Genomic DNA, 137,074 nt, shown 5'->3' on the forward strand with positions numbered 1-137,074 from the left:
TGAAGGAGCTTCTTAGATGAGAAGCGAAACGTCTTCAAAGAAAAACAAGGAAGTCTTGAAAAAGCACCTTTGGGACAACCATGATCTGGATGACTGAGAATCTCCATACACGTCTGCAGGAAACTCACCAAGCTGAGAGAACACCCAGAATTGGAATTCTTCAGCCATCCGTGGCTGCTTTCTTGAACCATTTTGATTAACCTCTTCAAAGTGTTTTGGAAGTTGTTCTTCTACGACCTGGATAATCCATTACAAGGCAATGCTTTGGATATTAACTGGCGCTTTCATCTCCCTAGCCAACTCTTTTTTATGAAGCCACTTCTACCCAATTTCATCAGCATCTGTCTCAGAGTGAAAACCAAACATGTCAGTTTTATTTCACTCATTTGACACGTTCAGTCAGCGTTTACCGTTAAGGGGACACATCCAGATCGTAGACTGCAACTTAAACTTTGCTACAACAATTTGCAGTCCTTGTTTCTTCATGGTACAAGAAGCAGCTATTGCTGTCAGAGTCCAAGTTGACGCTGTTGGCAAAAATCTTTCCTGCAGACGAAGAAGAGACCACATGGATTCGGATTTTTATGAATGCTTGTTTTTTTTTGTCAGCCTGCATTTTGTTGTTGCTGTTTATTCAAGACTGAAATGTATACAAAATGTATACAAACTTGGAATACTGGTGTGCATGTCTGCGTGTATATCCCTGAACACAATTTCTTCTGAGGTCTGCATGTTTCTAAATAAGCCTATCTGTGAGAGGCTGTTAGCGCTCGCTGAGCTTGGTTGTTTTCTTGCAGATGTTTCGCTGGTGATGTTTATTTTTATTTTTTTTATTTATTTTAATTCCATTTATATCCCGCCCTTCTCCGAAGACTCAGGGCGGCTTACAAGCTTAGCAATAGCCTTCATTCTATGTATATGCCTGCTTATTAGGGCTTCCACACACCCCCAAGCGGCATTATTACAAAGTCAGCTTAATTGCCCCCAACAATCTGGGTCCTCATTTTACCTACCTCGGAAGGATGGAAGGCTGAGTCAACCTTGAGCCTGGTGGGATGCGAACCTGCACTAATTGCAGGCAGCTGGTGTTACTTAAGGAGGCATCAGCCCACTGCTCCACCAAGGCTCTTACCTAGTTGGGTAATGAAACAACGGCAAGAAAACAGCCAAGCTCAACGAGCACCGAGGATCCCTCATGTCAACCCTGAGCTACCAATATTCTGCTGTTTTGGAAGCCCATCTATTGACTTTACCAACCTTCCGTGTGTTTTGGAGGGTTCTGAAAACCGCACTGCAAAGCTCCCAGTAGAATATCCCAAAGACTGGCCAGATGTTGGCTTCGGAGCCCAGGAACGTCAAGCCAAAGAGATGGTGATCAGCAAACAGAAGCTAGGGGCAGAAAGTATTCCTGAGGTTTAAGCCCAGGTTAACCAGTATATTGTTCATCGCAGGGCTTTTCAACCAGTGGTACGGGTACCACTTGTGGTACATTGGCACCTGGCAGGTGGTACGCGGCCATCCTAGAAAAGTGGTAGTGGGGGAGGGGAATGAGCTGAACGGGTGGCAGCACCGCACAAGTCTGAGCGAGAGATGGCTGGAGCTGCAGGGCTGTCGGCTCAGAAGCACCAGGATCAGTGCCAGGCTCCAGCTGGAGCTCAGCGCTGATCCTGGCGCTTCTGCTGAGCCCAAAAGAAGTGTCAATCAGCTGTAATGTTGCAGCATCTCCAGGGTCTTGTGATTTACATTCAGATGCTTAGCAACTGATTCATATTTATGACGGTCACAGTGTCCCAGGGCCATGTGAAGTGACTAAAAACCTGCTGCAACCACCCAGCAGAGGGGGGGGAATAAAAACCAAAAACACCCCCACCCCCACTGCCAATCCTCAACAGAAATGTTCACAACAATGAAAACCTCGGACAGGAGGAAGAGCGCCGCCGGGCGGGCAGGCAGGTGTCTTGCTCGGCTGTGGCTTGGGGAGGCACTTTTTCCAGTGCCATTGTAACTTGGAACAGTCACTAAGCGAACTGTTGTAAGTCGAGGACTACCTGTACTTCATCACTTTTTTCCTTTTTTGTTTTTGTTTGGGTCATCACATTTTTGGCCCCTTGCTAGGCGACTGGTGGTCCTCGGATGTTGCCATATCCTAAAAGTGGTACAACGGGTGAAAAGGTTGAAAAGCCCTGGGTTATCGGACTGCTCTGCCACCGGATGCAAGGTTTCCTCGGGCGCTGACTCCAGCCCTTACGTGGCTGGTTGTCCCAGCGCCTTCTGACTCACGGGGGTCAGTGGCTGCACATACCCAGCTGGCATGGAAGTTAGCAGAAAAGCCCAGGATGCTCCGAAGGGGTCATGTTTGGAGTAGCCTTGCCTCCTGCTTTATCCACACTCCACCTTTCCTTTCCTGCTGGCGTCGAGTCAGCCTTTGGGGGAAACGCGGTCACGTCCTCCTGATAACTGTTTTGATTTCTCCTTTCCTCTCTAGTTCCTGACATTGTGTGTGACAAGCCAGCCGCTCTGCTACCCGGACCACCAGCGCTTGGCCATCCTTGCACTATTGTGTCGGGTCAGCCTGGACCGGAATCTGCGGAAACAGCCCCTGATAGATTTGCAACAACTGCTGCTGGTTCTGCTTGAAGGCATCCAGAAATGGGAGGAAACGGTAAGGGCTACAGAACCGAGCTGCCATTTTCGTTTTCTCCTGAGCCTGCCCATTGCGGCACCTTCAAGGGGAGGGGAGGGGTTCCAGGTGGCACGGTTGGCATGAACACGCAAGCCTACCCGTGTCCCAAAGGAACATGATACTCCCGTGCCGCTTTGGTCATTCTAATGAAACGTGAAAGAGCCTGGCATTGGCCTTCTTCTTATGAACCACAGGCCAGCACCAAAATTTAGCCGCTGCCGCTTTCTCTACCTCCCACTTCTGTTCCTGGGAAGATTAATCTACTACCTTTAAGTCTGTCGGCAACTGAGGATACGAGAGCAGAAGAAGCAATATTATGTCCCCATGGATCTCAACAGACTTGAATACTGGGCCCTAGCTAACAAAATGAAATCCAATGTAGAGAAAAATAAGGTTTTACACTTAGGCAAAAAAAAAACCCACACCAAATGTAGAGGCACAGATTAGGTGAAATATGGCTCAATAGTAGTAACCGTGAGAGGGATCTTGGAATATTAGCGGACAATCACTTAAATATGAGCCAGCAGTGTGCAATACAATACAATCCTAGATTGCACTAACAGAAGGATAGAATCAATATCACGGGACGTAGTAGTACCATTTTATACAGCCTTAGCAAGACCATACTTGCAATACCGCATCCAGGTTTGGTCACCATATTATAAAAAAGATATAGAGACTCTGGAAAGAGTGCAGAGAAGAGCAACAAGGATGATTGCGGGACTGGAGGCTAAAACCTATAAAGAGTGGTTGCAGGAATTGGATATGGCTAGTCTAGAGAAAAGAACTAGGAGTGACATGATAGCAGTCTTCTAGTATTTCAGGAGCTGCCACAAAAAATAGTGAATCATCCTATTTTCCAAAGCACCTGAAGGGAAGACAAGAAACAATGGATGGAAACTAATCATGGAGAGAAGGAACCTAGGGATAAGGAGAAATTTCCTGAGAGTGAGAACAATTAACCAGCGTGGAACGGCTTGCCTCCAGATCTTGTGGGTGCTCCATCACTGAAGGCTTTCAAAAAGAGACTGGGCAACCATTTGTCTGAAATGGTGTAGGGTCTCCTACTGGAGCAGAGTGTTGGACTAGGTCAGGGGTAGGCAACCTCGGCTCTTTTATCACTTATGGACTTCAACTCCCAGAATTCCTGAGCCAGCTTGGCTGGCTCAGGAATTCTGGGAATTGAAGTCCATGAGTCATAAAAGAGCCGAGGTTGCCTACCCCTGGACTAGGTCTTCAAACATGTCCCTTTTACAACTTGTGAACTTCAACTCCCAGAATTCCTCAGCCAGGCACGCGTGCCTGGCTGAGGAATTCTGGGAGTTGAAGTCCACAAGTCGTAAAAGGGCCAAGTTTGAAGAGCCCTGAACTAGAAGAACTTCCAAGGTGTCTTCCAACTCTGTTATCGGGTTATTCTGGCCCCAGCAGGATGAGATGCTGAGGTCTGCCACAATACACACCGGATTATTCTAAAGAGAAGTTGCTTACACAAAGGGTTTGAGACAAGATGGAGCCTCCCTCCCTCCCTCCCTCCCTGCTAGCATCTCAGTAGGATGAAGATGACAATCCCCCCTAGACTATCTGAGCAGACAAAGTGCTTTCCATTTGGTCCTAAGTGTCAAAGAACAAATAGATTGCTGTTTCTCTTCCCGAGATCTCTGTTCTTTTGACAGAAAGAAAAATGATGGAGGGAAGCTTTCTGTATTTAATTTATTCCATCACAAGGCAGTTAGAAGAACAGGAGCCCAACGAGAATTTTAAAAATTGCCAGGGCATCATTTGGAAGTTTCCTACAGCAAACCCTTCGAAAAGATATTCATACTGACATGGCAGAGAGTCTGTTGTGGGTACTTATATACTGTAGGTCAGGGCTTTTCAACCTTTTCACCCATGGTACCACTCTTAGGATAGGGCAACATCCGAGGACCACCAGTCGCCTAGCAAGGTGTCAAATACTTGATGACCAAAAAAAAAGGAAAAAAGTGATGAAGTACAAGTAGTCCTCAACTTACAACAGTTCGCTTAGTGACTGTTCAAAGTTATAATGGCACTGAAAAAAGTGCCCGCCAAGCCACAACCGAGCAAGACACCTGCCTGCGGCACTCTTCCTCCTGTCCGAGATTTTCATTGTTGTGAGCATTTCTGTTGAGGATTGGCAGCGGGGGTGGGGTGGGGGGTGTTTGGTTTTTATTCCCCCCCCCCCGTCTGCTGGGTGGTTGCAGCAGGTTTTGGTCACTTCACATGACCCTGGGACACTGTGACCATCATAAATATGAATCAGTTGCCAAGCATCTGAATGTAAATCACAAGACCCTGGAGATGCTGCAACATTCCAGCTGATCGGTGCTTCTTCTGGGCTCAGCAGAAGCCTGGCGCTGATCCTGGTGCTTCCACTGAGCCCTGACAGCCCTGCAGCTCCAGCCATCTCTCGCTCAGGCTTGTGTGGTGCTGCCATTGGTTCAGCTCATTCCCCTCCTCCGCTACCACTTTTCTAGGATGGTTGCGTATCACCTGCCAGGTGCCAATGTACCACAGGTGGTACCTGTACCACTGGTTGAAAAGCCCTGCTGTAGGTCAAGGGTCTTTAAACTTGGCAACTTTAAGACTTGTGGACTTCAACTCCCAGAATTCCTCAGCCAGCCCTCAGGGGAGTTGAAGTCCACAAGTCTTAAAGTTGCCAAGCTTGAAGACCCCTGCTGTAGGTAGTCCTTGACTTAACAACCATTGGTTTAGTAACCATCTGAAACTGCAATAGCTCTGAAAAAGTGACTTATAACCGGTCCTCACATTTATGACCATCGCAGCATCCTCACAGTCAACGTGAACAAAGTTTGGACCCCTGGCAACCAGCGTGTATTTACAACTATTTGCAGCATCCCGGGGTCACGTGATCCATCATTTGCAACCTTTCCAGCTGGCTTCTGACAAGCTGAGTCAACAGGGGAAGCTGGATTTGCTTAACGACCGTCTCGTTCACTTAACAACTGCAGATTTGCTTCAGAATCATAGCAAAACAGGATGAAAATTCGAGTGTAACTCACATAAAAACTGCCTTGCTTAGCAATGGAAATTTTGGGCCCAATTGCGGCCATAACTTCAGGACTACCTGTATTCTCTAGAATATGCAAACTATAGGTAGTCCTCGACTTACAACAGTTCATTTAGTGAGCATTCAAAGTTACAACAGCACTGAAAAAAGGGACTTACTATTTTTCACACTTATGACCGATGCAGCCTCCCCATGGTAACTGACTCACATTTATGACGGTTGCCCTGTCCCGGAGTCATGTGGGGTCCTTTTGCGACCTTCTTACCAGCAAAGACAATGGGGAAGCCAATTATAAGTCGCTTAACCACCATTTTACTAACTTAACAACTGCAAAAAGCGATTGACTTAACAGCTGTGTCAAGAAAGGTCATAAAATGGGGCAAAGCTCACTTAATAATAATAAAGTTGGAAGGGATCTTGGAGGTCATCTAGTCCAACCCCCTGCTCAGGCAGGAAACCCTATACCATTTCAGACAAATGGCTGTCCAGTCTCTTCTTAAAAACTTCCAGTGTTGGAGCATCCACAGCTTCTGGAGGCAGGTTGTTCCACTGATTAATTGTTCAAATTGTCAGGAAGTTTCTCCTTAGTTCTAGGTTGCTTCTCTCCTTGACTAGTTTCCATCCGTTGCTTCTTGTCCTGCCTTCAGGGGCTTTGGAGATTAGCTTGACTCCCTCTTCTTTGGGGCAGCCCCTGAGATATTGGAACACTGCTATCCTGTCCCCCCTCGTCCTTCTCTTCATTAAACTAGACATTCCCAATTCTTGTAATGGTTCTTTATATGGTTTAGCCTCCAGTCCCCTAATCATCTTTGTTCTCTGCACTCTTTCTAGAGTCTCAACATCTTTTTTACATCTTGGTGACCAAAACTGGATGCAGGATTCCAAGTGTGGTCTTACCAAGGCATTGTAAAGCGGTATTAATAATTCACGCAAGACTTCATGTCTTGCTTAAGAACAGAGATTTTGGGCTCAATTATAAGTCGAGGACTACCTGCGCAGGCCTTTTGCAGAGATTGAAAAATTACCCCATGAATCCATCTGTGTTACGCAGGTGACCTTTTAAAATCTGAGCATAGAGAATCGAGAAATTTAACACCCCTGGATGCTCTTTTTTTCTGCAGTATTTCTGTCCTTCTTCCCAGCCGCGGCATCATCTTTCAGGCTTCCGTTCTGAAGATGGGGAAATTATGCAGAATTACCTTGAGTGATGAACTTCCATAATGGCCGTTACCATGCTGTGGTTATAAACTAATAAGAGCCCTACTATCAGTGTCTGAAACATGCAAGTTGTAGAATAATATTAAGTAGGAAGGGCCCTGTTTGCCAGCAACTTAAATTGTTTTTGCACTCCCTTGTTTGCTTTCTTGCACAATCTTTGGAATCCTTCTGCAGCCAATGGATGTGCTGCCGAAATTTATTCTTAGGGAAATTTCGGTCCATTGGCTTTATGTTGAAGATTTGATACTGCGTATTGGTGTCCTGCTTTTCTCTGCAGCTCAGCCAATATTGTCTTCCATTTAGCTCCTTAGTTAATTGTACGGCTTAATACACTCCTGGCATAAGCTTAAATCCTTCAGTTCCCTGCAGAGCTCTCGCTACGTCTGACCCTCCCCACTCGGCTAAGTTCTCCACGACCTGCTGAGTGGAAGCAGGCGTTGTGTTTAGGCGGCTTCGCAGACTTTCCTCCCTAATTTTGAACCCCATCCAAACCTGAAAAAGATCCCCAGCATCTGAATGCATCAGTGGGTTAGCGGCCCTTGCTGCTATTCACGAGGAGAAAAGACATTGTTTGCCTTGAGGGAGCGTTCTAAGATGTACGGTCTCTGTCCACACCATGGACTTCATGGGTGCCAGTTGGCTTGCAGACCCTCCCTTGGGCCCCCTCCAAGCTCCATGTCTTCCTGGATTTGTTTGTTTATGGTTTTAATTAAAAAATAAATAAACAGGAAGCTTTGCAAGGTGCAAAACAAAAGGTGAAGCTCGCCAGGCTCCAAATATAGCCTGGAGGCAAACTTAAAACATGAAAATAACAGGTGGCTACGCTCCAGTGTTTTATTTGGAAGTGTGCCTGGGTAGCTCATGTCACAGGAGGGGGGGAGAGAATGAGAGAAAGGCAGCCTTTTGATAATTAGGTCTTTTTACCGCTCATGCCCAGTGCAGCAGTAGCACTAGCAATAGCACATACTGTAGACTTATACACCACTCCATAGTGCTTTACAGCACTCTCTGAGTGGTGTACAATGTCACCATATTGCCCCCAACGAGCTGGGCCCTCATTTTACCCACCTCGGAAGGATGGAAGTCTAAGTGAACCTCAAGCCAGTCAGGATCGAACTCCAGGGTTTGGGCATAGTTTGCCTGCAATACTGCATTCTAACCAGTGTGCCACCACGACTCTATACTGCTTCACAGTGCTTTACAGCCCTCTCTGAGCGGTTTACGGAGTCAGCCTCTTGCCCCCAACAATCTGGGTCCTCATTTTACCGACCTCGGAAGGATAGAAGGACGAGTCAACCCCGAGCCCTCTCAGGATCAAACTCCAGACTGTGGGCAGAGTTCGTTGGCAATAGTGCATTCTAACCGCTGTGCCACCATGAGGCTCTATGCCAGGGGTGTCAAACTCAATTTCATTGAGGGCCGCATCAGCTTTGCGGTTGCCCTCAGTGGGCCGGGTGGGCGTGGCCTACTGGGTGGGCATGGCTGGAGTGCATATGGCCTACTGGGTGGGCGTGGCCAGCTCTACATCGTTCGCATCAAGGGTGCCTATGGGGGCCTGGGCAGGAGTGGGACAGATCTGGGGGTCTCTGGCAGAAGGAGGGTCTCTGGGCCAGGGCCAAGGCAGAGGGGGCCGTTCCCTCACTGTTTCCAGGATGGCTTCGCAGGCCACATGAAACCACTTCGCGGGCCGGATCCGGCCCCTGGGCCTTGTGTTTGACATGTCTGCTCTATGCTGCCTCATGGTGCTTCGCAGCCCTCTCGAGTGGTTTATGCAGTCAGCCTCTTGCCCCCAACCATCTGGCTCCTCATTGTACCGACCTTGGATGGATGGAAGGCTGAGTCAACCTCGAGCCCTGTCAGGATCCAAATTCCAAATACGTCTGATCTTGTCAAAAGCTTGCTACCCATTGAGTTATGGATCTTTTTTCTTCATCAACGATACCTGGTCCCCTCTTAAAGAATTTGGGACTGCAGGAAGTTCAGCATCAAATCAGAGAAGACAGAGGTCCCATGCTCTTGATGACTGCCTTACCCACACTTGAATGGGAGCAGTTCCTTTGAAAGCAGTGGACTTCCAAAGGCTGAAGGCTTCAAGCTTCTTCTTTTCTCAAAACTCTGCGGGGTCTCCATGGGAGCAGAGGGCTGCTTGACCGGATGTCTTCCCCAGCGTGAGAGGTAGAGCTTCCATATCCATTCCACATCCTAGCAAGAAAAAAGACAGCGGTGAAAATAATTGCAGTAATGCCAATATCTGACCATATCCATCGAGTCACCTGAGGATAAACCCTCCTCTGCCTTTCCCCCCCATGAAACACACACCAATCTCACACAAGGTAAAAGAAAGCCCAAACTTTAATTTTTGCAAGAATATAAAGATCCCTTATCTCATTTGGAAACCCCAGGACTCTCAATGTGAAATGTTGCAGGAGCTAAAGTGTTGGTCTATCCAATTAAAATCTGTAGCATTTTGCTAATTGGGTACAGTAAGAAATCCGGGAGACCAGGAGAAAGTGCTGATCCGTTATAGCATCCCCCCGGGCTCTTCTTCATCATACAGAGGAAATGTTCTGTCCTCGAGAGATTGGAAAGAAAGGAAATACAATATCCTCCTGAACAACCTGATATCTGCATAAAAAGGAGGTGCATTTTTCCTTTGATTTTTTTTTAAATGAAACTTCTTTATATCCAGGAGAGGAAGGAACCGGGCATCAGCTTTTGCTTTCTGTGACAAAAGCCATTCCTCCCTCGGGGTTGATGCTGTTTGAGTTGAATATGTCCTCCCAGCCTGGGGAACTGGCTAGTAAGACTATAAAACTAGGCTGTTAAGTTCCCTCCAGCCACTTTTGCATAACCCAGCTATCCATCTCTGAATCACTGATTGCCCTCACCAAGTGTATTTATACGGGTGGGGAAAAAAACCCCATACATTATTCATTTGCTTTCCATGGGAGTTTAATCCTTGCTCAGCAGTGGTGCCCTGTCTGTCCTTTTTTTGCTCAGCAAAAGCTTCCAAGTAGAAGCCTCTCAAGCGTTAGAAATCTATTTTACTTCTGCTGCGAGCTACACATTGAATCGGAAGTGACTCCACATTTTGGAGTATCTTCCATTGCCTGGCCGTGAATTTTTTTTTCCGCTCTGTGTCCACAGGGACAGCGGGATATTGCCAAGTTGGAAGAGTTTGCTCCTTCCCTTTCTTTTCCCACCCCTCCTTCTCCCCAATTTTAAGTCTAGAACTTTTTTGTTTAGTTCCTCCTTTGCAGAGATAGCTTTCAACTCCGGCATCAAGCTCCCTTCGTCCAGTGCGCTCCCACAGGGAGGGTCTTCTCAGGGTGCCACCGGTAAGAGATTGCCGGCGGACGACACCCAGGGGTAGGGCCTTCTCAGTGGGGGCGCCTGCCCTTTGGAACCAGCTGCCAGTGGAGCTGAGGACTGCCCCCCGACCTCCGTTCATTCCGCCGGGACCTGAAGACCTGGCTCTTCGAGCTCTCAGGCCCAGGCTGAGAATTAATCTTAATTTTAACTGGGGTTTTATTTATGCAGGGACAAATATAATTTTTTTAAAATTTGTTTTTAACTTTTGTATCTTGGTTTTTTAATCACCCTGTAAACCGCCCTGAGTCCTTCGGGAAAGGGCGGTATATAAATGTAATAAAATAAATAAAATAAAAATAAAACTCTTCAGTGGCGTGGGAGTAGTCCTCGCTTAGCAACCCTAACTGGAACTGGCAACTCCACTGCTAAGCCAAGTGGTTGCTCAGTGGAAAATCACATGACTGTGGTTGTGCTCTCCAGCTGAAAACAGGTTATTCCTTTTCACACTTTTGGCTTCTTAACCAGTCCCCCTGCCCACAGTCACATTGCTCAAAGGCCAAGCAATGTGATTGTGTCACATCCCAGGGCTGGAGCTGCGGGCACCTTATGCAAGCAGTTTACAGCACAGTACTCTCTTGCAATCCCTTCTTCTCCAATCTCTCCGCTGAGCAGGGGAGGGAGAGAAGAGGAAAAGCAAGTTATTTCTCTAAGCAATCTCTCCTTCTCCTGACTCTTTCCTGTTGCTGGCATGATCACATAGCTTTTGATGTGTGAAGAGCAAACAGCTTATTGTCTTGCAGTCCCTTTCTCCCCAGCCCATCTGCTCTGAAAGGGGTAGAGCATGGCTGGCTTAGGAATTTTGGGAATTGAAGTCCACCAGTCATAAAAGGGCCATAGTTCCCCACCCCTGGGGTAGAGGGTGGGAAAAAAGAATAGGTCAGGCACTGGACATCTCATACTGGGTACAATGGCAATCATGACTGAGGCATGCTCTGATGGTCACAAATGGGCATAAGGTTATTTTTTCAAGCACCATCATAGCTTCAAACATTTGCCGAACGAATGGCCAGTAAGCTAAGACTACCTGTAAGCACAGTTCATTTTTCCCAAATGATTATTTGAACTAAGCAATCATTTCATCATTCCGGTATCTTCCAGTTATTTTCGGAAAAATCCAGCAGGCTAATAGAGTGCAGTTAATTTATGAACCTGGGTAGAAACCAAGCACTTAGTTTCACTAATCTCCCACAGCGATCTCGGTTCTTCAGTTAACTTTTACAAGCTTTTATCAAAGAATCCAAATCAATCCACTTTGTAATCCCTTCTAATCGGTTTCCTTTGAAACTTCTGAGAGGACTTTTTGACAGTCTTTTGACTCAAAATCCTGTTTAAACAGAAAAGCACAGGCCCCGGGGGTGTTGTGGGGCCCCCCAAAAATCCACATTGCAAAAGCATATATACATAGAATGAAGGCTATTGCTAAGCACATTGGTTTGTGCTTAAATTGTAAGCCGCCCTGAGTCTTCAGAGAAGGGCGGGATATAAATGGGATTAAAATAAATAAAATAAATATAAAAGAGGTGGGGCTTTGATTGCCTAATTGTCACCGTTTTTACTTTTCCGAATCCCATATGGACATCCCTGCTGTATGCACAGCTTCCAAACTCAAGATGCACACCTATATGCAAAGACAAGAGACACAAACTTCTAAGAGTTTAATGTTCTGTGATGGCATATGTATTCCTTGTTTAGTCATAATTTGCAGTTATGATGCTGACGGAAAAGTACCTTCAAGACCAATCCTCTTACATTGGTGACCTTCGTAGGTCCATAAACAAAAGGAAGATAGCTCCTTTACTTAAGTGAACACTTCACTTAGCAAATGAATTGCTGGCCCCAGTTGATAGTCACTAAATGAGGATTATCTGTATTAAAGGTAAAGGTTCCCCCACACGTGCGTGCTAGTCGTTTCCGACTCTAGGGGCCGGTGCTCATCTCCGTTTCAAAGCCGAAGAGCCAGTGCTTGTCCGAGGACGTCTCCGTGGTCATGTGGCCGGCATGACTAGACACCAAAGGTGCACGGAACGCTGCTACCTTCCCACTGTAGTGGTCTCTATTTTTCTACTTGCATTTTTACGTGCTTTCGAACTGCTAGGTTGGCAGAAGCTGGGACGTGTAACAGGCGCTCACTCTGCTACGCGGCACTCGGGATTCGACCCGCCAAACTGCCGATCTTCTGATCGACAAGCTCAGCGTCCTAACCCACTGAGCCACCGCATCCCTTTATCTGTATTACCCAACCGGAAAAAGTATTACGTTGAACGAGAAGGAGGGGAGGGGATAGTTGACATTTTCTCTGATAGAAAATGTCAACTATCTTCTCCAGGGACGGCTCCTCCTATTGTATCATAGTTTTTCATTTTTCCGCCTTGGTTTTAAAACAAACCGGTACCATTGTGCAACATTTTCCCTCCGTGTCAAGATTTTCTTCAGTTCAGAATATTACGCAGAAGGTTTCTAAGCAGTCCAAAAAAAAAAAAAGCAATTGAATCCCACGTAAAAAATTCTGTGCATGCAACATTTGCCATTAAAGAACTTTGAACAAAATGTATAAAGAAAATAAAGTAATGTCGGGTGTTTGTCTCCCTAGAGCAATTTTTCCGTTTTATTAAACAAATGCAGTTTTATTAGAATGTCTGGGTTTGCATTATGTACCTAACTAAGCTACATGGGATTGGATAGTTTGTAGTTCAGTATTGTGTAGGTAAAACCAAGTTTAGCCTCTTGTTGTGAGCCAGGTTTTCAACTGAAGTTTTGATATATTTTATTTCTTGGGATATAGCATTTTATGTGAATGCCCCTTCGTTAACTAAGATTAGAGGTTTGCCGATAGTTCTCGGCTTACAGCCGTTCCACTCAGTGATCGTTTAAAATTATGATGGCACTGAAAAAAGTGACTTACCACTGATCCTCACACTTACAACCATTGCAGCGTCTCCGTGGGTCACATGATCACAACTCGGGCTTGTCAACCAGTATGTATTCGTGACAGTTGCAGCATCCTGGAGTCACATGATCTCCATTCACGGCCTCCCTTGCTGGCTTCCAACAAGCAAACTCAATGGGGAGAATCTGGTTTTGCTTAGCAGTTGTGTGTTTCACTTAATAACCGAGGTGATTCACTTAACAATCATGGCAATAAGGTTCCTAAAATTGGGTGCAACTCACTTTTAACAACCGCCTTCTTAGCAGTGGACGTTCCCACCCCAATTGTGGTCATAAGTAAAGGACTACCTGTAATGTGTTATGTGAAGCCAGTCATAAAGAAGAGAACACCCCCCCCAACGCTACAGGTATTCCTCAACTTACGACCACAATTGAGCCCAACATTTCTGTTGCTAAGTGAAACATTTGTTAAGTGAGTTTTGCCCCTTTTTATGACTTTTCTTGCCACCGTTGTTAAGTGAATCGCTGCAGTTGGTAAATTAGTAACTGACTTTGCCTGTCAGAAGGTCACAAAACGGGATCACACGTAACCTCGGGACTCTGAAGCCGTCATAAATATGAGTCAGTTGCTAAGTGCCTGAATTTTGATCACATGACCGCGGCGAGACTGCAACGGTCGTAAGTGTGAAAAATGTTCATTAGTCACTTTTTTCAGGGATGATGTAACTTTGAATGGACACTAAACGAACTGTTGTAAGTCAAGGACTATACTGTATTCACGAGTGAAAAGATTTCCACGATAGCATTTCAGCAGAAAAGGACTTGAAGCTCAAACATTGCTTTTAAAAACATGGCGCCATTGTATTCTTACCAAAGTCTGTTTATCTCCATGCTTCTTTTTAAAGAAAGCCATCTTTTCCCTTCCATTATGGAGCATCATTAATCAGACAATGTGCTTTTGAAACTGTATACAATAGGACTATATGCTCGAAATGCTGTAGAATGCATCTTTTTAGAACTGTCTGTGGGGAGAAAAGGGATAGGGTGGGGGAGTGTGTGTATGTGGAAGTTGTTGTTGTTTCACCCAAACCCACACCAACTGGCATGGACAGAAGGTAGCAGAACGTGCACGCGGGCAGGCAACTTAAATATAGAAATCAGCGCGCCCCGAGAATTGGAAAGCAAGCTGCAAAAATCGAATTGTGCTGGTAGTCACCATCTGGAACTGATTCCTCCAGAAGCCTTCCGTTGAGCATCTCCCCGCTCGCAACTTCACAACTGACTTCTCTTTGCCTTAACAGCTGCCAGAGTTATGCAGGTCTCTCGGCCACGTCTCGCAGCATCATCACAACATGGTAGCTGTCGTGCGTTGCTTCCCAGACACCACAACTAGAGGACGGTGAGTCCCTTTTGCGTGGTGACAGCTTTGGAGCGATTGGGGACAGGGCGGTGGTGTGGTGGGGCGGGGCAGGGGGGGGAGAAAACAGGATTTATTATTATTATTATTATTATTAGATTTATATACCGCCCTTTCCCGAAGGACTCAGGGCGGTTTACAGGGCATTTTAAAATCACATCAATATAAAATACAAAGTTAAAAGAGAATTAAAAGATTAAATTATCCCTGAAAATAAAACTCCAGTTAAAATTCTCAGCCTGGGTCAGAGAGCTCAAAGAGCCAGGTCTTCAGGTCCCGGCGGAATGAGCGTAGGTCAGGGGCAGTCCTGAGATCCACGGGCAGCTGGTTCCAGAGTGTAGGTGCACCCACAGAAAAGGCCCTCTCCCTGGGTGTTATCCGCCGGCAATCTTTTACTGGCGGCACCCTGAGAAGACCCTCCCTCTGCGAGCGCACTGGACGAAGGGAACTTGATGCACATGCAAAGCAGGGCAGGTGGGGCAGAAAAATCTTAGTGTGCACCCCTCCTGATTGCAACTGAGCCAGCTGCGATGGGTCAGGGAAGAGGCTTGGAGCGATAATGCAGAGCTTGATGGAAATATTGGCCTGCTTTGCGTCCATGGCAAGGCCAGTCCCACGTTGGGAAGCTGAGCAGTGGATCAGAAAATGAACACACCAACTTTGGCGGGCTCTTCTACTCAGTACGTTGAAAAAGGGAGCTGGGATCTTTCCAGAAACCAGTAAACAGAAATAGCAACCAGCTGAAGCCCTTCAAATAAAAAAGGTGACAGTACTGTAGTTTGGGCTTTTTTAAGCTTAGAGAAAAAAGCTGGAAGGAGAGGCCATCGGTTTAAGCCATTAGAAATCGCGCAGATAAATGGGAATATATGTACTTTTTTTACAGATAGCCCTCGACTTAACAACCACAATCGAGCCCAAAATTTCTGTTGCTAAGCGAGACGTTTGTTAAGTGAGTTTGGCCCCATTTTATGACCTTTCTTGCCGCGGTTGTTAAGTGAATCATTGCAGTTGTTAAGTTAGGAACACGGTTGTGAAGTGAACCTGGCTTCCCCATTGACTGTGCTTGTCAGAAGGTCGCAAAAGGGGATCACGTGACACACACACACACCCCGGGACACTGCAACTGTCATAGGTACATGCCAGTTGCCAAGCATCTGAATGTTGATCTCGGGGATGCCGCAACGGTTGTACAAGTGAAAACCGGTCATAAGTCACATTTTTCACTGCCATTGTAACTTTGAACAGTCACTAAATGAACCTTTGTAAGTTGAGGACTACCTGTATTTTTAAATTTATTTGCCGCCTCTTTTGCTGTGTGTCTACCCTAGGCCAGGGGTCCCCAACTCGCGGGCCATGGGCCGGTACCAGGCCGCGGCATGCCAACAACTGGTCCACACAAACAAGCAAAACCCCATCCGCGGGATGCAGGCAGCACACAAAACCACGCACCCTCCGGTCCGTGGAAAACCCTCTCTCCATGGAACCGATCCCTGGTGCCCAAAAGGTTGAGGACCTCTGCCCTAGGCGGTTTGCAATACTAAAAAAGAAGAAATGAAAAGAATGTAAAGAAGATAGATGTAAAATAGAAGAATAAGCAATGAAAAGTAAAACAACGAGAATACATCAATAGGATCGTGAAAAGATGGCTGGGTGGAGAACAGAGAGCAAAGGGGGCAGGTGGAGTCTGCCTTAAGTCCACCAACCCATCTCCAGTGTGGATTGCTGGTTATTTTTTTTACTTCCAAGTAGCACAACCAAATGCTGGCAGCTCAGCACGGTTCATAGTAACCCTTCTTTCATGAAAGCCCAGTGTTAACCTGCGGAACCTACTGCCACAAGGTGCAGCGAAAGGCATTCTCTCGGATGATCATAGGTGGGGATAAATTTCTTAATACCCGTTGCTGGGGAAGATGTGCAACACAAAAAGTCCTTGTGCCCTTCCTTCCACTGTTCTGGGGGCACGGGGACCCTTCCCCTTCAGGAAAAGCACATTTACAATTAGGAGCTAGAGCAAATCTAAGGGCAAAAGTCTCTGCTTTGTTTTCTGCTCCTTATCACCTCGTTGGAACAGTTGGTTGATCTCTTGCCCTGAATGACTTAATGGACCTCTTGTCCCCTAAGAAGCAGAGGGTCCAGCAGAGATTAGGAAGATTAGGAAGCTACTGAAGCAGCTGTTGAAAGCCCAGCGGCTAGGTGGGTGACTGAAAGTAGCAGAAGAGAATTGGAAGAGGGGGGAGTTTAGAACAAGGAATCTGAAGACCCAAATTGCAGCGTAAGAGAAAGCAAGAGACAGCCAGTGGTTCCTCGCTAGCTGTTTACGTCGCCTCAGAACTCCCTGGAAACCTCACAACCCTTCCCTCATCTTGCTCTGAGCTCCCCTTTCGCCCTTTTAAAGTCGATCCTTTCAAGTTCCAGAAAAATCTCATTTTTTCCTGTTTTACGAGAGATCCAACCTAGAAGAAAGGGCTAATTTCCTGACGACAGTGAGCACAATTAAACAGTGGAGTGGCTTGCCTCCTGGAGTTGTGGGCGCTCCATTGCTGGAGGTTTTCAGGGATAAACTGGATAACCATTTGATCAGAACGGTATTCGGTCTCCTGCCTTGAGCAGGGGGTTGGGTTAGAAGACCTCCCAGCCCTATGATTCTGTGTTCTGTGTTCTAAAAGCATTCATCACAAAGCTGGAGTCTATGCACTTGCTTCCTGCTCTCCCTGAAGACTGTTGTGGAGATGTGTTCATGGCCACTTCAGTGCTGATTTGTCCTTGGTCGATTCCTAGGAGTTGGCAGCAGGACCTGGATATCATTGGTACTTCATCAGCCTTTAGATTGTTGGTTAATTGATTTCCTTCCTTCCCTCCCTCCCTTCCTCCCGACATCTTCAAATATTTAAATACCACTGATAATTTCTGGAGTATTCCAAACTGCCACTCTTTCAGTTTCTCAGTGCCTATAAAGCATTTTGTAGCAAGGCCATAATAATAATCCTTTTTATGGTTTGGTCTGGTCTATATTGGCTACCAGAGATGAGCCCAAACCCAAGATGGTGGTCCCAACGGTATGATCAAAGCTCTGCCCATTTTTAGTTTTTTGAAATGTGCATTGACACGCATAGAACTGCCTTCTACAAAATCCTGTTTTGGAACCTAAGTTGAGACCTTTACAGTCTAACTTAGCATCTGAACTTAGTGGGCTAGCTGAGAAGTCACATACGACGACATTTGTAGCAGGTCAGATAATTGCAGGACGTTGTAAGAAAGACTCCCAACTGTCAAGAACCTCCAGCACATTTTCTTCCTGGGAAGAGGTGCTAGAAATCTGACAAGGGTTTCTTTTGCCCAGTGCTTTGTTTGAAGGAGGAAGGTCTTTAGGTCACCTCTTCCTGGAGCCAAGGCTTCATGTCCTCCTGAAAGCAAGTAGGAACCGTGCTTTCAAAGATGGGCTGAGCTGTCTCACAACTTCTGTCACACAGATAGAGCAGGGGGTCTCCAAACTTGGCAACTTTAAGACTTGTGGACTTCAACTCCCTGAATTCCCCAGCCAGCATGACTGGCTGAGAAATTGTGTTGAGATTTTTTATTTTTTTATTTTAATCCCATTTATATCCCGCCCTTCTCCGAAGACTCAGGGCGGCTTACAATTTAAGCACATACCAATGTGCTTAGCAATAGCCTTCATTCTATGTATATGCCTGCTTATTAGGGCTTTCACATCCCCCCCCAAGCGGCATTATTACAAAGTCAGCTTATTGCCCCCAACAATCTGGGTCCTCATTTTACCTACCTCGGAAGGATGGAAGGCTGAGTCAACCTTGAGCCTGGTGGGATGCGAACCTGAAGTCCACCGATCTTGAAGTTGCCAACTTTGGAGACCCTCTGATATAGAGGTTGCTTCTGTCTCATTCTGGCTCCCCTTCTCCAAAGTAGGTAAAGAAGGTTTTCAAGAGTGCTAGGGAGAAAAGGTTCAGAGCTGGAGACAACTTGATTGACTGGAGTTGACTTAAGAGAGGCCTTGGTATGTGGATGTTGCCTTCATGATTTGGAATCACGGTGAAGAAGAGCTTAAGGAATTCCTAGAAATTTCAAATAGTATCCACCCAAATATTCAACTTACGATGCAAGATGAGAGGATGGCAAATTTGCATTTTTGGATGTCCTGATCATTCAGAAAGAAACTCAGTGACATTGTCTACCCAAATATTTTAGCTATCATCCCTGCCTTAAAGAAAATCATCATAAAAACTCTTAGCAACTGTGCCAGCAACTGTGCTTTACCTCCTAACACAGGGGTAGGCAACCTCGGCTCTTTTATGACTCATAGCTGGCTCAGGAATTCTGGGAGTTGAAGTCCATGAGTCATAAAAGAGCCGAGGTTGCCTACCCCTGTCCTAACAGAAGCTCCATTGGGCAGATCAGGCAGGTGATACAATCAAACAATACAAATAATAATAAATATACATCCATGGTCCAAGCACCCCAGTGAGAAAGGTATTTCTCCCCTATATTGAGAAGATCACAGATCTATAAAACCATCTATAAACTAATGAAAAACAAATCCAGGTAATTATTCAATCACCCAAGGATGGCAGAAATCCATTTTCATCATCAGGACTTCATTGCAAGTGTTAGGTATGTTTGCTGCCTTGAGTTATTTATGGAAAAATGAAGGGCTCATTTTTTTAAAAAAAACCGATAAATAAAATATCTTGCATTCGTGGACAGATATACAGTATATTGGATCCAGAATTGTGGTATTAATAGCCGATTAAAGGAACATGATTAAAGGACAGTTTAAAAAACAACGCTAGCAAAACATACACCTGTACAGAATGGACATAAGATCCCATTTGAACACACCTAAGTGCTGGCAATTATGTCCAAGTATCACTTGGGATTGTGCAAGAAAAGAGAAAAGCTATTGAGATCCATAATCATTCTAACCACTTCAACAGCGATGAAGAGAGTCTGAAGGGCAACAAAGCCTGGATCCCTGCCTTATACTCTACCAAAATTAAACGGTCCTCCCACTAAGTAAAACAGCAACCTTAAAATGGGTATTGAAGGTACCTGTCAGGCTCCAGAAATCAAGAAAGACATGCTGAGGTTTTTTCCAACAGTTTCCTTTATTGTTCCTCACCTCCAGACAGAAATCATGCCAGATTAAAGCAAATTACTTGCATCGTTACACATATTATTTTTTATTTATTCAATTTTCATTCAGCCTTTTATTACTTGATAAGTCACTCAAGGCAGCAAACATATCTAACACTCCTTCTTCCTCTCCATAAACACCCAGTGAGGTGAGTTGGGCGAAGAAAGAGTGACTTGAGAACTCCTAGGGAGGGGCTGCCTTAACTCGCTCCCCCCTCCCAACTAGATTGTCTAAACTTTGCCATCTCTTGTTCCTCTGAAATGCAGCCCCTCCCTTCTGGGAATCCAGACTTCATTCCGCTACAGTAACAAAATGGTGGATAACTTCTGCCTCACAGGATCAGCCATCAAGCAGTTAAGAAATATAGGTAGACAGGGATGTCCAACCTTGAGAACTTTTAAGACTTCTGAACTTCAACTCCCAGAATTCCCCAGATTCTAGAATCTACAAATCCTGAAATAACACCAAGACAGGCAAATCAATCAAGCAAACCGGTTCTCTTAGGATTTCCTCAAATTCGACCAATCAGAAGTTTACACGGATGAAGAACCAATCGGGAACTAGCATTCTTAGACTCCCATGACATAGGTCAATCAGAGATGAGTTTCATTGGGAAGTTTATTTAAAATTCAGACTGTTCAGTTATAAATTCAATAGCTTATTTGGTGTTCGCTCAGTTGCTGGTGAGCTTCCAAGAAGTGTGTGCTGCAGTGATTACTTTACCTCCACAGATGCCAGCATGGTTGCTGGCGAAACATCAGGATACCTAATAATTAAACCATGGGCATTTAGCCCAGAAGCTCATCATGCTGGCCATGAAAACTTACGCTAGTATATCTTCCTTGTGGCTTTCCTGCCTTTCCTGAATTACGTCTTCCTCCAGGGTGGGACTTTCCTAGCGGCATTATTAGCACTTATCTCGAAAGAGTCGCTTGTCTGCAAATGTTAATTCATCTTAGTTCGATACTAGCTGATGAAGAACAAACAAAAGTTTTATTTATTTGTATCCTGCCTTTATTCTATTTCCCAATAACTCGGCAGCAAACATACCCAACACACCATCCTCCTCCTCCTATTTTCTCCACAACAACAATCCTGTGAGGTGGGTTCAGCTGAGAGAAAGGGACTGTCCTAAAGTCACCCAGTAGCTTTCCTGCCTAAGGCGGGTTTTGAACTCACAGTACTCCGCTTTCTAGCCTGGGGCCTTAACCATTAGTCGAATTCTTCTAATTTGTAGCTTTAGACTCGTAACAGGTTCTTAAAGAAAGGGTTGTTTTTAAATGTGCATTCACCCATCAAATTATCTTAGTATAACATTAAAGACTGAACCAGATGTAGCACTGCACAACACATTTCCTCGTTTTTCTGATATTGAATTGAGGATTCCAGACGCAGGGGTAGGCAACCTTGGCTCTTTGATGACTCATAGACTTCAACTCCCAGGAATTCTGGGAGTTGAAGTCCATGAGTCATAAAAGAGCCAAGGTTGCCTACCCCTGCACCAGAGTAATTGGACCTAAACACCCATTTATATCTTCAGAAGAGTCCCTGGCGAGCTGCAATGGTAAAAGCAGAGTTGCACAGCTCTGCTTCTTTTGTAGATGTGTTGTGATGTCACATGGACCTTTAAAAGAGTTTGTGTTACAGTTTGCGTGTCACTCTTTCCATTAATCTGATGAAAATGGCGGGTGCCGTTGTATAAATAGCAGTAGCACTTAAAGAGACTCACATACCCTCTTCATCGTGCTTTACAGCTCTCTATAAGGGGTTTACAGAGTCAGCCTATTGTCCCCAGCAATCTGAGTCCTCATTTTACTGACCTCAGAAGAATAGAAGGCTGAGTCAACCTTGAGCCCCATCAGGATCAAACTCCTGGCAGTGGGCAGAGTTAATCTGCAATTATGCATTCTAACCATTGTGCTACCAGGGCTCCTATGCAGTTAGCTCATGCTGGTTGGGGAATTCTGGGAGTTGAAATCTACCCATCGTAAAGTTGTCAAGCGTTTTTGAGTTGTCAGCGTATTTGAGCATCAAATTTGAGTATCAAGTACGCTGATTGCATGGTAAGTTTGCTATGATACGTTTCTAGTAGGCAAAACCAACCATTTGTAAAAGAAAGAAGGCAAACCTTATAAAATCTGAAAAATGGACTCTCCTTTAACTGACAATTAAGATTTTGACTGAAAAGGAATAGTTTTTTCCCAAATAAACCTCTGAAATAATATTTTAACTTACTGAAAATATTGGCTTAGAGAGGAAGATTGCGTATAATGTAAAGGATTCAGGGTAAAACATTTTTGTATTTAGAGTATTAATGTGATCCTTACATGCTCTATATCCCATCTACCCAAATTGTTGCGATTTCTAATGGCAATTTATATACATTCAATTTAACAATGTCTCCAGGACTCCTAACCCAAGATAAATTATTGCTTCTTGGTAGAGTTGAGACTGCCCAGCGAAAACTGACTTTGACAAATTAACGCCCTTCACTCCAGACCTCAGTTCAGATTCAAACCAATTAATATACTGAGGTAGAGTCCAAACACATCCATTAATTTTATTAATTTCAGTAAGGAAAGTTCAGACTGGTCAACAAGCAGCAACATATCCGTATTTCTTTCATCTAGAGCAGTGTTTCTCAACCTTGAGAAAGGTTGAAGATGTGTGGACTTCAACTCCCAGAAGTCTCAAGCCAACAGGGGAATTCTGGGGGTTGAAGCCCACACAGGCTAAGTAGCCAAGGTTGAGAAATACTGATGTACCAAAACCCAATCCCCACAGATAACTTAGATAAATTATATAAAATGTTCTGATTTTCTTCTAGACACTTCCTTACTTGTTTGATGCATACCTTTTGAACGTGTCTAAATACAGTAATATTTTCTAAAAAGAATTAATAAACCATATTGTTTAATTGGCCTACGAGGCCTGACTTTTGGTATTCCGTGTGCGTGCATGCAGTCACGTGCGCACATGTGTGTGAGTTCTCAAATACCGATAAAATGCAAACAATAGAGCAGAAAGACAATAAGGCCATTGTCCACATTCTTTCCAATGGAAAGGGTATAGAATAAAATCTTTCTCACTAGAATTCTCGGACAAGATTAAAGAACTGGAATGCATTTAAAAGGGATTCTGGGAAGAGTTGAAAGAATAAAAAATAAATATTGCTACGCATTTCATATAAATCCTTCCCTACACCAAGTGAAATAATTATAGATGGCTTCACTAAGCATTATTTAAAATTTCAAGGTTTCCTGATAATCTCAAATTGTCAACTCCTTGTCTATAATAAATAAATCCCTCACCTGATCCGAATGTACTTTCTGGAAGTGGTTTATAAAAATGCCAGATAATGCTTTAATGAAGGAGCTATTTGATTAGCTTATTACAATCTTTTATCTACTAAAGCAATATAAGCTTTGTTAGCAGAAATGGAACCAGTACTGTGTTCAAACGCATTCTGTGAAAGTTTAACATTTAGAAACCAGAAGATCTGCATATCTTTCCGTTTGCTCTCCTGGCATTGTATCCTTCCTTACATTATCAATTATATATTTGATTTCGTGCCTGGCTAAGTGTAGAAAGAGGCTCATTTTGTTGATTATCCAGACATAGAAAAGAGCTGAGAAGGCAGTGAATCTTCCCTGAAGTATGTCTTCAGATGTAATATATAACTGCCCTAAATCACTGGGATGAAGTTTCAAGCTTGTTACCACTTTGGTTGACATGCCAAAACTTTTTTCTGTTTTTTTTCTCTCCTGAAATTTGCAAAACTTGCTGGAGACATGTTAACATAAGGTGTATCTTAGCAAAAAAAAGCAATTTAATCAATCCAAATATAGCTCTTTGCAATTTCTTGTCTAGGTCTGGGGAGGGATAATCACAGATTGAGACAATGAAAAATTAACCCTCTTCTTGTTTATATTTATCATTTTAGAATGTCCTTTTTGTTTTTTTATATGTGCAGCTTAGACCTTATTTATGCCCTCATATAGGCTTGCATCTTTCTACTCAGTAAACACAAGAATATAATACCTTTAGTTTAATATTTTATTTTATTTGTTTTGAAGTTTGCTAGCTGTTCACTTTTTATTGCCATTTATCCAAAACCATGTAAGAACCAAATGTTCTTTATTTTAGAGGAATTTCCCACTTTCCCCAAATCCCCCCCCCCACACACACACAAATGAGACATGAACAGTTACTATAGTTATATAATCTGAAGCAAATGTGAAGAAACCAACCGAAAAGGACAGTTTTGGACTATCAAAGAATATGTAATTGCTGTTTATTATAAAGTTGGATATAAGAGACACTACGCACCAACTAAACTAGCATCACACATATATGGTGTTGAGATTTTGAAGAAAAAATGCAGAGGATGGCAAGAAAGATGATTAGGGGACTGAAGAACAGTTGCAGGAGCTGTGTACGTCTAATTAATGAAAAAGGCTAGGGGTGACATGATAGCAGTCTTCCAATATTTGGGGGGCTGCCACAGAGAATAGCAATAGCACTTAGGCGTACGTACCGCTTCACAGTGCTTTACAGCCCTCTCTAAGCACTTTACAGAATCACATATTGCCCCCAATAATCCTAAGTCCCTATTTTACTGATCTTGGAAGGATAGAAAGCTCAGCCGCTAAGATTCTTGAGCCGCTGAGAATCGAACTGCTGACAGTTGGCAGAATTAGCCTGCAGTGCGGCATTCTAACCACTGCGCCACCACAGCTCTTCTAAGAGGGGGTCAACCTATTTTCCGAAGCACCTGAGGGCAGGAAAAGAAGTAACGGATGGAAACTTAACTAGCAGAGATTCATTCTAGAACTAAGAAATTTCCTAACCGTGAGAACAATTAAACCAGTGGAAGGACTTGCCTTTGGAAGTTGTGGGTGCTCCATCACTGGAGGCTTTCAAGAAGAGTCTGGACAGTCATTTGTACAGAATGGCATAGGGTGTCCTCCTTGAGCAGGGGATTGGACTAGAAGACCTCCAAGGATCCTTCCAACTCTGTTATTCTGTTATATGAGCTTTCTGCACTAACTGAACCAAAGATTGCGGCTTAAGAGAATGCTTATCTAAAATTGGATCAAGAATTTCATTAAAATCTCCATCAATTACCTAATGGCTGTTGCTAATGAGGACAAGACGGCTCAGACTATCATGAAAGACACCAGGAGTCTCCGAATTAGAGCTGTAAATACAAAATTAAAGCAATTATTTCTTAAACTTGTAATTTTCACATCTTCTGCATCATTTGCAACCAAGAAGACAAATGAGGGGTTTATGTGGTAAACCCCTTTTCCGTTCTGCAAAATCAATATGAGAAACCGCTCCGGCCCAGTCTTTACAAAGCCTTCTCCTTCTCATCACCCCAGAGCTGGCTTTCCTGTAAAAGTGCACGATCAGCAGGAAGAATCAGTTTTTCTTCCCATCCCAGCCACTGTGTTTTGCTGGAGTCCAGCAGAATGAAAGCATACCCATAAAAAAATAAAGATCTTCAAAACCATTGATCTTTTGGCAAGGGGTAGATTTCCTATTCTCCCATTCGCCCTAGCTTCTGCTCAAAAGGGACATACATGCCCAGAAGAAAAATTGTTTGGTTTGATGTTCAGAACAAAAAGACCCCCTAGAAACAGGGGATTTCTTCTTTGGAGCGTATGCACCCTGCAGCACCTGGCGTAACTTCCTGATTCTCTCCGTAGTAAATCCTGAGAGCAGGGGTCTCCAAACTTGGCAACTTTAAGCCTTGTGGGCTTCAATTCCCAGAATTCTTTTTTCTGGCCAGCTGGCGAATTCTGGGAATTGAAGTCCTAGAATACAAATTAAATAAAACTTGAAACTTGAAACTTGAATGTAGGAATAAGGGCTGCTGGACAAGTATGCACACGGACACACACACACACACACACACACCCTCGAAAATTTAAGGCAGTTTTGGAAAGTTAAAGAAGACTAAATAATTCTATTTGGTTTTGTCGAATGTCAAATCCTGACAGTTTTGGGCAGGCCTTACTTAATGGCAGGGGTCCTCAACCTTGGCAACTTTTAAGACTTGTGGACAAATCTTAAAGTTGGCAAGGTTGAGGACCCCTGCTTTATGGTATCTCCTTGGGAGAGACACACAGGAGAGAAGCTACTGCTGTATTTTATATAATGAAAGATTAGTCTGAAAAATGGATGTGATGTCTTTGGGTTCCTAGCTAGAAGTTTGCACAGATTCTTCAGCAGGACTCTATTTATAGAGGACAGACTTGTACTCTCTGCTCATCTTGTGATACTTGCATTCACCCTGCTAAGGTTTGTTTTGTGAAGCATCAAGGAAAATAGCTTTCACCAACCACAAGCCACTTTTCGTCAGCATTCCTCCTCGTGCACTTTAGATTCACCGGGATCGTTTCTGGAGACTACATCGATCTTGACAACTCATTTGCTCAACCCAGACAGCCTTTCTCAACTTAGGGTCACCCCAGTGGACGTTGGGCTTTAACTCCTATAATACGTCTCTTAAGTTTGGCTGTTGACTGTTTTTGATCAGGCTCTGAACTCTTAAGACATCTGAAAGGCTCCAGGAGGTTATCTCAGATTTAGGAACCGAGTCTTCTCTTGGGGCGCCATGTAGCCCTTGGGAGATTGTGAATTTAATTGGAGCTGAGTGATGGCAAGGATGCTTTCGTATTTCACCTTAATCCTTTCCGATGTGATTGCTTTTACCTTCCCCATCAGCTTTCCCCAGCTGCTTTGTATTACAGTGAAACACCCACAAGCAGCTCCGTATCTTTCTCTTCAGCTGGCAAGAAAGAGGAGGGGGGGAAGACGGCTGTCAGGGCCAGCAATCTGCAGCTAAATTTCAGATATATATATAAAATGTTTATAAGAACAGACGATCGGGCAAACAAGATGAGACGGAGAAAACCCGCACAGCTAAACCAAAAAAGTAGCTGTGCGGTTTTTCTCCGTCTCATCTTGTTTGCCCAATCGTCTGTTCTTATAAACATTTTAAAAGCCTGGCGCACCGGGAGCTCATCCAAAGGCGCACGTCATCCATTTCTACTCCCACAGAAGGAAACCCACCAATCGCAAACGTTCCTCTTTGACCTCTGTTGATAACAACGTTCCAGCTGTACTGAGGTATAACAAAGTTTGCTTTTCAAACAGTTGCTCTTTTAAGTAAACTTTCTGCAGTTTAACCTTGAATAGCTCCCAGGCCAGACTCCCAAAACAGGCTGCAAACGTTCAATGTTCTCCTGATGGTCCTTTGACTCAGCTCTCTCCAGTCCAAAATGGCGCCCCTTAACCACCATTATGCGCAGGAGCTTTTCTTCTGCTGAAGCGAAAACACACGCCAGCTAAATAGCAAAACATTTGAGGGTTAACTACTGGCTGATTTTTGAAAAGAAAAAAAATATGTTCAGAAGGCATTGTGCCAGAAGCCATGAGAGCGTGCGTGTTATTTCCATTTGAAATCACAGTTGTGATTATCATCCCATTTCTGGCTTTGTAGGGACTGGGGTTTTTTTGTTTGTTTTTTAATTGAACCGGGCTCAGTATTCTTAACTCTCCTAAGGTTGCCAAATGTTCCATGCTGAATCCTAAATTGACAGGTCCTCCAAGCAGCAGTATTTATAGAAAGGTGGTGGGAAGGAGCTACGGAAGAGAAAACAGACTCTCAATTAGCATTTTTGAAAATGCCAAATGAAAACGATAGAAGGCCTGGTACAGTAATAGTAGCATAACGTCACTCTCTGAAGTATAGTTTCGCGCTATGAGGGAGATCAGTGGGTTCTAAATTAGACAGAGATAATAACAAAGTTGGAGGGGACCTTGGAGGTCATCTAGTCCAACCCCCTGCACAGGCAGGAAACCCTATACCCTTTCAGACAAATGGCTGTCCAGTCTCTTCTTAAAAACTTCCAGTGTTGGAGCACTCACAGCTTCTGGAGGCAAGTCGTTCCACTGGTTAATTGTTCTGACTGTCAGGAAATTTCTCCTTAGTTCCATGTTGCTTCTCTCCTTGATTAGTTTCCATTCATTGCTTCTTGTCCTGCATTCAGGTGCTTTGGAGAATAGATTGACCTCTCCCACCCTTCTTTGTGGCAGAACCTTAGATATTGGAACTCTGTCTGTCTGTCTGTCTGTCTGTCTGTCTGTCTGTCTGTCTGTCTGTCTGTCTGAGTTTGCTTCATCCCAGATCGGACTTGTAGTAGTTTGGAGGCAGGGATATCCAAAAGGCCTCCCATCTCCATCCCTCTAATATAAATATGAACCTGGGTCAGCAGGAAAGGCTAAGTAGCTAATTTTAGAAGCGATGATAAAGAGCAGCTTATGTTCTCTGAAATTCATGAAATCCACCCATCCATCCTTTGGGAATATGCCTCAAACTTGTCTTCCGCTCTTTCTCCTCCGGTGACACTGAGCCGGTAAAAAGAGGGGTTGGTTTCGCACATCCTATTAAAGAAAGCTAAAGAAAGATTGCATAGTTATGATTCAGCAAGTGGTGGGAAGTTAGCCATTATTTTGCTATGTCGCATGACCCAGCCACCCCCACCCCCACCCCCCCAAAGCTTCAGTAGGATTCTCAGCTTGGGTACAAAGTGTGCAATGAAGGCAACAATTAAATGTTATTAACTTGGGTTAGGCTTGGTGTGTTGTGCGCAGCGCCCTCCTTGGTTTGCAGCAGTCCCATAACTGCACCGCTCATCCCTCTTTCCCTTTCTCTGCGTTCCTCGGTTTTTTTCGTGGCTCCTTGCCTGCCAAAGAAGGCTGTGCCACCCAAGGGTAGATTTTGAAGTTTCTGCAGAGAGATTACTCGGTCTTGAGCTTCCTTTCTCCCCTCATTCACTGCTGGGATCCCCCAATGGCAAGGGGCCAGCCAGATCCATTGAAAGTAGTTGAGCAAAAGTGGCTGCATTGCTCAGGTCTCTGCCTTCCCAATTCCCCAGGCTGCTTCTGGCACCCAGGGCAGAAGGACATCTGTCCTCCTCCCACTCATGAGAGGAGCCCGGTCTTGGTGACACTTGCATAGGCCTTTTCTTGGTTCCACGCAAGCACAGCAGCATAGTAGAAGAGAGCACGTTGGGGTGGCTATGGGCAGAACGTCTCCAGTTGACCCATATTCAGACAAGGGACTTGTTCCTCCTCAAAGAAAAGGCCTAGCTCCTTGTCCAGCTTCTTATGATCCAGGATCGACTGGCTGAGTTGGGTAATGCTGACCAAATGCCAGCTGCGATCAGGAGGGCGTTGGCACAAATACATTTATTTATTTATTTATTTATTTTTATTTTTATTACATTTATATCCCGCCCTTCTCCGAAGACTCAGGGCGGCTTACAAGCTTAGCAGTAGCCTTCATTCTATGTATATGCCTGCTTATTAGGGCTTTCACACACACCCCAAGCGGCATTATTACAAAGTCAGCTTAATTGCCCCCAACAAACTGGGTCCTCATTTTACCTACCTCGGAAGAATGGAAGGCTGAGTCAACCTTGAGCCTGGTGGGATGCGAACCTGCACTAATTGCAGGCAGCTGGTGTTACTTAAGGAGGCATCAGCCCACTGCTCCACCAAGGCTCATCTGGTGCAACGGTTATTCCCATGTCCAAAATTTCTTGGAGGTCTTTCTCACGTTCACTCACACCTTGCTCTCTTCAGCTTTGGGCTATTGCAGTTTGCTGTTTCAAGAGCTGCCCTTGAATACCACGGAGGAACTACAGTTGGTCCAGACTGCAGCGGAATGAGTAGCTATGGGTGTGCCTTATGTTGCCCATGGCAACCTACTTCTCAAGCTACACTGGTTCCTGAGCATCAGACAGATGCAACTGAAGCTGTGAGCACTCACCTATAAACCCCATAGTGGCTTGTTGGACTGGATAGCTACAGATTTGCTAAGATCTGGCAGGGATGGCTTGCTCTGTGTCCCATCAGCAAAGCGAGGTCATTTTGGGAACTCATGAAGAGGCTCCCTCTCTGGACCCCTGCCCTTTGGAAGATGATTTCCTCTGAAATCCCCCCAGCCCTGTCCCTGTTGTTCCCCAGGAAAATTGACTTTTTAACAAATCCTGGGCCAGGGTGATTTGTGATCTTACTTGGCGAATGTTTTTCCTGTATTGTTTCTTCACCATCTGTCTCTAAAATATGTTTACTCTTGTTGGAGATTGTTTCTGATCGTTGTCTAACATATAAAATGGCTTTGGTGATTGAGGTGGCTGATAAATGGATTAAATAAGGTCAACAGCTCAGAGGATGTCCAGATTTGCCTGGATTGTTGGACTGGATAGCTACAGATTTGCTATCTGTATACGTCGCCATCCTGGTCTGTTCATCCTTTTGGATCACAAATTGTGCAAGGGCGGTCGGTCATTTTGCAACCCTGCAATTAATCCCGTCAGGAGGCAAACTAACTTAGAGGGATAATTTTTGCACAATTAGCTGTTGTGGAAGCAGTTTTTTTGTTTGTTTTTTTAAAAAGGGAAAGAGAAACGTCTGTGTGTGGAGGGTGTGGATTCCTAGCTGTACCATTCTCAAATGTGCACTTTGGCTCAGAAGCAGGAACAGGAAGGCAAAGAAATTTTAAAAGGAAAGCTTGGAAAAAAAACGGAGCTAAAATGGAATTTGAAAAGGAGCCAATCACGAACGTTAAGGGTGTGTTGCTTTTGTTTATAGCCATCAGAGAAAAAAATGCACAGAAATTAGTGGCATCTGCAAGGCGGGCCTTGGTTTATGCATTGCGCCCATTATCTTGCAGATTCTGACACCTGCAGACCCTCCCCCCCCCCGGCAGAAATATCCAGATTTTATTTTTTTTTGGGTGGGGGGAGAAGCATCCAGGTGGACAAAGGCTGCTGTGCTTAATGCAGCCCAGCCATTAAGCACAGACTCTGCCAGAGACGCCACTTACCGGTGTCGTACCTTACTGGGTTGGGTTATCCATCACCAGAAGAAGAGCAGATGCATTGCCAGAAAAGAGGCTGAAAGGAAGCACAGACGTGCATTCTGTCTGCGTGTGCTATTCCAGAAACATGGATGGGAGCTAGGAATCATGGCTGGAACTGGAATACCGGTGGAGGATGTTTCAGCACAGCAGGGGAGACTGTGACCAGACGCCTGCAAGCACAACTTGGGAAGGCATGTCGGTGTAATCGACAGGTAATCCTCGGCTTGAACCTAGAATTTTTGTTGGTAAGTCAGATGGTTGCTAAGCGAATTTTGCCCCATTTCACAACCTTCCTTGCCACGGTTGCTAAGTGAATCACTGCAGCGGTTAAGTTAGTAACAGGGTTGTTAAGTTGACTTCGCTCGTCATAAGGTCTCCAAAAAGGGGATCCCATGACCTGGGAGAGTGCGACCGTCATAAATATGAGTCAGTTGCCAAGCGTCTGAATGGTGATCATGTGACCCTGGGGAGGCTGCAACGGTCGTAAGTGTGAAAAACAATCATAGGTCACTTTTCCCAGTGCCATTGTAACTTTGAACGGTCACCTGTATTTGTTCTCCCTTTGGCTTGGAGAGCCATTCTGAATTGGGTTGAGGTCGCAGAGAGAGCCGCCTTTTTGGAGGCCAAAGGGAAAGCCTGCTCCATCAAGCCAGACGGATGATGGCCAGTTAAGAGGAAGGGAGGAGTAGATCCCACGTAACTTACCTTTTAGTGAGCTCTTCTTGAAGTGCTTCCATTAGAACAAGCGTAGCTGCCACCGCGCATGCTGTGGCGATGATGGATGAGATAAAGAAAGAGTTGAGGCAGGTTAGGCTGCGAATTTCAAGTCCCATCGGACCCATTAGATATTGGACTGCTCTCTTCAATTTACTTCCTGGGACTGGGCCAAACAGTAATGCAGAAACACAAACACAAAGGATTGTGATTGGCCCAACAGCCCATGGCGGGAGATGTCGGGACACTAGCATTTGAAGTGACGCCACTGGGGAGATCTCAGATTCGTCGTCTGAAGGCCTTTGCTGAAGGCTACCTTGGTGGCCTCGCTTCTCCTTGAGTCAGCAGAAAACCGGACCGGCATTAGCCCCGTGACTGGTGCCCTCCTGGCCTGACAGCCTCTGTTCCCAGTCAGGGAAACAGTTGGCAAAGCCTAGCAGTTTTTACATCCCGTGTGGCTGCTGTTGGATAGACTGGCTGGAAGGGGGAAAACGGGACTTTAATCCCAGCAGAATATCTGGGGATGAAGGGAAGGCAACTGGGCAAGCGTCAGTAAATAACTTGTCTAAATCAGTGTTTCTCAACCTCAGCAACCTTAAGAGGTGTGGCCTTCAACTCCCAGAATGCCCCAGGCAAGAGACACTTTGCTGCTGAGTCTAGGACAGGGGTAGGCAACCTCGGCTCTTTTATGACTCGTGGACTTCAACTCCCAGAATTCCTGAGTCAGCTATGCTGACTCAGGAATTCTGGGAGTTGAAGTCCACGAGTCATAAAAGAGCCGAGGTTGCCTACCCCTGGTCTAGGACAACCATGTGGTTGGGTGGGATCATTTATATAGCCTGGACTGACACTGCGGGATTCCTGGGATCATACTACTTGAAGAAGCAACCAGGAGACGGTGATAGTGGAAGCATCTTTTAAGAGTGTCGATCAGGCATGAACTTAATTTGTGGAAGGTTTAGCCTCTAGAGCACGGGTCCTCCATCTTATTTCAGACCGCTCGGTGACAGTAATTTGATGGGCTACAGCAGACATGTCAAACACAAGGGCCGGGGGCCGGATCCGGCCCGCGAAGTGGTTTCATGTGGCCCACGAAGCCATCCTGGAAACAATGAGGGAACGGCCCCCACTGCCTTGGCCCTGAGACCCTCCTTCTGCCAGAGACCCTCAGATCTGTCCCACTCCTGCCCAGGCCCCCATAGGCACCCTTGATGCGAACGATGTAGAGCTGGCCACGCCCACCCAGTAGGCCATATGCACTCTAGCCACGCCCACCCAGTAGCCACGCCTACCCTGGCCATACCCACCCGGCCCACTGAGGACAACTGCAATGCTGATGTGGCCCTCAATGAAATTGAGTTTGACACCCCTGGGCTACAGTAATTTGATGCAGCTCCGAGTATGCTCGATACAATTGTGCTCAAAATATAAACCTAGCACCGTCTGCATATTCCATACACAATGCAAAGCTAGCTGGCTGAGGAATTCTGGGAGTTGGAGTCCACAAGGCTGAGGACTCCTGCTCTAGACTGATGTAGGGCTAGGCTTCTTCTCAACTCAGTTGTGCCCAAACATCCCGTTGTGGTCAATTAACTGAAAACATGGTGCTACATTACTCTGGACTCAGGGAAATGTTCCTGTATTTCTCACTAGGGCTCAGTAGCCAGTTTAACAACCTTGCTTGACCTTGAAAAAGCTAAGCAGGCTCAGAGAGGGTCAGTGCTTGAATGGGAGATGACCGGAAAAATCCTATAAGTACCTTGCGTTAAGGCTGGTAGATGGCCAACCAACCCAATAATGTGAAATAAGGTTGTGTATGGAATATGCAGACGGTGCTAGGTTTATATTTTGAGCAGAATTGTATCGAACATACTAGGAGCTACATCAAATTACTGTAGCCCATCAAATTACTGTCACCGAGTGGCCTGAAATAAGATAACAAACGAAAAATCAGCATAGAAACCCGTTGGCAAGATCCAGATAAGGCTCACGGGACTGAGAACTAACCTGATTCCCACAAAGTCATTTGGCTGGCTAGACAAGCTGTAACACAACCTTGACACACGCTAAGAATAATGATCGTGTTTGTCTCTTTCTCTCCCCCCCCCAAGTCTAAAATAAGTCATTTGTCCTCTGGCTTGTTATTAGTCTAAAGAGGAGCGATGCATGAGGCCGTTTTATATCTTGATAAAACGAGCAATGCGCCACAAGTCACGCCCGCAACATCTGAGCCAGGAGGCCTGGCCTGCTTGTCTGAAGCCTCCCAGATTCATACAAAGCTAGATCTTGACAAGCGTGGGGGCCAGAAGCCACACATTGCAAGGAGATGTGGGACCAGCTTGAGCTTGCCAAATGATGTGTAAACTGCCAAAAGAAAAAAAGGGAAAGATGGTCTCTATTGCTTTCCTAGCTCTCCTCCCGCCTGCCCCCCCCCCCGCGCCCCCATCTCTTGCTCATCTGGCTGTTGTTTATGGCAGGGGAGCGGATTCATGCCATGATCTCCCAAAGTGGGATCCCTTTTCTCTCCCCCCCATCCCAACACACGTCCAGCAATGAGCCTGCGCCACGCATGTTCTTCTCTTGCGCCGCTTGAGCTTCAGGTTTCGTTCATGGACCATTGCTGTTTGTTTCCACACTGCCAGTCTTAGGAGGATCCATTCCCTCCGCCTGTTTCTATCAAGTCCAGATGCTGTTACCCCCCCACCCATAGGACCCCCTATCTCCAGCCTTGTCAACCCTAGGCAGAAAAGACAGCGACTGGGTCGTCCCGCTTTCCTCCTGAACAGAATTTCTGCATCCTTGCCCTCACCTGTTCCCTGACTCCCTGCCAGATCCCCACCTCCCCACCCCTTCCAAGAGGCCCTCCTCCGCCTGGGCCTCGCACCCGTCAGGAGTGGGGTCCTCGCGGTTGCGCCAAGCCACGTGCCTGGCCAACGTCTTTGGCATCGCTCCACCGCCTCCCTTTGGCTCCCACCCCAGCCTCTGAAAGCAGCTCCTTCCAAGGGCCACCCCCAAAACAAAGCAACGCTGAGCTGGATAGCCCCCCTCCCCCAATGCTGTAGGAGAAGTACGAGATATCCTGGATGCATGCCCAGGTATGTGCGCATGCGTATCAAAGCATCCACGGCACAAGCTGAGTTTCCCTCTTGTTCTGGGCTGCTATCTGAGATTCTGCCTTGCAGACACTTAAGGTCAGAATCCGGTCAGTTCTGGCTGTCTCAAGGCATTCTCCCCCCCCCCCGTGAAATGGAAGCATGTCTTTTATTACAGAGGTCCCCAACTTTTTGGGCACCAAGGACCGGTTCCGTGGAGAGAGGCTTTTCCACGAACCGGAGAGAGCGTGGTTTTGTGTGCTGCCTGCATCTCGCGGATGGGGCTTTGCTGGTTTGTGTGGACCGGTTGCTGGCATGCCACGGCCCGGCGCCTGGTCCACAGACTGCGGGGTTTGGGACCCCTGTTCTAGTGGTACATCAATGCCTGGACATTGAGACGCTGCAGTTGTTAATGACTAGCAGAAATCTGATTAGAAGCAGCCAGTTACACGGATCCTGCTTGGCGCATTCACACCATGGTTTCAGTCCCCAGTTCCCACCCACCCCTCGCCCTAATGCTGCCTTTGTTCCCCACAAAATTCTTGGATTAAACGCCTTGAGTGCTACACATGGTCTCATCCCCTGGCTAGAAGTAAAAGTAAGCTGGCCTGGGAATGTTTTGCTGGGGCTCCCTTAGATGTAGCCAGCAGCCTTCACCACTGGCCAGATGCTGTGAATCCGGTCAAGGGCTAAAATTCCCCCTTGGCTGGTTCTGAGAGGTCAGCTTATTGCTTCCTTCTTCCCTCTGTGCTCTTTTTATTTAATAATACTGCGGATTGCTAGGACTATTACGATGATGAGGAAAATGCCTGTAGAGTGTTTGAAAGCAGAGAGGGCTTTCTCTTTGCACTCTTGCTCTACCACACACAGCTGTAAGCCGTTCTTGTACCAAAAGCTGATATGAAGGTGCAGGGAACAGGGCTTTCTTCCCAAACGAAGGCTGTACAAGCTCAAGTCCTGGCAACCTTCGCTTTGGATTGGTGTTTTTCAACCCCAGCACGGTTTTGAGCCGAGGAATTCTGGGAGTTGAAGTCCACTCAACTCGAAAGTTGCTGGGATTAAGAAACGTTGCTTTAGACCAGGGGTCTGCAACCTTGACAGCGTTAAGGCTTGTGGACTTCAGCTCCCAGAATTCCTCAGCCAGCTATGCTAGCTGAGGAATTCTGGGAGCTGAAGTCCACAAGCCTTAAAGTTGTCGTGGTTGCAGGCCCCTGCTTTAGACTCTGAGTTCTAATTGTGCCTTCCAGTACAGACTATCCTTGAATTTCACCACAATTGAGCCCAAAATTTCTGTTGCTAAGTGAGACCATTGCGAAGTAAATTTTGACCCATTTTTAGGATGGTTTTTTTTTTGGCCACTATTGTTAAGTGAATCGCTGCAGTTGTTAAGTTAATAACACGGTTGTTAAGTGAATCTGGCTTCCCCCTTGACTTGGCATGTCAGAAGGTCGCAAAAGGCGATCACATGACCCCGAGACACCACAACTGTCATAAATACGAATCGATTGCCAAGCATCCAAATTTCAGTCACATGTCCATGGGGACGTTGTAACGGTCGTAAGTGTAAAAAATGGTCATAAATTTTTTTTTCAGGGCTGCAGTAACTTTGGTCACTAAATGAACTGTTGTAAGTTGAAGACTACCTATAATTGACCTCACCCAATGTGTCTTCACTATTTCAATGAACCCTGCACTATTTTTGCATTGTGCAAGGAGGGATCATGGCCAGGAGGGATCATGGTTTGGACTGGTGTTTAAACCCCACTTGTGTTGCCTCTAGTGGCATAATGGGGCTTCACAAGGCTTTGGTGTTGGCAAACAGTCCCAATTCCCTTTTAATTAGATTGTAGGCTCCAGATTCTATCCTTTTGTGCCTATTTAAAACATTGCAGAGGTATAGGATAGGATAGGATAGGATAGGATAGAATAGAATAGAATAGAATAGAATAGAATAGAATAGAATAGAATAGAATAGAATAGAATAGAATAGAATAGAATAGAATAAATGGAATGGAATAGAATAGAATAGAATAGAATAGAATAGAATAGAATAGAATAGAATAGAATAGAATAGAATAGAATAGAATAAATGGAATGGAATAGAATAGAATAGAATAGAATAGAATAGAATAGAATAGAATAGAATAGAATAGAATAGAATAGAATAGAATAGAATAGAATAGAATAGAATAGAATAGAATAGGCCCGCGGGTTGGGGACCCCTGCTTTAGGGTATAACCGCACAACAGTCCAAGAAGTGGTGTTTTCCAACCAATGCAAAGAACTGTTGGTTTGAAAAGCAAAGGTACAAAACCTAACTTAACGCCTGTTAGGAAAACTAGGATGTTTTTAGCGCAGCACAGAGGGATGGAAGCTTTGGCACCAGATCAGCCTTTCTAGGGAGAATATTGATGCTACTGCCAAAAATCTCCCTCTTTTAGTCGCCGTCTAGGAAATTCTTTTTTTCAAAACACAGAGCTCTTACAGGAAGGGACTTCGGAAGTTGAGAGGAACAGCACCATTTCCCTTCCCTGGTCGTTACTCTCCCTGAGTGTCCAACTGAGCCCCGTAGTTTAGATTTCTAAACAATGGGTGTCATAGGCACAAGAGGCTGGCCAGTCCATTCAGGGGAGCTATTTCCCCTGACCCCTTGAGTAAGAAGAGCACTGGTGGTGCAGTGGTTAGAATGCAGTACTGCAGGCAAACTCTGCCCACTCCCTGGAGTTCAATCCTGACTGGCTCAAGGTTGACTCAGCCTTCCATCCTTCCGAGGTTGGTAAAACGAGGACCCAAATTATTGAGGGCAGTATGCTGAGCTCTGTAAATCGTTTAGACTTGGAGAGGGCTGCAAAGCACTATGACGTGGTATTAAGTGTCTTAAGTGCTTGTGCTGTTACAGATCGTCCTTGACTTACAGCAGTTCATCTAGTGACTGTTCAAAGTTACCACAGCACTGAAAAAAGTGACTTATGACCATTTTTCACACGACCGTGGCAGCATCCACGTGGTCAAAATTCAGATGCTTGGCGACCGATTCATATTTCTGATGGTTGCAGTGTCCCAGGATGACCTGATCAGCTTTTGAGAATCTTTGCTAAGCAATGGGAAGCCAGATTCACTTAACAACCGTGTTACTAACTTAACAACTGCAGTGACTCCCTCAACAATTCTGACAAGGAAGGTTGGGGTGCCCGAAAGCCCTAATAAGCAGGCATATACATAGAATGAAGGCTATTGCTAAGCACATTTGATTTGTGCTTCTTAGATTGTAAGCCGCCCTGAGTCTTCGGAGAAGGGCAGGATATAAATGGGATTTAAAAAAAATGGGGTATTGTTCACTTAGGAACTGTCTTGCTTAGCAACAGAAGTTTTGGACTCAGAGCCTTGGTGGAGCAGTGGGCTAATGCCTCCTTAAGTAACACCAGCTGCCTGCAATTAGTGCAGGTTCGAGTCCCACCAGGCTCAAGGTTGACTCAGCCTTCCATCCTTCCGAGGTAGGTAAAATGAGGACCCAGATTGTTGGGGGCAATAAGCTGACTTTGTAATAATGCCGCTTGGGGCCCCCCGAAAGCCCTAATAAGCAGGCATATACATAGAATGAAGGCTACTGCTAAGCTTGTTAGCCGCCCTGAGTCTTCGGAGAAGGGCAGGATATAAATGGAATTAAAATAAAATAAATAAAATAAAAGTTGTGCTCGTAAGTGGAGGACTACCTGTGTACCATTTTGAGTCAAGCTCAGGGCCAGGTTACTGGATGGCAGTGTTTCCCCACCTTGGCAACTAGAGTGACTCTTTGATGCAAATGGCTTGAAACTTTTAGAAACGTAAAGCAAAAGACTTGAGACTCCAGTTTTTTTCTGCATTCTGCTGTACCCCCCCCAAAAAAGTCGGAGTCATTACTTTCCCCCCCTCTTTTCTTTCTGCACCTCTACCTTCTTTAATGTTCTTATTTACATTTCATCTTCTAATAAACTTTTTTTAAAAAAAAAAGTTTAAAAGAACTATTCTAATTCTATTTGTAATTCAGAACCGCAATTCCTGAGCAACAGTGTCACAGCTGCAGAGGGACTGCGCTATCACCCATTTTTCCAATTTAACAAATGAAGCAATAATTGCTTTGGCAATGATAGAAAACCAGGCGGTCGCCATTGCTGCATTAAGCATGGGCCGCACGTGACTCTCTCTGGGTTGGGCCCAGTTTAGGCTGCTTCTGGGCTTCATTTTCCTCCCTTTCTTGGAGCTGGGATCTGAGACACTCACAGCGGCACTTGTTTTCCTCATTTGTTCTTTCTTTCGTTTGTGTGTTTTTTTTGTCTTTTTGTTTTTAATGTCTTTCTTTGGAGGCTGCACATTCCCAAGGGCACTGTGGATTTCTCTGCTTAGCATGCCATGCAACCCACCCGCACGGCGCTGCCAGGGTTTGTGCCACCTGCTCTGAGCACAGTTCCTTCAAACAGGGAGACTGCCGCTCCGCCAAGCAGCGTGGTCAACGTTGGTGTGTGTGCGTGCGTGTTCCGTGACGAGAGAGGGCAAATTCTGCGTCGGGGAAGACAATGCAGGGTTTCCGTACGTTGTGCCAGTTGCGTGTATTTTATTTGATTGCCCGTTGTCCTAGTGTGCATCGTTCAGTGTGTATCACTGCGGTAGGCAGGGGTGAGTCAGGAAATGTGTTAGACATTTCAGCTCTAAAAAGGTAAAGGTAAAGGTTCCCCCGCACATGCGTGCTAGTCGTTTCTGACTCTAGGGGCCAGTGCTCATCTCCGTTTCAAAGCCGAAGAGCCAGCGCTTGTCCGAGGACGTCTCCGTGGTCATGTGGCTGCCGTGACTAGACGCCAAAGGCGCACGGAACGCTGTTACCTTCCCACCGTAGTGGTCCCTATTTTTCTACTTGCTTTCGAACTGCTAGGTTGGCAGAAGCTGGGACGAGTAACAGACGCTCACTCTGCTACACGGCACTCGGGATTCGACCCACCAAACCGCCGACCTTCTGATCAACAAGCTCAGCTCCTAACCCACTGAGCCACCACATCCCTTATTTTTTATTTTATTTTATTTTAGCTCTACCCAATTCTAAAAGTCGACATACAATCCGTGATTGTATAAACAGAGGCATAGAATGAAAATCACATGAAGTATTAGTACCCGCTTTATAAAACCAGTTTTGGTCACCATATCACATAAAAGATGTTGAGACTTTGGAAAAAGTCCGGAAAAGAGCAACTGAGATGATTAAAGTCCTGGAGACTAAAACATAAGAAGAATGGTTGCAGGAATTAGTCTAGAGAAAAGAAGGACCAGGGGTGAAGTGATAGCAGAATTCCAGTATTTGAGGGGCTGCCACAAAAAGGGAGGGGGTCCACTTATTTTCCAAAGGACCAGAAGGCAAGACAAGAAACCATGGATGGAAACTAATCAAGGAGAGAAGCAACCTTGAGGATTAAGGAGAAACTTCTTAACAGTGAGAACAATTAACCAGTGGAAGGACTTGCCTTCAGAAGTTGCGGGGGCTCCATCACTGGAGGTTTATAAGAAGAGACAAGTGGACGGCTACTTGTCTGAATTGGTATAGGCCAGAGGTAGGCAACCTTGGCTCTTTTATGACTCGTGGACTTCAACTCCCAGAATTCCTGAGCCAGCCATGCTGAGGGGAAAGGGAGAGGTTTCCATGCTGAGCCATGCTGGCTCAGGAATTCTGGGAGTTGAAGTCCACGAGTCATAAAAGAGCCAAGGTTGCTTACCCCTGTTGTAGGGTCTCCTGCTTGAGCAGGGAGTTGGACTAGAGGACCTCCAAGGTCCCTTCCAGCTTTATTCTGATGGATTGATCGACCAGCATTTTGGCAATGAGTAAAACTGCTTCGGAGTTATAGCAGCTCTTCCCGTGGCTAAGCCAAAGGGTAGAATTTTCCCACTGCTTAGAGCAGGGGTGGGCAACCTCGGCTCTTTTATGACTCATGGACTTCAACTCCCAGAATTCCTGAGTCAGCTGACTCAGGAATTCTGGGAGTTGAAGTCCATGAGTCATAAAAGAGCCGAGGTTGCCTACCTCTGGCTTAGAGCAAGGTTTCCCAGCAACTTTCATATGTATTCGATGCGTGGCTGGTTGGGGAATTCTGGGGATTTAAATCCACACATGTTAAAGCAGCCAAGCTTGAGAATCATTGTCTTAAAGAGCAGCAGATACCTCTTGCAAGCTTCCTTGGTTTTGTCCAATTATGTACACACATACGTCACAAAGTCACATGGCTGGTATCACATGTTACCCTTGGTTAACATAAATTTTGGCTTGTGCTGTCTTGCACGATCTGCAAAACCAACCGGGTTGGTTCATTTATATATCAACATATTCTTCCAGCCTATTGTAGTGTTTCGTACATCAACCAGTTGAATAGATTTCCTGAACCACAAACAGCATCTTGTTCACACGATCAGTTTGTGACCCTGCTGACTTGGATGACTTGGCGGAGGGGTGTAAAAATATTGGAATGGCAGTCTCGACAAGGGGAAGGTTCCTTAAACATGGTTCCGTGGTGAATTGGATGAGGCAGTGATTAGCGGATATGCAGCAAGAAAAGGCCCATCAGAGCCAACTCAGTTGTCAAAGTGGTTGACAACTGGAGTACTCGGAGGCATCGCACCAGTCAGGATAGTGGATGGATCTCACCTCATCGGTTCTTCTAGAACTCAACACTAGCTTGGCCAACTGGACTTTGAAATGGGGAGGCAGGAATGGGTGTGTGTTGTGGGTGTCACAGAATTAAAGCTTTTAGCTGAGAACGTAAACATTTAAGAGTTGCACCCCTGCATCTCTTTCTTGTATGTCCCAAGTCTCTGGATAAATAAGAACAAGGTGCGTTAGTTATAATTGTAAAAGAAAAACAGCCTCTTGGGGTGGCCAAGCTGTTCGTGGCTTGTCCAATTGAAACGAAAGCCCCCAGTGCTATTGGGCCAGAAGTGCTTAGAACCAGGGGTCCTCACACGCAGCCACTTTAAGACTTGCGGCTGGGGAATTCTGGGAGTTGAAGTCCGCAAGTCTTAAAGTGGCCGCGTGTGAGGACCCCTGGCTTAGAAGCTGAAGACTTGGAAACCTCAGTGAAAAGAGGGCAGAGCGAATTTTAAGCTCTTCCCCAAATGTTTTGGGGATATACAGGTAGTTCTACGACTTAACGACCGCGGTTGAGTCAAAAATTCCCATTGCTAAGTGAGGCTGTTGTTGGAAGACTTTTGTCCCACGGGACGATCTTTCCTGCCACGGTTGTTAAGGGAATCTGGCTTAAACCCCCCCCCCCCCAATTGACTCGGCTTGTCAGAAGGTTGCAAAAGGTGAACACCTGACCTCTGCCCCCCCCCCCCAGGACACTGCAACAGTTATAAATAAGAGTCAAGCGTCTGAATTTTTGATCGCGGGGCTGCGGCTCCAGTGATCCTAAGTGCGAAAGACGCTCGTCGAACAGTCACAAAATGAACGGTTGTAAATCGAGGATCACCTGTATGCCCTACAAACAAATAGGACAAGCGATAGCTCAAAAAAATTAAGTTTTCTGCCCTTTCCATAAATAAATAAACAAATAAAATAAATACATTTCCTTATTGCTTGATTGTATTAGAGTAAGATTCTGTTGCTGTCTTCAGCTTTGTAATGATTTTATCCTTCGTTTAGTAGGGTTTATTATTATTATTATTATTATTATTATTATTATTATTAATTATTATTATTATTATTATTATTATTATTATTATTATTATTATTATTATTATTATTATTATTTATGATCACTCCTTGCAGTTTTAATATGTCTTGATGCCTTTTAGTGAATTTCTCCTCTTATCGTTTTATACCTTGCAACGTCTTGCAAATTGCTCGAGGGTGTATTTTTATGAAGGGTGCAGTAGAAAACATAGTTTAAATAAAGGAAAAAAACAAGGACTGGGCGAGAGGTTGGCGATGGCCTTCTGGGCTTGTATAAATATACTCTGCGGACACCTCTGGTTTTGCGTCTTGCAAAATTGCTTTTTTTTTGTGAGAGAGGAAGAATGAGAGAGAGAGAGAGAGAGAAAATAGGTATGAAATCTCAGTGTGGATCTCAATACACATGTCTGCTACTGACAGCTTGCCTTGAGGAGGAATTGTTACCCAGATTTCAGGATTACACCCATACCAACCGTTCCGCATTTTGTACAATTCCTAAGCAGTGGCTTCCACGGAAGGAACATGGGAAGCTGTTTCTTCAGTAACAAAGAATCGTACAGGTAGTCCTCTTACTTACGACTGGTTGCTTAGCAACCGTTCGAAATTACAGCAACCCTTCAACAACGGTCCGATTTTGAAGTTACAACTCCCTCCTCCTCCTGCGGTCACCTGCTCACACTTTGGGCACTTAGCAGCCAGTGCTGTTTGCAGCATCCCGTGGTCAGATGACCCCAGTTTTTGACAGATTTTGCAAATTGCTGGCATTTACTTCCAGCTTCTGACAAAAATGCTCATTAGGTAAAGTTGATTCTCTTAACGACAGTGTTTGCGACCACTGCAAAATACATTTTAAAGTCAAGTCTGGTCACGTGGTACCTGCTTAACAACTGCAACTACTTACGTCCGTAATTCTGGGCTCAGTTATAGTAAGTGGAGGACTACTAGTACACAGGAACAACAGCATCGTATGGCTCTCTCAAATTACTTATCCCAGCACGAAAACCTGCAACTGTTCTCTGCTTCAAAGTTCTGCTAATATCTTAGTTCAGTTGTCTTCAAACTTGGCAACTTTAAGACTTGTGGACTTCAACTCCCAGAATTCCTCAGTCCACAAGTCTTAAAGTTGCCAAGTTTGAAGACCCCTGCCTTAGTTAAACACGGGGTCCAAACAGCAGACGTGAGAACCCTTCTAATAATTACTATAAAAGACAAAGGATAAGCATAATTTGCCAGACTATTGGGAGCAGATTCAAAATCCTGCTGTTTATTTCAAATGTAATTTTTTTTATCACTTTAAAGGACTTTCTAAGGTACCGCTTCCAAATTCCCGGGACAGAAGGGCCTGTGATTTAAAAATTACCTTCCTCTTAAGCCCCTCTTTGGATTTTTTTTTAAAAAAGGAATCCCTGCAGATTTTACTCCTCTAGTCATTGCCGACTATAGCGGATGGTACTCATCTCCATTTCATGGCCATTGGGCCAGCGCTGCCCAGAGACATTTCTGAGGTCAGGTGGCCAGCATGACACCACGGAGCACTGTTACCTTCCTGCTGAAGTGGTAACCTGTTTATCTACTTGCATTTGCCAGCTTTCAAACTGCTAGGTGGGCAGAAGCTGGGGTGAGGAAGGGAGCTCACTCGTTGTGTGGCACTTGGGTCTCAAACCTGGCTGCTGGCTTTCCAGCCAACAAGCCCAGCATCTTAACCGCTGAGCCACCATGCCGAGCCCCTCTTTGGATGGTGGGCTTGAAGTAGATGTTGGAGTTGCTCTTCCAAATCTAGTTGTTGCCTTTGTTAGATCAAGAATTGGTCTGCTTTGTGCAGTAGATTGCAAATGGCAGAAAGTAAAAGAAAGCCAGGCACACGACCCAACTAACTTGCAATTTGCAAGGGATCTTCTAGCGCAGAGGTCCCCAACCTTTTGGGCACCAGGGACCAGTAGCACGGAGAGAGGTTTTTCCACGGACTGGAGAGTGTGTTGTTTTGTGTGCTGCCTGCATCCCGTGGATGAGGCTTTGCTTGTTTGTGTGGACCAGTTGCTGGCATGCTGCGGCCCAGTACCAGGGGTGGGGACCCCTGTTCTAGCGCCTCTCCCCCTTCCATAAAGCCATCCTAAGGATTCATTCCCCTGCCTTGCAGAATTAACTTCCTTGCTCTCCCTGAAATTCCACACCCTCCAGGAGAGGAGTAAGCCTCGATTCCGATGCAGCTCACGGGGCTGACTTAGAAAAGTCCAGGAAGGATGGTGCAAAGGGGGAGGTAGAACGGAAGAAACAATAGGCCTGCATGACATGAGGACGATGGGAAGCTATCACAGGACCAGAGTGTGCTCAACCTCCATTTTGCATGCAGAAGGTCAAGAAGCACAATGGTGGGCTTCAAAAGTAGGGATGTCCCCTTATTTAAATGTGGAGTGGTGTGCCAGCTTCACCTTTCCTTGTTCTGCAGCCCGCTAAACATGCCGTTGACTGTGCTGGCTGGGAAATTCTGTGAGAGTCAGCCATTATATATGTATGTATGTATATGTATATGTATTTAAGGGACGCGGTGGCTCAGTGGGTTAGGACGCTGAGCTTGACGATCAGAAGGTCGGCAGTTTGGCGGGTCGAATCCCGAGTGCCGCGTAGCAGAGTGAGTGCCTGTTACTCGTCCCAGCTTCTGCCAACCTAGCAGTTCGAAAGCACGTAAAAATGCAAGTAGAAAAATAGGGACCACTCTGGTGGGAAGGTAACAGCGTTCCGTGAGCCTTTGGTGTCTAGTCATGCCGGCCACATGACCATGGAGACGTCCTCGGACAAGCGCTGGCTCTTCGGCTTTGAAACGGAGATGAGCACCGGCCCCTAGAGTCGGAAACGACTAGCACGCATGTGCGGGGGAACCTTTACCTTATGTGTATATGTATATGTATATGTATATGTATATGTATATGTATATGTATATATGAGAGGAACCTATCCAGGCTGAGGCCTCCAAATCAGAAGCAGAGTTTAATTTTGAGAAGTCTCCTATTGCAGAGCCTAATTACTGAATAAGCTTTTCTCTTCCTGGGGCTCACGAGCCGTTCTAGATACTGGTTTTCCCCCCTATCATTCAAATCCAGCTGTTCAGGACCAGTGAGATGAGTAGTTGATCTTTCCCATCCTTTAATTTCATTTTTAGAAGCAGCAGGGGATCAGGGTGATTGGAAATGCATCACCGAGCTATGACGGGGATTATCTTTTTTCCATCACGTTTTCCTGATGGAAATCACCAGACACTTCCCTCCCCCAATGGACATTTTCCTTGTTCTAGTTAAACTTTTCCACAGTGGGCAAAGCGCAGGTTTTATATTGGGAAAAGGAGGAGTAGGAACGAGGCCCTGGCCCCCTCCTTGTTCCCGGGGCCCTCTGATTCTCCAGTGGCCGTTTCTTTTTAGACCTACGGAGTTTTGTTTTAATGCTCTTCGGATGGGGGCTCCAGATTGACAAGTTCTGTTCTGTTGCTAGTAGCATCTCCATCAGCAAAAGCGGCATTTTGCAGTCTTTGTCCCCACAGCATCCATATGTGGTTTAATTAATGTTCAGTTACTCGGGGTAGGATAGGGCCAAAGCAACTTCAAGACATGCTTCCACAAGACTGACTGCTGGGAAAAAGAGTGGGAATCAGGCTTACAACAACAGGCTTGTAATGAGTGACCTGTTTGCTCACGAAATTTCAGACCTTGTGTTGTTACTGGAGGCGGTGTGGTTCTCTGGAGCACGGTCTGGAAACAGGATGCATCTGTGTCACTTGCAAAATAAAAGAGCTGCGTGTAAACCCGAGAGCTGATGAGAGAGATTCAGCGGTGGGCGTTTATTTAGCTCAAAAGGGCAGAAGGGGGGGGGGTGTCTACCATCAACCCCCCACCTGCTTTGTGAGCCCTGGTGACGACTGCTAAAATGGATTAGATGGGAAACTGCCGGTGACCTTTCCCCCTTCTGTTCACCTAGACATGTGATACATCTCACCATCCTTGTAGCCACCAAAAGCATCCGTGTGCAGGAAGGTGGCATTAGGATCGGCCCAAGACACTTGGGCACCTGAGACATAACATGGAACATAGAATCTTAGGGACAGAAGGGACCTTCAGAGGCCTTCTAGTCCAACCCCTTGCTCAAGCAGGAGATCTTGTACCATCCTGGTCAAATGGTTGTTCAGTCTCGTTTTGAAAACCTCCAGCTGTGGAGCACCCACAACTTCCGAAGGCAAACTTTCCCACTGATTAATCATTCTCACTGTCAAGAAATTCCTTCTTCTAGGTTAGATCTTCCTCTTTGGCTGTTTGTTCAATTATCTGTTTGCTTGTTTACAATTATTGGCTGCCTATCTTACCTTGCTAGCAAAGAGGAACATTGCCCCAAAACCAAAGAATGGGGGCAGGTGAGGTAGGGAAACCATGGCTGGCTGAGCATGAAGGGAGTACAAGGCAGCTAGAAGCACAGTGACAAACATCTCCTCGTGTCCTTCCTTCCCAGGCAACTGCGCAGAAACCTCAGCCTCTGCTTCATTATTAAGCTGCTTGGAAAGACGCAGATGTTCCCAAACTTCTGGCAAGAAGAAATCCAGGTTAGTGTGGGAAACCATGGGAAGGGAAGGATCAGGGATGCTGTTTCGCTGGCTTTCTTTCAACACAACGGGAGGTATCTTGGAATAACGTTTTGGGGGCCGTCCCCAAAAGAAAAGTCAAAGGGGTCTTGAGTTTTGTTTATAGACCTTTTCCAGTTCATTTGTGAAAACCACCAGTTGTGAAAGAGGCACTTCCCTGTTCAGGGAACATTGTAGACCAGTGTTTGTCAATCTTAGCAACTTTAAGATCTGTGGACTTCAACACCCAGAATTCCCCAGTCAGCCAGCCACTTAAGATGAAGAAACATGGCTGTAGAATTGGATTGCTGAATGGCCTGTTGTGAAAAGACTGGGGACGCCATCAAGAATGGGGTTTTTCAAACTTGGCCCTTTGATGACTTGTGGACTTCAACTCCCAGAATTCCTCAGCCAGGCATGTGTGCCTGGCTGAGGAATTCTGGGAGTTGAAGTCCACAAGTCATCAAAGGGCCAAGTTTGAGGACCCCTGATCAAGAAGTTCAGAATCATGGCCAAGTTAATTGGGCCTCCATAAATTAAAATACAGGGACGCGGTGGCTCAGTGGGTTAGGACGCTGAGCTTGTCAATCAGAAGGTTGGCAGTTTGGCGGGTCGAATCCCGACTGCCGCGTAACAGAGTGAACGCCTGTTACTCGTCCCAGCTTCTGCCAACCTAGCAGTTCGAAAGCACGTAAAAATGCAAGTAGAAAAATAGGGACCACTACGGTGGGAAGGTAACAGCGTTCCGTGCGCCTTTGGCGTCTAGTCATGCCGGCCACATGACCACGGAGACGTCCTCGGACAAGCGCTGGCTCTTCAGCTTTGAAACGGAGATGAGCACCGGCCCCTAGAGTCAGAAATGACTAGCACGCACGTGCGGGGGAACCTTTACCTTTTTTAAATTAAAATACATTAACCTTGTTAACCCTACTTGCTAACTGAGGCTGGAAATATCTTTGTACGTGTTGTGGCTGAGTGGATTCTACAAACCCAGTCATTTCGTCTGGTTGCTTTCCTGGAGGGCTTGTTGATCCTCACGTCAACGAACCAAGGAGCTGAACTGAACTGATTACACAAATCGAACAAATACCTCCATTTAGCTGATTGCCGAAAAGTCTCTTGCCACGTCTCTGCAGATGGCTCTCACGCTAGCCTCAGCAGCCCCCGGTCCCTGTCTTTTAAAACACATCTGCAGCGCTGTCGCGCCATGCGTGCTTCCACCCTGCAAAAAAAAAACGACAAGAGGGGAACCCAAGTCTTCCAAGCTGCTGAGCAGTTCTGTCCCAAGGAAGGAAGGGAAGGAGGGAGGCAGGAGAGCGGAAGATAAGAGGGGTTGTCCCAGGGTGGAACTTCATAGCCACATTGGTTCTCCAACTTGCTTCTGTCTACAGAGAAGGCCTTTGAAGACCCACGACAGGGACATCCTGCATCCTGCCCACTTTCTAAGAAAAGGCATTTAGGACATTTGGTAATTGTTCCGGTTCTTTTTCATCCTCATCTGGGTCCTATCATTTGCCAGGGGTTAAAAAAAAGAAAGAAATAAAAAGTGGGGGGAAGAGACCCACAGAATGACTTTTCAAGACGACCGCGCGCCACATGTGACCGACTAAAGTTGAGATACTTCCTGGCTTTGATTTCACCCCTTTGATCCTGACGCCGGAGTCTTTCTCTTGTTTTTTCTGCGGTTGGGGCTCACGAAGAGTGGTGAGATCTTTCCCCCGAGGAAAACCACATAAGAGAGACCCAGTTTCTTCAAGGGACTTTCTCGGAGATCTCTTTTAAAAGGTTCGTTCTTGCATCCTCCTCAGATTATCAGCATTTCTTACTCATTCGCGCATGCCGCCAGCCATCCGCGCAAAGGAACGGCATTTAATTTATAACCCGAGTTCAGACCCAGATGAATGCCTTCTTTGTAGGTGACTTTTTTTAAAAATAATAATAATAATAATAATCACAGAACTCCTTTGTTTCACAGTAATAATTGAGCATGAGCTAAATGGAAAAGGGTTTTGCATTTCTCAGCCAATTTTAATTCTTCACACTTGGCATTTATATATTGTTTTTAGGGCGTTGAAAGTTCTCGACAAGCCTCACCTCGGTTATCTTTGCTCGAGTCTGTGAAATTAATTAGGAAGTGAGCATCTTTCTCCCATTGCAGATGAAGGATAGGAGTTTTGTGCTGAGGGCCAAAGTTGTGGGTGCCGCATCATTGCCAGAAGTGGACAGAGATAAAATCGGAGGTGGGCAGAGTTGAGAGCAGAAATAGAATGAGTTTGCACGTATTATATTGGCCACCCTGCTTTTCTCCCTTCTGTCTTTTCTCCTCTCCACTCCATAACTGTCTTCAACTGTTCGGACCAGAATTTCCACTGTTAAGCAAGGCAGGTTTTTAAGTAAGTTAAGTGCCCGATCTTACAGCTTCCTTTGCCATGGTCGTTAAATGAATCACATGGTTGTAAAGCAAATCCAGCCGGCTGGGAAGGTCACAAATAGTGATCACATGACGCCAGGATGCTGCGCCCATCGTAAATACTTGCTGTTTGCCAAGCACCGGAATTGTGATCATGTGACTATTTCGGGGGGGGGGGTTGTTGCAATGGTTGTTAAGTGTGAACAAGATTCATAGGTCACTCTTTCCAATGACAACATAACTTTGAATGGTTGTTAAACGAATCGTCATAAGTTTAGGACTCTATGGTTGCCCTTGTTTTCTGGAAGGCTGTCCCCCCCCCACTCCTAAAGATACATTGCAAGCCCCCAACTCTTTCAGGAAGGTCTTTAAGACTCCGGTCCTTCTCCCAGCCATCAGGGGTCACTTGAATGAAAGTCCCCCTTTGGCTGCTTGATTGTGTGCTTGGGTGCCATTTTATAGTTTAAATTTATATATTGTGTTTGTTTGGTGGTGTTCTTTTTGTGGGGGGGGCATTTGGGACATATTCTTTATTCTGCACCTTGTAGGTCATCCAGAGGCACATTGATTGATTTGGGCAATCTTATAAACCTTAAAAATCTGTAATCAATCAATCAATCCTATCTAAAGATGTTACGAGTGCAGAGAAGAGCAACAAAGGAGATGAGGGGCTGGAGGCTGAAACATATGAAGAAGGGTAGCGGGGACTGGATATGTCTTGAGGACTAAATGTGACATGAAAGCCGGTATCTGAGGGGCTTCCACAAAGAAGAGGGGTATGTGTGTGTGTGTGTGTGTCAATCTGTTCTGCATCTGAACAAGAAGCAACGGATGGAAACTAATCAAGGAGAGAAGCAACCTAGAACTAAGGACTTTCCTGACAGTGAGAACAATTTAACCAGTGGAACGCCTTGCCTCCAGAAGTTGTGGACGCTCCAACATTGGAAGTTTTTAAGAAGAGCCCGGATAACCACTTGTTTGAAATGGTAGAGGGCAGGGGTAGGGTTAGCATAGCTGGCTCAGGAATTCTGGGAGTTGAAGTCCACGAGTCATAAAAGAGCCAAGGTTGCCTACCCCTGGTATAGGGTCTCCTGCTTGAGAAGGGGTTAGACTCTGTAATTCTTCTAAGTACGGAAAGGGGGGCGGAAAAACCCCATGTAAACCAGGAGTGGACAACTGTGTCCCCTTTAATGATCTGTGGACCTCAACTCCCAGAATTCCTGAGCTGAGTTGCAGTCCACAGGTCGTAAAGGGGGCCATAGTTGCCCACCCCTGATGTAATCTGATCTTCCTCTGCTGCAGTCCTAATTGCCCCATAGGAAGAAGGGATTCAGAGGGAGGTCGTCTTGCTCCACCCCCGCCTTGATCTGTTGTACCCAGAGAGAGTTGAGGAAGGGTCAAGTTCTCCATCTGCCCAGCTTCGCAGCAACCAAGGAACGAGTCCCAAAGCCCCAGTGCAGATCTCGCCCGATTCGAAACGAGGTTCTTCCCACCGCCAAGGAAAGGAAAACTTGTTGATCAGAGGCATATGCCTCCCTTTCCCCTCCGGCAACGGAGTACGATTTTTGGAAATGCCAACTTGCCTTCCTCTGCAGTCCATCACAGCATCCAATTCTCTGGCTTCGGCACTCTTAAGGCGTGCAGGTGGGCGGCTTATGTTTGTATATATACATATACGTTTAGTGATTCATCCTGGCACTAGCTATTGTTTAAATATTCACCACCACTTCTTTGGAGGAAAGAAGAATAAGCAATCAGCAGGCACAAGGGAGAACGGTGGGAAATGGATGGGAAGGAGCAGGAGATTTTGACAGATTGGTTTAACTCTCCCCACCCTCTTCCGCCCCCCCCGCCCCCCCCCCCCGTCCCACCCCAACTCTCTGGGGAGGTGAAATTTCTGCTGATTTGTTAACATTCAAACCCTCCACAGGGTTACGCAGAGTATGAAATGAGCTTTGGAGGCAGGAAAGAGGTGTCGAGGGCAGAAGGAAGAACAATATTTTAACGGGGCAAGTCCACACAGGGCTTCAGGACTGCCAGCTCAGTTTGAGCAAGACACACCATGTCAAGGCTGGCCAGGGCGGTGGCGACTAACCCAAGAAGGAAGCCATCTAGGTTTCCCCTGCAATCGTGACTTTGCTGGAACTAAAACGTCAGGGCTACAGCACAAAATAGAGCAAGTGACGAGCTCAGCATCCAAAAGCATCTTGACAGACTTGAACCATGGGCCCTATCCAACCGAATGAAATTTAATGTGGAGAAAAACAAGGTTTTACACTCGGGCAGGAGAAACCAAAGGTACGCGTATATATTAGGCGAAGCCTGCCTCAAAAACAGTAACGGTAAGAGGGACCTTGGAGTGCTAGTGGATGAGTTAGCAGTGTGCGGCAGCAGGCCCCAAAAGCTAACACAATCCTTGGTTGTATAAACAGAGGCATAGGATCAAAATCATGTGAAGTATTAGTACTGCTTTATAAAACCTTAGTAAGACCACACCTAAAACACCGCATCCAGTTTTGGTCAGCATATTACCAAAAAGACGTTGAGACATTAGAAACAGTGGAGAAAAGAGCAACTAAGATGATTAAAATCCTGGAGACTAAAACAAATGAAGAACATTTGGAGGATTTGGGTATATCTAAACTAGAGAAAAGAACCAGGGGTGACATGATGGCAGTATTCCAATATCTGACAGCCTGCTACAAAGAACCGGGGGTCAACTTATTTTCCAAAGGACCAGGAGGCAAGAGAAAAAAAATGGATGGAAACTAATCAAGGTGAGAAGCAACCTGGAATTAAGGAGAAACTTCTTAACAGTGAGAGCAATTAACCAGTGGAACAGAAGTTGCCTCCAGAAGTTGTGGGTGCTCCATCACTGGAGGTCTTTAAGAAGAGACTGGACAGCCACTCGTCTAGAATGGCGTAGGGTCTCCTGCTTGGGCGGGGGGTTGGACTAGAAGACCTCCAAGTTCCCTTTCAGCTCTATTCTGAATTGAAAGTTGAGAGTTTTCCTTTATTGGTCAGATAAGAGCAGAAGATAAGACAAGCCAGCCCCAAAAGATTTTTTTTCCCCCTGGAGAAAAGCTCTTTAGCTTAAATTCATACTGTCCTATGTCAGCTGTTAAATCTTAATTTGATGGGGTTTCCAGCCCATGGGGGAGACCCTCTGATGGAAGGCATCCCCAGAGCCTATCTCCGTGCGAAGTGCAGTTCTGCAAAAGCCTGCTCTCTGCCAGGGCTGAATTGAGGAGCATTCGAGCTCCTGTGGCCTGAGTCGGCAGCCGTCCCAAATGGGCTCCACGCAGCTCCGTCTGCTCCCTGGTGCTGCTCAAGGCCCTTTTTCCAAATTCTGCCTTTTGCCCTCCGGTCTGTTGCCAGTTATGGTGCATCTGTACACTTTGGCTCACACTTTGCCATCAGGTTTTGCATAGTCCCTCTCCAATTCTTGAGAGGTTCAGGGCAGCTTTGCATAATGAGAAAGAAAAGAGGAATACTATTCTACTGCACCACTTTACAGTAGGAGAAGTGCTGTACTTTGTGGCGAAGTATTTTCTGGTGAAGCTGCAGTAGCATCCAAAAGGCTCATTTGTGGGATGGATGGATGGATGGATGGATAGATGGATGGGAGAGAGGGAGGAAGGAAAAAGAAAAGAAGGAGCAGAAAGATAGAAGGAGAGAAAGGGAGAGAAAGAAGGAAGAAATGGATGGATGGATGGATGGATGGATGGATGGATGGATGGACGGACAGATAGAAGGAAGGAAGGGGAGGAAGGAGGGAGGGAAGGAAGGAAGAAAAAAGAAGAAAGGAAGGAGTGGAGGGACAGAAGGAGGAAGGAGGGAGAAAGAAGGAAGAATTGGATGGATGGAAGGAAGGAAGGAAGTTTTACAAATGGTAACTGTTCCTAGCAGTACGATAATTTAAACTATCATTGGAATGGTTGTCCCAACTTTGTAAAGTTGGGAGAAAGTTGTAAAATTCCAACTCATCAGAGGGAAGCAAAGTGAGGTCGAGTGCAGAGGAACTGCAATCAAATCCTTCAAGCAACAGGGTGTAGGAATATATTTTGTATCTTTTCTTTGGTTGTTTTTTCCCCCCAGAGAAATTCCTACTTTAAGATGTCCTGACTGCTTTGGTGGCACGAAAGTACGGGGCCAGGCCGAGGGGTTTCGGGGAGGGGTAGAGAAGCAGGCCTGTTGCCTACGATTTTTTCCTGTCCTCTTGTGAAAAAGGAGCTGCCTAATCACGGCAGGCTTCCAGCCCGAGCAGAACGAGGAGAAGCCGTCAAAGCCCACTTCACGCCTGAGAGCTCCTTAATCCCCGACTGTTTAAATTCTTCACACTTGTGCTATGTAAACCGCAGCGTTGGCTTTCTAATGACACTAACCTACACTTAGCTTGGGGGGGGGGGCGCTGGGAAGAGGGCTGTCTCACCAGTGGAGGCCAGGGAGAGTTAATGACGTTTCCTGGGCTCCTACGGGATGACAACGTCCAGGGGCGTTGTTTTTTTTTTTCCCCTAGAATCCGGACCCGGCACCCACGTCACTCCGCTCCGGCTCCCATGCCACTTCGGTGGGAGACAAAGAGGGCGGTCAGGAGAGTGTGCTGGGGGTCAGCGCCCTGTGAATCGAGACCTTTCAGCAGAAACCCACATCCTGTCCTCCAGAAGGTCAGGCACGCTGGAGGAACAGAGCCTCCCTTTCAAAAACGGCCTTTGCTGATCTTGTGGGGCGGGGTGGGGAGGGTTGAAACTGGCTCCGCTCCACTCGCCTGCTACACCGTTCCCTTTTTAGGCTCGAAAATCCAGGCGGGCAGAAACTGGAGTGTCCACAGCCGCCCCAAAGGGCTGGTTTGAGAAGGCCAAGCAGTTGCCTGATTGGCCACGCCAGGCCTTGAGGACTGGGAGTGCTGGCTTTGTGCCAGGCCCTTAGAGGGAGCAGGCGGCAGCCTCTCGATTGCCAGGCTGTTTAGCCATACACAAAACCGCCCCTGCTTTGAAAAAGCTGCTCCTCTTCGGTTTTGCTTGCGAGAGAAGCCGGTCTGAAAGCGGTCGGGGTCCTTATAGGAGAGCCACCTTAGTATGTGCACCAAACTAGCATTTTACAAAAGACAAAAGAGCTTTTGCGAGGTGTGCCAGGGCCGATGTGAACATTTGCACGAACATTAAGAGTCGCGTCAGCTGCCAGAATGTTGGAAAGGAAGCGGATTGCACCTTTTCAGACGTAACACACTGGATTGAGCTTGTGGCAGATTCCTTCGGACTTCCATACGGGTAGTTCTCAAATTACTAGGTTTTGTTGAGGGACAAAAGTCACAACCGCCCAGAAAAAAAGTGACTTATGAGCATTTTCCACATTTACAACTGTTGCGGCATCCCCATGGTCAAATTTCAGATGCTTGGCAACCGGCACGTGTTTATGAGGGTCGCAGTGACCCGCAGTCATGTGATCACCTTTTGCAACTTCTGATTAGGGAAATCAACAGGGAAGCCAAGTTCACTTACAACCGTGTTGCTAATTTAACAACGGTAGTGATATTCTTAACAACTCTGGCAAGAAAAGTCATAAAATGGAGCCAAACTCACTTAACAACTGTCTAGCTTAGCAGCAGAAATTTTGGACTCAGTTGTTATCATAAGTCAAGGACTACATCAACATACAACTGTAATGGAGCTGCCCATTAATGGTTGTGACAGTCGTAAAACAGGTCAGTCACATGACTGGCCCACTTTACCACGTTTCTTCTTCAATGTTCTTGAACATTGTTGTCATTAAGTGAACACCATGGTCATTAAAGAAACCAATAGTTCGCTATGGATGTGATTTTGCCAAAAAATGGAAGTGCTGGTTTTCGGCAAAACCATGGAAAAACAAGGTCGTGCAAACAGCAGTCAATGCATCTGTGTGACCAAGCACCCCAAGTTCTGTCATATGACTCTTAGGGGGGGACCCACTGTTGGGACTTTGACTCCAGGTTGTAAGTTCCCTATTTCAGGTCAGCGGGTAACTTTGAAGAGTCACTGAATTGAGAATTACCTCCTCGTTATGAGAGACTGCTGGAGAATTCTGGACGTTGAAGTTCACACATCTACAAGTGTCCACGGTCAAAAAACCTGACTTAGGATAACTGACTGGTTTCACATACGCGTGCTCCGATCCCAATTCCCTAGAGCAGGGGTCCTCAACCCCCGGTCCATGGACTGGTACTAGTCCGTAGCATGCCAGCAACCAGTCCGCGCAAACAAGCAAAGCCCCATCCACGGGATGCAGGCAGCACACAAAACCAGGCCCCCTCTGGTCCACAGAAAATCCTCTCTCCATGTAACCCAGACATGTCAAACTTGCGACGTCACATGATGTTGCATGACATATCAGAGCTTTTTCCCCATTGCCGGCAATGGGGTGGGCGCGGTTTCGTTGCGATGCATCCGGCCCGCGGGCCGGCAGTTTGACACCCCTGATGTAACCAGTCCCTGGTGCCTAAAAGGTTGGGGACCTCTGCCCTAGAGGGCTCCTCTTCCTGGGAAAGACGATGCAGTTCTCTCCCACTTCAGGTAGGGCCTGAAAAAGACAGTAGGGTACCAGGCGGATCATGACATCCCAGTTTCTTCCATGGAAGACTTGAGGAAGGGGAATCCCTTGCGACTGGCTCCAGGCTCCAGCTTGGCTGGCTCATCGCTCCAGCAACCCGGAGCTCTTTCTCTAGTAGCAAAGCCACAAACCACATGTTTTACTCTCGGGCAACATCTGTGTACCATATGAGCTTTGGGGGGGGTCTGTGGTTTAATGAGAGTGGCAAGTGGTGGTAGAGACAGCTTTCTTTTCTTCTTTAAAAGACAATCAGAGGTCTTCTAGGCAGCCAGTGGCATCATCGCTCCCGTCTTCAGCAACGGGCTTGGCCTGCCTCATTATGTGCTCCCTGCATTTGACTTCCCTACCAGTCAGTGGCTGTCAGCCCTCCATGCTAGACCAAACTTGGAAAACAAAGACACTCAAGCAAGTGCTACTGTCCTGGTTTCAATAGATGAGACCAGTAGAAATAAGAACTCTGAGGCAATTGATTTCCTCAAAGGACACTTTTAATGGCTACGTAATATCAGCACGAACAAAGGTGAAACCAAGACTGAAAGTTAAACCCCCCCACAAAGGTTACAAAGTAAAAGTTGAACTCCACACCCATTTGTGTGTCATAAATCATAATCCTCAATTAACACCTTTGGTGGGCTTCCTAATGGTAGCTACAGCCCGCCAAACACTTAAGCTGCTTGACCTTGGTTCCCATAAGAAATTCATTGTTTTGATTAAACTATAAGCATGCATCTTCCCGCCTCCCATTGCTATGGCAGCTGGAAAATGAAGAAACATGTCTGTATTCAGAGTGTTTGAAGGTCAGACAGCTACTTTTATTATAAGGTTACAATACATGACAGTAACAGAATCTTGCAATTCTGAATGTGTTCCCCCACCCCTTATGTTCGTGAGAACTAGGGAGGGTCCTGTCTGAAATGCTTTCTCAAATTACATTTCTATCCTGGACTCGGATTTCTTTTATCTGATTGTTGACTTGGATGCTCCTCCTCCTCCTCCTCCTCCTCCTCCTCCTCCTCCTCCTCCTCCTCCTCCATCATATTATTCCTTCCTTCTACTTACAGTGTCCCATTCCTGCCTGGTTCTTCTCTCTCACAGCTGCTTTTTTTCTATAAAGAAAAGGAACAGTAGGGGGAAAATAGAGTAACAGAATAATTTATTTATTTATTTATTATTTAAATTGATATACCGCCCTATTCCCGTAGGAATAACAGAGTTGGGAGGGACCTTAGAGTTCTTCTAGTCCTGCTCAAGCCCCATATACCATTTCAGACAAGTGGTTGTCCAATCTCTTCTTCAAAACCTCCAGTGTTGGCGCACCCACAGCTTCTGGAGGCAAGATGTTCCACTGTAAAGCCTCGCAAGAAATGGAAAGTTGTGAGGAACAGCGGGTGTGTTTGTGGACAGTGCTAGGAATGTTTGGCATCCTGGGTACAGACTATGGGTTGATTAGGCACCATCAGATTAATATAAATTTTTATTAATCACATAGACCAGGGATCTCCAAACTTGGCAACTTTAAGACTTGTGGACTTCAACTCCCAGAACTCCTTGCTGGCTGGCGAATTCTGGGAGTTGAAGTCCACAGGTCTTAAAATTGCCAAGTGTGGAGACCCACCCCCCCGACATGGACCAACTTCTCCAGGGTAGTCTGCCCCAAACCTTGTCTTCCAGGGACTTGGCTACAGAAGGGAGATGGAAAAAGCAGGACAAAGAAAGGAATTTCCACTCAGTTGCAGAGAAATCACTACAGAACTGTCTTTTGAAGACTTTTATCAGAAACAGGAGCTGAGCCGATGGCTAACTACAAAAGCAGACACAATGGGTCAGGAACCATTTTGCACAGAGGTAGAACAACTGTTTCTAGATGGATGCGGCTTCTCCCAGCTGCCTGCCCCCAAGCTACGTGCGCTCAAAATACACCTTTGTTACTCATAGCTGAGCTCGGAAGAGAGAAGAAATGCATCTGCGAGTCGAAAAGAGCAAAAGCCCCTTTCCTAATTTTCAAATCAACGTGCCCTTTCAAAGAACACTTTGTTTTTAAAATTAACAAAGCATCAAATGGGGAAATTCTTTTCACACAGTATATTCATAGATCTTTGGTACTGGAAGATCGTCAAATCAACCCAGCGCCCTCACTCGAGGCACAAATGACGACCCTCATATTATCCTGTTTTGGACTTATTATTGTACATAAAGAAGCAGCTCTCTGGAGAAGGCTCTGATGCCAGGCGGAAGGAAGAGGAGGACCAGCGGTGGTGGGTCCAACGATGGAAGACCTGAAGCACCAGATTGCATGCATGTGCAGATCCATTTGCATGAGCGACAGCCACACGCCCCACCACTAGTGCAAATGGAGTTGTGCGTGCTCACTTGCACACCTGCCACTCACATGGAATATTTCACACACACACACACACACACAGAGCCCAATACTGGTCCACCAAGCCTGAAAGGTTTTTGGACTGCTGCCATAACAATTTGCTTCTCGACACCACTAAGACCAAGGAGCTTATAGTAGATTATAGGAGGACTAGATCAGACATTCAGTCCCTGATCATCAGCGGAGACCGTGTGGAGCTTTAAGTTTCTGGGTGTTACCAGAATGGAGGACCTGACCTGGAGCGCTTATGTTACAGCATTGGTTAAGAAGGCCCAGCAGAGATGATATTTCTTGAGAAACAACAAGAAACAACAACTGAACGGAAAAACTGCTGGTGACCTTCTACCGTTGCTCCATAGAGAGCATTCCAACCTATTGCATTTGTGTGTGGTTTGCTAACTGCACAGTAGCAGATAGGAAAGCACTCCAGAGGGTCATTGTTTATTATTATTATTATTATTATTATTATTATTATTATTATTATTATTATTATTAAATTTTTATACCGTCCTTCTCCCGAAGGACTCAGGGCGGTGTACAGGGCAATAAATTACCATTACCATCGCCCAGAGGATTATTTCCTGCCCTCTTCTCTCCCCCCCCCCCAAGATGAACTGTACAGTTCCTGCTGTCCTAGGAAAGCTCAAAAAATTCTTAAAGACTCATCCTGGACATTCTTTTTTTTTAACTATTAACATCTGGCAGACGGTACAGGATAATAAAAACAAAGACAAATAGGCTGAAAAATAATTTTTATCCCAGAGCTGTAACCATGTTGAATACTACTGTATAGCCCAACATTGAAGTGCAATATTAGGGGCAGCGCAATGGTGAATAGAATGTGATGTGTGTATATAATGTATGTTCTTATTTGTGGTTTTTGCTTGTGTGTAGTGTGCACTGTGGACACCACTTAGTTTCGTTGCGAGCTACACAATGACCTAAAGATTGTTGTTGTTATTGTTAGCTGCGAAGTCGTGTCCAACCCATTGCGATCCTATGGACAACGTTCCTCCAGGCCTTCCTGTCCTCTACCATCTTCTGGAGTCCATTTAAGCTCACGCCTACTGCTTCAGTGACTCCATCCAGCCACCTCCTTCTCTGTCGTCCCCTTCTTCTATTGCCCTCGATCTTTCCCAGCATGAGCCTCTTCTCCAGTAAGTCCTTCCTTCTCATTTGCCTTTTGGTACTGTCCATAGGGTTTTCATGGCAAAGATACTGGAGTGGGTTGCCATTTCCTTCTCCAGTGGATCACGTTATGTTAGAACTCTCTGCTATGACCTGTCTGTCTTGGGTGGCCCTGCACGGCATAGCTCAGGGGTCAGCAACCTGAAACAGTGAAACAGCCACTCGGAACCGGTTCCCTCACAAAATGAAAACCTGGGAGCCGCAAAAAATATGTGCGCACGCGCATACAGGCACGCATGCGCAGAACAGGTTTTGACTGAAGAGTGGAGCCAAGGCGAGATATGCACCTACCCTGCATATTTGAATTGATTGGTTGAACTTTTTTAGTCCATTTTTTTTGGACTGCACATGGCAGAGGACTGGGAGCCGCAGGTTGCAGACCTGTGGCATAGCTCATAGCTTCATTGAATTACACAAGCCCCTTCGCCACAAAAAGGCAGTAATCCATGAAGGGGGACCTAAAGATATTCTATTCTATACTGAACAGATTGGAGAAATAATATATATGAAGTGCTTAGAACACCTGCAAGAGCTCACATCCTATTCCTTACAGCTCCTTTCCATTTTTTGGTTCCTTGATTATTCTATTGCCCGTCAAGAATGCAAGTTTTTATTCTTCTCACAGCCAGTCAGTCTGCAGCGGGAACAGGGCCCCCCTGCTCTGCTTACCCAGCTCACTGGCAGGCTAGCAAAGAGCGGTGTGCCGTTGTTTCAATCACAAATTGAGTTGCTGCCCCAGAAAAGGTGGCGTTGCATTTGTGGGTCTTGTAAGCTGCAGCCTCTTAACTTCTCCGGGAGTATGAAATCTCAGCATTTTCTGCCCAAAGATGCTGAACTCTGTTTGACAACGAGACAGGGGAGCCTCTCTGTCAGACGGGCAGCCTGAATCACAGGCTTGTATAAAAGCAAACAAATTGGTAGACACAACAAGGAAAGAGCCAAGAGGTGACTAGCCTGCAAGCCAAAACTTGAACAGACTTCTTGCTTCACACATTGTTTGGAAGCTCATTTTCCTGGTCTGTTTTTAACTGGAAGACTACGGTGTCCACGTGCGGTACTGCCACTACTCTTTCGTCTTCCATGCTCAGCCTGGGGTGCTCAAGACTGTTTTGAGATATTTGGGGAATGCAGAAAAATGTGATGTTCGTGGCTGGATTTTGCTGCAGGAATTTAAAGTCCCCTTACAGAATATTTGCTCAGACGATTGTACAATTTCACCTTCTCTTCTTTCCTTCCCTGTTGTCATTTCTAGTGTTGTTGAACCCATCCCCAGCCAAAAGAAGACCGGCACCATTCTAACTGCCTTTGTTCACAAGCCATCTCTCCTTTCCATTGACTTACCCATACCTCTGTCTGTTCTTCACTCTCGATTTGAAGTACCACCATGAATGCAAACTCGGCTTCTGAAATATGTAGCTACAGATTGGGACTTCACACGTGAAAATCAAGCTATCCTCTTACACAGAGACGGGCAACTAGGCCCCTTTTCCAACTGGTGGACTTCAATTCCCAGAGTTCCAATATTTGAGGGGCTGCCATAAAGAGTGTGTGTGTGTGTGGGGGTCAACCTATTCCTCGAAGCATCAGAAAACAAGAGAAGGAACATTGAATGGAAACTAATCAAGGAGAGAAGCAACCTAGAACTAAGGAGAAATTTTCCTGTCAGTGAGAACAATTAATCAGGCTTGCCTGAAATTGTGAGTGTTTCATCACTGGAGGTTTTTAAGAAGAGATTGGACAGCCATTTGTCAGGTGTAATATAAGGTCTCCTTCTCAAGCAGACGTTGGACCAGAAGACCTCCAAGGTCTTGCAACTCTATTATTCTGGCTCAGGAATTCTGGGAGTTGAAGTTCACAGGTCGTAAAGGGGCCGTAGCTGCCCACCCCTGCTCTTGCACACAGCAAACTAATATGTCAAGAAGAAGAGATTTGACCTAAACATCTCTTTGAGATCTCCTTTTCTGTTTATTGTGCAGTTATGGTGGCCAAAAATCAGAAAAGGTCTAGTAGGATCATTTCCAAGTAACAAGCTTTATTAAAGGGCATAAAAATTTCTTTGCAAGCTACATTCACTTTATCAGGGTATCATGAACTACATGAATATTTACAGTATTGTGAAATATAACAATATTAAGTTTTCCAGCTAACAGGTTTTATTAAAAGGCATCCAGGAATTGGGACAGCTAAATGAGAAGGACCAATGTGCCACACTGTAGAGTAGATCACAGTGGCTTAACACTAATTCAGTGTTAGACTTTGAATCTTTAGGCCAGGCATGTCAAACTGACGGCCCGCAGGCCAGATGCGTCACGCCAAAACCACGCCCACCCCATTGCCGGCATGATACCCTGATAAAGTAGCGATACGTTGCACAATGTCACATGACATCGCAAGTTTGACATGCCTGCTGCAGGCAATGCTACATATTAGGGTCCGTCCCCCATTATTTGGTTGGAAGTATATCATAAAGCAGATAGGTATCTCTCTATCTCTTTACTCTCCTACCATCGGGTAGGAGATACAGGAGTATAGCCAGCCGTACCAACAGGCTGAAGAACAGCTTTTATCCATGGGCTGTCAGGCTCTTGAACGGGAAATAATTTTATAAACTTTATGTATGATTGACTTGCCAGGCCGGTGTGTTGTGCAATTAGCTCACATGGTGTAATAAGATGGAGGGTTTGTGTCACTGTGAGTTGGGGGTGGGGGCACAAAGGGAGGCTCAGCCAATCTCAATGTATACATGGTTGTACTTTGACAATAAACATTCATTCATTCATTCATTCAATGTCAGAAAGTGGTGACTGAGATTTGGGAAACAATTATTCCTGTTTTAGTGGCGCAGAGGGGGTGTGTGTCAAATTAGATTTTGGGACTGCCTGCCACTGGATATGTGAAGAGCTCTCGTTTTCCATGAGCCTGTTTTGTTTGTGTGTTTGTAGTTGCATCTGTAAGCGTCCCTTTTCTCCACAGCTGCAGCAGCTTTGCGATCTTCTCCCACTCATGAGGCCTGCCTGCTTAAAGCAGGCTCTTCAGAAGACCCAGGAGTTCCAGGAGGAGCCAACCACAAACCAGCAGAAGACACTGTCTGCTCTTGACCACGAGGTAAGAACCACGGAGGCAGAGGAAATGTTATGGAGGATTTTGTTGGTGTAAAGAAGGAATGGAATGATCTGAGGATCCAGAATTGAAAAGGAACTCCGGGAGTTTTCATACTGTCAACCTGGGCAGCTAGATTTTTGCAGCTGGGCCTCCCACTGCTCTTGCTTTCATAAGATGGCAGAGACAGGACCCAATAACCCATCCTTTGATGGAGGAAGGAGTTGGCAAGATACCCCACAGCAGGGATGAAGGAATGAAGAGCTGTGGGCAAACAGCAGAAGCTGGGAAAGTAAGCCGAAGTCTTGGCTCTTGAAGTGTGGCGGTGAATAACTTCAAGAGGGCTGTGTATCCGGCTCCCCTTTCTGAAGAATTCTTTGCCTGAGAAACTCTTTAAGAATAGACCTCATCACTTCCCGGTCAGATAACCCACATTGTTGATATCAGCTAGGGCATTTTGAGCTCCTGGGTTAGGTCTTCTGGTCTCCTCCCTTCCTCCTGGCCATATAGAACCGCTGTTGCCCTCCTTGGCTAGGTAACTATTGGTCCTCTTCTTCCTCTTTAAACGTACAACTGACAACACATCTGCCTCGCTATTTGCCTCTCAAACCTTTCCCTTCCTGAATGAATGCATACAGAGGAATTATTGAATCTGTCATTTATACCTCGATAACTGTCTGGTTTGATACAGCAACCAAACAGGACAGGTACAGACACTTAGGACTGCAGAAGAAACAATTACAACAAACCTGCCTTCCATTAAGGACCTGTCTACTGCACCAGCCAGAAACAGCGCTGAGAAACTATCTACAGACTCCTTGCATCTAGGACAGGGGCCTTCAAACTTGGCCCTTTGATGACTTGTGGACTTCAACTCCCAGAATTCCTCAGCCAGGCACGCGTGCCTGGCTGAGGTATTCTGGGAGTTGAAGTCCACAAGTCATCAAAGGGCCAAGTTTGATGACCCCTTGCATCTAGGACATAAACTGCTTCAACTCCTCCCCTCAGGACGCTGCTACAGGGCATTGCATGCCAAAACAACCAGACAGACATCTTTTTTTCCCTCATGCCATCACTCTGCTGAATACTTAATTACCACAATACTGTCTTATGCCTAAGTATATTTACCCAAGTAGTATGGCTATATTACTATTATCCTTCTCATCTATTCTACTTTCTCTTATTGGTATCTTATGATTATATTATTTTTGTATGTACAGTGAGAGCTTATGCACCGGAGACAAATTCCTTGTGTGTCCAGTCACACTCAGCCAATAAAGTGTTCTGTTCTGTTCTACTCTACTCTACTCTACTGTACTCTACTCTACTCACCAAAAGGATACTCCAGTATTCATCTCCACTTACACCTGCGAGGTCCTTCCCCTTCACTCCAGAGATTCTATTGAAGTTGTAAAAACACACTCTCAGCTTGTAGGCTGTTAACACCTCCATGTGAAAAGAAAATGAATCCCAGATCACCGAACATCATCTGGAAACTGATGGGTAAAAGCTGTATTTCTAAAAAACTCGTCCATTAGGCGAAAACTAGTCCCTGAAAAATTATTGGTGAGCTATCGGGGAATCCAACCATCCCTTAAACATGATTTAAAGTTCTTAAGCCTAACGACCCTGGGTTGGAGGCCTTTGCCAGAAGCAACCGTAACTTAAGAGTTACATATCTCGGCCACAGAATTCTCCAGGCTGAGTCTGCAGCAACTCCCAATTTGTAGGTGGTGAGACGATCTTATCTCTGACTTAGAGGTTTGCTGGTAATGAAAGGTGGGGCTGGGTTAGGTTGACCCTGTCCATGGCAACTTCTTATATGCCTCATAGGATTTATTCTTTTTAAGTTTGGCATATTTCTGTCAAATCCATTTTGAATTATTTGATGGTGTCTCAGTAAAAGATGGAGTGAGATGTGAAACATTGTCCATTATTAAACGTTAAACATAATCAACTATTTCTTATGCAGTGGGAAAAGTGTGCAGCATAAAGTTGACTGGTATTAATAAGCAAATGGCAAATTTTCATCTGTAAACATTTTGCAGGAGAATCTACCTCCTTTTCCCCCCTGCCACGTACCTGTACCGTCTTCCTTTTCCTCCTCCTCTTCCCTTCTTTCTGAACTGAGCCTAGACTCCCGGGATCCTATTGTAGTCTCATGCCATCATGAAATATATTGGAAATTTCCTCTGAAGAGTCTCTGAGGCTATGTAGCCCGTCAGAATTGCTTAGCTATCCTGGCATCAAGCTAAATTAAAAGGGGTGGCATTGCATCGTGTTTTTATTCTGATGAGCAAATATGTACTTTGCCCACCCGCCCGGCTCCTGGGAAATGTACTTTTTTTTTGTTTTTGTGGAGAAGGTTGGTTTTGGTCATTGAGTTTTTGGAAATGTTTTGAAACATTTAAAAAGCCCGCTCGCCCCTGTAAACTAAGCATCCAGCTGTTTTGCCTATCCCAGGGGTAGGCAACCTTGGCTCTTTTAGGACTCGTGGACTTCAACTCCCAGAATTCCTGAGCCAGCTATGCTGAGGGGAAAGGGAGAGGTTTCCAAGCTGAGCCATGCCAGCTCAGGAATTCTGGGAGTTGAAGTCCACGAGTCATGAAGGGGGCCATAGTTCCCCCATGCTGGCTCAGGAATTCTGGGAGTTGAAGTCCACGAGTCATGAAGGGGGCCATAGTTCCCCCATGCTGGCTCAGGAATTCTGGGAGTTGAAGTCCACGAGTCATGAAGGGGGCCATAGTTCCCCCATGCTGGCTCAGGAATTCTGGAAGTCCATGAGTGATAAAAGAGCCAAGGTGGTGTTTTTTTAATCCCATTTATATCCCGCCCTTCTCCGAAGACTCAGGGTGGCTTACAATCTAAGCACAAATCAAATGTACTTAGCAATAGCCTTCATTCTATGTATATGCCTGCTTATTAGGGCTTTCGCCCCCCAACATTATTACATTATTTCGCCCCCGGCATTATTACAAAGTCAGCTTATTGCCCCCAACAATCTGGGTCCTCAGGTTGCCTATCCCTGACCCATATTGATCGGTTGTTGATTTATTTTTCCCCCATCCCATATTTTGTCAAGTTAGAAGAGAAAGGCTGGGGCATTCTTTTCCATGTGGGGTCTGGCGGAGAGAGATCTCTAACAGGAGGACACAAGGACTTGGAGGAAACAAGAAATAATGCCTCTTTGGGGATTGTTTGCAGAGGGAGGGAGAGGCTAGAAGAGCCTGTAATGTACGGCTTTCAGTTGCAGACCGAGAGAAAGCCCAATCTCAGCCTTTTGGGGCAAACCAAACCAGGAAACGGACTCCGCAGGAAGACGACAACCTTATTTTACCAAGACAGATTTCTGGCAGTCCTCGACTTACGATAACGATTGAGCCCGCCATTTCTGTCGCTCTGCGAGACATTGGTTAAGTGAGCTTTGCCCCATTTTTACGACCTTTCTTGCCACAGCTATGAAGTGAATCACTGCAGTTGTTAAGCGAGTAACGCAGTTGTTAAGCGAGTAACGCAGTTGTTAAGCGGATCGTAGTTTCCCCATTGACTTTGCTCATCAGAAGGTCGCAAAAAGGCGATCGCGTGACCCCGGGACGCTGCAACCGTTACAAGTACACATCAATTGCCAAATATCTGGATTTTGATCACTTCACTTGGGGAGTGAAGTAGAAGTGGGAAAACTGGTCACCAGCCGCTTTTTCCAATGCCGTTGTAACTTTGAATGGTCACTGAACAAACCGTTGTAAGTCGAGGACTACCTGTATAATAACAGAATCCCCCAAGCCAGACGGTGCTGTACCTCTGCTCTCTGTTGTGAAACAGGTGGCTTTTCCCAGTGCTGCCTTGTTTCCTGGGACTTAAGGAATGCTTCATCCCTCTTTGCTCAAGTAACATTTTGTGCACTCAAAGTGATTTCCCCAAATCTCTATTCCTGGGACGTTTTCCAGCCCTCCCACCTAGAGCAAAAACAAGCTGTTAGAAGGAGTGATAAAACGTGAAACTCACCCATACTTGCTAAAGATGGCCGCCCGGTTGTTGCCATACTTATGGCTGCATTTTCAAGTCAGGAGCATCTACAGGGAAGGTCAAAAGCACCCAAATCAACATCCGAGCTGCCACCACCTCTGTGTGTGGCTTGTATTTAAAAAGGACAGGATTTGCAGCAAGTGCCATCTTTAATTATTATTATTTTTTGACACCAGCCCATGCCCCTCTTTGATGTGTATCCACACAGGGTTACTAAAGATTTCATCTTTTGTTTCTAAATCACTCGAGCAGTCAAGAGAAAAGCTGGATTTAAAGGCAGTGGCAACCAGATGGGTGTGCGGGAGGACGCATGGATAAATGATTTAAAAATAATTTATTAACCTTGAATGCCGCCTGACTCTCAACCATTCTAGGGGCTTCATAACAAAGAAATTACCCTAAAATCAATAATAGACTAGACTAGAATAGAATAGAATAGACTAGAATAGAACAGAACAGAACAGAACAGAACAGAACAGAACAGAACAGAATAGAATAGAATAGAATAGAATAGAATAGAATAGAATAGAATAGAATAGAATAATGGAATAGAATAGAATAGAATAGAATAGAATAGAATAGAATAGAATAGAATAGAATAGAATAATGGAATAGAATAGAATAGAATAGAATAGAATAGAATAGAATAGAATAGAATAGAATAGAATAGAATAGAATAGAATAGAATAGAATAGAATAGAATAGAATAGAATAGAATTTAAAAGTCCAGCTCTGCTCAAACAGGAAAACCTATACCTACATTGTTATCATGTCACCTGCTAATCCAGGGATAGACAACCGTGGCTCTTTTATGACTCGTGGACTTCAACTCCCAGAATTCCTGAGCCAGCATGCCCTAGTCCTTCTTTTCTCTAGACTGGCCATACTCAGTTCCTGCAACCGTAAGGTTGTATGTTTTAATCTCCAGGTCCTTAATCATCTTAGTTGCTCTTCTCTGCACTTTAGAGGAAGAGAATATAGGGGAAGGGGATAGGAGTGAGCCCACCCTGTTTGACCTTATAAGAAAGCCTTAGGGTAAGGAATATGACTTCTGGAGTCCTGGGAGATGACATTGTTTCATCAAAGACATCCAAGCATCCTCACTTTTTTAAGAATTGCAAGCCACCCAGAGTCATTTACTGAGGTGGGCAGCCATAGAAATTGAGCAAATAAATAAGTAAATCAATGAACTCGGCAGGATCATGGGTGATGGGCAGTCCCTCAAGGAACCCGGCCCCTATGCAGTTTCTACTGCGCCTTGAATCACTCCAGGAAGGAAGGAATAAGGTTAAGCTGCGCTGCATCTGATCCTGCACCAACTTGCACATAGTATTAAGCGTTTACTGTGTGCTCATTACATTATCTTGAAAAATTCATTTGTCTTTCCTCCTCCTCCTCGTTCGTTCCATTCCCAAAGCAGAGAGCAACAGAAATGGAAAAAAAAGAGCCATTCAGTCCAGGAATTTATTATCTGACTGATCAGATTAAATGCCCTTCAGGGTGAAAAAGATCTCATTTGTTTCTGCTATCATACCAGTCATTTTTGCACAGAAACAAAACCGTTCCTGTTGAAGGTGCCAAGTCCCTTTTAAACGGCGCTGAGAGCCGCTTTTGAGAAATTCCCTCTTCCCTCCCAGTTTTGTACAGGCTTTTTGTTCTTCTCTTCCCAAACAAGAACAGTTTCTGCCTTCGCAGAAGTTTGGGGCTGTGCAAAACCTCCTGTACTCAGTCGACAAAAAGTTATTCCTTGACTTGTCAATTATTCCACAACTTCATCTCAAAGCATCTGTAGTTCCAAGCTGCCTTTGTAGGAGACAAGCAACTGAAGGTAGACAGGGAGGGAGGAAAGAGATAAACAGCAGGCGTGACAGCCAGGAAAGGCTGGCTGCGTGGTGGGAGATGGGTCTAAAGAGAGCTTTACGATCATCTACAGGAAAGAGACTCCCTCTATTTTTCTGCCCAGGCGCAGCTAAAATCCCCCCACAATTTGGACTAACCTCCCCATCCCACCCCACTGGTCCCCCCATCTGGACCAAAGAAAGAAACCCAAGCTGTGGGCCCACTTTCCGTAGAAACCCCTAGATGATGTGGGCTAAAAACATACTATGTCAAGTTGACCTGAACTCAGGAAGATCTCTTATGTTTTCTTGGCAAGAGTACAGAAATGTGTTTGCTGGGGGTCCTCTTCCCGCTGGATCTCCTACATCGAGTCTAAAGCTCTGAGGCTATCTGACGGTTGCCCATCCGAGCTCTAACCAAGTCTGACTGTTTTCAGATTTTCTGAGATCCAGCAGAATTGGCATGCTGTCAGTTCAGGCAGTTGGGAAGACTCAAAGGCATATTTGCTTACTGATTTATCTAGGGCAGGGATCTCAATGGGTTCTGGAGCTGCTGGTCTAGAAGATTGTCCACAGGATTACCTGACTGAAGCGTTAAGACTTCAGCCAAGGAGAACTTGACTTTCGGGTTCCCACGCGATGGTACTGATCCCTTGGTATATACCCTGCCTCATAAGACATTATTGCTACAAGAATGGAACGTGATCTGTTGTCATCTGCCCATATCTGGAGGTTTTTACGCTTCCAAATTATGGTGTTGATCCATCGGTGTTTCTCTAAATTACGATGGTGCCTTCTCTGTCTTTGCTTCCCTCGTCACTGTTGTGATTCAGCGTCAGCCTGTGGTTCTGGCAGTTGAGTCGGATGATTCTGAAGAGGAGGAGGAGGAGGGGTTTGGAGAGCCCTTTGGTGTCAGAGGAAGGTTCTGATGCACTGCAGAACTCTCAGCCTGGCCCCTCCCATCTTCTTCCTCCTCAGACTCAGCTGCGTGAGCATGAGGGATTGGAAGAACATGATCCATAGCTGGCTCTGTTCAGGGACGCTAGGAGCAGGAGGTAATCTAGCAGAACAGAACAGAGGAAAGCAGTGAGGCAACTTGGGAGAAGGCAACGAGAAGCCACGCCTTGGGACTGCTGATAAAAGGGGAAGGTGTGGGAGGTGCTGGTTGCTGAAGGCAACCGTTTGAAGATCTTCTGCTAGAGTCCTGGTCTGTTATTCTTGTTTAACTCTTGTTTAACCTTTTGGTTTAAGTCTTGTTTGAACTTTTCGTTTAACTTTTGTTTGAACTCTTTGTAAATAAATTTGGTTGGGTTTTTTCCAGCCTGTTGATTATAAAAAGGGGTTGTCCCTGACATTCAAACAGGGCTGGTCGTAGGCTGGAACAGAACAGTCACACATAGTAAAGTCAGAGTCAATTACGCAACAATCGCACAAACACAAGCCCTGTAAGGCCCAAGAGAAAGGATGCTTATTTGCTTCCTTTACAGTGCTCACCAAATATGGACAAAAGCTGTGGGAATTTGCTCTCTGATGGATGGATTTGGAGAACGAGATTTTAGGCACAAAGTCTTTGGGGTTACTTATAGCATAAGATATATTGCAGTGTTTCTCAACCTCAACAACTTTTAAGATGCAAAGAACGGTTCTAGGAATTCAGTACGTCTATTTAATGAAAAGAAGGACGAGGGGTGACATGATAGCGGTGTTCCAATATCTCAGGGGCTGCCCCAAAGAAGAGTGTGTGTGTGTGTGTCATTCTATTTTCCATAGCATCTGAAGGCAGGACAAGATGGAATCTAATCAAGGAGAGAAGCAACCTAGAACTAAGGAGAAATTTCCTGACAGAACAATTGATCAGTGGAACAACTTGCCTCCAGAAGTGGTGGATGCGCCATCATTGGAGGTTTTGAAGAAGAGACGGGACAGCCATTTGTCTGAAATGGTGTAGGGTCTCTTGCTTGAGCAGGGGTTGGACTAGAAGACCTCCAAGGTCCCTTCCAACTCTCTTATTCCGAGTTCAATTCACATGTGGGCTGGGGAATTCTGGGAGTTGATGTCCAGACGTCTTAAAGTTGCTGAGGTTGAGAAAGACTGTTCCCTCGCCTGTAGCCTAACTGCCATTGTGCATTTCCAATCTGACACCCCTGTGAATTTCTCTTTGGCGCTCCTCTGCGCAGGATCTAAGTTGATTAGGGACTTGGCTTGAGATGCAAGCCAAGATGGGGGACGGGAATGAATAGGACAAACAGCTGGGAAGGGGGAGCGTTTCCAGCCCTGGGAAACACATTATTATTAAGCCAACCGCTGCAGCAGCCTTGGCATACCTTGAAAGCAATTGAAGAAACAGATCTTCTCAGTCTCAAGTCAACAGCTGTGGACTGGGAGAAGCATATTGCAGGTCAAACACAGCAGATGTATGATGCTGCTCATCTTGTACACACACGAGCTTGCAGAAGTTGTGGGATTGTCTGTGTTATCTGGAAAAGAGAGAGAGAGAGAGAGAGAAAGAGACAGATTGTAAGAGTCCATTCTTAGATTTGACTTGCAAAAGAGTTGACTCCACAATGGGTATTTGAATTTCAGAAGAGTGGGGGGGGGGCTGATGGTAAATGGACACCTTTGGCTCCAGTGCTGAGTTTTTATAAAGAGAAGGCCAGAAGGACTTCCCACGCAAGATACGCCTGAGATCCCAACCCCGCTTGCAGGCTCAGAGGCCCCAAAGGCTATTGGAGAACCCAATTTTCAGAGGGCCAGAATGGAATTTCAATTCCTTGCAGCATCTTCTTATCACCGGCCGAAGCAGAAAAAGAAATCAAAACAATACAAACATAGTACAGGGAGTCCTTGGGTTATGACCACAATTGAGCCCAAAAGTCCTGTTGCCAAGCAAGACATTTCTTAAGCGAGTTTCGCCCCCATTTTACAACTCTTCTTGCAAGAGTTGTTAAGTGAATCCCCTCAGTTAGTAACATAGTTGTTACGTAAATCTGGCTTCCCCATTGACTTGGCTTGTCAGGAAAGTTGCACAAGAGGATCACCTGACCCCGGGACACAGCGACGGTCATAAATATGAACCAGTTGCCAAACATCTGAATTTTGATCACGTAATCATGGGGTTGCTGCAATGGTGATAAGTGTGAAAAACGGTCATAAGTCACTATTTCCAGTGCCATTGTAACTTTGAACAGTCACTAAATGAACTGTTGTGAGTCGAGGACTACCTGTAACTATCCAATTTGGGCTGCAATAATCCAGAAGGCCATTAGATGGCAGGAAAGAATGGAGGGTTTTTCTGCTTCTCTGCCGCCATCTAACGAATGTATATATTTCTGTGGCCTAGCTCTACTAAACTTGCCCGGCATGGATTCCAGATATCTTTCTCCCTGTTTCTTATGGGAAACAATTCGGCTGGATTGTGCAAAGAATTATCTTCTGCATCTTCTTTTTTCCCCCACTCTGCTGCAAGCTGTGTTTATTTTTATCCCTCCTTAGCTGTTCAGTCTTGCCCGGCCTTCAGTGCCAATTCCCAAGCTTGAAACCCAGAGATCCACACTAGTGCTAATGAGGTTCCTTCAGCATCAATGGTTTGATGCTGTTTGCTTTCTAAAAAATACAAAAAACAGACATTGTTTGAAAGCAATTATGAAATGGCCTTTCTGGAGAGGTGGCAACCGCCAAATGTTGAATTTTTGGCTGTTCGGCTCAGCAAGCACTCAAGCCAGAGGCTGATTCAAAATCTGGCAGCCCCAAGGGGAGAAGCTGCAGTCTTTTGCTCCGATGGGCCTGTGCGATGGAACGGCAAGCAAGACAGCTGAGAAGAATTGGTTCACACAGCAAACAATATTTGTCGGCTGAGTGTAGAGTGCTGCATGAATCAAAAGCATGGCCTTATGGCTTGTTTTGTGCGAGCACAACCAACTGTGGTTTATTTACTAAGCCATAGCTTAGCAATCCCTATCTCAGCACATAGGTTTTCTCAGCTGTTGAGTTGCCTTCTCCAGGAAAGAGAAGTCTAAACTGGTAAATCCATGAGACTTCTTAAATAAGACAAATCCATAATTCTATCTAAAACTTGCTGCTGTCAGATATGGTGATGTACTGTTTTAGCCACTAATGTTCATATATTACTTTTGCTGTTGAATACGTTGGGTTAACCTCCAGGACCACCATATTTGGGCTGCAAAACTCCAAACAACCACTAGGGAGGTATCAAAGAAGGAGAACTGCCTCGGTCTCTTGGCCTCATTAAGATTTCTATGTCCCGAGTCACTCGGGCAGTCAATAACTTTAAAATAGAGTAGATTAGAAGGGGGTGGATGGGAATTTGGGGGAGCTGTAGGTTGTGGGAACTCAACCCGTGTCCGAACATATCGTGTGAATCTGATTATACGGCTTATTTGTTTGAGCATTGCATGTTTTGTGAAGATAGCTATGATACTTGGATAGCAAAGATTCACGGGGATGTGCTTCTCAATACAGGTTCATTTGCACAGGGAGATTTTTTGGACTTCCCCAGATCTGTAGCCTGTAGTTTTTGGATATACTTGTGGTCCAGATTGCTGACCACAGGTGACCTTGCTTAGCTTCCAAGCCCAGACAAAGTGTATTATCACGTTAGCTTTTGTAGGATGAGTGAAGGTAGGGCAGGTATCTTAATGATCAAACCCCTCATTCCAGGCAAAAATTGTGGCCTGTTGAGAGAACTGGGACGTGTTGAGTCAGCCTTTGTCCATTAGGTTGGTTTGGAGTTTTCTGCCACTTGTGAATCTGACAGCAGGCTCAGCAGGAACCGAAGGGAGTGACACGGATATTGGGGGGGAGGAGGCTGCTGCTGCTGCTGCTGCAAGGGTGAGGAAGGGCCAACCGGTAGGCCCTCTTCTTTCAGATTAGAGCTTCCTTTCTCCGTTCTGATGCAGAGAACAGGCATAGTAAACCTTAGGATAAACACTAGATCCGTGGTGGCGAAACTATGGCACGTGTGCCACAGGTGGCACGCAGAGCCCTCTCTGTGGGCACGTGCGCCGTCGCCCCAGTCCTAGGCCTTCAGCTGGGTTTTATAAAACCTTTTCACTTTAGGCCTCCGCCACCGTGTGCAAAAAGAAAAGAAAAGGTTCAATCAATCAATCAATACTTCTCGTGGGGAAAAAAAAAGATCTCGCAAAGTTGGAATTGATTGATTAAACTTTTTAGTCCCACCCACTCTGCCGTTACCATCGCAGCCACGCCCACCCAGTGGGCTACACCCACCCAATGGGCCACGCCCACCCGGCACCCGGCGATACATAAGTAGGTTTTGGGTTGCAGTTTCGGCACTGGGTCTCTAAAAGAGCCTTGGTGGAGCAGGGGGCTAATGCCTCCTTAAGTAACACCAGCTGCCTGTAATTAGTGCAGGTTCGAGTCCCACCAGGCTCAAGGTTGACTCAGCCTTCCATCCTTCCCAGGTAGGTAAAATGAGGACCCAGATTGTTGGGGGCAATAAGCTGACTTTGTAATAATGCCGCTTGGGTGTGTGTGTGTGTGAAAGTTTAGTTTTAGTTTAGTTTTTATTAAATTTTTATACCGCCCTTCTCCCTAGGGACTCAGGGCGGTGAACAGGGCAAATAATAAAAGTACAAAACTACAAAAGTTAAAATAGAATTAAATTAATGCCCAAGATAAAACAGTAAAATATACAAATATTTAAAAACCCAAATTAACTCCCCATCAGGCCAGGCCAGCTTGTTCAAACAGGTGGGTCTTTAACCCGCGCCGGAAGGAGCGGAGATCCGGTGCCATCCGGAGCTCCACCGGCAGTTCATTCCATAAGGCCGGGGCGCCCACAGAGAAGGCCCTCCCCCTGGGGGCCACCAGCCGGCATTCTCTGACTGGAGGCACCCTGAGGCCTCCAGTCAGAGAATGCCCTAATAAGCAGGCATATACATAGAATGAAGGCTACTGCTAAGCTTGTAAGCCGCCCTGAGTCTTCAGAGAAGGGCGGGATATAAATGGAATAAAAATAAAAAATAAAAGGTTTGCCATTACTGCACTAGATGATGCGACCTGGTCAGCTTGTATTCATCCAGATGAACAGATTTCACAGCCCAGGCGAGGCACTTGCTGAATCCCCAACTTGGTGAGTGTGTCAGGATTTCCTACCTTCTGGAAGATACACTGAGGGCAGAAGCTTAGGATTGGACTTCAGTCTTCTGTCTTGCTTCAACTCTTGGTCAAGCTGGCTAGCTTTTCCTAGCCTGGTGGCCTTCAGAAAAGTTGGCCTACCGTTCCTTTCTTCCCGCCCAAAGTGTGGTCCAGACAGCTCCTGATTCAAATTACATTTCAGCCATTGGTCTTACCTTTCTGCAATACGTCTTGCTCTTGAGGCACATTGTTGGCCTCTGTCCAGTTACTTACTCTCAACCCCTGCAAATGGTCTGGATAACCCAATGTGTGTGAAAGCTTGGAGAGAGAGAGAGAGAGGCAACTACTTTGCTGGAGAAAAATTCCCCGAGGATAGGCTCCATCACGAGTGACCGATCCAGATTGGTATCCTGCAACCTTATCCTGGGACACATACGTTCGCCTTCATTTGTGAGGTGCAGCCCAGTTGCGCAGAGATTGTGGAACCAGTGGTAGGACGGGGAATGTAAAAATGTCCCATGTAACACAGCGGTTGAATCATAATACAAATTCCAATAGTTCTAGGACAATTTTGTTTCTGATAAGTTTTCCCTCTCTCTCTCGCTGAATCCCCCAACAGTACACAATCAAATTACCTGCAGCTTGTATGTGAGCTGAGAAAGCAATAACAAGGAGGTTGCAGCTAATGAAATGAATTCCTCGAGAAAAGAGGCATTTCCTTTGTAAGCGGCTGCTGTTGTTACCTTCTATGTATCTCAAAAGGGGGGGGTCACTCACTTCCCATCTCAAGAGAAGGCTTTAAAACAGGGGGTCTTCAAACTTGGCCCTTTGATGACTTGTGGACTTCAACTCCCAGAATTCCTCAGCCAGGCACGCGCGTGCCTGGCTGAGGAATTCTGGGAGTTGAAGTCCACAAGTCATCAAAGGGCCAAGTTTGAAGACCCCTGCTTTAGGATTGCCTCTTGCAGAACCCCCCACACTTTCCATGGCCGAAGGCAACAGGAGAAAGTTGTTTCAGGAACACCATAGGGCGTGGTTCCTAGGCCACACTGCAAAAAGCAACATTTAGCGTGTGTGGGGTTATTCCAACTTCCCTACCAACAAAAACGGCGAGAACAATTAAATCAGTGGAACAGCTTGTCTTCAGAAGGTGCGGGTGCTCCATCACTGGAGGTTTTCAAAAGGAGACTGAATAACCATTTGACTGGGATGGTAGACAAGGTCTCCTGCTTGAGCAAAGGGTTGGACTAAAAGATCTCTGAGGTCCCTTCCGACCCTATTATTTTATGTCCTTCTCTCATCCAACTTTATTCATAATGGCAGAGGTCATTCAGTCTCACCAGCCTTTACAATTTGGGGTGTTGTGGTTGTTAGCTGCCAAGTCGTGTCCGACCCATCTCAACCCCATGGACCACATTCCTCTAGGCCTTCCTGTCCTCTACCATCTTCTGGAGTCCATTTAAGCTCACGCCTACTGCTTCAGTGACTCCATCCAGCCACCTCATTCTCTGTCGTCCCCTTCTTCTCTTGCCCTCAATCTTTCCCAGCATCAGGCTCTTCTCCAGTGAGTCCTTCCTTCTCGTTAGGTGGCCAAAGGATTTGAGTTTTAGCTTCAGGATCTGGCCTTCTAAAGAGCAGTCAGGGTTGATCTCCTCTAGGACTGACTGGTTTGACAACAAGGTACCCATGACTAATGACGCATTTGACCCCTCCCTTGGGCTGGAACTCTTGTGGACAACAAGGTTGTTGTTGTTGTTGTTAGCTGCGAAGTCGTGTCCGACCCATCACGACCCTATGGACAACATTCCTCCAGGCCTTCCTGTCCTCTACCATCTTCTGGAGTCCCTTTAAGCTCACGCCTCCTGCTTCAGTGACTCCATCCAGCCACCTCCTTCTCTGTCGTCGCCTTCTTCTCTTGCCCTCAACCTTTCCCAGCATTAGGCTCTTCTCCAGTGAGTCCTTACTTCTCATTAGGTGGCCAAAGTATTTGAGTTTCAACTGCAGGATACAATTTGGGGTACTTTTTGTTTTTCAGTCCCCCAAAAAAGAAGGGGGGGGAAGAAGAATTTGTTGTTTTCTGAGTCTTTCAAGGTGAACTGTGGAAGACACACACCGGGGAGAGCAAAAGGCACAAATAAGAATAGAAAGGAATTAACTTTCAAGGTGTACCAAAGCATTTATTTGGTCTCGTAATTATTTTTGTGCCTTCAATTTTTTGTCTTTTCCCTTTGCTTGAACTTGAGATTGGTTGTTGGTTTTTTTAAAATATTATGACTAGTTTTACCGGATAATGCCTGTGAACTTTCCAGCACACTTCTTCCACAATCCTCCTAGCACCAGTTTTGCAAATAACTCTTTCATTTTCTATGACACATTTGATGGGGTAGGTGATGGATACCCACCTGCAGAGTCTTATAAATAATCTGTCACCATCATCCGTGGGAAAACCTACCAGTTACTTGGGAGGCAGGTCAAGACAGACTCCGATGAGACACCAGCCACTGTTCGCATCACTCCAGATGCAGGATCTGCTTTGAAAACAATCTTCCTCCGGATCCTTAAAGATACAGAAGCTCCCTCCTTGGCATCTAAGACATGCTAACCAAGAGAGAGGATTACTGAAGGCTGGAATTTGAGCTTCTAGAGCAGAGGTGTCAAAGTGGCGGGTCGGATGCGTCACGCGCAGACCACGCCCACCCCAGCTTTGCAGAGGCAAGAAACATCACCATACGTCACGCGACGCGATCGAGTTTGACATCCATGTTCTATAGTTTGCAACCCAAAGCTTCGGAAAAGATGCAATGCAAAGGGTGAGCTAAAACAGGCCAGCCAACCAGGTTTAAATTTGCACCCCGTAGTCGAAGGTTGCTGAATAGGAGCCTGGTGGGAATTGTACTGAGTGAGTTTATTATATGCGATGCCAGTTGTTACTGAGGCTGAATGGAATGCAGGTGGTCCTCGACTTCCCAATCGGAGGCAGAGTTTCTGGGGCTAAGCAAGTCAGTTGTTGAGGAGGTCACCCCCCAACCTTAGGTCTCTTTTCGCCATAATTCTTGAGTGAACCACTGCAGACGCTGAGTGAGCCGCTGCAGACGTTGTGCTACCGGTAGCAGCTAGTACTAGCTCCGTAACTTCAAACCGTTACCAAACATTGAGGACTACCTGGTGTCTGTAAACCAGGTTAAAACCATAACAGTAATTACAACAAAGGGGTAATGAAATGAGAATACAATGGAATCCATAATACCAATATTTATGCACCTGGGAGCATAAATTACAGTAAACAACCTACCTGCCCCCCAAGGAAGTCACATCTCAGCCTCCAAACCTTACTGGGGCAGCCAAATTTCCATGGTTTCCCTACGTCCCCAGCACAGCTCTTTTGGAGCCTTCCTCCTCCTCCTCTGGCCATCCCTACAACTGATGAATTCGTTGCACACCCCACCATCCTCTTAAGTCACCCAACTTTAGCATAGCCGGGAAAGGTGGGTCTCGCTCAGAACCTCTTGCACATCCATTGCAGAAGGAACACCACAGCCACATTTTTAACCAGGGTTTGTGGAGGAAGGCCCCCCTCGGACTGCAGACAGAAGCCAAAGCGTTGCAGCAGACCGCAGCCACAGGCTTCAGCCAAAGCTTCCTCACGTCCTTGCAAAGGCAGAAAACAAGCACAGGCCGTTCTGAACACGAAGAAGAGCCTGACGGCTCGGCTTGTTTGTTTAAACTATATTAATCACTTCTCTGACCAGTGCTCGGGGCGATGTGTGCAGCACAAAACAATCAAGGATTCAAATAGCCATTTAAAGCAACAACGTGGCGTGCAAAAGCAATTAACACGGAATGAGGTTTAAAAAGTCCACCTTGGACAAGTTTGCCGTTGGCCCGGTGCCGGATTTCAAGAAATAAGGTTATCCTACTTGGCTTCCCAGATGGTTTTATTTGACTCTGGTGGCCCAGAGTCTTCCCAAGGCAGTCCAGCTGGAACTCGGCTGATTGGCCTCTCCGTACGGTGCAGTCAGCCTGTGTGTCTGTGTGTGTTTGTAGTAGAAGAGCAGAGAGCTTCAGGACATTTGATGGCCAGCAGAGGACTGGGGCATGCCGTTGAGCAGAGAGGGGCCAAGCCTTATGAGTGTGTGATTGACTCTAGTCAGTCTAGCCACCCCCTTACACCAGTTGGCTGGGGAATTATGGGACTTGAGGTCCACACCTGTTAAAGTTACCCACATTGGGAAGTTCGGCCCTACACTAGTAGCTCCTGCAGAGAGGTCATCACATCCAACAAGGTTGGTGAAACGGCCATCAAAAGATGGAGTGGGGGTGGGGGTGGCCCTGAGATACCTGCTAGCCCAATCCCGTGCTTGAGCAGGAGACCCTATACCAGGGGTAGGCAACCTTGGCTCTTTTACGACTCGTGGACTTCAACTCCCAGAATTCCTGAGTCAGCCACGCTGAGGAGAAAGGGAGAGTTGCCAAGCTGAGCCATGCTGTCTCAGGAATTCTGGGATTTGAAGTCCACAAGTCATAAGAGAGCCAAGGTTGCCTGCCCCTGCCCTATACCATATCAGACGAGTGGCTGTCTGGTCTCTTCTCTATTGATGGAGCACCCACAACTTCTGAAGGCAAGCTGTCCCACTGGTTAATTTCTCATATTGTCAGGAAATTTGTCCCTAGTTCTAGCTTGCTTCTCCCCTTCATTAGTTTCCATCTATTGTTTATTGTCCTGCCTTCGGGTGCTTTGGAGAATATGCTGACCCCCTCGTCTTTGCAGGAAGCCCATTTGTAGGTACGCTCCAAGCTAGTTTGACTGAGCAAATGCCACAGCCATTGTGTATCTCTCTTTTTAATCCTACGCATTTTCATTCAGTGCAATGCAAGAGATTGTACTCTAGAATTATTATTTTTTAACAATGCAGATTTTTCCACATTCCCACAGATGGAACATGGCATTTGTACACTTGCTCACTGGAAAAAAAACAGCCAAGGGAGGTGGATGAAAATGGTGTCTTTCAAGGTAGCATCCCTGTCCCAAGGATTTGTCACCTCCCTGGCTTCCCACCATTCCGTTTAGCCCAAGGAAGAAATCAAGGAGGATCATTTTTCATCAGTTATTTTGGGCTTGGAAATACAGGCTGCCTTGGGGGGGGGGTGTTTCAGACCTCTGGATAGCTATGAAATTCCATCATTTGCATCCTCGTTCTTTCCTGTATAAGAAAAGATGTTTACAAAACACCACCAGGTAAAGTAGGACACGTACAAGCGTTGAAGATAGCAAACCAGAAGTCCCTTCCAGAGCAGAAGACTTCCGAATGATGGCAAAGTAGCATTTTCCACAGTGTTAGGAAATGCAGAGTTGAGCGCTTCCCTAAAGCAACGTCTCAAGGGCCCCAATAAGAAAAAAAAAATCAGCATATTTCAGCCGCCGAGAAAGCCACATTTATTGCAGCTTGCCGAAAGGTCACTGAAAATGAGATGTACGCCAAGAATGTGGAGCAGGCTTCTCCTCAGATGAGATGCCTCGGCCGATGTTGACGGTTAACTGATTCTTCTGAGCAGGACCTCCTCATTAGGGCTGGCCACCCGCTGCTCCTGTCCCCACGGGAAAGGTCCCTCCAGTCCTTCTGAATAACCGAACCGCGTCGATGGATGACAATTGCTAATAATGCACCTGAAGACAAAGGAAAGGCTCTAAAAGGGATGATCTCCCTATCTCCTTCAGGCTGATGGGCCAAGGCCCTTCGAAGGGGTCAGAGGCTTCCCAAAACGGTCAGCCTCAAAATGGGAAGGTTGGGCCATGCAGATCCTCTGGAAGAGCACGGCTGTCAAAATTGTTCCATGTGAAGGTTGTGTTTCTTGCATGAAGACCCTTCGTCAAGCAGTGCAGCAGGGCGTGATGTGAGTGACAGGTGTCAGGGGGATTGGGAACAAAGCGAATCCAGCAACTGCTTTGCCCCATTTTATCACCTGCTGCATTCTGTGTTTTCAACCCAAACCTCTCAGTGTGAGTTCCTGAAAGAAAAGAAAGCTATAAAGGCAACACATAAATCACGTCAAGCGCATTGACAGCCCTGCAATTTATATGTAGCAATGAAAATGGGAATGTTTGGAGAGTAACAGGAAAAGGAGGGTGTTTCCTCACAAAGTGGGGAGTCAGAAAAATCAAGATGGTGGCTTTGAGGGCCTGGTTGTCTGGTTGAGTCTTTTGGACCGCCCCCAAAATATCACAGTTTTTTTTTAAACACACCTTTAAGCTGCCCTGGATCTCTTGTATGTGGAGGTGGGTAGTTGGCTGACATAACATTATTGCATGTAACAACCCAACCAAAATGTGGATTCAGCAGAGGCAATAAATACAGCAGTGAATACGGAATGAAGTTATCTACAGATCTCCCCTTTGGAATGGAGAAATGAGCCACTTTTTAGCTGTTATAGCTGTGGAGATAATTCTTAGAAGACCATGTGAAATACTGAAAGAAAACTAAAAAAAAATCTAGTGGAAACAGACAGGTTTCCTGGGGCAGTGGGGGAGAAACGTCTGTGGTCTTTCCTGTTTAGTGGTTAGCAAAACCAGAAGATGGCAAATCATTAAACTTCAATAAATTACACAGCCCAGGAATTGGCATGGCTAAGGTAGAGAATTAGAGCTTTCTCCATGTGCTTTTCATACAGCCTTGCTTAAGGTTCACCATCTTCATCCAAGCTCACCAAATGCTCTTTGCATATTCATGCCCTTCGACAAAAATCACCTGTTGATGGAGCCGTCGATCCCTGCCACCCCTCAGGAGAAACCACTGCTAACCAGGGTTTCGGGATGGGACAACATGTCACCGCTATCTCACCACAGCCATCTTGCTGCGGCCATCTTGCCCTGGCCAACTCACCACAAGACAACTCACTTCAGCCAACTCGCCATGGGAAAACTAGCCGCGGGACAATTCCACGCCTGATAACTTGAGCGCGATAAATGTTATTCGCCACTGTTTCTTCGACAGTCTTTCCATTGGCAGAAATTGGAGTCGGTCTGCGGTGAATTGGCTGAGACTCCCAGTGTCTCACATTTTCTGTTCCTGCCTTCCACTTCCTCACATCACAGAGTACTGGAGGCCATCTTGGAGACCTGGGAGAGGCTAAAACTGATGCACACCTCCCGTTTTGCCAGATCAGCACAGATTAAAGACTCTTTGCAACGTGAGGATGGATGCCCTCTGCTTCTCCTGTGGCCATACAGGACTTGCAACCTGATGGGAAATGTGAACTTGCCAGTAGGAATTCTCATGTGTTGGCCTTCTGGTTGTCTTCTGTCTGGATAGCACCGTAGGAATAAAAAATTAACATCAGCCAATTATTTTTAGGCCTCTCTCAGTAACTTTCCATGCCATTGAGCTCGTCAAATCTCTTAATCGAAGACTTCTCTGTTACAAAAACTAACTTTTGTAGGATTAGGCTCTCATAGCCAGCATTGCTGAAAACCGCCCACTCCTGCCGATCTGCCCTGTCTTGGCCAGTTGCCTGGTGTGAAGACAATCCAAGCAGCACCATGGATGGTCAGATTTTCCTTGTTTGGAATTAAGGAACCCTCCTGCCTCTCTGCTCTTCATCAAAACTGGGACCCAGCTTCTGCTTCCTGAGGAACGCCGCTTCCTGCCCTTCCTTCTGTTAACACCTGTACATTTTTATCAGAACTTCTCTTTTCCCTTCCTATGTTTTGTCTAGCTCAGGGGTAGGCAACCTTGGCTCTTTTAGGACTCGTGGACTTCAACTCCCAGAATTCTTGAGCCAGCCATGCTGAGGGGAAAGGGAGAGGTTTCCAAGCTGAGCCGTGCTGGCTCAGGAATTCTGGGAGTTGAAGTCCAAGAGTCATGAAGGGGCCATAGTTCCCTCATGCTGGCTCAGGAATTCTGGGAGTTGAAGTCCACGAGTCATAAAACAGCCAAGGTCTAGCTGGATGGTTCTCCTTTTCCTCCTGTCACCCTGACGCTCAAGGCAGCCTTTCCGGGAAGACCATAATTCTACTAGAACTCTGTTGCCTTTTGAGTCTTGCATCCACATGTATAGAAAGCACACTCCTTATTAATGATAATTAAAGCAGAGCCTCGAGGCCCTGTTATTTACATTAGTGGGTGGAGGGGGAGGGAAAAACCCATTGGAAAGGCACCTCAAATCCTTAATTCAAGCTGAAAGGGTGGGTTGCAGTTGGGGATGTCCAGACAACCTTGTTCAGCATCTTTCTCCCTCCTTCCTTGTTCCAGGGCAGAGCGCAAATACGTGTCCTTTCTGCATCTTCCTTTCCTCCAGCGGGTGGATCTGTGGTAATCTCTCAAACAGCAGTTCTCCTTTTGCAGAGCCATGGCATTCATGCCTGCAGGGAGAGCCTCTGCAAGATGGTTCTGCCTTCTCCTGTTTCCTGGGGCCCCTTTCAGAGACAGGGGTGCTGCCGTTCTGAGGCTGACGGGGCCTTTCCGCGCCTCCCTGATATTGGAGGTGTGGCATGTCGCTCAATGTACGGCACAACTGAGACCAAAATCTCCGCTGTTAAGTGAGCTGCGCTCCATTTTTACCACCATTCTTGCCACAGACATTTAAGTGAATCACTGCAGTTGTTAAGTTAGCAGCATGGCTGTTCCCCAATGGCTTGGCTTGTCAGAAAGTCGCCAAAGGATGGGGGTCATACGACCCCGGGACATTGCGACCGTCATAAAAACGAGCCAGTGGCCAAGCGTTTGAATTTTGCTCACCTGACCGTGGGGATGCTGCGATGGTTGTAAGTGTGAAAAACGGTCCTGAGTCGCTTTTTCCAGGGTTGTCGTAACTTTGGTCACTAAGCGAACTGTTGTAAGTTGAGGACTATCTGTAAGCACTTGCTGGGCTGCTCCAGAAGCGATGCTGAGAAGACGGTTCTGCAGTGTCTCCTCTGGAGCTCCCATCGCCTGTTTTCTCACCGATGAGAACTTCCAGCTCATTCTAAAACTCTTGGGATTTCTTGCCTGCTTCCTTCGGCCATGGCACCTTGTGTTTGAAGTCGTGGCTTGGTCACTCCTCCGGCCCACTCACCACTTCCTGTTGCTTTTCTTCACTCCGAAAAGCAAATGCATTGAGGGCAACAAGAGGACCAGAGCTGGACAGCGGCTGTTTTTCACATATGGTCAACTCATGGCAACAAGGATATTTGTCATCTGTACACAACTGCTGCAAAAGATGGACAGGTAGGGCTTATCAGGAAGTGTCCCAGGGACCTATTCCCCAAAGGACCACCAGGTCAGCTGACTTACTCTTGTCTCTGCTTAACTCAAGGGCATTTTGTTCTGCTTTGCACATGTTTAAAAAAAGCAAAAAAAAAAACCAAGGACAAAAACTCATCTGCAAGTGACCTCTGACCACTGGGCATGTTGAGAATTTGTTCACACACCTCTTCCCTTCCTACCTGAAACTGGCTAGGGCGTAGCTAAATAACTGCTCCATCTATGAGTCCAGATTTTTTGAAGCATTATGTCTAATTTACCACCTCTTCATTCAAATGAATTGGGAAGGGAAGGGAGACATGATGGAAAGAGGGAAGGGAGGGAGGAAAGGAATTCCCACAGAAGTCAAACAGTGCAAAGATCAAACATTTCTAAACCTCAACTTACCTTAACTTTTGGCCATTTACTTACTTCATTTCATTTCACTTCACTTCATATTCATCTTCGTAAATGCCTCAAGGCGATTAGCATTTGAAAGCCAAGTGAAAAATTCCATTTCACTGTGCATTTCATTCATTTTTACATTAATCAAAAGGAGGCTTGCCCCCCCTCCTCCTTTGTGTTGTTATTATTTTATTAGGCATTAGCAGTGACAGGCAACTCAGTCTGCAGTACGTTCAGGTCTTCCAAAGTTGGTTCCCATTTCATTTGCAGTTGTTACAAACGATGCACAAAAGAGACTTGCTCCAAATCCAGGAATTTATTGAAGAATTTTTCTACCCTAATTTTTCCGCTTCAAAATGTCGCAAACAGATGCAACACTGACTATCTGCTAGCTAGTGGAACTGAAATTGCTGGCTGAATAGATTCCCACTTCCCTTTCAGTCTTCCCTTCCCAAAAAAAATTGCTTGCTTTCTTGTTTGTTAGTTTGTTTATTTATTTAATCAATTTGCGTAGCTGCCCTTCTCAGAAAGTGACTGTAAGCAGCAAATATTGGTTTGTGTACTTATTCATTCATTCTTAATGCTGTTTATTCATCTTGATTCTTCGCTTTTGAAATGCATTGGCAACATCACCTTCCATAACCCACAGCTTTTCTCCTTCCATTTTGGACTTAGAAACCTTTCAGATGTCTTGTGGTGCCACCAGACTGGTTTCTTTTCAGAAATATTGCCGGCTGCCCAAATGGTGTTGATATAGTCCAGGGAAAGTCTACTCTTTGTTCTTGCCAGTTTCAAAGCAAGTACGGCAGAACTGTTTAATAACTTCTTTCGGATGCGGAATATACAAGTTGCGTTACATTGTGAGTCAACCAGTGCATCAATAGTCTGGAGTAAGGTAAAGGTAAAAGTTTCTCCATCCAGTTCGTGTCCGACTCTAGAGAATGGTGTTCATCTCTGTTTCTTAGCCGAGGGAGCCAGCGTTGTCCAAAGAGGCTTCCATGGTCATGTGGCCACCATGATTATACAACAAGGCACACAGAACACTGTTGCCTTCCCACTGAAGTGGTACTATTTATCTACTCACATTTGCATGCTTTGGAACTGCTAAGTGGGCAGGAGGTGGGGCAAGGAAGGGAGCTCATCCGTTGCTCAGCACTCAGGTCTCAAACACACACACACACCATATTCCAGTCTGGGCTACTGAGTACTGAGTTGTAACTCTTGTGTCTAGGACTATCAGGCCAAAGGCAACATGTCACCAACATGAACTCACTTCTGAGAAGAGAGCTATGGCTATCTTGTCCTGCAAATCTTTGGATGTTTCCACATTCATGATTTATAGCATTTTAGAACACGGTCTGGGTACCACTACCCCAATGCATTAATAAGAAAGACGGACCTTATGTTGTCACAATGTTGTTTATATTGGTGATGCCGTAAGATGCTATAAATCATCTGGATAGAAACGGCATCTGTCTTTTTCTGTGAATTTTAGTGTGAAGTCTCATTTGTCATGTGCTGACAAAAGAAAGAAGCTAATTTCTTCTTAGACTTCCTAGCCACTGTTAGAGTTTATTTATGTATACTATCACGTCTCCACCACCCTCCTTCTAAGGACTTAAGATCGTTTATACTAAGATCAGTAAGATCACAGCAAAACAAGACAACCACAGATAAAAACCAGAAGGATATTAAATCATAATCTGGGTTCACCTTCCTCACTAAAAGTATAGGAATTTGATAAATGCATGCATGCATGCATGCATGCATACATACATACATACATACATACATGTATGTATGAGGTGGCTGGATGGAGTCACTGAAGCAGTAGGCATGAGCTTAAATGGACTCCAGAAGATGGTAGAGGACAGGAAGGCCTGGAAGAATGTTGTCCATGTGGTCGCGAGGGGTCAGACACGAGTTCGCAACTAACAACAACAACATACATACACATACACACTTAAATATGAGCCAGCAGTGTGCTGCAGCTGCCAAAAAAGTCAACACAGTGCTGGGCTGCATTAACAGAGGGATAGAATCAAGATCACGTGAAGTACTAATACCACTTTACAATGCCTTGGTAAGGCCACACTTGGAATACTGCATCCAGTTTTGGTCACCAAGATGTTAAAAAGATGTTGAGACTCTAGAAAGAGTGCAGAGAACAAAGATGATTAGGGGACTGGAGGCTAAACCATATAAAGAACCATTACAAGAATTGGGAATGTCTAGTTTAATGAAGAGAAGGACGAAGGGGGACATGATAGCAGTGTTCCAACGTCTCAGGGGCTGCCACAAAGAAGAGGGTCAAGCTATTCTCCAAAGTGCCTGAAAGCAGGACAAGAAGCAACGGATGGAAACTAGTCAAGGAGAGAAGCAACCTAGAACTAAGGAGAAACTTCCTGACAATTTGAACAATTAACCAGTGGAAGAACCTGCCTCCAGAAGCTGTGGATGCTCCAACACTGGATGTTTTTAAGAAGAGACTGGACAGCCATTTTTCCAAAATGATATAGGGTTTTCTGCTTGAGCAGGGGGTTGGACTAGATGACTTTCAAGGTCCCTTCCAACACTTGTCATTCTGTTATAAAAGCCATCTTGCATGTTGAATTGGTTTGCCAGGTGGAAACCTATTGGCAACCAGATCGGTGGCTGGAGGACTCCTGTTTGAGTAATAAACCTACTTGCCTCTGTTAGCAACTGGGCCGCTGAGTTTTAAACGCCTTACAGCTTCCAAGTTGCTTTTCACTGCATTGCTGCGTAGACTGCATTGTGGTAGTCTAAAGGTAAGGCATGAGTCACCGTTGTAAAGTTTAAAGAGTTCATTGTTGCTTAACAGTGGGATGTTAACCATTAAATCTGCTTCCCTAGATCTGTTTTATTTGAAAAGCTGGAGGGTTGCTTTGATTTTTATCGCTTTGGCTGCCTTCTCACCACGCACTTTACCTGGTTACTGACTTAATGCAACCTGGGAAATCATAGAAGTATCACCCAAGGCTAATACCAGCCAAGCAGAGCCTGCAGTTCAATTGCATCCACTAGACCTTTAAGTCACCCGGTGAAGCAGGTTGAAAACCAAATTAATCAGTAAAGCATACTGACAGGTAAACATGGTTGTGAGCAGATGCTGAGAATGCTGGCACATTCAGCAACGGTCAATCTTAAGAATAAAGTGGATTGCTGCATAGGGACACGTTTTTATCACTATAGAATTATTTTCATTGCACTGAAAATATCTGGAAAGATCTCTCTCCTGACATACCTGGCCCTGATCCTGCTGACCTTTAGAATAACAGAATGAGAGCTGGAAGGGACCTTGGAGGTCATCTAGTCCAACCTCCTGCTCAAGCAGGAAAGCCTATACCATTTCAGACAAATGGTTGTCCAATCTCTTTCTTAAAAACTTCCACTGTTGGAGCATCCACAACTTCTGGAAGCGAGCTGTTCCACTGACTAATTGTTCTCACTGTCAGAAAATTTCTCCTTAGTTCTAGGTTGCTTCTCTCTTTGGTTAGTTTCCATCCGTTGCTTCTTGTCCTGCCTTCAGGTGCTTTGGAGAACAGCTTGACTCCCTCTTCTTTGGGGCAGCCCCTGAGATATTGGAACACTGCTATCATGTCCTCCCTTGTCCTTCTCTTCATTAGACTAGACATACCCAATTCTTGTAATGGTTCTTTATATGTTTTAGCTTCCAGTCCTCTAATCACCTTTGTTGCTTTTCTCTGCACTCTTTTACAGTCTCAACATCTTTTTTACATCGTGGTGACCAAAACTGGGTGCAGTATTCCAAGTGTGGCCTTACCAAGGCATTGTAAAGTGGTATTAACACTTCACATGGATCTTGATTCTGTCCCCCTGTTAATGCAGCCTAGCACTGTGTTGGGTTTTTTGGCAGCTGCAGCACACACAGGTTTATTTTTTTTCAGATATTGAGGCTAGTTGATTGGCTCTTCAGCATGGAGAGATACAACAGGAGTTGGCATTCCTGTTGCATAGTATTTTTTTTGCTCATTCTTAGCCAGGGTGGGCAACCATGGCCCCTTTACAACCTATGGACTTCAATTCCCAGAATTCCAGAGACAGCCATATTGGCTGAATAATTTTGGGAGTTGAAATTTATAGGTCATTAAGGGACCATATTTGCCCTTCTCTGTTCTTAGCTGTTCTGCAGTTGATTGATCGTATACAACACAGAATCTCAATTTGTTGAGTTGGGTAGCCATGCAGATTCTGTAAGTAAATAAATTATGTATGCAATTCCTTTGCTGCAATTTTATGTTATTTAGTTTTTAATTATTTAATATTGCAGTTGGAACACGCCCTGATGAGGGTACTAAATTATAAATAACAGTGCGTGTTTGTGATCACAAGTTACATGTTAGCCATCAAATCTTGGGCAAACACATTTTCTTGGACTGCTTTTTTGTTACAGAAAGAAATTGGGGGGGGGGGGCTGAAGTTGAAATATAAGATGTGACTGCTAGTTGTGCAGACAGCCAGGATCTTGACAAGAGAATTTTGTAGGTCCACCTCTTTTTAAATTCTACAGTAAAAATCCCACACCAGGGTACAGGTTTGATGCGGAAAAGTAAATAGTTGGTGACGTTTTCCTTCTGATTTCTTTTCGCTGAAAAGCAAGCTGGTGGCTGGATAAGAAGCCAAAGCTCACTCAGTTTTCCTCCTGTCCTTAAAGCTGATCCAAATACCTGTTCTAAATTGTTTTATTCCCCCTCAGAAGAAACCATTAATTTTATTTACAATGGAGATCCACTATCTGACCCCTCAGCCACACGTGGTTCTAAATTTTAGATGCATCTTCCAGCATCCCTCCATATGTTATCTCAATTTTTAATGTGACGGAAGCAGAAATTCTTGGGGAGCAACCTCATTAATTGTTAACTAGAATCATTAAAAAAAAAAGATCGTTCTCTTGGTTCTGCCAATTGCATGGCTTTGCCTTCTTTTTAGAATACATCTCTCTACACACACACACACACACACACACACACACACAGACACACACACACACATCTTTCAAAAGCCAAATTGCTTTTTGCCTTCAAAAGTTGTAAATTTGTGGCTTATGGGTAGGAAAGCATGGGGGCATCCTAAATTATGGTGGGCTACAGATCTGAGTTTCAAGCACCTGGCTGAGCACTAGGTGGTACAAAAACATACCCATCATTCTTTGCCGCTATCTAGAGGCTGTCTTGAGTTTTGCAGACCACATCTGGTAGGCCTAGAAAAGGATGTAAAAAGCTTACCTCAACTATGAATTACCTGTGCACAACAGTTGGCTTACAACAGTTCAGTTCATTTCAGTCACCTATGACCATTTTTCACATTTACATCCGCATGGTCACATGATCAAAATTCAGACCCCCGGCAACTGACTCATATTTATGATGATTGCAGTTTGGCTCAATTATGATCATAAGTCAAGGACTACCTGTGTGTGAAACAGGTTCAGTCGTGGGTACTAAATGAAGCTATCAGGACTACCAACTTTATCGAACATCCCTCCTTCCCAAAACACAACAGGTTTCTCTTCAGATCAAAAATCTTTCCCTTTATTAAGCCGGTTGGTTTATCGATTGCTACTGTTTTTTAGGAGTTGGGGTTTTTTAATACTAAGAACAGAAAAAAAGGCTTTACAGTGGTTTTTTCCCCCCCTAAATATATTATTTCAAAATGGGTTGTTTGTTGGAACATCTCATCTTTACCTCTGGCAAGCAAACTTTATAGGATTTTGAGAGGGTTATTTTTTTGCACAATTCTAAACCTCTTCTAAATCTGGAGGCCACATCAGCGCTTAATCCTGAGCCATAAATCAATACACAGAAGGAGGAGGCAGGCTGGGAATATCATATCTTTTTTTTCTTTGCTGCCTCACTTTTGATGGATATAATGTCTTTTGCAATCTGCAAAAATTCCCACCCACCCCCACTCCAGTCCTATATAGTTACAGGTGGGCTAGCGAGATGGCCTTCAAACTCGGGAGTCATTTACAATCTAATATCTGGAAGCAACAAAACAGCTGGGAACTGGCACGTGACTGCAGTGGTAAAGCCTGAACATCTGGTTTTGCCACAGATTCCTCCTCCTCCTCAGATCCTGCCTCCCCTACCCAAATACCCCATTGTACAAAGCATATAATAACATCAAATTTGCAGATGACACCAAGCTGGCAGGAATAGCCAATACTCCAGAAGATAGGCTTAAGATACAGGAGGATCTGGACAGACTCGAACACTGGGCACTATCTAACAAAATGAAATTCAATTGTGAAAAAAGTAAGTTTCTACATTTAGGCAGGAAAAATCAAATGCGCAGGTATAGTATAGGAGGTACCTTGCTCGATAGTAGTAACTGTGAGAGAGATCTCGGAGTACTAGTGAACAATCACTTAAATATGAGCCAGCCGTGTGCTGCAGCTGCCAAAAAAGCCAACACAGTCCTAGGCTGCATTAACAGAGGGATAGAATCAAGATCACGTGAAGTACTAATACCACTTTACAATGCCTTGGTAAGGCCACGCTTGGAATACTGCATCCAGTTTTGGTCACCAGGATGTAAAAAAGATGTCGAGACTCTAGAAAGAGTACAGAGAAGAGCAACAAAGATGATTGGGGGACTGGAGGCTAAAACATATAGGGAACAGTTGCTGGAATTGGGTATGTGTAGTTTAACGAAGAGAAGGGTGCGGGGTGACATGATAGCAGTGTTCCAATATCTCAGGGGCTGCCAGCCTTTCTGTGCCAGCAAAAGTTTTCCGGAGCCCTGCACCAAAAAAGGTTGCGTTCATCCACCCGGCTAACCCAAAATGTGCTCTTCTTGCAACTCCGTACGTTGTGTGAACCCAGGCAAGTGGACTGGAGGACTAGGCAGTCCTCTGGAGTCAAACAGGAAAAGAGGGTTTGACCCAGGAGTTTGTGTGCTGCACCTCTTTATTTAAAGATTTGCTGATGGGGGCAAGATGCGTGTCCACGCGTGCCCATCTGAATCACCTTTTTCCCTTTAAAGAGGAATGAACTTCACAGGGGTTAAAGAGCAATGAAGTAGACCTTGCTGTTTCCTGCTATTGTGTATAGAGTCCCAGGGGTAGGCCACCTTGGCTCTTTTAGGACTCGTGGACTTCAACTGCCAGGATTCCGAAGCCAGCCATGCTGAGGGGAAAGGGAGAGGTTTCCTGGTGAGCCATGGCTGGCTCAGGAATTCTGGGAGTTGAAGTCCACGAGTCCTAAAAGAGCCAAGGTGGCCTACCCCTGGTCTAGGCAAACAGGGAGAAGCCCTGGTGACATCACACACGTAGCAATGTCATTGCAGAAGCAATGGGAGTACCATTTTCAAAGGGGCATCGCTTGCTCCCTTCTTGTCCCCTTCTGAAGGCCAGCTCTGGTGCTGGGCAAACTGAGCTCAGCAAATCTTCCTCCACCCTGGACCTGCTCTGGCTGACAACGGGCCACCCTGGAAGTTCTTTCCTTGGGGACTGAAGGCCTGTTGCCAGATCCATGCACAAATGGGCCATTTTCACAGCCTATCACGTGGTCCAGCTGGTGCCTTTTCTTCAATAAGCTGGGTGTCTCCACCCGTAGTGCCGATGAAGCCCCTTTTCGCTTCTTCAGTTCTGACTGAGGGTCAACTGTTGAGACCCTCGTTTCTTGGGTCAGCAGAGAGTCTTGCAGACTACCTCGGTCTTCACAGGAACGGGGCAGATCCCACACTGCTCAGGTGGGGGGAAGGTTTTTGGAGGTAGAACATAGATTACAGGTAATCCTCAACTTAACAATAGTTCATTTTTGTGGCCATTTGAAGTTACAGCGGCACCCCAAAAAAGCAACTTACGACCGTTTTTCACACTTACGGCCGTTTCAGCATCCCCACAGTCATGCGAATAAAATTCAGACACTTGGCCACTGGCTCATTTTTATGACGGTCGCAGTGTCCCGGGGTCATGTGATCACCTTTTGCTACCTTCTGGCAAGTAAACTGAATGGGGAAGCCAGATTCACTTAACAACCGTGTGAAGGTCAGTAAAATAAGGACCCAGATTGTTGGGGGCAATAGGCTGACTCTGTAAACCGCTTAGAGAGGGCTGCAAAGTCCTGGGAAGCGGTATATAAGTCTAAGTGCTACGGCTATTGCTAACTGAACAACTGCAATGATTTACTTAACAACTGTAGCCAGAAAGGTGGTAAAATGGGGCAAAACTCACTTAACAATTGTCTCACTTAGCAACATAAATTATGGGCTCAATTGTGGTCGTAAATGAGGACTACATGTAATAGGGTCGAAAGGGAACTTGGAGGTCTTCTAGTCCAGAGGTCCCCAATCTTTTGGGCACCAGGGACTGGTTCCGTGGAGAGAGGTTTTCCCGCGGACCGGAGGGTGTGTGGTTTTGTGTGCTGCCTACATCCCACAGATGGGGCTTTGCTTGTTTGTGCGGATCAGTTCCTGACATGCCGTGGCCTGGTACCGGTCCATGGACTGGGGGTTGGGGACCCCTGTTCTAGTCCAACCCCCTGCCCAAGGCAAGAGACCTTTTTCCATCCCAGACAAATGGCTGTCCAGTCTCTTCTCGAACACCGTCAGTGATGAAGCAGCCACAACTTCCAGAGGTGAAAATGCAAAATGCTGGTTGGGTTCCTCCTCAGATAGGCCATAAAGGTGGTGGCGCTGCAGTTGTAAACTAGGCTCAGCATCTTTTATCGTCACCCATTGTCTTTATCACGACGTACGAACCAGGCCATGCGTTTTAAGTCATATCACTGATTTCAGAAGCTATAGCAAAACAAAAACTGGTTCTCTCAGTTTTACGCTAAGTTCTCCCAGATGCTAAGTTCTACGTTCTACATTCTCCCAAATGCTAAATTCTAATCTTAACAAAGCACCACGCCTGGCTTCATGGAATGTACAATGTCCAGACTGTATAAACTGTATTAGCCTAAAATAATGGCTTTGTTTCCACATTACACAAATGTTGGGTTCCCACAACACCTCGAACCATAAGTTACCTTGTCCTAGTTTAGCCCAGCCAGGTTGTGCAAAGCCTGCCCAATTGTCTTTGATTAAGATGGGTCTAGGATTTAGCATGTTGGGTGAAGCCAGCTTCACTCACTCACACACACAGAGAGAGAGACAGACAGACAGACAGACAGACAGACAGACACTCCCCCGGGGCAGCAAGAGCTGTTTCTGTGGGCAGGCCAGAGCCCAAGGGTATGTACATCAGGGATGTGTATCAAAAGAGCCTTGGTGGAGCAGTGGGCTGATGCCTCCTTAAGTAACACCAGCTGCCTGCAATTAGTGCAGGTTCTCATCCCACCAGGCTCAAGGTTGACTCAGCCTTCCATCCTTCCCAGTTAGGTAAAATGAGGACCCAGATTGTTGGGGGCAATTAAGCTGACTTTGTAATAATGCCGCTTGGTGTGTGTGTGTGAAAGCCCTAATAAGCAGGCATATACATAGAATGAAGGCTACTGCTAAGCTTGTAAGCCGCCCTGAGTCTTTGGAGAAGGGCGGGATATAAATGGGATTAAAATAAATAAAATAAAAAATAAAAAAACTCAAGATGGTGGGTGCAACCACAGGATTGAAGCCCAGCCCCTTTTCCCCATGGGTCCTGAAAACAAAGCAAGCTGCTTTCCTGTCTCTGAAGGTCCCCACTTAATGTCAAGTTTTGAGGAAGCCTCCAGTCTCACCTCCTTACAATTGGAACCTTGTCTCTGTTGCCTTTCCCGCCCTGCGACCCCCTTCCCTTTGTGCTGATGTGGCCATAGACCCCTAGACAACATCTTAACAGGATGGGTGCTATGAAGGGTCCCTGGGATTTATGCAGGCCTGGCCCACCCTTGTTCTAGGTCAGGGGTAGGCAACCTTGGCTCTTTTATGACTCGTGGACTTCAACTCCCAGCATTCCTGAGCCAGCCATGCTGAGGGGAAAGGGAGAGGTTTCCATGCTGAGCCATGCTGGCTCAGGAATTCTGGGAGTTGAAGTCCACGAGGCATAGAAGAGCCAAGATTGCCTACCCCTGGCCTATACCATTTCAGACCAAAGAACCATGCTGGCTCAGGAATTCTGGGAGTTGAAGTCCACGAGTCATAAAAGAGCCAAGGTTGCCTACCCCTGCTCTAGGTAATGCAACACAAGTATTAGGTTGCCCGTTCCCACACTCATGAAACCATTTGCTGGCTGATTCTGCACAGTAGTTTGCCCATTAACAGAGGTGTGAAATTTGCCCTAGGTGTGTATTGTGTATGTATCTGCGTTTATGTTCTGGTCAGTGAAGTTACAGAGGACAGGGAAAAAGGATCACCTAGGCAAATATCTGATTTAAAAACTACCACATGCAGGAAGGTTACAGCTCTTAGTTTTGCTAGCAGTATTATATTTCTTCTCCTGTGGGGGGTGCCTTCTGGGCTGCCAACTGGATCTGCTCCCGTGTTTTTAAGAACAGCTTGACGCTCCAAAAATTGAGATGCGATGCTCCCTCTTGCTTTTTATCCTCACGATATGGAAAGACCCTTCAGCTTCTATCCAGCCAGTTGCTGCTAAAATTACAGGAGCAGAAGCAGCTCCGGGAGGTCCAGGCTGGCTGGGGCATTCTGGGAATTGAAGCCCACGCCTTCTAAAGTTGCCAAGTTTGAGAAACATTCCTCTGAACCACTTTAGCCATTGTGATTTTTTTCAAAATGCTTCTGTGGGAAGCTTTATATCAAAATATATTGTATTCTTCATACTGTCTCCATCTTCTCTTAAACATTACCAGACTCCACAATGGACTGAGAATCAGCATCTCTAGATAATTGACGGTCAAGCTGAAACTAAGCTAATCAAGTAAAAATAGCAAACGGGGTGGGTGGGGGTGGGTGGGGAATCTTTAACTCAAATTTTCTCAAACTCCCAAATAGGTTACCCAGACTTAATCCACATATCAAAGGAGAAGGTCTGTAAACACAGACAGAGTTGATTAAAATAGTCTCCCAGAGAAGTTGCATGTATACAAGAATAAACAACAGAGATGCCATGTGCCTACACACACCCAGGCCCCTCAAGTGACACCCTAGAATCAGCACATAGGCCAGAGGTCTTCAAACCTGGCCCTTTTATGACTTGTGGACTTCAACTCCCAGAATTCCTCAGCCAGGCTGAGGAATTCTGGGAGTTGAAGTCCACAGGTCATAAAAGGGCCAGGTTTGAAGACCCCTGACATAGGCACTTCCCCACCCAGGACAAGAGTTGGGACTTCAGTTGAAACCCCAAATTATTCTTCTGATACTTCCTTGAAGAGTTGCCAACCAAACTACTGCTTGGCCCATTGGGAGTTCATAGAGGTAAATAGTTGATGTTTTTTACAGCCTGCTAGTATGGCCATTTACGAATGCTTCTAGACCCGTGGTGGCGAACCTATGGCACGTGTGCCACAGGTGGCACGCAGAGACCTCTCTGTGCGCACGCATGCCGTCGCCCCAGTCCTAGGCTTTCAGCTGGGTTTTATAAAACCTTTTCGCTTTAGGCCTCTGCCACCGTGTGCAAAAAAAATAATAAAAAAGGTTCAATCAATCAATTTCAACTTCTCGCAGGAGAAAAAAAGATCTTGCAAAGTTGGAATTGATTGATTGAACTTTTTAGTCCCACCCAGTCTGTTGTTACCACCGCAGCCATGCCCATCCGGCACCTGACAATACATAAGTGGGTTTTGGATTGCAGTTTGGGCACTCAGTCTCTAAAAGGTTTGCCATCACTGTTCTAGTGTGGTTCCGTCTTCTGAAACGGGCTGCAAAACTCTCAGTGGCCACTAGGTGGCTGCAACCTGACAAAAACTCCAACCTTTGCTGCAAGCTAGTGGCCATCTGGAGTTTTGCAACACAGATAAGATAGCCATAAAAATGGTCCACCAAAAGGTGGCCACCCCATTGGCCCACTACAGTTCTTTTAAGAAGCTCAGGCAGTCGGGATTCTTAACTCTGAATTCTCGAGCAATATGAAATATACCTCATGCCTCTTTTCTCATTCTGCGCAGCTCTGACCATTAAAAATTTGAGTACTCTACAGATACACAGATTTATATTGTGCAAATCCAAACTCTGTGGTTGGTTCAAGCTTCACTGGGCTGTGTAAACTGGAAAAAATGGGTAATTGAGTAACTATGATTAAGTTAACCATGGGAAAACATGTCTTGCAAATACTGCCTTCATGTGCACTTATGAATTTGAATAACTATCTTCAGAGGGCACGCAACACCCTGAAATCTGCCTTTCTCTCCTCCCACCTCAGCTCAACTACCCAACTCATTACTTTAATGCCTCGGTGTTATACTTTCTTTCATGCTTAATTAGAGCTCTTTTAATTGCTCAGAGATTCTTGGTCGGAAGGCAAGTGGGAAACATATAGGATTAGAAGAAAAAGGCAGGGGGGGGGGAAAGTACATATTTATTAGCATTTTCCTCCCTCTTCTACAAAACCAGAAATAAAGCGAACAACGTTCCAAAGTTTATTTTTTACAGGCTAGGTTACGGGTTAAATACAGTCCTTCATCTTTTCCTGATATCTTCAGATGCCTAATTAATTATAATTGCACTATACATTTCTTGAATTGTCTGTAGATTGGCGCAGAAGATATACAATCTGCTTCTTTACAAGGAACATAATCTGGGATAATGGAGAAAGATGAGCAACTGGAGGAAAGGAGGGAGATTGAGTTAGTTGCTTAGCAGACAAATAATTAAACACACAAACACACACACACACACACACACACACACACAGTTGTGTTATAGCAACTGCAGGTCAAAAAAGACAACATGGCAGCCACAATGGTGTATTTGAAGCTCTCTGTTTTTCATTTGTACAGAGTTTCTGTCGCAACCATGATCTGGACCTTTTTTTAAACTCCTCAATTCTGGTTTATTGTAAAATGCTAATTATTTATCACTGGTATTGTTCTGGGAGATTGGGTCATGTGCACTGCAGTTTAGGATTTGTCATTTGCTGTTAGGTAGTTTTAAACCATGATGGATTGGCTAAATGGTTGCATTTACCCTAACCTGCTAAATCAGGGGTGTCCAACTGCCGGCCCACGGGCCGGATGCGTCATGCCGAAACCACGCCCACCCCAGCTCCAGCAAAGGGGGAAAGTCACAATACGTCACGACACGTCACGTGACATTGCGAGTTTGACACCCCTGTGCTAAATCATGATTTGTAAGCTGTGCTGGCTAGATGACAACATGCTAAGCTACAAAGAGGCAAAGTCTGTGTTAGTTGGTTGAACCCAATCCGTTTTTAGACTGAACAGGATGGATTGAACAGGGAAATCTAGTCTATGAAGACAGAATTTCTTTGAGCTTTTTCCGCAGCTCTTCTTCTTTCATTACTTTTGATTGCAGAGTTAGCCAAAGTGAGCCCCCCCCCCCAGCTATCTCTCCTTTGCATTTGCCCTTTCTGGTAACCTGCAGAAACCAATCAGTAAAATGTAATGAAATGTGCCTGGTTAAAAACTCGGGAGTAATTTATTTAAAATCGCAACACCGTAAACAAATAATGGAGTTTACTGCTTTAAAAAGAAGCAGGGCCCAGCTCAAGCAAGGCAGGCTGAAGTGGCCTTCAGATATGGCTATCTTACCTGGGCTGCAAAATGCCAAGGAGCCATTGGATGGCAGTAAAGAGAATGTTGTGTATCCCTTTGCTGCCATCTAACTGTCATCTGGTTTACTGCAGCTGAAGTAATTAATCCATGAATGAAGGGTAGTTGCATAACACACTGAAGCATCAATGAATCACACAGGCAGGATGCAAATGAATAGTGGTTGGCTGATTTGTGGTCAGTGTGTCATGAGAATATAGGCAGATATTTTTGCTTCTTTTGCAAGAAAGGTTTTTCAGTATCTGTCCAAAAGCTGCTGTAAATGGGCTTAGCTCACTCCCTTGCTTCCATAAAGGATCCTCTCTCCTTTTTTTCTGACTCACCAATGTTGCTTACAATAGGAAATCGGAGCATCTTTTACCGGTCTACTATAGAGAGCGTCCTCTCGTACTGTATTGTGGTTTGGTATGCTGGTCTGACAGCCGCGGATAGGAAAGCATTACAGAGGGTGGTGAGCACAGCACAAGACATCGTGGGCTGTCCCCTGACACCACTGGATGACCTCACCAGGGCTCGCTGCCTTGGAAGAGTGAGGAAAATTCTCAGGGACGACTGAGATATAGGAGTATAGCCAGCCGCACCAACAGGCTGAAAAACAGATTTTATCCGTGGGCTGTTAGGCTTTTGAACGGGAAATAATTTTTATCAACTTTATGCAGAATTGACTTGCGAGGCCGGTGTGTGGTGCAATCAGTTCACATGGTGTAATAAGATGGAGGTTTGTTCTCACTGTGAGTTGGGGGGTGGGAGCACGAAGGGAGGCTCAGCCAATCTCAATGTATACATGGTTGTACTTTGACAATAAAGGTTCATTCATTCATCTCCAGATAGCATTTGTACTGCTCTGGGATCAATATCACACCTTTAGGATCCCCCACAGTATTATCTCTCTTCAAGAGTTAAACTGGTTTACTCTCGGTGGAGCCATGGTATAGTAAAACCTACAAGGCGACTAGTCTGCATAGGTGTGTGAAGGTGAAGATTTGGGACAGCAGTCTGTTTCTCCATTTGCAGAATCTGGTTCTCTGCTGGTTTTCTGCTTCCTGGCTGCTGACAGGTCCTTCAAATGGAAGGGGGGCTTGATGGCTTTTCAGCTGCCCCCAACAAACTGGTGAGATAACGAAGGCTATAGGGAAGGATAGGACTGGTGCAATGAAGAGCGTTCACTTTTTCATATTGCAAATTATCCAAACACAGAGAACTTGGAAAGTTTACTCTGAAGACATTGTCAGGGAATGTCGGAGGCAGGGTGTCAAAAAAAACAAACCCACAAGATGGCAGACACAATCGTGCAAGCAAAGTTCTGCTCCTTATTTTTAACACGTGTCGCCACACAAATAAGAGGCGTGGGGCTTTGCTTGCACGGCTCTGGCTGCCATTTTGAATTTTTAACCTCCACCACCCTTGCAGACAAGCCTGGTTTAGTCAAACGACTTTGAACAAAAGTCCTGTGCTTAAAACTAAAGAGAGGTTTAATCCAGCATTTCTCAACCTTAGCACCTTTTAAGATGCGTGTGGATTTTAACTCCCAGTCTTCCCCCACCCCCACCCTGAGCTATGTGAGAGAATGCCGGGACTTGAAATCCACGCATCACAAAATTGGCCAGGTTGAAAAAGACCGGTCTAATCTCTGCCGTTTATTTCCCTAATGAGAATGCTCCAGGTTTCAAGATGAATGACAATCCACTCTGGCTGAAATAATGATATGTATGTATGTAACTCCGTATGATGGAAATTAGAATTCTAGGGATGGAAAAGGCCACGGAGTCCCTACTCAGTAGAGGAAGCCAGATTAAAGCATCCCTCACAGGTGGTTGTGCAGCCCCCACTTAAACACATCCATTGAAGGCAAGCTACCTTTTCTTGGAGGCCTGTAATTGGTCCCTGTGTCAAGCTGCTCTTTAATTGCAGTGAAAGATCAGACAGGCTCTACTTGACAGCTTCCTCCCTCTGCCTCCACCCCCCCTACCCCAGATCGCACCTGCATTCCTCTCTTGGCAATGATGCAATAAAAGCTTCCCCGAGACTTCACCCTGCGTGGGATGCTGATAGTCATGGCGGGACAGTTATCCTGGCTGAAAGAGCAGAGAAAAGGGTTACCTGCAGCTCTGACTGACACATATTCTACCTATCATCCTCTGCCATTTAAAACCAAATCCCATGCAGGAAGTGGCATCCCCTTTTATGATTGCAGGTAGTCCTTGACTTACAGCCATTCGTTTAGTGACCGTTTCAAATAACAATGGCACTGAAGAAGCATTTTTCACACAACGGTTACAGCATCCCCATGATCACGTGATCAGAATTTGGATGCTCGGCAAACAATTCATATTTATTTATGATGGTTGCAGTGTCGTGTGTGTGTGTGTGTGTGTGTGTGTGTGTGTGTGTGTGTGTGTGTGTGTGTGTGAAGTGATCCCCTTTTGTGACCTTCTGACAAGCATGGGGGAAGCCAGATTCACTTAACAACCAGGTTATTAACTCAACAGCTGCCGTGATTTCACTTAACAACCGTGGCAAGAAAGGTCGTAAAATGAGGCAAAAGTCACTTAACTGTCCCCCTTAGCAACAGAAATTTTGGGCTGAATTGTGATAATAAGTCGAGGGCTACCTCTATGTTCGGTTCTGTTAGTAGGATGACCCTGTCCAGCTACGGAGGAAAGTGCTCTGCTTACATGGAGAACTTTGGGTCAAACAAGATTCATTTCCATCCCAACCAAGGATCTTGCCTGGGTTTTCCCAATATGCCAGTCCCAGGTCAAGAAAAACAGCTGCTGTGTCCATGGAGCACACGGTGCCTGCACACATAACTTGCTTTACGGCTCAACCTGTGTGGCCCTGTTTGTATAATACTTTCCGACTGCACACTCAGCTGCCCAACCCAATTGCCCGCTTAGTTCTGCCATTTTTGCGGGGTGGCTCAAAATTAATGGAGTGGTGCAGGATCTCAGCTCTTTACCTGCAATCCTCCGATAGGGCTGGTTTTCCATGATGTTTTTTAAAGGGGAAGAACAATTATTTTAATTAAAAAGTGTGGCTGTTTATCTCCAAGGACGGAACATCCCATTTCAGAGCGAGATGATAAGAGTTGGCTGCCTTGCTCGCTTCTGATTTCAGCCTGATATAAACTTTGAGCTCCCTATCTTGGTTTTAATTATTGTCTTCCCTCTCAAAGCTTTACACCAAAGCAAGTTTAGCATCATCCAGTCTCCCAGCCTTGGGGCCTGCTTCCGCTCAGCTAAGTTCCTTCCTTCCTTTCTTTCTTTCTTTCTTTCTTTCTTTCTTTCTTTCTTTCTTTCTTTCTTTCTTTCTTTTTTAAAGGCGCGTCTGGAGAAGGGCGGTATAGAAATATTATTAAATTAAATTAAAATTAAATTAATTAAATTAAGTGACTTTTGCCGCATTTTACGACTTCTCTTGCCATAGTTATTAAGTAAATCATTGCAATTGTTAGGTTAGTAACCCAGTTGTTAAGTGAATCCATCTTTCCCATTGGCTTTGCTTGTGGGAAGGTTGCAAAAGTTGATCACATGACCCTGGGACATTGCAGCTGTCATAAATTTGAACCAGTTGCCAAGCTTCTGGATCGGGGGTCTTCAAACTTGGCAATTTTAAGACTTGTGGATTTCAACTCCCAGAAGTTGAAAAAGTTGAAAAGTTTTTTTCCCCCGAGACCGCTCTGGGGCAATTGCAGGTCTGGAAAAAAGAAACTTTTTCCAGGAGCTCTTCCCTGTAATCTGCACCCATACATGCGCCCACACGTAGGTACAGGCGCCCTTGTTAACAGGCCTGCGATTCCCTGATAACATCTCTTTCCCCGTCTGATGCTCTTTCTTCCTACTTAGTCAAGAGCCTCCTGATGGGATCTGCCTTCCGTCTCCGTCTGTTCGCCTTTGTCTTGGGCTGAGTCCAGGAGAAAAACCCTGGCGCATCTGAGAACGTGCCCGTTCTGGACTGGCGGTTCCCGACCTGCTCCCTTTTCCATCTGCGGAGGCAAGAAGGAGGGCATGAGGAAGGGAAGCGTGCGTTTCGCTTCCTAGACTTTCTGATTCGTGGACCTTCGTATATTTATTTTGGGGTTAGGAAGCGGCTGAGTTATGTTTTGACTGGGTTTGCTTCCCAAAGGGCCCATTTCCCTCGTTTCTTTGCTCTGGCAAGGTAAGAATAGAGATTCGACATGTGCCTGGGACAGAGGCTAGTCCTCCTTGTAGTTGGACCCCTCCCCATCCGAGATCAATCAATCAGAATAGAGCCGGAAGGGACCTTGGAGGTCTTCTAGTCCAGCGTTTCCCAACCTTAGGAACTTGAAGATGCGTGGACTTCAACTCCCAGAATTCCCCAGCCAGCTATGCTGGCTGGGGAATTCTGGGAGTTGAAGTCCACGCATCTTCAAGTTCCTAAGGTTGGGAAACGCTGTTCTAGTCCAATCACCTGCTCCTCAAGCAGAAGACCCTATGCAATTTTAGACAAGTGGTTGTCCAGTCTTTTCTTAAAAACCTCCAGCGGTGGCGCCTCCACAACTTCTGAAGGCAAGTCGTTCCACTGGTTAATTGTTCTCACTGTTAAGAAGTTTTTTCTTAGTTCCAGGTTGCTTCTCTCCTTGATTAGTTTCCATCCATTGTTTCTTGTCCTGCCCTTAGGCGCTTTGGAAAATAAATTGAGCCCCTTTCCTTTGTGGCAGCCCTTCAAATATTGCAATACGGGTATCATGTCACCCCCTAGTCCTTCTTTTTTTCTAGATTAGTCATACCCAGCCCCTGCAACCGTTCTTCATATGTCTCCTGGCCTTTAGTCATCCTAGTTGCTCTTCTCTGCCCTTTTTCCAAAGTCTTAACATCTTTTTGGTAATGTGGTGACCAAAACTGGATGCTCTACTCCAGGTGTGGCCTTCCTAAGGTTTTATAAAATGGTGCTAATGCTTCACATGATTTTCATACCATGCCTCTGATTATAAAACCAAGGATTGTATTAGCTTTTTTGGCTGCTGGCGCACACTGCTGGCTCATATTTAAGTGTTTGTATACGGGTTTGCATTAAGATGTTTGCATCTGGGTACAGAAATCTTTGGAGATGAAACTTGGCTCTCAGAGGGATGCTCATGTTATGGTTTCCACAAACATGCGCACACCCCTCTACACACACACACACACACACACACACACACACACCTCTACACACACACACACACACACACACACAGACAGAGGGCCTCAGTTTGCAAAAGATGTGCCTGAGCTTTGAGCCTTTCACCAGGAAATGAGGTCAGTACCTTTCCATACACATGTGACTCTCCTGCAACACAGCAGGTGTTTTCCAACGGAGTCAGTAAAGAATTGACAAAACATGCACTTGGAAGCTGAAAGCATTAACTCCTACAGCAGTCTCTTTCCACAATCACACCCGCACCAGCTCTTAACTGTGGCTTGTAATGTATTAACCGTGTGTAGCAGTTGGCATGGCTGTCTCCAGGGGACGTAAAAGCTGCTGAAGCGTTTCAGCGAATTAGAAGAAAAATATGCTTTGGATATTTTGAAGGAGAAACACGTGGCAGATGTTTCTAGTAGTGCGTATACTAGGGAAGGAGCTGCTAACACTTCCATTTCACTGGATGGGACACAGAATCATCCCTCTCCCTAACCCCCAGTTTTAAGGTATTTGTTGTAAAGGAGTAGGAAACTAATCTTGAAGAAAGAATGCACAGATAGGAAAACATACAGTTAGGCTTGCAAAGGAAGATGGGTAAGAAAGAAACTCAAGATTGCTCCAGCTTGATTCTCTTGGGTATAAGGCAGGGATCTCCAAACTTGGCAACTTTGAGACTTGTGGACTTCAGCTCCCAGAATTCCCCAGCCAACCATGCTAGCTGGGGAATTCTGGTAGTTGAAGTCCACAGGTCTTCACATTGCCAAGTTTGGAAGACCCCTGGAATAAGAGGAAAGCTCAGTCACATTCTCAAAACCCTTCTAGTACCCTTTGACAATAGAGTGCCAGTCGCGCTTGTGGTGTCTGTTTCCTGACCTGGCCTACTTCAACGGGCTGACAACCGTCCTGCAATCCCTAATTTCTTGAAAAACCCTTTTTTCCTGCTGACCGCCTCTAACGGCTCCACTATGTTTGTAGGAGACAGTAAGTAACATTTACTGCTTGACTTTTGGCTGCAGAATTACCTGGGCGCAAGAGGGAAAGCTTAAACCTTGAAGGTTTAGCAAGAATTGGACTGGCATCAACTCAGGTCACCCAGCAAGTTTGGCAGAAAAATTGACTAGTTCCTCATTTATGCAACAGGGAGCTTAAGAGGGGCCAAGAGGGAGGTTGGGCTGGGTTGGGCCGGCCCAGGGTTGCCATACCTTTGCTGTACTTTGGATGTTAGTTGCTTTTTTTCATTCAGCCTCCCTATTGTTCACCCGTGGTGCTTCCTGCTTCCTGGCAGGTATAATGAGCAATAGCCTGCCTGACTCCCCCATAGCTTTGACCATGCCAGCTTCTCTACCTGAGACTGCTAAGCCACACCTGCCATCCCATTTGCCAACTTGAAAGTTTGGGGGACACCTTAGAAGCAAGCACCGAAAGTGTTTGTTTTTATCTGAACGCACAAAGCATACCTTCAGTTCAGAAGTTCACGGAGGAGAAGAGGTGGTCAATTTGGAGGCCAGAGGTCCATACAGGACAAAAGGTATGATTCTGAGTTTCCCCCCCCCCCCGTCCCCTTAGTGCAGGGGTCTCCAACCTTGGCAACTTTAAGACTTGTGGACTTCAACTTTCAGAATTCTGGGAGTTGAAGTCCACAAGTCTTAAAGTTGCCAAGGTTGAGGACCCCTGCCTTAGTGGCAACCTTGCTAGGTAAGATAAGCTCAGAAAACAAAGTTTGTATTATCGTTAATTATTTGTGGCACACACCAGCGGCTGGGTGGCCTAGAGGTGAAGACGTGTGGCCTCCCGCTCAGAAGATTGAGAGTTCAATCCTAGATAACGGCAGATGTTTCTCTATCAGGGTGTAAAGAACTCCACGGGCGTTAGGAAGGGCATCCAGCCAATAAAAGGTCGCCTCCATTCAAGCGCCCCCAACTCCACCCCAAATAAAAGGGATCGGGAGTTCTGGGAGTTGAGGTCCAGAGGTTGTAAGGTTTCCATAGTTGTCCACCCTTTCAGTTTTCCAAGAAATTAGGGTTAGGGATTGCAGGAGAGTTGTCAGCCTGTTGAAGTAGGCCAGTTAAGGAAACAGACGTGGCCTACTTCAGACTAGGAGATTTCCACTTTAAAGCTAAACCGATTTATTGAGAGGTAACGTTTTCAGTTGAAATAGGCTCCTGGCCAAGGAAACCTATCCTTCAACACATCGGTTTAGCTTTAAAGTGGAAATCTCTTCGTCTTTCAAGTGGCACCTCGTATTTCATCCTTATTCATTGCCTCAAATTGGTAAATCTACATCAGACGTTCAGTTCTTACAGCCACTAGGAAAGGAAATGAAGGGTTGCCTGATTAATAAGCGCTTGCCTCACTAGCTGACGGGAATCCTCCCGGGCCAAGGCCCGGCCCTGGTAAGATGGATCAGACTTAGAGTAAAGATTGGACACTACATCAAAACCCCTTTGAGCAAGTAGGTTCACGCCGGGTCAGCGTCAACCTGCATCGCGAAAGGACATCTAAATTGATTTGTGCCTCGCCGAACGGAGGCTGATGGATTTGGATTCTCATTAGACCAAAGTGGGGAGTGGGAAGAAAGACCTTTCTTTTAATTACCAAGTAGGGCTGAGCCCTCTAAACCACACGCAACCCTCCGGAAAGGCCATCTTCTCCTCCTCGGCTCCCCATTCATTAGAAAGGGAATAAATTGCTTAATGTCAGGATATTTTTTACATACCTGGTGAGCGCACATGAAAGGATTCTAAATGCCGCTCTCGTTGCTCTGCAACTTTCTTCCCAGAATTGAAGGCAGCGGAAAAAAATCGTTTTACATCTGGGGAGTTTTTGCACTATAGCATTCCTATAGTTAAGTACCTTGAACCATCCTAATTGATGACTGCGTTATTCTAAAATACCCTGTTAAAGATGTGAGCTCCTAGCCCCCCCAAATCGGCTTTCGGTTTTCATGTGGATCAGGGATCAGCAGTCCACAAAAAAACAAGACCTTCAGTCCCCTTCTTAGTTTCCAGGAGGTTACAGCCTTTGAGAGAGGGCTACAGAGTATTAATCCCATTTTTTCCCCAATTGCCATTTCCATGATCTATTCAGCTGAACCCAGCTTGAACACCTGCTTGCAAAGCATTCTCTATCAGCATCTTCATGCCCTCTAATAACAAATTAGATGAGAGCCAAAATAGGTCCACTGAATAATTACATACTATAGTACATAGTACAGTATTGGCAATATTAGCAGAACTCAAAACCTAATGTCTACCACCTACCTACCAACCTATCTGCCTACCTTTTCTACCTTCTCAGGTTTTACACACACACACACACACCATTACAGGCAAAAGTGTAGAAGATGACCAAGCTGAGCAGAAGGGAGGGGTCAAACGTCATCAGTCATGAGTCCCTTCATGCCCACCTGAGATCTAAGTCCAGCCCACACTGAATTCCTTCTACTCTTACCTCCCACTAGTTTCCCTTGACTGCTATTAGTTCAGATTCGTGTTGAGAGCTTAAGCTTGCAATAAATCTTTATACCCATTTGAACTGTCTGGATCTCCTGATTTTTCCTGCACTTGACAAAGAGTATGAGAAGGTCAGTACCGTAGGATGGAACATTTTATTGCCAAGGCGAACAACCAGACTCTCGTGTAGAATTCAAACTAACTACTTTATTGTTCTCTGCCTATTTCACAGGAATCTCCCCAGACTGGCAGCTGTTGCTGGGAAAGGCTAGATGAGGATCAAAGGCACTAAGGGGGTGGGGGTGTGAGAGACCTTGCCTTCATGTGTTTATGTAGCAAGTTTAGAGCAGGGGTGGACTCGTGGACTTCAACTCCCAGAATTCCTGAGTCAGCCACGCTGAGGAGAAAGGGAGAGTTGCCAAGCTGAGCCATGCTGGCTCAGGAATTCTGGGAGTTGAAGTCCACGAGTCATAAAACAGCCAAGGTTGCCTACCCCTGGTCTAAACCAATTCTCCACTTGAATTCTCCTCTCAATTAGGATGGTGGCTCTCCAGCATTTTGCTTATATTCAAAGGTTGTTAGATGTGTTAAAATGTTTTAGGTTTTACTTATTAATCTTGACTGATGATCAGTGGTTTATTTATTCATTTTTATTTATATCCATTTATTAGCTTTATAAATAACTCAAGGTGGCGAACACACCACAATGCTGTTTCCTCCTCCTAGGTTTCCCACGACAACCCTGTGAGGTGGGTTGGGCTGAGAGAGAGGAACTGACCCAAAGTCACCCAGCCAGCATTCATGGCTAAGGCGGGACTAGAACTCACGGACTCCCACTTTCTAGCCGGATATCTTAACCACTAGACCAAATTGGCTCTCTGTCAATGATGTTAATTAAGTTTAAAGTTCAACGTATGTACTTTAACAATGTAATACAATGGCAAGGGGTATCAGTGGGCAAATCACAAGTGGCAAGTGGGTGGCTTATGATGGTACACAGAATTTTGAGTGCGCCACCATCTTAACTCTTTTTTTTTTTAACTATACCTTGCAAACACCTCAGCCTTGCACATTTTTATTGCATGTACAAACACGCAAAGCTTTGATGACTCCTTTAAGCCTTGAAGGAGGTTCCCTATTCACCTCTGAGTAACCTTGAGTGAGATCTGTAGCAGAATGACAGGAAAATGAGAAAACACGCAGATAACAAGAGAAAGAACTACCCCAGCAGAATAAGGAGGTGGATACTCAGGTTGAAAAACCAGGTATCCAGTTCTTGTCTTCAACCACACTCAGCATCTGGCTTTTTAAAACTCTCCAGCGATGCTTAATGGTTGCATTGCCGGTATGTAAAATTGGGGAGGGGGCATCCACTAAGGAAGGATGAACATGAGATTTATTGATTTATTTGTGTCAGAAGCATCACAATTAAAATAAGGCAAAGTACACGACATAAAATTTAAAATATAAAATACAAGGTAGTCCTCGACTTATGACCACAATTGAGCCCAAAACTTTAAATGAGACATTTGTTAAGTGGGTTTTGCCCTGTTTTACGACCTTTCTTGCCTCAGTGGTTAAGTTGATAACTTGGTAACCTGGTTGTTAAGTGAATCTGGCTTTCCCATTGACTTTGCTCGTCAGAAGGTCGCAAAAGGGAATCCCATGACCTTGGGATACAACGACGGTCATAAATACGAGTCAGTTGCCAAGCATCTGAATTTCGATCCCGTGATCAAGGGGATGCTGCAAAGGTCGTAACTGTGAAAAAAGGTCCCAAGTCATTTTTTTTTCAGTGCTGTTGTGACTGTGAATGGTCACTACATGAACTGTTGTACGTCGGGGACTACCCGTACAAGATTAAAGTATGTACAAATTAAACAGATCTTGACCAGAGACTAGCAATATTGATTGTGTTCTGCCACCAGGTCCTTAAGTGTTTGCAGTAGCGGCAAATATCTGTAGCTCGGCTGTAGGATGAAGATTCGTTCTCTGATCTTGTGGAAACCAACCCACAAGCTCGTAGAAATGAACCTTCACCCTCATCCTTAAGTGTACGCTGATCAGGGCACAAAAGGTGGGTATGCATACGTGTTGTCTGCGTTTCACCACAATCACAAAGGGCAGAAGCCACCAGATAGCTCCATTTGTTCAGAGCGACTCTGGATCTTATACTTGTTCGCAGTCTATTCCAAGGTTCCTCAAGCTTGGCGACTTTAAGACTTGTGGACTCCAACTCCCAGAATTCCTCAGCCAGCAAAACAAGTCTTAAAGTCGCCAAGCTTGAGGAACCCTGGTCTATTCAACGATTTCCATATTTCCCAACTTTCAACAGGCCCAACTGCCAGCTCCTCGCTTGGTTCCATCCCGTGTTGGTTCTTTGTTGCTTCCATAGGTCCTGTCTGCTTTTGGATTCTTCCAAGTCTTCTGCTGACATCCAAAACCTGAGATCCTCCTGACCCAACAGAACGAGTCAAATGGCAATGCATTTGTTCTGGTGTGGAACCTAGAAAAATACCTCCCACCCTTCTCTCCCCCATTTTATAGCCTCATATTTCCCCACCACCCCTACTAATTACATTGCTGGGCATCGTTCCATTTTCTCCCCTATGAAATATTTGGTTGTTTTATACTCGATTAGCTATGATATTTACTTCTTCTCTCCTCGGTAAATTTTTATTAAATACTCATGTCTACCGCCTAGCATTTGCCAGGAAGAGCTCTAGTTAATGAGCCAAGATTTTGCTCGATTTTTTTTCAAAAATTGAACTATAGATGTTCCAGCTTATCCCCAAGCAGCTCATACAATCACCTGCCAGCCAGATAATTAAAATCCTTTAACTGAAAGATACAAAAACAACAGGTAGAAGAACCTTGAGCCGTAGTGTCCAGGGCAGTAGATAAACAGGAGCTGAGATATATTTAGTTCTGCATCTCTCTCATTTTGGAACAGCCAAATCTCTGGGTGGCCTTAAACCAGCCACTTTCTCTTGGCAGCTCATTCTAATTTGCACCCTCTAATTTCCACTGGAGAAATAATTATACTCTACTAACTGAGGTGCCCCAGACGTCTTTCATTAGATGATATTGTCTAGGACTCTAGGTGATATTGACGGCTAAGGAACTGTGAGAATTGATATCCCAAAGTGGCTGAGATTGAGAAACACAATCTATTTCCTTCCTTCCTTCCTTCCTTCCTTCCTTCCTTCCTTCCTTCCTTCCTTCCTTCCTTCCTTCCTACTCTCAATGTCTTTTGATGTTTCATTCTCTGGAAAAATTCATCATCATTATTATTACTATTATTATTCATTAAACATGAACCTCAGTCAACTGAACATTCAAATTGACTGGCGCTAATGGTCGACATGGGTTGCTGCCAGCATCCTAGGTATCAACCAGGTACCTCCCTAAAATGTTCCGAGTAGCGCAGTTTTTTTTGTAGCATTGCTGGAGTTATTGCAGGAAGCTGCAGTTTCTTGATGTGTTTTGCAAAGTTTTTGGACCTAGTTCCCAGTGTCCCGATGACAATGGGTATCACTGTTACACATTTCATCCATCATCGCGCAGTTTCAATGGCCAGGTCGCGGTATTTCGTAATTTTTTCCAGTTCTTTTTCTTCGACTCTGGCATCTCCTGGTACAGCAATATCAATCAACTGTACGCTTCGGTTCTCTACAACTGCAATATCTGGCGTGTTGTGTTCCAAATGGCGATCTGTCTGTATTCAGAAGTCCCACAAGATCTTCACCCTCTCATTCTCAATATTATTATTATTATTATTATTATTATTATTATTATTATTATTATTATTATTATTATTATTATTAATTATTATTATTATTATTTAATTATTATTATTAATTATTATTATTATTGTTATTTAAAAAGAGAGACACCATCCTCAAAATACCCAGTTTGTGAATGATGATAAATCTGTTGACAGCAAGTATTAATTGTTGTTGCACCCCATTGGAGAAAAGTTATTCTTCCTTCATGAATGTACTGAACACTTCGGATCTGGGATATCCTTCTTGGGATTAGAGTTAACATAAACTGACCTATTAGGGATAATTAAAATAAAAAAACCATGTCTGTTGAGAAATGGAATAACCATGCCCCCTGTGATAGGAAAGTTTGTGTGTAGGAAAGACCCGGGCCCCGTTCCCTTGGACAGGTCTACAACAACTCGCCACAGGAGAAGAGCTACAACTAATATTGAAAAAATAGTGGAACAGAATCATGAAAGAGAGATGGCAAAGGAGGGACAAAATGAGACGTGAATGACAAAAATTAAAATCTTTTTAAAAATTATTTTAAATAATTAAATTGAATTTTGAATTGTCCTGCAGCAAGTTGGCCCATGGTGAGTTGACCGTGGCAGTTGGCCGTGGTGAATTGGCTGCAGGGGCTTCTCCTATTCTGCCCTTGGACTACAAGGCAGTGAATACTATGTTAACTGTTTTAGAAAACACACATACAAACACACCTCTTATCTGGACCCCAATGTGTGGGCCTAGAGAGTGTTGATACACCTCCATCTGCATGGGGCTTTCTACCATTTTTAATTATTATTTGATTTTTTTTTCTTCACCACGAAGTAGTTATTCATCTGTATTGATCTGTTCGTGTACAATTTGTGCAGTCATGAAATTGGGGCAGCCTGTCAGTCCTCTTAAATAAATAATAAATACATGCCAGGATGCTATTCAATGCTTCACCTTGTCTCTTGTTTTTGGTCCACATGGCTTCAGTTGAAGGTTCTGGATTTGGAAAGCTAAGCAGGGTCAGGCCAGGCCAGGCCTTGGATGGGAGTTGCCAGGAAGGCTTTGGGTAGGAGGCCAGTCTGGAAAAATTGAAAAAGCAGGTCCCTTTTGAGCTACCGAAAAGAAAGTTGTGTTTGTGTCCATGAAGTTATCAGGAGCTGAGCCTGATTTGAGAACATCTTGACCTTGTTCTCAAAAATGTATTCATATTCATTCTGCATAAATTTAACAAATAAAAGCTGAGCAGCATCTGTTATGGATGTATTAGCTTTTTGCCCCAACTTAATCAAGGTAGTGTACATAATGAAGGCTGCTTCCCATTTCCCCACCACCAACACCAACAACAACCCAGTGAGGTGGGCTTGACTGAGAGAAGAATTGGCCCAACATCCCCCAGCCGGCTTACCTGCCCGAGGGAGGACTCGAACTCACAATCTCCCAGTTTCTAAACCAGCACCTTCGCCACTTCACCAGACTGGCTTTGTTAGACTGCTCCAGATTTTCATTTCTGCCATCAGGCAAAAGGATTGGACTAGATGAGGGACAATCAAGCATTTGAGGGCACAACATGTCCCTCAAACAATTGGAAGCTCCAGTTGGTGCAAAATGCAGCGGCCCGCATGGTTTTGTGCAGACCTTGGTGTTAAGATGTGTTACCTCTCCTTCGGGAGCTGCATTGGTTGCCGTTTTGCTTCTGGGTGCAATTTAAGGTGCTGGTTTAAGGCCATTCATGGCCATTCATGGCTTGGGATCAGGTTATCTAAGGCAGAGTCCCCAACCCCCAGTGCCTGGCTGAGGAATTCTGGGAGTTGAAGTCCACAAGTCATAAAAGGGCCAAGTTTGAAGACCCCTGCCTTAGATGATGGTTGGGCCACTGATGGTCCTAGAAGGAGACATGAAGTCTGCAAGAGCATCTGCTTCTCTGTCTAACCGATCTCTTTCTCTCCCCCCTGCAGGCCTGTTACCTTTGCTACAATCTCCTGGTGTTAGCCAACGTGGTTGTGGGAACCAAGCCAGCATCCCCAAAAGAGCAGGTAAGATGGGGACCAGGGTCAGGACAGCAGGAAAACTAGCTTTGGAAATAAAGAGGCTGTGTTCAGACCAACCTTAGACAGCAAATCTCATGTTAGGGAAATATATGTATATATATTATTCCATATATTGGAATAATACTTACACGGTGTGTGACATTTAGCCTGGCAGTTGCTCAATTTTGCAGGCAACATAAATTTCCGTTTCACAGCTCCAATGGAGCCAGCTTGCTTATACAACTCACTGAAGTGGAGAAATGCTGGCTCAGGATATCTGTGGGTCTGGGGAAGGTGCAAAATTGATGTGGAGTTGTAGTTTGCAATTAATGACTAAGAGGTACTTAACAGAGGCCTTTCTCAGAACATGGGAAAGTCAACCAGGACCTTAGCGTGTTTATGTGTATGCATGAAGGCAGAATGTAGTTTATTTGGGCTTTGCCACAATTACAGTTTGTTAAGATAAGTTTAGGGTATTATCAGTTGTGTGAACGCAGCCAAAGATAACGTGACCCATCTTTCGGGAAGAAGCAGTGGAGGGCAGAAAAAAGCGTGTCCCTACTGGAGTCTTGTTGAAACAGGTTTAATTGTGTGCACCATCCAGAGTCACAGTTGTGAGATGGGAGGCTATACAAATTTAATAAAGTAAAAAAAGGGAGAAAGCGAAATTGGAGGATCAAGATCCATATAACATACAAATATTTCTGCAATTCCCTTTCTTAAGGCGGACACAATACATTTAACCTGGTCTGGAAAACAATAGCAATTACAATCACTGCACAAATGTAGATAATTGCAAGTTTAATTAAGGGTTTTGTGACTTGGCCTGTTGTGCAAGTTCAACCCAGAAAATGAGTTAATTCAGTTATTAAGTTCTGCGTGTTGAGTGAATGTAGTGATGTGTATAACATGTAGTTTAGCCACTCTCTACAGCAGGGGTGTCAAACTGCTGGCCCGCGGGCCGGACACGTCACAACAAAACCGTGCTCACCCCATTGCCGACAATGGGGAAAAAGCTCTGATACGTTGCGCGACGTCATGTAACGTCGTAAGTTTGACACCCCTGCTCTACAGCTAAAAAAAACCCAAAGCACAAATATTTCTAGTTTGTATCATTTCAGGATCCAATCTGAGTCCGTCACCAAGACCGGAAGTTTGTCTTCCAAGCTTTCAGACTTGTGCTGGAGCCCATCTTCAAGGAACTTCTCCCTAGCAGACACACACACACACACACACACACACACACACACACACACACACACACTTGGAAGACAAACTTCCGGTCCTGGTGACGGACCCAGATTGGATTATCCTGGAACACATATATTAGCCTTCATTTGTGTATCATTTCACTTTGCAAGTGAGGTAGCAAACACATGTGGGGATGCTCCCCTCTGACCTAAACCAGGTATGCTGGCTAGGAATTCTGGGGGTTGTAGCCTGTCACATCTAGAGGGCTCAGGTGGGACGTATGCTAGGAGATGTCAGTGTCATGGTTCCGACAGATGCAATTCTTCAAAGAACCTGGAGGCATTGTTTACCTTAAGGAGTCTTTAATCAAAAGAGCATAGCTTCGGCAGGTACATGGTAACGCCAATATCTGTATTCCCCTCCCCTAAGCACACAGTATCAAAGCACAGTTCCTCCCTTTAATTAACCGTCATAAATCACATTCTCCAATTAGTTTGAATTGTAAGCTTTCCCTCCTGTTTAACAGCCCGCCAAATTCTTAGCTTATTTCAAAACAGCCTTGAGAGACATTCTTCCCACTCCCCCCAGCATCAACTAATCCTAACTCTAAAAGTAACGCACAGGTTTTAAAGAAGCAAAGCTGTCTCTCCACTTGTTGTCAAAGCGAGAACCTCTGATTTTAGCAGCCTTGACAGTCAGATTGTAACGGAATGCGGGGAATGACCTCAAGAGGCAGGTGGAAGAGCTGCAGACCAGACAAAGGCCAGACAAGGGTCAGCTGTGTCCACAGAAGGACTGAGGGAATGGTGAACATCCTAGAAGGGACCCTCCTTAGTTTCTTGGACAGTAAAGGGGTGGGTGGTGGGTGGGGAGATGTACTTTCAGATTTGCAAGATTCTGTTGATGTAACCTTATAATAAAATAGAATTTGTTTTATTTGGGCAGGGTTCCTGTCTGGACTACCTCACCAAAACTAACCCCGTCCTTCACCATTCCCCGAAGTGCAATCCATTCTGTTCTGTCCAAAAGTTTAGCTTTGCTCCTGCCCCGCTCTCTGTTACTATCTATCTATCTATCTATCTATCTATCTATTTATTTATTTATTTATTTATTTATTTATTTATTTATTTGATTTATATACCGCCCTTCTCCCGAAGGACTCAGGGCGGTGTACAGGGCAATAAAAATAAGAATACAGGATACAAGATTTAAAGTTAAATGATTGTGACCAATGTAGTAAGTTAGTGGATTCTTCTGACCTTCTTCATCTTTGACCATTCTTCCCTTTCTCCTGCACGCTCCACAGAGCCACCTCCAGCAGCTTTGCCTCCAGGTGCAGCAGCACATCAGCAGCAGCATCCGCGAGGACCCCGCTCTCCTCTACCGGACCAAGTTGAAGAACTTGGCTGCCCAGACCTACGTCAAGTGGCAGGAGCTGCTGTCGCAAGCCTGCCTCCAATTAACCCGCTAGTAGGTAGGTTGTGTGTGTGTGTGTGTGTGTGTACCTTTCATGGGCAGCCTGCAGGGAGCTCTAAGCATGGGGAACCTGCCATTGCAATAATTCCTTCCAGACCTCTGTCTACTAGCTCCAACCCCTGGCATTGTCTGCCAAAAGGGTGGAATGTCGGAGCCAGCCTGTTGAGAATTTGTGGGGAGGGCACCTAAGGCTGAGGAAGGTCTCTTGCACAAGCTTCCGCCGCACTGGTGAACAAGTGTCCTAATCAGCATGTGCGTGTGTTAACATATGTTTGTGCCGGGTGCCATTTGGAATATACTCTGCTCCAGGCAACAAATATTCAGCCTTGGAAGGAAGCTCTGGCAGCTGCAGTTGCAGTTTCCAGCTGTCTGAGGCTAACTGCACATTACACCCCCCCCCATCCCAGCTGGTGGCAAAAAGCCCAGCCTGCAGCACGTGGGATTGGGAAGGAGCTAAGCAGGCCGGCCGGAGACCCTTTGCCGTGAGTCAGTCCTAAAGGCTTTGCTTGGATGCTGGGTCTCAGCAGCCGGCCAGAAACGGAAGTGCGGCCGATGCGTGCAAAACACACCCTCGCGTACTTTCCGTTCCCTCTTGTCATTTGCAAAAAGCTCCCAAGGCCAGGCCGTGGCTTCATCACTTACTCCAAGGGGAAGCCTTTGTGAGCTCCCCTCCCAGCCAACCGGAACAAAGTGGGTCAAAAATGTCAGATTTATTTTTTATTTCCAGTTTTGGAGGTGATGGGAATGGGAAGGTTCCAGGGCCTCAACCGCACCCTTTAGAGCAAAGGGGGGGGCAGGAGGGGGGGAAACCATGACCCTTTTATGACTTGTGGACTTCAACTCCCAGGATCCCTGAGCCATGCTGGCTGAGGAATTCTGGGAGCTGAAGTCCACAAGTCATAAAAGGGCCCTGGTTTCCCACCCCTGCTTTAGAACAGTGTTTTTCAACCTAGGCATCTTCAAGATGTGCGGACGTCAGCCGAAGCCCGCACATCTTAAAAGATGCCAAGGTTGAAAAATGTTTTTTTTAGAGGCATGATGAGAAGGGCACTGGCCTTTCTTGGTGTTTCCAGCAAAGCTAAAAAGCATAACACCCCCACCCCATCACCCCACCCTAGAAACAGAGGTGTTCTTTCTTAAAACCACAACCAGGTATGCACCTGGCAGGTAGAATGGCAGCTGAACCAAGCGGGTATGTATGTATGTATATACGGAGGTATTTATGTTTACATTTATATGCAGCCCATCTCGCCCTGCAAAGCAACCCTGGACAGCTGTTTATCCCAGATTTTTTTTCCCCCATGCCTTTTTGGTCATTTTTTTTTAATTCCATTTATATCCTGCCCTTCTCCGAAGACTCAGGGCGGCTTACAAGCTTAGCAGTAGCCTTCATTCTATGTATATGCCTGCTTATTAGGGCTTTCACACAAACCCCAAGCGGCATTATTACAAAGTCAGCTTAATTGCCCCAACAAACTGGGTCCTCATTTTACCTACCTGGGAAGAATGGAAGGCTGAGTCAACCTTGAGCCTGGTGGGATGCGAACCTGCACTAATGGCAGGCAGCTGGTGTTACTTAAGGAGGCATTAGCCCACTGCTCCACCAAGGAGCACCCTGGGATTCTGCCAGTCCTACATTTAGCCTATGCTGTTTTCCCATTCTGTAAGGTCTGTCTTCGAGAGCCACTGTAGCGGTTAAGGAATCGGGCTAGAAACCAGGGGATGGGGTGACCTTGAGCCGGTCACACACTCTCCGCCCTAGGATGGAGGCAGTGGCAAAGCCCATCTGAAATACCTTGTCAAGAAAACACATTTAGGTTTTCTAAATCAGCCATGAATGAACAGAAAGAGGTCCTTGAAGCTAAAATCCAGCTTCACTTTCTTGATGGTGTACCAATAGGTATGTTTTTTTAAAAACAACAACAACAACAACTCATCAATTAGAAAGAATAGAATCCAGGTTCTTGGATATTAGCTGTCCCCAGCTGTGTTAGAAACACAAGTTTTCACTTTGAGGTGGGGCTGAGATTTCTGGAGGCTACAGCATGTTCCTGGTCTGTGACTGAAGCAGTGGGTTGAAAGAACAAGGAAGCAGGCTTCAGTTGGACCCCAGGAAAAATGTCCCACTGTTCAGTGATGGAACAAATGTCTGTGGAGGTGGCATTTATTTTTCCTTCACTGAGAGACTGACTGGGCCTCTGCAATCACGGTCAATATGGATTCCTGCACTGGCCAAGGCGGGGAATTGCAGCTCTGACCATCTCCGATTCTACAGACCCGTGACGTTAATTTTCTTCCTAGAAGAGCTGGCCCCTATGATTTTCTCAGACCTTTTTAAAATTGGGCTGGCTTTACAAAGGATTGTGAAGCTGGTGCAGTTGAATTGCTGTCCCAATTTACATTCTTCCTCCAGGTTTTCACGATGCCAAAAGATTTAATCAGACAACGTATGTGGGATTGAGATTGCTATGCCGATCCTAGTTTAGCCCCCGGCCTCTTGAATTTGGGGAATTATTATTATTATTTATTTTTTTCCCAAACAAAGACTGCACGGGCTTCCAATCTTCTTAGCACTGTCGCTTTGAGACAAGCTTCACTATGTTCTGACATTCTGCCTTCTGTCTGGTGGGTTTCCTAGCCTCTTTTTGCAGTGGGTCAGGCGTTGGAGAAATCCTTGATTCAGTTCATTCTCTGCTATTCATTCCTGATCGCCCGAAAACTGCATTCTGATTACTCTCTACCTTATCTGCGTGTAGTCCTCGACTTACAACCTCCATCGAACCCACTGCAACTGTTAAGTTAGTTACCTGGTTGTTAAGTGGATCTGGCTTGCCCCCTTGACTGCTTGTGAGAAGGTCGCAAGTGGGGATCACGTGACTTGGGGGGACACAGCAGCGGTCATAAATACGAGCCGTTTGCCAAGCACCTGAATTTTGATCGCATGACCCTGGGGATGCTGCAAAGGTCGTTAACTCTGGAAAAAAAGGTCCTAAGTCACTTTTTTTCAGCGCCGTTGTAACTTTGAAAGGTCACTAAATGAACTGTTGTAAGTCGAGGATTACCTGTATTAGCGGATCCTCATCCTGGTACCATTAGCAACCTGCGCAGCTGCTCACTTTTTTCACCTCTGTATTCCTCCTTTGTATTCCTGTTGCGACTCACTGCTTTGCAAATGATTACCGTAAAAGTTTTATCGTTTCCTCCTGTAGCTTTGCATTATTTGTATTGCCAGCTGGTTGCTGGCCATAACTAAATTATAGCGATAATAACATCCTCCACACACCCCCTCCTCCAAATAATTGGACTAATTTTTCCCGTTGGGGGGGGGGAAGAGGTCACTTTTAGTGGTTTTTCAGGACCACACTGACATCAGAAACTTTTAACCCCTTAATCCACAGCCCCAAACGAACAAAAAGAAGTGAAAATTATGTCCATACCCTCTCTGCTGATATCACAATATATCTGGCCACATCTCAATGAGATTGGATAGCGGGGGTGGGTGGGTGGAGTGGGGTGGGGGTGGATGGAAGGATTGTATTTCTTTGCAGTCATCTGGTCATTCACACACTTTCTGCGAGCTCTTGGGGCTACTTGTAAACTGGACATAGGAGATGTCTTATTCCTCCCACTCTCAGCTGGCCCTGAGGACCCCTCCCCCCCCCAGGCCTATCAGAACCTGCCCTTCCATCCCCCTACCATTCAGTCTCAACTGCCAGTCCTTCTCCTTCCATCTTCCCACCCTCAGAACTGATGAAGCTTCTTGGATGAGAGGCGAAAGGTTTTCTTCTTCCTCAAAGAAAGAAACCGTTCAGTTGCCTTCTGAAGAAATAAAAGCACCTTTTGAGACAATTGTGACCTGGGTGACATAATCTCCAGAGACATTCACCAAAGGGTGAATGTTTAAAAGGCATCACACGCACCCACCCACCCCTTGCCAGCACTAGTGGGAAAGAACCAGGAAGAGCCAGTCCTTCGGTTGGTGTGGGTCAGATGAACTGCTCTCCCCACCTCCTGAAAAACCTGGCTGCACCCAAGAGAAAGGTTGCCCAAGGCCTTTGGGCTAGTGCAGTGATGGCAAACCTTTTAGAGATCGAATGCCCCCAAACCGCCACTCCCCCTGCCACGCCCGCCCGCAGGGCCACCCACGGCCTCCATGGCCCGCCACAGGTCACCCAGGCAGCCCTGCAGCACCATGGCCACCACGCCCTCCTCCCGTGCCCCACAGCATCATGGGCGCAAGGGTGGAGTCTTGCCCGGCTGCCATGTCCTTGGTTGCACTGTTCCATGCGGCCCGTTCCCGGGGGGGACTCTCCTCTGGGGGGGCTGCTGGTGAGGAGGCGGCCATGGGGGGAGGCGGGGTTGGGGCAACGGCACGCCTGCCCACAGACAGGGCTCTGAGTGCCACCTCTGCCATGCGTGCCATAGGCTCACCACTATTGGGCTGGTGCATTTTGGTAAAAGGATCCAGGCACAGGCATCTGATCTTCTCCACCTAGCAGCCAGTCCATCTACCTCTGTGCCCTGCTGCCAGCTCTCTCTGCCATCCATCCGATTGAGAAGCTGAGCTGTCGCCAAGATCCTTGTATGCAAACATGATGGAAACCAGAAGCGCCCCTGGGCTCCTGCTTCCCTAACTCTATTAGTCAGGAACTTACTCACCCCAGACGGACTGAGCTGCCTGGCCCGAAGTAATCTGAAGACCTAAGAAATTATGGAGGGGCTGGGGGGCTGGGGGAGGCAGCAGGAAATGACTTCATTGCGTGGTTCTAATCAAGGGGCTCATTAGGAGCCGGGGATTTTGTCATTCGTCTCCTGTCTGGGTGCCTTTCGCCCGATCAGCTAGCTTAGATCGGAGAGAATTTGGAAGGGAGCCCTTGCAGGGGGTGGCATGGCTGTCTCCGGAATCCATGCCGCCACCGTGCCACCCATTAAGGGACAGTTTCCCTGGCACGGAAGAGGGTCACCTGCTAAAATTGCCCATCTTCCGTTCACAGTAGCTAGTCTTGGGCCAGAGAACTTCCCAGTGGAAAAAGAGTGAACTCTCTTGGGCGAACTCAGAACTTGGGAAGCTTTTGCCTTTTGCCAGCATCTCTTGCCCAAAAGACCCCCCCCCCTTTTCTGTGGCCAGAAAGAAAATTGGCCGGAGATGCTCTGCTGATTCAAACAGAGCCCCCTCCTCATTTCTGGAGGGATGGCATTAAAGTGGAGAAGGTCTGCCTGATGGCTGTGACAGATTCTCTTCTCTAGAATGACCCAGTTTTGCAGGACCCCTTTCCCTATCAACCCCCACCACCCCCCACACCCGCCAGTCAAGTTCCCGTGCATGCCGAGCTTGGGCTCTTGTTTTCACCAGGGCCTGCCATTCGCGCCCCTCTCCCCGTGCCATACGGTTTCCCAGCAGCCACGGTGGCAAGCCGTTACGCGGAAGCACAGGCTCTGTTCCGTCTCTCAAAATAGGCGACCCGCCAGGCGCTCCTGCGTGGGAGTTTTGCCATCTGTCCTGGAAAAGAATCTCCGCTTTTTACTTCCCAGGATGCAAAGGCGGTTGCTCGCTCGGAGCTGGGGCAGAAAGTCACACTTTGCACACGCTCGGAGGACCCTTAGCTTCGCCCCCATTTCTGCCAGCGAGATAATCGCCGCCTGCATGTCTGCCGGTGGGAAGGGCCCGGCGGTGCCCAAGGGGGTGGCATTGCCAGCTCCGTTGAAAGAGAAGGGACTTTTGCCTTATTTACCACCGCCCCCCTCGGCCAAGTCATCCCAGGTCTGTTCCTAAAGTCTTTTCCTTGCCTTTTCTTCTCCTTTTAGGCCAAGAGTGATCAGGTTTAATGAGACATCCCGGGCCATGAAAGATCTTGCCAGAAGGAACAGCATCACAGAACTCAGAAAAGCCCTTAGTGGAATAAAGAGGGGGGGGGCGCGGCAGAGGCAATTCAGTCGCCACCCCCTCAGAGCCACCAATAAAACCCAAGTTCTTGCATCCCGCTTCCTCCTAAACTTTCTGAGCCTTTGCTTGACATGTCCCATAAGGCACATCATTTCTCCCAGGGCTAAGCCCACCTTGTTTAGTGTTTACTGTTTTCTTTAGACCCGCCTGTGCCTTTAAGGCCCCCGTGTTCAAAGCAGGCATCCCCAGGAAGGAATAACCGCCCCCCTTCTGCACAAGAAGGAGGTTAAAATAAACGTCATTTTTGATGGATTTGATTTCTCTCTTCTTGGCTGTTTTCTGGGGCTGCGAAAGAGACTTACCTCCATCTTCTGCATGGAGATGATCCCAGTCAAGAGGTAAGGTGTGTGTGTGTGTGTGGCGGGGGGGGGGGGTCTTTTCAAGCGTCCCGGTGCAGAGGGGAGAAATTAATCGCACCATTCCCTCAAGTCGGTCGTCCATGGAGAACTTGCCGGGAGAAATTATAGAGCGCAGAAAGTCCTCGACTTAATGACCATCATTGACCTGGAATGCGGTCGTACAGTAGATCACCGCTGTCATTTTATGACCTTTTTTTTTCTTTTTCGCAAGGGTCGTTAAACGAATGCTGCAGTTGGTCAGTAAACGGGCCCATTTTAGCCAGTGAGGTTTTTTTTTTTTTTTGGTTTTCTTTTGTTTGTTGCCACGAACCAAAAAGTAAATGCTTCTTTCTAACAAGAAACTTGGAAAATAACGTGTGCAGGATGCCACAAACTGCCCATCAATGCAGGCCGGTTGCCAAGCGCTGAAATCACAATCACGTGTCTCTGGGGGAGGGCAACCGTCCAGAGTTTTAAAACCAGGTCATATGAGTAGCTCGGGGTGGTCCAGCGTAACTACGAATGGTCACTAAGTGACAAATCGTCAGTCGAGGACTCCCTGTATTCCTCTACTCAAAGAGGGACAGACTTTAGAACAGTGTTTCTCAACCTCAGCGGCATTAAGATGTGTGAACCGACTCCCAGCACGCTGAGAAACAGTGCAAGCAAATTTGCTCTGGAGCCACCAATCTGGTGCTTCACTCTAAGCCAGGGGTCTTCAAACTTGGCCCTTTTATTACTTGTGGACTTCAACTCCCAGAATTCCTCAGCCAGCATGCCTGGCTGAGGAATTCTGGGAGTTGAAGTCCACAAGTCATAAAACAGCCAAGTTTGAAGACCCCTGCTCTAAGCTGTGCTTTCTTTTTCTCCAAGGCTTCCTGAGTCAGCTGGAGATGCCTCCTTGGTAGAGAAACAGGGATGCAGCGTCTTTTGGGGCATGGGGTGAGAGGCGGGGGGGGGGGCGGATACACACATTTGATAACAGGTAAAAAGTCCCGTTCCTAAAAAATTTGGCTGGCCAGGAAAAGCAGCCGATGTGGCCAGGCTAAAACTGAGCTGGGTTAGCCGAAAGGTGGGCGCTCGGTCACCTCCTTTGGGCCACGTGAGCATTTAAAGTTCAGTGGCAGCTTCAAGCAGAGTGGGGGGTGGGGGGGCTGCATCAAACTCTCGGAGGTGCATCCGATCCTGGGGGACAGAGATCCAGGCCGGGGTGATCAGAAGGTGTGATGAAAAAAAAGTCCCCATGGCACCTGGGTTTTGATGGGGAACGCACACACACACACACACACACACACACACACACACACACACACACACACACACACAGAGTGCAGGTTTTGCAAACTAGGCTGGCTGGGCAGAGAGACTCTAACTGCCCCAAAGGGAGAGCCTGATGATGCTTTAGCTACCCTGGAGAAACTCGGCCACTTAAAGGAGGGCAGCAGCGGCCTCCATTTCCCCTCTGAGATGATAGTTGCCAGGAGGGATTGGCTGTCCTGCTTGGGCTGTTTGCAGAAAAGAGATCCCCCCTCCCCCCAGCAGCCCCAAGTTAGCAGTTATCTCTTTAAACAACACACACACACACACACACACACACACACACACACACACACACAGGCCTGGCTTGCTGTGTGAGGCTCCCTTTTGCAGCTGCCCCTCCAGCCCTGCTCATCCTCCAGCTGTTTCTTTAGTGCCTTTTCAAGAGGTCTGTTGGGGAGGGCAAAAAGGCTCCTCCAACAAGTGAAGGTTATGGGAAAGAGAGCCCTGCCTAAGCGCTACCCTTTGCTGGAGGGAAGCCAAGCCCCCCCCCATTTTCAACCCCCACCCCCTCAGCTTTCAAGGCTGCAGGGAGGCGCCTCTTTCCAGGACCCTCTTCCAGGGCTTAAGACCAACCCAGCAGCAGCAGCCTTCTTCAATCCCAGCAACAGTCAGGACCAGAATGAGAGAGTCGGAAGGGACCTTGTAGGTCATCTAGTCCAACCCCCCACCCCCGCCTGAGCAGGAGACCCTACACTGGAGGGCAGTCCAGTCTCTTGTTGAGAGCTTCCAGTCATGAAACTACCACAGATGTGTGTCAACCAGCATGCGGGGCTAGGGAATTCTGGGAGTTGAAGTCTTAAAGTTGCTTAGGTTGAAACTGCATTTGAGCAGAGGATCCCAGAGGCAACTGCTGCTGGATGGGGGAGGGAACAAGGGGGGGGGGTGCGTGAGAGGTATGGAATGGTCAGGAAGGCTGCATGGGGGTGTGATGCAGGTTGGAGAATGTGCGCAAGGGTGTTGCGTGGGCCCCTGGGGTAGGTGTGCAGGAGGGCGCACAAGTGGCCTACACAGCAAGAGTGCAAAGGGACTGGAGGAGGTTCATGGGTGGGGAACATTTAACCAAGCATCTTGTGATTTTTCCCTGCCGTCTTCCCAAAACAAAACTCAATGGGGAAAAGGGCGGGAAGTCCTAAGTTGCTTTTTTGCCCACCCAGTGGTCAATCTGTCCAGCCGTTCAGTTTAAATGTCTTTGAAAAGATGACACAATTCGAATAATGACCCAACGGGTCACAGCTTGTCTAGTGGTTTATAAAAAAAGCAACCAGACCCTCTTATTAAGCCCCCAGAGCCCTGGTGGCACAGTGATTAGAATCTAGTATTGCAGGCTGACTCTGCCCACTGCCAGGAGTTCAATCCTGATTAGCTCCAGGTTGACTCATCCTTCCAAGGTCAGCAAAATGAGATTGTTGGGGGCAATATGCTGACTGTAAACTGCTTAGAGCATAGGTCTGCAACCCGTGGCTCCGGAGCCGCATGCGGCTCTTTCAGACGTCTCCTGCGGCTCCCAGTCCTCTGCCATGTGCAGTCCAAAAAAAAAAAGTGGGACTAAAAAAAGTTCAACCAATCAATTCAAATATGCAGGGTAGGTGCATATCTCGCCTTGGCTCCACTCTTCAGTCAAACCCTGTTCTGCACATGTGCGCGTGTACGCACATGCGCACACACTTTTTGCGGCTCCCAGTTTTTCCTTTTGTGAGGGAACCGGTTCCGAGTGGCTCTTTCACTGTTTCAGGTTGCTGACCCCTGGCTTAGAGCAAGGGTCCCCAACCCCCAGGCTGCGGATGACCCCTGGGCCATGGCATGCCAGAAACCAGGCCTCACAAACAAGTGAAGTCCCATCTGCAGGATGCAGGCCGCATGTGAAACCGCAGCCCCCTCAGGTCTGCAGAAAAACCACTCTGTGGAGCCAGTCCCTGGTGCCCAAAAGCTTGGGGGCCGCTGGCTTAGAGTGTGCTGTGAAGCACTATGAAAGCGGTACATAGTAAGCAGTGCTTTTTTTGTAAAAGAAAAAGGTGCCGGAACTCACACACGTCATACAACCCACCTTGCCTACCCTACAAGGTTCCATCCAAAAAAGGTGCCGGGACTCCGTTCTGAGCGTTCTGTGAGAAAAAAAGCCCTGATAGTAAGTCAGGGGTAGGCAACCTTGGCTTTTTTTTACGACTCGTAGACTTCAACTCCCAGAATTCCAGAGCCAGCCATGCTGAGGGGAAAGGGAGAGGTTTCCAAGCTGAGCCATGCTGGCTCAGGAATTCTGGGAGTTGAAGTCCACGAGTCATGAAAGGGGCCATAGTTCCCTGATGCTGGCTCAGGAATTCTGGGAGTTGGAAGTCCACGAGTCATGAAAGGGGCCATAGTTCCCTGATGCTGGCTCAGGAATTCTGGGAGTTGAAGTCCACGAGTCATGAAAGGGACCATAGTTCCCTGATGCTGGCTCAGGAATTCTGGGAGTTGAAGTCCACGAGTCATGAAAGGGGCCATAGTTCACTGATGCTGGCTCAGGAATTCTGGGAGTTGAAGTCCACGCGTCATGAAAGGGGCCATAGTTCCCTGATGCTGGCTCAGGAATTCTGGGAGTTGAAGTCCACGAGTCATGAAAGGGGCCATAGTTCCCTGATGCTGGCTCAGGAATTCTGGGAGTTGAAGTCCGCGAGTCATGAAAGGGGCCATAGTTCCCTGATGCTGGCTCAGGAATTCTGGGAGTTGAAGTCCGCGAGTCATGAAAGGGGCCATAGTTCCCTGATGCTGGCTCAGGAATTCTGGGAGTTGAAGTCCGCGAGTCATGAAAGGGGCCATAGTTCCCTGATGCTGGCTCAGGAATTCTGGGAGTTGAAGTCCGCGAGTCATGAAAGGGGCCTAGTTCCCTGATGCTGGCTCAGGAATTCTGGGAGTTGAAGTCCACGAGTCATGAAAGGGGCCATAGTTCCCTGATGCTGGCTCAGGAATTCTGGGAATTGAAGTCCACAACTCATGAAAGGGGCCATAGTTCCCTGATGCTGGCTCAGGAATTCTGGGAATTGAAGTCCACAAGTCATGAAAGGGGCCATAGTTCCCTGATGCTGGCTCAGGAATTCTGGGAGTTGAAGTCCACAAGTCATAAAAGAGCCAAGGTTGCCTATCCCTGACTCTTAAGTGCTATTGCTGTTAATGGAATTGTCTCATTTGGCTAGCACCTTATGCAAATCCTACTACCACGATTTAGGTACAAACCACACAGTGGCTTCCCAGAGCCCCGGTAATGACAAGGTGCCGCCATGGGATTGCACTAACGACGCAGGTAGCACAACCTGGTGTCCTTTGCCCGTGACATCATCGTGGCTTTTCCCCAACGGCCCCCCCCCCCGGCATCTCCGACCTGCTTCCTTGAACGCGTAACGCGGTAGAAGACACGCTGCGTTTCAGACGGGCGAAGCCGCCGGTGGCGACGCGTGAAATGCAAGCGCTCGTAAAAGCGAGCGAAACCGCAGCCACCTAATTGAACACCCCCTCCCCTCCCCCATAAATCGGCGAGAAGTAAAACCTCTCTTATTACGGCTTAGCTCAAAATAATAATTTTTTTAAAAAAAAAAAACCTTTGTTCCAGAGATTTATTTTTTTTTCCCCTAGCAGCTGGAGAGAAACCAACACCCGTTTACTCAGAAGTTGCTCCTCCGGAGCAAAGGCGCACGAGCTGGGTTTGCACCTCGACCTAGATTTGGGGGGCGGAGGGGGGGGGAATAGCAAGCCCCCGGGCTCGCCGCTCAGGCGCCGAGGCAGCGAAAGGATTAAAACGGGCTGCTCCGGCCCGCCTCTTGTTCCGGCCGTGCGAGTGGTAATTAGAGCTGCTGCGGATGATGGAGCTGCCGGCGCCAGGCAGAAGAGCGGGGCCCCGAGGCTGTGTGTGTGTGTGTGTGTGTGTGTGTGAGAGAGAGAGAGAGAGAGAGTGTTTTTGTGTGTGTGTGAGAGAGAAAGTGTTTGTGTGTGTGTGAGAGAGAGAGTGTGTTTGTGTGTGTGTGTGAGAGAGAGAGTGTGTGTGTGTGTGTGAGAAAGTGTGTGTGTGTGTGTGTGTGTGTGAGAGAGAGAGAGAGAGTTTGTGTGTGTGAGAGAAAGTGTGTGTGTGTGTGAGAGAGAGAGTTTGTGTGTGTGAGAGAGTGTGTGTTTGTGTGTGAGAGAGTGTTTGTGTGTGTGTGAGAGAGAGAGAGAAAGTGTGTGTGTTTGTGTGTGTGTGTGTGAGAGAGAGAGTGTTTGTGTGAGAGAGAGAGTGTGTGAGAGAGAGAGTGTTTGTGTGTGTGTGTGAGAGAGAGAGAGAGAGAGAGAGAGAGAATATCTCACTCCCTGGGCTGCCAAGCGTAGAGCAATTGGGGTGGGGTGCAAATAACACGCGGGCGAGAGAATTGAGACTGAGAAAGACACGTCGTCGTTGTGAATAGAGCCCCTTGGACCAGTGCAGTCTACACCTGAGTCCCCCAAGGCCGTGCTGGAGCCAGCCAATGAAGGCTTAGTCAGCGAAGGAGGGGTGGGTGGGTTAAGGGGTGAGAAGGCCGGATTGGGGTCCGAGGCTGTTGGGCTTTGCACCTGCAGAAGGCCAGAATCATCAAGGAAGGTGGAAGCTCAGTAAAAATGTAAAAGAGACGGGTGCCTGAGCTCCTGCGGCCTTCCCTGGTTTCATCGTTTAACCAAGGGGCTCCTTTTAAAAATTTTACTTATTTCCTTAAATTTATCGGCCACCCAGTTGAACCTTTAGTGCAAGAACAGGTTGGGGTCAATGTTATACCCTCGGTCTGAATATGCTTCGCCAAGTGCTTTTTTTGTAAAAGAAAAAGGTGCCGGAACTCACACATGTCATACAACCCGCCTTGCCTACCCTACATGGTTCCATCCAAAAAAGGTGCCGGAACTCCGTTCTGAGCGTTCTATGAGAAAAAAAGCCCTGTGCTTCGCCATAATTTGCTGAATCCACCAGGGCGGGGGTGTCCAACCGTAACTTTTAAGACCTGTAGACTTCAACTCCCAGAATTCCCCAGCCAGGTTTTAAGTACCTGACCCGAATGCTTTGATCACGTGATATGGTGGATTGGTTCAGGAATTGCATAATGTTCTCTGACCTCAGCTTCTCTGTCTGGTTAACCTTGATATGAACTGTTTATATGAACAATTCACTGCTCTCATTTGGGAAGTCTCTACCCTGTTCAGAAGTGGGCAGCGAGGGCCGGCAGCCAAAGAAAGGCTTAGTTTTGAGAAAACCTGGGAGATCCAGGGTGGAGCAAGACGGATGCCACACTAGTAAGAACAAAATCCCCTTCGTTATTAACGCTTTATGGCAAAGCAAAGTTTTAAAATCGCTGTTTTAAGAGCAGAGCCGATTTTTGCTGTTGTAGTGATGCAGACTAGGTCAAGCTAACTTTGTTTTATTTATCAAAAATCTGGTTTGGTGGTGGATTTCTTGATTGGCCAAAAGCCATAATAAAGTGTGTTTTTATTTGAAAGGGGAAATGTGAAAACGCAGAAATGTCTCCGTAGAAAGGGGTACTTCCTTACCCATGTAATACGGCTGTAGTATTATCGCTTATCCTTCTTATCGTCTTTATTTCCCTCCCCCCCCCTTATTAGGATGATGAGGACGATTCTGTTGCCTTGCATGTACAAGGAGAGCTACTTGCATGGGAGACAAATTCCTTGTGTGTTTAACCACACTTGACCAATAATGTATTCTGTTCCACTTTCCGGCAGAGGTCCCCAACCTTGACAACATTAAGATTTGTGGACTTGTGGACTGGCTGAGGAATTCTGGGAGTTGAAGTCCACAAGTCTTAAAAGTTACCAAGGCTGGTGAGCCCTGATCTAAGGACACCTCTGCCACGTAATTATACCCCTTTTGCCAGGGAAAGCAAAAGGAAGTGGGTGCCTTTTAACGAGACAAGGTCGGGAATCTTTCTGGAAAGGATCCTTTGGGGCTTCCACCAAGGAGGAGGCGTCTAGGAATTCCCAGGTCGCTTAAGGTTGCCCTCGTGGTGGTGAGGAACTTCCAAGGCGTGCCTTTCCTGTAGGAAGGCGCTTTAAGGATTGAGATCAAGGCACACGCCCCGAAGCAGCCTAGGCAGTGCAAAGTAGGGACAGGTGCTCCTCAACGGACAACCAGGACCAAACTTTCACTTGCTAAGTGAGACAGTTCAGTGAATTGTGACCCATTTTATGGCCTTTCTTGCCAGACTTGTTAAGTGAATCACTGCAGTTAGTAACACGGTTGTTAAGTGAATCTGGCTTCCCCCATGAATTTGCCCGTCAGAAGGTTGCAAAAGGGGATCAGCTGACCCCAAGACCGTCATAAACATGAGTCAGTTGCCAAGCCTCTGAATGTTGACCATGTGACCCTGTGTGGAAAAATAGTCATTTTTGCCCCTTTTTATCACCTTTCTTGCCTCCGCTGTTAAGTGAATCACTGCAACTGATAAGCTAGATACCTGGTTGCTAAGTGAATCTGGCTTGCCCCTTGACTGCTTGTGAGAAGGTCGCAACAGGGGATCACATGGCTTTCGGACACAGCAACGGTCATAAATACGAGCCGTTTGCCAAGCACCTGAATTTTGATCGCATGACCCTGGGGATGCTGCAAAGGTCGTTAACTCTGGGAAATATGTCCTAAGTCACTTTTTCCAGTGCCGTTGTATCTTTGGACAGTCACTAAATGAGCGGTTGCAAACAGAGCAGGGGTCCCCAACTCCTAGTCCGTGGACTGGTGGCAGGCTGCGGCATGCCGGAAACCGGACTGCACCAACAAGCAAAGCCCCATCCGTGGGATGCAGGCAGCACTACAAAACTACACACCCTCCAGTCCGCGGAAAAACCTTTCTCCATGGAACTGGTCCCTGGTGCCCAAAAGGTTGGGGACCTCTGAAGTAGAGGTCTTCTTGTCCAGAGAATACCTGGCTGGTTACCTTGAGGTCTGCACCAGCTGAGTGTCTGTTTGGGGTCTCAAAGCCAAATGCTGACGTTGATGCTTGCAGCCCCAACTGTCTCAGTGCAAAGCACAGCAGAGTCTTCCCACCACCACCACCATGCTCCCCACCCCTGTCTCCCTTTCCAGCATGTGGGGAGGGAAGGAGAAAGGGCCTTTTTAGTGGTGGCACCTTGTCCACACCATCTGATAATGCTTAGTACTTAATTCCCTTTGAAAACCTTTCAGCCTCCTGTGTGCTCACAGGTTGACTTAATAGCCATTTGTTTAGTGACCCTTTGCAGCTATAGAGACTGGTCCTCGCACTTACGACTGTGGCAGCATCCCCACGATCACCTGATCAAGACGGGTGCTTGGCCAAATGGCATGCGTTGCAGTGTTTGAGGGTGGTGTGATTGCCATTTGCGAGTCAGCTTCGGGCAAAGTAAAGTCAATGGGGGAGGCCAAATGTGCTGAAGGACTGTGGGATTCACATAAGCACCATGCCCCCCCCCAAAAGATCATACAACAGGACACAGTTTACTTAACAACCGCCTTGCTTAGCAACAGAAATTCTAGTCCCGATCACGGTCAGAAGTCAAGGGCTTACCTATATGCCTTTTAGACATAGTAGAGCAGGGGTCCTCAAACCTGTCCACTTTAAGACTTGTGGACTTCAACTCCCAGAATTCCCCAGCCAGCCGGGGAATTCTGGGAGTTGAAGTCCACAAGTCTTAAAGTGGACAAGTTTGAGGACCCCTGTAGTAGAGCATTTCCAGCTTTCCAGCTGCTTTGTTTTGGATTGAATGTTCATGCTGTATTTTGTGGGTTGTCACTGCTTTATTTATTTGTCACTGCGCAGAGAATTTATGGTTCATGTGCAGTGTGCAAAAGCTACTGGCAGAAGCAGGGGTTTACTGTGCAATATCAGAAAAGGAAAAAAGGTGGTTTTAAACAGTTGCAGGTGGACCCAACAATCCTGCTTGTCATGCTCTGAAGCCCATTTTTGGGGGGGGAATCATACCTGAAAGATTATACAAATCTCACAGTTATTATCACTATAATTTCTCCTGCCAGATAGTCCCTTCTGTCAGAATTACACTGTCTCTGCAGTTAAATCCAGTTACTTAAACACTTCCCAGCCATCCGCCGCCGTCATAGGCTTTTGTACAAACGGGAAGATTAATGGAAGGTTTAGAAATTTCTCCTACCTTTTTACTGCTTATCTTTCAGGTGTTTGCTGGGTGATTATTCCAATCCTCATTAAATCATTATCACCGGCTACAAAACTGGGGCAGTAATTATTCAAAATTAGTTATTTGCTCTTAGGTTATTACCAAGATCCTAATTCTTATTCTAATGGCGAAATTGTCAAGAGACTGGGCCCTAGATATGGATTGTCCCAAATCAAGTAGCCTTTGTTACTGCTTTTTTATTTGCCCCTTTTTTTAAATACATGACGTTCTGTCCTGGCTTGACGGTCTCCAGTGAGCAGAGGATGTTATGTGTCAGCCTTCAAGGTTGACCAAACTCCAGATTATTAAAACTGGGGAGATAAGCTATTGTAACAGAATCATCCAAAGCTGACTGCATTTTCTCTTTCTCCCCTCTTACACCCCAGGGCGTTTGGAAAGAGCCAGTCTGAGTCTCATTTCTAATGCTGTCCCTGTTTCTTGGGCTCCGCGTATGTTTCTGCACATGTTGAATAGTTTTTCCAAGGTCATCTCGATGGCTCAATGCCCGTTGAGAGGCTGAGTTATCTGTATGGAGGACACTCGGCTGGCGAAGCCCAAGATGGCCCACACTGCCTTGTAATTCTTATCACACATCTGCAAAGTAGACTAAGCTGCCGAACGGGGTTAAAGGAGGGGTGTCCAGCTTCGGCAACTTTAAGGCTTGTGGACTTCAACTCCCAGAATTCCCTAGCCAGTTAACCTCTTTAACTGGGGTTAAAGCAGGGGTGGCCGATCTTGGCAACGTTAAGCCTTCTGGACTTCAACTCCCAGAATTCCCCAGCCAGCCATTAAAAGTTGCCAAAGTTGGCTGCCTCGAGGTTAAAGTTTCATTTAGCAGAACTAAAGTTGGAATCCTTATCTGTGCAAGTGAAGTCCAGCTGGCAGGGCTGCAAAGAGCCCAGATTCGTTATTTGGCCTCCAAAATGGTGAGGAGACCGGAAAGAAAAAAGGGAAGCGTCAGATGGATGTTTGAAGTAACCTGCTTGCTAGTAGCTACACCATTCCCCAAAGCTGTGTGAAACTAAGGAACATCAGCTGTACGTTCAACCAAGGCTTTTTTTGATCCCCGCCACAAATAAAACTGGGTTCACTGCTGCCAACATCTCTGACTTTGTTCTTCTCGCCTCCTCCTGTGCAAAGCCTTGCAGTGAATGGCTCTCCGTGCCATCTGTGGCTCCAGCTGAGCTCTCCCACACGCGATGGGTGGGGCTCTGGACAGCTGCCATGCCTGGCATTCCTCCTCCCCAATCAAGATCACGCGAAGCACTAGTACCACTTTATAAAGCCCCCAGTAATACCACACCTCGAATACTGCAGCCAGTTTTGGTCACCATATCACAAAAGGATGTTGAGAGTCTGGAAAAAAAATTCAGAGAAGAGCAACTAAGATGAACAAAGGCCTGGAGACCAAAATGTACGAAGAACGGCTGCAGGACTTGGGTTTGGCCACCCTAAAGAAAAGAAGAAATAGGGGAGACATGATAGCAGCCTTCCAGTATTTGAGGGGCTGCCACAAAGAAAGGGGGGGTCACGTTATTTACCAGAGCATCAGAGGGCAGGACAAGAAACAATGGTTGGAAGCTGATCAAAGAGAGAAGCAGCCTGGAACTAAGGGGAAACTTCCTGACAGTGAGGACAATTAACCAGTGGAACAGCTTGCCTCCAGAAACCGTGGGCGCTCCATCAGTGGAGGTTTTTAAGAAGAGGCTAGACAGTCACTTGTCTATGACGGTATAGGATCTCTTGCTTGAGCAGGGGGCTGGACTAGAAGACCTCCAAGGTTCTGTTCTGTTTTGTACTATTCTATTCTATTCTATTCTGTTTTGTTATTCTATTCTATTCTATTCTATTCTATTCTATTCTATTCTATTCTATTCTATTCTATTCCCATTCCCATATTCTATTCTATTCTTCTATTCTATTCTATTCTATTCTATTCTATTCTATTCTATTCTATTCTATTCTATTCTATTCTATTCTATTCTATTCTATTCTATTCTATTCTATTCCCATTCCCATATTCTATTCTATTCTATTCTATTCTATTCTATTCTATTCTATTCTATTCTATTCTATTCTATTCTATTCTATTCTATTCTATTCTATTCTATTCTATTCTATTCTATTCTGCATCCGGCTGCAGGGACTTTTCTCATGGAGGAAAACTTACATGGGTAGAGATGGTCCTTGACTTGCGGCCACAACTGAGCCCACAATTTCCGTCGCTAAGTGAGACAGTTGTTAAGTCAGTTGTGCTCCATTTTACCACCTTTTTTGCCATCATTGTTCAGTGAATCCCTCCAGATGTTAAGTTAGTAACACGGTTGTGAATTGCATCCACTTCCCGCATTGACTTTGCTTGTCACAAAGGCGCAAAAGGGGATCCCGTGACACACACCCCACAGGACACTGCAACCGTCATAAATATGAGTCAGTTGCCAAGCTTCTAAATTTTGAATACATGACCATGGGGATGCCGCAGCAGTCATAAGGGTGAAAATGGTCATAAGTCACTTTTTTCAATGCCGTTGTAACTTTGAACAGTCACTGAATGAACTGTTGTAAGCTGAGGACCTCCTGTACCAACTTCCTGCCCTTGCCAGCCATGGTGTCATGTTTTTGTTTTGTTTTTTTGCTTATCCCCATGTATGCCTGAAGCTTCCAATGCCAGTTTTCTGACTTTTCTAAACTCTACGTATGCCTAGAGGCAACTGCTTGGGAACTTAAAAAAAATACCAGCCCAGGAGAATATGGGTAGCTCAGTGTTGAAGTGAGAGTTCCTTGGGGCACATCTGTAAGAAAACAGGCAAGCTCAGAGAGCAGCAAGGACCCCTTTTTTAAAAAAAAATAGCTTGTTTTCATTTTTGCTGAAATTCTGGTGAAAATGAAACCTTTAGTATCACGAAGATGGAAGGTTAATTTGCAGCCAGGACTCCCCGCTGACCTCTGTCTCATTCACCCTTCTTAGCCCGCTCTTAGCCTTTTGGGAATTGGCTAGGCTGCCCTGATGCACATTCCGTTCTCTTATTGCACAGCCAAAGCCCAATTAACTGATAGTTGTTTTCCTGAAAGAATTGCTGCTCTGAACTGGTCACAAACCAGAGGGTTCCGCTTAGGTCAGTGATTAGGGCGAACCAGCTTTGTGTGCAATCTAGGGACCTCCAGGTTCATTTATTTTTTAAATTATTGGAACTGGCACTGGGATGGAGAAGACTGATAGAAGTCTGTGGACGTGGCTTTAGTTTGCCAGTTCTGGAAAGGATAGTCTTAGGAGAAGGGGGGGGGGAAACACAGCACCCCAGCTATCAGCCATCTAAAACATTAGCCAGAAATAAACACACAGAGAGAGTTCTGTTTATCTTAGGATATAGTTCACACCTCCAACTTCCTCGTCCAAGTATGGTGGTTGTTCCTAGACTGATAAGGAGGCTGGAGATGATTTCGTAAACAACTCTCAGCAAGGAGATAAAGCCAGTTCCCAGAAAGGCAGTCAAAAGGTGAAAGACTGGCTGCCTTCATATATTTTGGGAAATACTGGGCTGGAAATAGTTTAGGGTTAGGGAGTGGAAATCTTGTCCGCCCATCCTCTTCTCCTGAATCAGTCTTGTAAAGACAACTTCTGCATTTATAACCGACTTGAAACCGCTTACAGACCTTGTGCACGGAACAACAGAAACCCTGAACTTTTAATTTGTGGGCTTGAGGATTGGAAAACAATAGATAATAGGAAAAAAGAGAGCCTTTTCTTTCTGTAACCCTAGCATAAGAAATAATTTTGTAATAATGCTTGTATTTGCTGCAGAGAAAATAAGCTGCTTTCTCTTTCTTTTCATCTTTTCTTTTTGCACTTTGGCCTTTTCCTTCCTTCCTTCCTTCCTTCCTTCCTTCCTTCCTTCCTTCCTTCCCTCCCTCCCTCCCTCCCTCCCTCCCCTTTCTTCCATAATTTCCTTCCTTCCTTCCTTCCTTCCTTCCTTCCCTCCCTCCCTCCCTCCCTTCTTTCATAATTTCCTTCCTTCCTTCCTTCCTTCCTTCCTTCCTTCCTTCCTTCCTTCCTTTCTTCCTTCCTTCCTTCCTTCCTTCCTTTCTTCCTTCCTTCCTTCCTTCCTTCCTTCCTTCCTTCCTTCCCTCCCTCCCTCCCTCCCTCCCTCCCCTTTCTTCCATAATTTCCTTCCTTCCTTCCTTCCTTCCTTCCTTCCTTTCTTCCTTCCTTCCTTCCTTTCTTCCTTCCTTCCTTCCTTCCTTCCTTCCTTCCTTCCCTCCCTCCCTCCCTCCCTCCCTCCCCTTTCTTCCATAATTTCCTTCCTTCCTTCCTTCCTTCCTTCCTTCCTTCCCTCCCTCCCTCCCTCCCTTCTTTCATAATTTCCTTCCTTCCTTCCTTCCTTCCTTCCCTCCCTCCCTCCCTCCCTCCCCTTTCTTCCATAATTTCCTTCCTTCCTTCCTTCCTTCCTTCCTTCCTTCCTTCCTTCCCTCCCTCCCTCCCCTTTCTTCCATAATTTCCTTCCTTCCTTCCTTCCCTCCCTCCCTCCCTCCCCTTTCTTCCATAATTTCCTTCCTTCCTTCCTTCCTTCCTTCCTTCCTTCCTTCCTTCCTTCCTTCCTTCCCTCCCTCCCTCCCTCCCTCCCTCCCCTTTCTTTCATAATTTCCTTCCTTCCTTCCCTCCCTCCCTCCCTCCCTCCCCTTTCTTTCATAATTTCCTTCCTTCCTTCCCTCCCTCCCTCCCTCCCTTCCTCCCTCCCCTTTCTTCCATAATTTCCTTCCTTCCTTCCTTCCTTCCCTCCCCCCCTCCCTCCCTCCCTCCCTCCCCTTTCTTTCATAATTTCCTTCCTTCCTTCCTTCCTTCCTTCCTTCCTTCCTTCCTTCCTTCCCTCCCTCCCTCCCTCCCTCCCTCCCCTTTCTTCCATAATTTCCTTCCTTCCTTCCTTCCTTCCTTCCTTCCTTCCTTCCTTCCTTCCCTCCCTCCCTCCCTCCCCTTTCTTCCATAATTTCCTTCCTTCCTTCCTTCCTTCCTTCCCTCCCTCCCTCCCCTTTCTTTCATAATTTCCTTCCTTCCTTCCTTCCCTCCCTTCCTCCCTCCCTCCCCTTTCTTCCATAATTTCCTTCCTTCCTTCCTTCCTTCCTTCCTTCCTTCCTTCCTTCCTTCCTTCCTTCTTTCCTCATTGATTCAATGATTGATGAATGGATGGATTTATTTTGTATTAGTTTTTGTTAGTTTTTTTTACCTTTTTGAAACCTTCAATCAAATTTAGACCAAAAGAAAGAAAGAGAAAGAATAAGCATAACTAAAGAGATTCTTCGAATCGTGCCTTGAAAAGGTTTTTTTGTTTTTGCTTTTTGCTTTTACTTTAGGCAGATGCCAAGAGGTTGTAAGTTTGGATGGATCTGGGCAGATGGCAGCGCAGTTGGGGAGCCTGGTCCAGTTGCCACCTGTTGAATCTCTTGGCCTAACAGCCCGCTGGCAGCTGCTCTCCAAATTTCAGCTAGGAAGGTGTTTTTTTTCAGCCTTACTGGGGTTGTTGGGAAATTGCATGAAATCAAGGGTCCTCTTCACTTTAGTCTGATTCATGCAGCATCTAAACCACAGCTTGCTTAACTATGTTTGCTTGTTTATTCAACAGTCCACAACTGCATTACAGCTTTGTCGTATGTGCATACCCAGTTTTCTTAAAGAGAGAAATAGCAAAAGGTGTCTCCCTCATTTTAAGAATAAAACACCTTTGGCTAAAAGATTCTCTTGCCCTAACTAAACACTACTTATATTACAGTTCTAGAACCACTGAGTATGTGTGCATCATTTTAGTCACCGTCTCTCCACTGCAGATGAAGGCTTGTTCCTCGTGTTTTCAAGCAATATGTTCCTGAGCTTTCTTTTGCCAGTCTGGCCTGCCATACTTGCTGATGTCGATCCATCTTGGTTTAGGTCTCTTTCATGGATGCTTTTGATCGAGTGGGATCTGTTCTATGATGGCCTTGGTCCACCTGCCCTCAGTTCTTCTTGCTGTGTGGCCGGCCCCTTTCCATTTCAATTCTTTTACTCTCTTGATGGCATCGTGTACTTTCTTGTTTGTTCTCTAATCCACATGCGGATCTTTCTATCTTGTCTTGTGAGATGCTGAGCATGTATCTTCCCATGGCTCTTTGTGTCACTCAAAAGTTTTATATCGATTGTGAGGTTAGGGTCCATGTTTCACCAGCACATATTAGAGCAGGTAGCGCACACACCATCTCTATATCTATATCTCTGTATATACTGAAAAAAGTGTGTGTGTGTGTGTGTGTGTGTGTGTGCGTGCATGAACCAACTCCCAGAATTCCCCAGCTGGCATGCAGGGTTGGGAATCACTGCTCCATAGGGAGACTTCTATTGTTGGACAATATATTTTTGCTTCCAAACAAACTTTGGGCATTCCAAACAACTTATTCCCATATTTTTTTTGTCCTAGTTTCTGGGTCCTAGTTCTAGAGAGTAGCTTCTCTGTATGAATTGGTTTTCCCCCTTTTTCTCTTTGCCAGACCAAACATCCCGTATTCTTTCAACCTGTCCTTTAGTC

The 137,074-nt window shown here is 46.0% G+C and overlaps 1 protein-coding gene across 1 annotated transcript; it reads left to right on the forward strand.

Moving 5' to 3' along the window:
• Nucleotides 1-46,717: 46,717 nt before the first annotated feature.
• Nucleotides 46,718-120,874, forward strand: FAM178B (family with sequence similarity 178 member B). The gene is made up of 5 exons (XM_083368219.1): nt 46,718-46,788; nt 62,346-62,477; nt 112,038-112,115; nt 114,607-114,774; nt 120,582-120,874. Exons 1-4 carry the CDS (start codon nt 46,756-46,758, stop codon nt 114,769-114,771), a joined length of 408 nt encoding a protein of 135 aa, XP_083224345.1. The 5' UTR covers nt 46,718-46,755; the 3' UTR covers nt 114,772-114,774; nt 120,582-120,874.
• The last annotated feature ends 16,200 nt before the right edge of the window (nt 120,875-137,074 follow it).

The sequence above is a fragment of the Vipera ursinii genome (genome assembly GCF_947247035.1).
Source record: "Vipera ursinii genome assembly, chromosome: 8".
Taxonomy (NCBI): Eukaryota; Metazoa; Chordata; class Lepidosauria; order Squamata; family Viperidae; genus Vipera; species Vipera ursinii.

What these genes read in the sequence shown, in the direction of transcription:
- FAM178B (XM_083368219.1), top strand. Translation starts at nt 46,756, where the DNA reads ATGTTCCCAAACTTCTGGCAAGAAGAAATCCAG. An exon ending in TCTGGCAAGAAGAAATCCAG is followed by an intron (nt 46,789 to 62,345) that starts GTTAGTGTGGGA and finishes TTTTCTCCACAG; the next exon opens with CTGCAGCAGCTTTGCGATCT. An exon ending in TGTCTGCTCTTGACCACGAG is followed by an intron (nt 62,478 to 112,037) that starts GTAAGAACCACG and finishes TCCCCCCTGCAG; the next exon opens with GCCTGTTACCTTTGCTACAA.